At 45.8% G+C, this 144,179-nt stretch overlaps 5 protein-coding genes across 5 annotated transcripts in view; 1 reads left to right on the forward strand and 4 right to left on the reverse strand.

The window, feature by feature from the left end:
* Positions 1-5,351, reverse strand: part of LOC309405712 (acyl-CoA (8-3)-desaturase-like) — a gene marked incomplete at its 3' end in the record, with an annotated part of 14,794 nt that extends 9,443 nt beyond the window's left edge. Inside the window, exons 1-2 of the mRNA XM_082000565.1 lie at positions 4,240-5,351; positions 281-391 (exon numbers count right to left, since the gene is read on the reverse strand). Of these exons, the coding sequence (XP_081856691.1) occupies positions 281-391; positions 4,240-4,563 (435 nt within the window). The 5' untranslated portion in view covers positions 4,564-5,351. The remainder of the gene's footprint in view (positions 1-280; positions 392-4,239) is intronic.
* Positions 5,352-39,035: 33,684 nt separating this feature from the next.
* On the reverse strand, positions 39,036-50,741 carry LOC309405713 (acyl-CoA (8-3)-desaturase-like; the record flags this gene model as incomplete). The annotated part of the gene is made up of 12 exons (XM_082000566.1): positions 39,036-39,087; positions 39,433-39,558; positions 39,758-39,837; positions 40,975-41,071; positions 41,431-41,528; positions 42,015-42,091; positions 42,484-42,541; positions 44,427-44,555; positions 44,747-44,848; positions 45,894-46,091; positions 46,546-46,656; positions 50,523-50,741. 12 exons carry the CDS (start codon positions 50,739-50,741, stop codon positions 39,036-39,038), a joined length of 1,347 nt encoding a protein of 448 aa, XP_081856692.1.
* Positions 50,742-67,726: 16,985 nt separating this feature from the next.
* LOC309405715 (acyl-CoA (8-3)-desaturase-like) lies at positions 67,727-77,821 on the reverse strand (the record flags this gene model as incomplete). Its single annotated transcript, XM_082000568.1, has 12 exons — positions 67,727-67,778; positions 68,561-68,686; positions 69,118-69,197; positions 69,785-69,881; positions 70,212-70,309; positions 71,458-71,534; positions 71,659-71,719; positions 73,162-73,290; positions 73,460-73,561; positions 74,374-74,571; positions 74,862-74,972; positions 77,627-77,821. The coding sequence occupies 12 exons, from the start codon at positions 77,819-77,821 to the stop codon at positions 67,727-67,729; spliced, it is 1,326 nt and encodes a 441-aa protein (XP_081856694.1).
* Positions 77,822-85,115: 7,294 nt separating this feature from the next.
* FADS2 (fatty acid desaturase 2) lies at positions 85,116-103,122 on the forward strand (the record flags this gene model as incomplete). The annotated part of the gene is made up of 12 exons (XM_082000567.1): positions 85,116-86,456; positions 90,944-91,054; positions 92,504-92,701; positions 93,156-93,257; positions 94,160-94,285; positions 96,527-96,587; positions 97,075-97,151; positions 97,345-97,442; positions 99,056-99,152; positions 100,665-100,744; positions 101,575-101,700; positions 103,071-103,122. Exons 1-12 carry the CDS (start codon positions 86,250-86,252, stop codon positions 103,120-103,122), a joined length of 1,335 nt encoding a protein of 444 aa, XP_081856693.1. The 5' UTR covers positions 85,116-86,249.
* A 20,659-nt stretch (positions 103,123-123,781) lies between these two features.
* On the reverse strand, positions 123,782-141,800 carry LOC309405425 (guanine nucleotide exchange factor for Rab-3A-like; the record flags this gene model as incomplete). Its single annotated transcript, XM_082000195.1, is given in 13 exon segments — positions 123,782-124,070; positions 124,519-124,585; positions 125,420-125,519; positions 127,404-127,427; positions 128,306-128,418; positions 128,532-128,660; positions 129,924-130,043; positions 132,086-132,301; positions 132,934-133,011; positions 134,563-134,658; positions 135,166-135,400; positions 141,546-141,700; positions 141,702-141,800. Coding segments are annotated over 13 exon segments (1,515 nt in total). The 3' UTR covers positions 123,782-123,987.
* Positions 141,801-144,179: the final 2,379 nt, after the last annotated feature.

A 144,179-nucleotide genomic window follows, 5' to 3' on the forward strand; every position in this document is an offset into this window, starting at 1 on the left:
AAGGTGATGGATGTGCTATTCATGAGAGCAAAACAAGGCTTTGCTATTTATGTAGCGTTGCTTTGACAAGAAAAAAAATCATCTTGGGAATCTCATTCTCAAACACATAATGAGGATTTAGACTAATATTCAGGTAGTATTTCTAAGTAGTAGTACAAAAAAAATTAAGGGACCTGGATCCCATTGTTCCAGGAGCTATGCTGATACAGAACAACAAGGTCTAATCTGAGAATATTTCCCTTCATTCTATCTTTGATCTGATTTATGAGGATAGACTTACATTTTTAGTGGGCTCAATACTGGGTTGATCTGGTGCCAGCTCCCCAATCTGCAGTGACTTCAAGTACTTGCTCACCAGCACCTTGTCAACATGGAATGCTACAAAGGCATCCTGCAAATGCACAAAAGTAAAGGAAGGGTAAGAAAACCAAATACTATGGTACTAACCTCCATCTCCTGCGCACAGCAAGACATTCACTGTAGAGGAACCACAATGGCAAAGATGGCTGGTTTGCCTTCTATCCCCTTAAGCTCTTGTTGACCTTTTCCTCCTCACGTTTGTCTTGTGCTCTTCTTAAATAAGATCTTATTTCAGCTGGCAAACGGAAGAGTTCCGACTTCCACCACTGCAATTACTACAGGTATGCAAGCTCCATAATACAAAATTGAATGAGTCTCCATTGTACGTCTAAAGCAGAGTCTAGTTTCCTAGCCTTTCTTCTTCCCCCCTCTTCTCCACATCAATATTAGTGACTTTTCCATCTCTCTGGCTATCCAGGTGCCCAAAAGACCTTTCTTATCAGCAGACTGGAATCTTTGTTGTGCAATTTGTCAAAAAGAGAAAATTGCCCTTTAAATCCACCAGCTTAAAAGAAAAATGTGCTTCCTCTTATGAAGAGACAGGAGGGATTGTAACCTTTCAGAAATACATCCTTTTCAGAGGCTGCATTCTTACTCTTCCTAAAGTAGCCATGCAAGAGACTCAAGACTCCTATTATATTAAGGATACCTAATTATGGGAAACCAAACTGCAAGAAGTAAGTTCTGAAGGAGGAGGAGGAGGATAGGTGACAGCAATGAGAAACCTATTTCAGGAGAGGAATCAGAACAATATTCCAACCAGCTCTGGGTAGAGAACTCCACTCCCAAATTAGCTAAGACAGGAAGCGTTTCATCAAGGGCCAAGTGATACAGAGAACTTCCTGTTTTCTCTAGTACTGGGAGGTATTCGGAAGGAAACGAATGCAAGGACACAATTCATATGTACAGGTCAGGTGTTACTGATCTCTTAAAGATACGAGCATGAAAAAGCAAGGCTGTGATAGTCTCTAGGCAGGGCTGGGGACAAAAAGGACAGGATCATAGAATCTTTGGGTTGGAAGGGACTTTTTAAGGCCATCTAGTCCAACCCCCCTGCCATGAGCAGGAACATCTTCCACTAGAGCAGATTGCTCAGAGCCCCGTCCAACCTCACCTGGGATGTCTCCAGGAATGGAGCATCTACCACCTCTCTGGGCAACCTGGGCCAGGTTTCACCACCCTCAGTGTGAACAATTTCTTCCTTCTATCTAGTCAAAATCTGCCCTCTTTTAGTTTAAAACCATTACCCTTGTCCTATCAAGGATGCAGAAAAGCAGAGGAGACAACTGCCTTGACAGAGCACGAAGGGAGCAGCTGAAGCCCTGAAGGGAACAGGAGCGCACACTTGGATATGCCATAGCTGCCCAGTTACTGCCCAGTTACTCTGGGCAAACGTTTATTAAAAACAGTTGTGTGACAAAATGAGGGTGTTTAGCTAATCTCTTTGAGAAAACTGCTGCAGGATTTCTGTCCTCTATTCCAAAGTGACCTGGGCTTGGGCAACTGCGTGATAATTAACACTGAGTCATGTGTGTAACATACGGTGGGTTTAAATACCATGCACATAATTACTATCACTGATGAATCCAAAAAAATCAGCAAGCAGTTTCTCTGCAAAATAATCTACTGCAAGTACCTGGTTATTTCATGATGTTGCAACACTAGATGTTTTTACAGTCTCCAAAATTCAACCAAATTTTGCCAAATTCAGCCAAAAATTCCAGTCTCAAGATTGTTGTTCCTGTTTTGTAAGTCACCTCATTCCTTACTCTGCTCTTCTATCCTTTATGAGAAAACACCACAACAAAAAAAGCAGCAATAAAAGGATTCCTCTCCACAGTTTTGTGCAGTGTCACCCTTACTAATATTGTGGCAATAATCATACTCATTTCTCCACTCCTCAGGTTTCTTTTCTTACTGAGAGCCTTCCGTGTTCTTCATCCTCTCCTAACTTACCATCTTTAAGGGCTATATGCTCTTGGTACAATCTTCCAGGCAAACTAAGATAATTTTTTTAATTTTTCATAATATACATCCAAAAAATTAAATTGACCTATTCCAAGGTGCACAGACCTCACTAAAGTCTTATGGATTTTCATAATAAATGCTTCTTTCACTTCTTTTTGTCTCTGCCTCCCAGACTAACTAAACAGCCTATTGAATTCACACCATCTCATGAAAGTGCTCTTAGTAACAAAGAGGAGTTTCTTACTTCACCCACAACGTCCTGGATATATTCCCTCTGCAATCCAGTGTGGATATAACTAAGTTTGCTCTAAACAAGACGGTTCACACATCATCAGGCTACACAGGAGAATGCAGAAGTCCGCACACACTAATTACCCTGCTTCTGTTAGGGGCCGACTGGTGCCAGCATGGCTTTCTCTGTACCGAATTACATGAACCTGGACTACAGACATACCTATAGCAAATATTCCACCTTTTTTACTCTCTTCCACAGGTTTTGCTGAGGCCGAGATACACAGCTTGCAAGTGTGCAGAGTTCAAGCAGGGCAAGATACTCCACTATCACGTGTATCAATTTGCCTTGGAATAAATACATATTCTGAATATTGTGCCTTCTCAGAAGTGATGAGGCTGTTGTTATCCAAAAGTGGATGAAGATTTAGGTGTTCTTCAGCATCTCTGGAGCAAAGTAAAAACCTTTCCTATTAATTCCACTTACAGCCCTTGAGCTGGGGTTTTATCCTATATGCTTAAAAAGAGAGCGGGGAAAATAACTGGGCATTTTTCCCATTACGGTGCACAGCTTATTTCATGAGCTTCACACTTGTGTGAGAAGACAGTTGAGCTGGTGTCACACAAAAGCAGCTGGAGTCTTGTAGGGTTTAATGATTTGGATGTGGAACCAACCAACAAGAACCAGCTCAGATCCCAGAAACAAAATAACTGCATTTTCCAAGTTCATCCCTTGTCTGGCGTATTCCAGCATACTAAAACAAAAGAAATCTGGCACTACTAGGTGGAGAAATGAGCATTGGAAGATACAGAATGCAACTAATACAGAATTTGGAATTTAAACTTGGTGGACTGAAAATTATTTTTATTCCCACGAGCCTCAAATACATGGAGGCTTATATGCATCCTTATATATGGAAGGTCACGGAACTATTTGTCTTGGGTTTTTTTTCTTTCAAAATACACAGCAAGGAAGCAACTGCATTTGTCACATCTTTGTACAGGTGTTCATTTACCACTATTTTCTACCCTTCCTGCATATACCAGGAGGCTTGAACTCCAGGGAACTTGCTGAACGTTTTGGCGTGCATTTACCACAAGTTTCTGTGGCATTAAAATTGCGGTCACACGAGGAAAAGTGAGGAGCAGAAGGCTTTTTGCCCACAGACTGACTCGCCAGCCGTCGGACACTTGTTAACCGGCCAGGTCTTTCACTTTTGTTCATCTCAAGGACCATACGCGGTAAGAACAGAAACTTTCCTGGAGGACAGCTTGGGAAAGCCTGCTGCCTTTGCTTGCCCCCCGAGCTAAGCCGGGTGGCATTCGGCAGGGATACCTTTCACAAAGGTATGTTTTTGGAAGCAGCTGCTGTAGTTGCCACAGGGCTTGTGGCAGCTTCGCCAGCTTGCCCCGGCTGTAAGCCACCGCTGCAGCTCGCGGCAGCTGCGAAAGCGAGATCAGGAGATACGAGTAATCCTAAAGGTTTCCGCTGGGTAACCGGTTGCAGCCGGGCGTGAGGCCGGAGCGGGGACACCCCGCAGCCCCGAACCCCCCTCCCAGCCCCCTCCCGAGCTCTCTCTGCGTGATGCTCGCCGGGTACCGGCCTCCTCCGCCCCGCATCTCAAAGCCAGACGGTAGCGAACGCCTCCCCGCCATCACCCCCCCACCCCCGGCGCTCACCGTGGCGTCCTGCCCGGCGTGGCTGCCGATGAGACGGGCCCCTCCCGGGTGCCTGCGGTAGAAGCGGCTGATGTCGTACACCTTCCTCTCGATCACCAGCCAGCGCTCCTGCGGCGGCGGGCCCCGGCCGCTGCGCTGCCCGACCTCCTCCCAGGTGAAGCGCCGCAGCGCCCGCCCGGCCCCGGGGTCCCCGTCCCGCTCTTCGCCCACCTCCCCGGCACCCCGCGACCCCGCCATCCTCCCTCCCGCCTCGCCAGCCCCGGCACCCCGCTCCCGCCACGGTATATAACGGCGGGGCACGCCCCGCGCCGCCGCCCTCCTCATCCTCCCCCCGGCCCCGGGCGGCCGGCGGGGGAAGCTGCGGGGAAGGCGAGCGGGGCTGGGCTGCGGGCAGAGCCCCTGCGCCAGCTCCGGCTGCCTCCAAACTGCCTCTGCCCCGGCTCCGGCAGCCGCAGGCGACCCAAGTCACCCAAAGCGTAGCGGGGACTCCAGGTGAGGATCTGGCCGCCTGCGGCTTTGTTGTGTTTTTCCCTCAGGCAGGCTTGCTGGCTTCTGGCAGGGAAAGCTTCACTTAAAACACACCTCTGATGAACCTGCTGTTAACCAAAATAATATCACTCCGCAGCCCCGTTTAGTCGTTACAGTCCATGAACCCCTTTGTAAGAAGCACGAGTTGTGCACGTTCTTATGCCCAATTTAAAAAAAAAAAACAACAACAAACAACAAAACCAACACACCAATCTCTTAAAAACTCAGTATTATATCCAGATGCTGATGAAACCCCACATCTCTGTATTTCCAGTGCTCCAGCTCTCACGGCAGGAATGGAGCAGGGCAGGCTGCCACCGTGCCCTTTGCAGCATTCATCCCCTCCTCGGAGCTCTGCACTTGATGCTTCTGTTACCTCGGATAAGCCTGGGATGGCACATGCAAAATGCTACTCCAGGTTCTGATGGCGGCTTGTGAAACTGCTTTTTCTTCCCCTCCCCCTGCCCCTTCCTTGTTTGTAAAATTATTGAGTAAACTATTGACTTGGGGGCTCCAGGAAATTAGTATTAATTGCAAAACAACACTTGGTTCAGCTTTTCCTCTCTCTCTAAATAGTCATAGCATTCACATGATTTTCTCTTTTCAAAATGGACCATGAAGTCATGAAAACATTATAAAACTGTGAGCGAGTCAATGATTTCTTTATTCCATAGAAAAACACATGCTAAAGTCCACATTAGCATCAACCCAGATGGAGGAGCATGCAGTTAGAATAGCGTTTTCAAAGCTGAAATTAATTTGCCTGAATTACTATCTTTTGATGGTTTGCAGTATTTAATTTGAATTAATTCCTATATATTTGTAACATTTCTCACGCATCTACTTGCATTTTCCGCCCCCCCCCCCCCCCCCCCGCGGTGCTTATTTGCTTTTGAGGCTGCTTGGGCTAGTAAAGTTCTCGCTTGATAATAATTCTGCAGTCTATATTTCAAGTTAGAAATGCTGATCCAAAGAACCAGGAGAAATCTCGTGTAGTTATCACAGTTAAGAAGTTGTTTAGATAGTGTTTATGGCTCTTCCCCTTTATAAGAAGGTGTGAAAAGACTAAAGTCGATGTCTCAGCCCAGCTCCCAATGACAGCCAACGAAATAAGGTGCTTTAAACAGAAGTTTAAGAGACATCATCATCGATCCGTTCCTCTTCTATCCCCTGTCACAGTAGGCAGTCAGAAAGTATGTTTGCCTTCTCATTCCTGGGCTTTGCCATCCCTTAGGCTCACATCTGGTACTTTTTACAGAATGTATTTTTATAACATTTGAGATAAGCCATCTCCAGTGCACCAGTACACACCTTCGGGAGTACAGCACAACTTGTTCCTTTTAGGTGCCCTCCTACACCGGATACTCAACCTCGAATATTTATCGGAAAAGGAGGAAGAATTCAGCCCCTCTTGTCCTACGTTCATACCTCCCTAGCTGCTTTCTCTGACCCTGAAGTCCTGTGCAAAGTTAAATAGCTTCAACAACATCACTGAGAGATTTCCTATTTCATCTTTTTTCTCCACCTTCTTGAGGATACCCAGATGGCCAGGGCAATCCAGCAATACACAAGAGAAATAAGTTCAAATCCCCTTGATATTTTACCTTTTCAGTGAATCACAGGTTGCTGAGTAGAATAGAAAAATACCTTCTTTTCCTGTCATCTTTGACGTAAAGCTGCAGCCACCACCGGATCAGGTGGGCAAAAGCTTTTTCACCCTGTGGTTTTTAGCATACTAAGTGCCCAGCTGCCCCTAGTACGCTTCTTGACTGGGTGAAAGATGTGGGTGCCCTTAGACTGCCACAGGTGTGGGGTTTAAAAAAAACCCAACCAAAACCAACCAAAAAAACAACTTCTGTGCATGAATCGGAAACTGGTGTTTGGGAACTTTGGTGAGAGATATTAAGCAGCACTGAGAATCTGGCTGTTCCGGGAGGTAGGCAACAGCTTAGCTGGAGCTTTAGATGTTAAGAACTGCCCTCAAGCACCTAAAAAGGCAGCCAGGCTGCTAAGTCGTTTCATGGATGTACGCCAAGCCCTTGGATAACTGAAGCTTTAATTCAAGAATGAGCCACATGACCCATTCAGAGAAGGAATTGTCTGTACCTGGGTTGTACTATGGCAGTACTATTGTATCAGCCTATAGACATTACACTGATAGAAATGCTGATAATAATAATAATAATTGCTGTTGTATCAGCCAGTGTTTACAATGGAGCAATAGACTTGGTAGCAAACAGTTCATTAAACTGAACGACAGCTATTACATCAAGCTGCCAGCTACTCAGTTTTTAACTGGGACCCCCCATTAAGCTAAACTTAGGCATTTCTAGTGTTGCAGCTCTCTGCTTTGATGTTTTGCAATCTGCCTTTTCACAATAAAAGATCTCAGCTGCTAAAAAGATAAACATCAAATTATGACTTGATACCTACCTTATATACACTTGTTCTCTCACATATCCCACGTTTTTATGTTCTGTAATCCATTCTTCCTTTCCCTGCATCAGGGTAAAGTGGACCAAACCTACATTATGGTAGTTTCTGGAACTCTTGTGTTAATACATACCTCATCAAGCCTAAATGAAGAAAAAAAAAAAAAAAAAAGAAGATTTGGGGCAGGGCTAAATGGATCTTGTATGCAGGTTAAAACCTAAGCATTGATTTTTCCAAAAGGAGCTGTTGCACCCCATAGGTGGTTAATATATTTGCTGACTCACAGAGGAACTCTGTTAGTTCCCTTCTGCATGCCGTGGACATGGCAGATTCTTGAACACCAGAGAAACATTAGCTAGATGAATGACACCAAAGACATGGGGAGGTCAAGCGCCTTCATATTTGCACAAGCACGAACTTCCTCTTCCCTGGTGGCAGGATAGGATAGAAGAGTTGAGTTGAGTTGAGTTGAGTTGAGTTGAGTTGAGTTGAGTTGAGTTGAGTTGAGTTGAGTTGGAAGGGACCTGCAACTATCATCTAGTCCAACTGCCTGACTACTTCAGGGCTGACCAAAAGTTAAAGCCTGTTATTAAGGGCATTGTCCAAGTGCCTCTTAAACACTGATGGGCATGGGGCATCAACCACATCTCTAGGAAGCCTGGTCCAGTGTTTGACTACCCTCTCAGTCCTTCCTGTTCCTCTGATGCAGCTTTGAACCATTCCCACATGTCCTGTCACTGGATCCCAGGGAGAAGAGCTCAGCACCTCCCTCTCCACTTCTCCTCCTCAGGAAGCTGTCGAAAGCAATGAGGTTGCTCCTCAGCCTCCTTTTCTCCAAACTAGACAACCCCAGAGTCCTCAGCCGCTCCTCAAAGGACATTCTTTCCAGCCCTTTCACAAGCTTTGTTGCTCCCCTCTGGACATATTCAAGTTACATTTCATGCCACTGATGATTGCCCAGTGGTCCAATCTATCTAAATCTCGCTGCTCTCTCTTGTCCCTCGAGAGAGCCAGCAGCACCTCCCAGTTTGGAATCATCAGCAAACTTTTTAATGGTGAATTCAACTCCTGCATCCAGGTCATTGATAAAAACATTGAACCGAACTGGCCCTAGAATTGAGGCCTGAGGAACACCACTGGTGACCAGTCGCCTGCCAGATATAGTCCCAGTTGATGGGCCCTATTGATGTAGGATCATCAATCAATTTAAGGATCACTACCTATCACCTTCTTCCATGATTTAGGAGACTTGGCGAGATGGGGCCACGTACAACTATGGGTGCCATGTGCATTTGGAAAACAGAATGCAAGATCAGGTTTGCCTCAGAAAGTCTTAGATGTGCCAACATATGAGGCAGTATTACTGTAGCCTCCCTTAGCCTGCACAAATGCTGAAAAGTTAGAGTTTAATATTTCCACATGGAGTACAACCCGAATACTGATGGACTTCATAACCAGTTCCCACATTTGGAAAATGTCCCAGTAAGTAATCCAAGGAGATCAGGGCTGTGTAGCGCTCGCTTTCCTGCCATGCTTTAGACTCAGTCCCTATCTGCTAATACACTATTTTGTGGCAGAGGCTCGTTCTTTTATCCTGGCAGAAGGGGAAACTGCCAATATATTTGCAACAATTTGCCCCTGAAAAAATATTTTGAATTGTGGTGAGTAGCAGAAAGAAGACAGGGCATTTGCCTGGTAAGCAGCATATCTGCGCCTTCCTCTCTTTGCTATTTTGGACTGGTAAAAAATAACCCAGTGGATTGTGTAGGCTGCTGCTTTTGTTACTGCAACGCAGTAAAATCTTTTTAATGGGTTCCTCTTTCATTACAGCTGCGTGGGCAGCAGTAAAAATTTCAGTAATAGACGATGCTATGAATTTTATCAAAGCAAGTAACTGAAGGATATAATCAGAGCAGCCAGCCACAAAACATACCCCAAAATCTCCATAAACAGGGGCCTCTGAAAACAGCATACACACACAAAGTGCTAATTAAGTTGAATAAACTAGAACAAAATATAAAGAAACAAAATAAAGCATGGTTTATACAAATACAATAAAATCCAATATATAGGAGGAGAATGCAAGTTGTATCTGTAAGTTGTTGTTTGTGACCTGTAACTCCTGGTCCTTCTTTTTCTCTTTCCTTTCTCTTTTTCTCTTTTTCTCTCTTTCTCTTTTTCTTTTTCTCTTTCCTTCTTTTTCTTTTTTTTTCTTTTTCTCTTTCCTTCTTTCTTTTTCTTTTTCTTTTTCTTTTTCTTTTTTTTCTTTTTCTCTTTCCTTTTTTCTTTTTCTTTTTCTTTTTCTTTTTCTTTTTTTCTTTTTCTCTTTCCTTTTTTCTTTTTCTTTTTCTTTTTTTCTTTTTCTCTTTCCTTTTTTCTTTTTCTTTTTCTTTTTCTTTTTCTTTTTCTTTTTTCTTTTTCTCTTTCCTTTTTTCTTTTTCTTTTTCTTTTTCTTTTTCTTTTTCTCTATCCTTTCCCTCTTTCCTTTTCCTCTTTTTCTTTTTCTTTTTCTTTTTCTTTCCCCATGTGGTGCAACATGTTAGAGGAATGAGAAGTAGGATCAGTGCTACTTCTCGGAGTTTACAGCAGCAAGCAGGAAAGACTGCTATGGTAGGGTCTCGAAAACGTCTTAACATTTTACTGAGGACGTCTGGTGTGGGACTGTCCGGGCAAACCGGTGCTATGGGTAAGACACTGTACTTTCCTTGGGTTGGAAAGAATTTTGGATCTCCTGATGCACGTAACCTGTAAAGCTTCGTGCTAGTTGCCTGTGCCTAAAATATGCTTTAGTCTTTCTGCTCCTCTGCTGCCTTCATTTCCCAGTGTTACGAGCCCAAAGTTGGCATCTACCAGCAAGTACAGCAGGATGTTGTCCGTGGCCTTTCAATATGTAAAAGGGGCTTGTAAGAAAGATGTAGAGAGACGTTTGACCAAGGCCTGTAGCGACAAAACAAGGAGCAACGGTTTTAAACTGAAAAAGAGTAGACTTAGATTGAACATAAGGAAGAATTTTTTCACGGTAAGGGTGGTGAGACAGTGGAACAGGTTGCCGGGAGAAATCGTGGATGGCCCATCATTTTCACTGGGCACTGATCAAGCTGACAAATGCAAATAGCAATAGACTCATGTAAAAGTATAACAGAACACCTCTTTTAGTAGTTTTCATGAAAGCTGATTACAAGAACACTGCCAAAGTCCTTAGAGGTGGCACACCATATGCATAAGAAATGAATCCTAAGCACGCTGATCCATACTCCCCTCCAGTTCAAAACACTGCAAGTGGTGTTGCTTCCTGGGACTACTCGGTGGTCACGAACTCTCCCTTTTCGGCTATGAATTGAAGATCGTGCTTCAGGGAAGAGATCACGAGTGGCACGTAGCTTAATCCAAACACTTCCTCTAGAGCCACGCAGCAATAACAACCCTGGCAAGGACCTTCAGTGAATCTTTAGAAATTCTTCATAGAAATTCAGTCCTGAGCACAGGTCCAGCAAAGACTCAGGAGAGCAAGGCTCTGATAAATAGTGTTTCAGTGGAGCAGCTGATGTGGCACAGAGCTGATGCTAACCATATCCTTTCCAGATGTTCCCCATTATTCAGGTGTGCTCCGCTAATTAACTAGCACTGTTAAGAGGTCCTCTTGATAGTGACACAGCAAAGGTGGTTTCCGTTTGTGCTACTTTGCAGAAATTTCTGAAAGATTAAAGAATGTCACCTTGTGGAGGTCAGTAAAGAGACAAAGAATGGGTGGAAAAAGCTGGAAGTTCAGAGGAAAAAAAACACTGTATTCTGACTGAAAGATTTCTTATGCTCATGCCCAGTAACTTGCTGCCACACACCACTCAAGATGCTCACATCGACAGTTGTGCTATGGCTGCCCTGTTTGCATGAGGTATCTATGCTGAAACACAGGTAGAAGGTTTTGCAGTGTGAATGGAAGGGTGACATTGACAGAATTGTATCCTTGCATCTTCATATGACGTAACGTGTTCTTTCACAATAACAGATCTTATCTACTGCCCCCCAAAAAGCATCAGCATATGACTCAAGATTTGCAGTACAGTCTTGCTGAATAGAAAGACTGATATCATCTCTTTTCTGTCATACCGTGTTACACCCTTTTTGGCTAGTACAGCTGATTATGCTCTGATTTGGTGATAACTGCATCCACAATCATGAGGTGGATGCCTTAACTCCTTGAAGAAATTATGGAAACGTATGGAAGCATTTTCCCCACTGACTTTTCCTCACTTTTAACAACTTAAACTCTTAATCAAACCTTGCATTATTTACATTTACTTCATCCCAACTCGCTTTTCAAAGCACTGGATGACCATACTTCTATCTAAATCAGACCAGAAGTTCCCTGTCACAAGTTCAGTGCCGAAGAGGCACTAAATATGTGGCTCTACATGTCTGAACAAGGCAGATAAGAATGTCACGATGAAGGAGATGCTTCCCAGAGCCATGGAAACTCAAAACGTATTTGAAAGTCATTTGAGCCAAGCTATAAATACTATGTCACTAGAATAGGGAGAAGAAGAACTTGAACAAAATATACAAAGAATGTCTATTCTCTGTGGAATGGTAGTTTCTACTACTAGGTATACTATTTCTAGGTAGCAACTATTACCACATGTAGCAAGTGGGGAAGGATAGCTCATTCAGCACCCAAATAGTCTGACTTAATTTTTCAAGTTTCTCTCCAACTCGGGCAACAGAGCAAAGGAAACTGGCATTCACCTAACACTCTGCTTCCTGCGGTATGTTAGCACGGAGTAACTTCTAGTACTGTTAATGGGATAAATGGAAGATAAGCTGAAAAAGATGCTGGGTACAAAAGTTATGGAGACGTCTGTACTCACATGCTTAAAGTTGCTGCATAATAGAAGAGATTTTGTGACATTAACTGGGAAGTGATTTCTCTCATCAGCCTTGTTTCGCCCACCTCAAACTTGACAGTGCATGACAGCAATTACCTTGCTACTACGACAAAGGACAGAAAGGGAAGACAATAAAGAATCACATACCACCTCTACATAAAACCTACACATAAAATAAAGTGCATGATCAGTTCCTCCTGCAGGAAGCATTACTTTCTTATTAGAAACTTTCTTATGAGAACAGCAAGTGGGAAATTCAGCAACTGAAAACTTTTATCAGTCTACATAACTTGGTGTTCTCCTGTTCCATTTAGAGAGTAGCTCTTCTGCAAACTCAAACACCTGAAAATCAGGAAACAGTTAAAGTATTTCAGACTCAGTCATGTGAAGAATTGAGAACAGAGTTAAGGTTATGTCCAGATCTTTACATTATTGGAATGATGTCCTAATCTACCAGCCCCTCTCTTCCTCCCTCCCTCCCCCTGCATCCACAGACACTCTTACTTTATTTTAGAACTGCAGTGAACAGAACTTGTCTTCATTTTCCCTACAAGGCCAAATATTTAGGTCTAGACTCATCATACCTCACTTTAAGTGTCCAACTTCAGTTAACTGCCTACGTTAAGAGGCCAGTTAGACTCTCCCTGGCCCGTGCAATGAGATACACACTTTGGGTGGATGATTCAATTTTATCTGGCCATAGCTTACCCCATACCGATTACTACACTGTCTCAAAATTTGGATCCTTTGAATCTCTTGGCCAGGATCCTGGCATTACACTTTCACCTCCCTACCATCAAATGCACAGATCAAATAACAACTGCTTTACTCCAGGTAACCTCCACAGCAAGAGAATCTCTATTTCCTGCTACTTGATATAATCTATGCAAACCAGCACAGATATGAGTTACGGCTGAGTATTTGAACGTTTCAGAGAGAGGCTGGAATCCCTTAGAAATTCTTGGCTCTTCCAGATAATCCTTTGTCACAGTGTTGCTAAACTGACCTCTTGCCACCCAGTTCATTGGCTGCTTACATGTTAGGTGTACCTGGAATATTCTTGGCTGATTTCCACTTTACGTTGCCAATCTGCGAGGGAGAGAGGGATTAATATTGCATTCTTCTTAATTTCTTAGTCCTTGGTTTTCAGAAATAACCAATAACTACTTCCTTTCCTAATCTTCAGAGAGTGATGTTCTGATGAAGAGGGTATTTGGAAAAGGCCAAAGAAACAGCCTAGCAACTCTAAATATGTTTTAGGAAAAGGAACAAAAAACATCAGAATTATGAAAGGAAAGGAACAAAACCAATCTCAAATGATACCGTATAGAAGGTGAAAGATGGTTCTCACCAGTGATGGAGAGTCAGCAGGGAGACTTTGTGAGGGTAGTGGCTATGTTGCCATCACACCAGTGGTAGGGACGGGGAAGTATAGAAAAACCTGGGATCACTCATGTCCTTAAAGCAAATCCTGAGAGAAACTTGTGACAGTCTCCAGAGTAACTGCACGTGTTCTCCTGGAAAGGAAGACAACAAGAGAGGCACTCTTTACATATGTGCCACTGGGCAGGAGCTGCGAATTTCAAGAGACGAAGCAGCCAGTAATGATTTCCTGTACATGGAGCTTATAGACGGTGTCCACACTCTACGTAGACTCACAGATACCATTGGTAGAAAGCTTTGTCTATGTTCGTATTTGGACAAAACTGGTTATTACAACTTGCCTCGTTAAGATAAAGATCCACCCAGACTTTCCATGTGAGATATGTCAACAGGTACAGACAAGTCACATCAAATAGTAGGTGAAAACACATTGCACAACACTGTAAATTATCTTCCCGAGAAGTCGCAATATTGGCATTACGTGGTTCTTTCACTAGATCTCATGAAAGGTACGTCCTCTCTTTAAGCATGACATCAGTGAGAGCAAACATAGTATTTCTTTGCAGCTACTAGGCTCCTACAAAGAAGAGCCAAAAATCACATCGTTCTTCTACAAAACATAGTAGTAGGTGGACGTAAGTATTTTCAACTCATCTGTATTTCACTATATTGCAAGTAGATCATTTCCTTTAACAAACTAACCTAATTTAAGAATTATGCTTTCAGATGTGAGACTGTGTTTACACTAACTATGGCATTTGACACCAGGATCCTTGCATGTAGTGCAACAACTTGTGGTTGAGGCAGAATACACCTTTTAGCTTTGATTTAAGGATTTTTCTAAAGGCAAAGTGAGCACATATCATGATAAAGTGCATGTTGCAGACTGAATCACAGAATCATAGAATCGTTTGGGTTGGAAAGGACCATAAAGATCATCAAGTTCCAACCCTGCTGCCATGGGTTGCCAAGGAACACTTTCCACCAGACTAGGTTGCTCAAAGCCCCATCCAACCTGGCCTTGAACAGTGTCCCAGGGATGGGACATCCACAACTTCTCTGGGCAACCTGTGCCAGTGCCTCACCACCCTCATAGTGAAGAATTTCTTCCTTATATCTAATCTATATATCTAATCTAAATCTACCCTTTTTCAGTTTAAAACCATTACCCCTTGCCCTGTCACTACGTGCCCTTGTAGAAAGTCCCTCTCCAGCTTTCTTGTAGACCCCCTTTAGGTACTGGAAGGCTGCCATAAGGTCTCCCCAGAGCCTTCTCTTCTCCAGGCTGAACAACATAACTCTCTCAGCCTGTCCTCATCAGAGAGGTGCTCCAGCCCTCTGATCATCTTTACTAATAACCATAGTTTCAGTTTTAATTTTAAGTGAATTTGACCCTGTTGTCCAGTGACCAGATTTGGGGTTTTTGTTCATATAGTGAATAAAGCTCTCCAGTATCAGAAAGCTTCTCTGTATGGTGGTACAGATATAGAAAGTTCTCCATGGCATCTCTGTCTCAAAAAAGGATGATGTGAGCATCAGAATAGCTCAGATGCAATGAATGAAATCATCAACTTAGCTTTAGCTCTCTAAAAGTGCATAGTCTAAATGATTTATTCATTCTTTCTCTATAATAATTTGAAAAAATGGACAGAATAAATTACACCTAGAGATGGTTACCTTGCTTCATTGACAAGCGAACCTAGACATTAGCTTAGACTAGATGCTTAACTTCAAAAAGCTAAGCAAAATGAATCCTATTTAATGAGTCCTTCAATGTTAGGCTTGATAACATTCTTTTTCTAAACAGTCGTTGCTGGAGGCAGCACAAGTTTAAGATTTTAAGAAAACCAAAGCACTTGAGATCTACTCAGATTTTCTTTGTTTTCCTTCCATTTGTTATGGACGGTGACCAACTTACCTCTCCATCTTCTCTTTCGTAAGTGAAATAACAGAGGTCTTTCAGGAATCATACTTTCAGCTCTTATCACCACCTTTTCTTTATTTTTTGAGTGATTGAGACAAGTTTCAGGAAAAGCCTGAAGAAGCAATTGAAATAGAAGATCAAACAATTAAAATAGCCTTTTGCAAAATTACTCTCTTACAATTATCTCACATTACCAATGTGCATTCACCATCCCTCACCTTTAGTAGCGAGTCTACATGACTCTTCTTTACTCTCCCCAATGGAGAGAGAATATTAAAATCACAGTCAAGTTATTCAACCAATCTCAACAGCAAATTGGTGTGTTGCACACTTAGAATTGTCTTACAAAATCCTTGGCACCCACTCACTCTGTGAGAACAATTTAGTCGCTTTTATTTGAGGGAAATGAGGGGGAGCAAAGCAGGGCCATATAATTCATTCTGTCACTTAGGAACCATTATCAAGATTAAAAGGGAGGATCTGTATTTTGTAGCCAGACTGGTTCCTTGCACAACATGTACCTAGCATCTACTAGGTTACCTAATCGCCTTGTTTCACCCGGATCCACATTTCGTCACAACTCATCCTTTCTTTTAGGATCTTCTTCTTTCTGCTTCCCCGCCAAGGAGAAAGAAGCAGAAACGGGAAGTTAATATTAGCTCTTGTTAGCCAAACCACACAAATCATTCTTGCTTGCCAAACAGAATTTATCAGGGACTTTGGCTTGCAATCGCGTTTGGAAATGTAAATTTGTGTAGATGGCATAGGTACAGGATACATGCCAACTTACTTCACGTCCTCAGGCCCATAACTGCAGCTGGCTCTGGAAATTACATGGGTTTATTAACTGCAACTTCAGTGTTGTAAAACAGGGCTACAATTCAAACAATCAAAGCCATGTAAATCACAGGCAAGTCACCCTCTTCTGTGCCTTTGAATATGTATAACGATATTAAATATCTGCTGAGAGTTTCTTACACGTTGCTAAGGAACCGTAAAAATAATTACATAATTATAATTCCTTTATAGAAGAAGTGTAGTGATCCAACATAAAAAGAACAGATAATATAATTCAAAAAACCAATATAAGTGGTGTTAAGCAGTTCAGCATAGATGAGTGAATGTTGCATCGCAGTACCTCCTTCAAGAGGGTTATTATATTAGAAACTTCTTCATATAAGGGCAGGAAATGGTCATGTATTGTTGCTCATGCTCAGGGACAAAACAAACAGTTGAACACTGTTCAGTTAAGCTCAAAGTTTTCTGTGTCTTACTTGCCTGTAATCAAAGTTTCTTATTTTTCAAATGTAATTTTTAATTGTCTTCTCCAAAAACAATGTTTAAAGGATCTATAAATTTAAAGTTAACAATTTTATCTACAAATGTAATTGAAGGTAGAGAACCCCATTTCAGCCTCTTTCTTTTTGTTCCCTTATTTCACACTAAGATAGGATATTTTGTGTTTACTTCTCTGGTACTGCCTTCAGCCAGTGCCAGCCAGTTCCTCCCTCCCTCCCTTTCTGCTCCGTCCCCTTTCCCTTCGCCTAATTATCTTCACTGCTTTTTGTGAGGCCTGATGAGTCCAAGGATGAGGCAGACCAAGGGCACCAACCAGACAGAGTTAAATAAATAGTCTTGGGTTTATTCTCTAAGGAGGACTACATGGTCCCTAAGGTTAAGGGCAATTTTTCATCCACAGTGCATAGTCCAGGAGGGCCAGATAATCCCTGCAGTTCAGAGAATCCAGGGAAGGCAGGTTAGGACCCGGAGACAAGAGGACTTGGACCTGATACACAAATGGGGTATTATGTTCTGAGATGTCCAGGATGGGTACCACGTGTCGGGAAGGTCCGTAGCTCTATCCATATGAACACACCAAAGAGCAGTTCCACTGCCTGAGTTTGGAGACGTGCCACAGGAAATATCCAGGCAGGTACCCATTTCCTTCTGTAGCCTTGTCTTCATGAAGGGCACCCCAGGTGTACAGACTCAAATGAGAGTGCTGGCAAAACCCAGAAAACCCTTGACCAGAATGGCTGTCCACCCCTAGACCTTGGATGCCCACAGGCCATGGGACCTCAGGACACAGGTTGAAACGTAAAGGCAGATAGAGTCTCTAAGAACCTGAAACCTGACGATGACCCGGTCATCAGCATACTCTTCGAAAGTTAAAAAAGTCTTTGCTTCCAAATTCAAGCTCTCTGGCTGTGAAGAAAAATCTGGAGATGAAGGGAGTGTGTAACTCCTGCAGTCCTCAGAGGTGTGAAACATTGAGGTGTTTTCCCTCAACGCTAAATGCTCAGGAACTTCTCTGAACCATCACAGTTACAAAAATGTATACTGCAAAAGCAACTGAGCACGTAGGAGAGCATATACAGTAAATAGAATTTATTATTAGAATCAGCAATGCACGAGTTACAGCTCCTGTTAGGCTGTTAGAAACAGTTTCATACCTACTACGGTACAAATTTTAATTTGGATGTGCTGCCAGGGCCCTTATGATAAAGTTTAAAAGTAAACTGTTGTATGCACAGTTTATGCTTAGCTCTCTACCTACAGCATCAGGAACATGGGATGGAAAGTTTGACGGGTCTCAAACAGTCATTAGAAAAAACATTCATAAATTATGACAATTACTTTTGTATTTGCTTGCACAGTCCCTGTGTAGCTTCCATGCTTCCAACTGCACAGTATTTTATTTTTCTTTTCTGACGTCACCAGAGCAGTTAGCTCAAGAATCTAATTATTTGATGTAGATACTCAGTTGCTCAAAGTCTAAGAACCTGTCCTCACATGATCATTTATGCTTACCGGATTATTTCATGCTTGCTTACTTTTGTTAGATTATTTTATGCTCTTCATTTAAAGCTGACCTGTGTTACTGAAAGAGAAAGGGGCAAAAGTTTAATTATTCCCGGTTGATTTTTACTTCGAGTTTTACAGATTACGGGTCAGCAAAGCGTAACAAAGAGAAGCTGTTCACATCTAAGCAAAACAGAAGGTAAAAAGCCAAAAAAAGCATCCTTAAAGGATAACGAAATGTTGCGACTGAGGCAGGCAAAGCAGCTACTGAGGTACGCGAAACTATTGCCAGGCTCAGAAAAGGAACTGGGAAAATTAAAATGCCCGGTAAGACTAAAGAACAAGTAAGCAATGTAGACTTACGGTGACTTTTCAGAAGTATCCCGTCTCCCAGTTCCTGAGATTCCCTGGAGAGCTGCCGCCCGGGGAGAAGGGGTACCGTGAACTTCCGTGTAAATATTTGGGGAGGAACAACATACGCATAAAAGAATCCGGGGTCCGTCCTCGCAAATACCCTTGTCGCGCGTCCCTTTCCTGTTGCCAGCCACGACTCGCCGACTAACTGATGTTACGTCCTGCGGGACGTGAATCGGAGTGGGTACGGCGAGTCCTTCGCTGAATTTCGGGCGCAGGACCGCGGTCCGTTCCTCTTCAGTTGTGCCTGCGTGAATCGATGGAGCAAGGGCTCCTGGCAGGAGCGGGCTCGTTGAGGCACGGACCCGAGACCTTTATCTGGATTTGTGGGTCACTGTTACACAGGTTAACTGGGTGGAATGCTTTTTTCTTCTGTGTCTGTGGACACCAGGCTCTAGTACGGTGTTTTCTTTAGATGTACCGTGATCCGCCTGGAGGATTAACCTTGGGAGGAAATGGATTGCATTTTAAAAACGCATTTCCTAGCTGTTTTGTGCCAGCCCGGCGTGATGGATATTAGTGTGTATCGTTGTATTTCACTTCTCTTAATTTCTTCTAATCCTTGATTAGACAAGCAGAGGCCTTGGACTCTGCCTGGGGGATACTTCTGAGGATCCAGGTGGAATACTAATCGTTAATCTTAGCCCTGGGCAGCTATTAGTTGCTTATATACTGATTGCTCACAGATCATGGTCAAAGCACGCCGCGGTACGCTGGCCGGCCCCGCGCGGCACGTGCTGTCTTTTGGGCACAAAAGATAAAGCTTGACAGCAGCTGGGATTATACCCGGGATGTCTGGATCTCGAAATACCACCTTCTGCAGGATCTGCCAGTGTCCTGGGACGAAAGACTAAGGGCAACATAATTAAGTTAATCTGAAGCTAAGGGGATTATATCAGGGACATAATGCAGTTGCCTCACCCGTTGTAAGAGGCTTGCAAGGGCTTGGTGAGCTGTGGACCGAGGCAAAGGAATGAGCTTCGCTAGCCTAGGCTGTTGGAGTCGGTCCCGACGGCTACCAGCGTGTCACAGGACGCTATACGGAGCCAGCAGAGGAGACGCGAGCCTAATCCCAGGCCATGACACCACATCCCGCCTCTCCACAAACTGCCCTGGGCACAACCTCATTGGGAGAGACCTGGAAAACCTCTGCTATTCCTAATGCCCTGGTGTTTATCCCAAGACGATGACCTATGTGGTTTTCTTTTGGGGTGCGTTTTAAGTGGTGGTGTCAGCACTTTTCTCGCAACAGTTCTGTTCCCAGCAGTCACAAAAGTAAAAAAAAACCCAACAACCCTGTATTCGTGAGTGGTGTGGAGAGAAGAAGGGGGAAAAGGTGCCTTCTGCTTACTCAGAAAGTCTTGAAACTTTGACCTCTGTGCATAAGAGAAACTCAGAAATAGGTGATGCTGGGAGAAGGTTTTCTTGGAGCTGGGGCAGGACAGGGAGAAAGAATGCATTTCCTTTTACGTTCTTGAAACGTTCTTTTAATTTTTAAAATATTGTTCGTATTTGTAGGCTTAAAAAAGCCCTATACTCTTAGTTTAACTCTGTAACTTGAATTTTGGGGTTTGACAATGTGATGCATTCTAGAAAAGTTTCACTTCTCCTGGATAAGGAAGAGGCACCCGCTGGGTTTCCAAATAATTCGTAAACCAGCTTGAAACAGGTTAAGGAATTACAGTTTACCACATCAGCCCTGAAAGCAAACACCTACTGCATTCACTGTGGTGCTGCCAATAGTTTTCTACAGTGGAGCAGGTTTTAATGCCCTGCCAGCATCACACCTTAGGGAACCTACGGACCCACACATGACCCAGCCCCATCTCACCTCACCCTTTACTTCCTAGGCTCCTCTCCTCAGCCAGGACCTCGATCTAAGTACCCACGTGCGGAATTTCTACACAGAGCTTTTCAATATTCACCTCTTTTTTTTTTCCACTGCAGGCGCGGGGCTTACCCACAGCAATTAGCTGTGGAAAGCAGAGAGAAAATGCTCTTGGACCCCGAAGAGTTCACACTGGTTACTCATGCCCTGAGCTACTTCTGTATTTGCTGCGCTAACTCGTTACCCAGAGGGAGCCTGCAGGTAGGCTGCGTTGCAGATATTAAGGTAACGCAGTTTTGAAAGGGACGTTAAAACTGAGCAAGTGGGGAGTGTCCTGAGGAAGCAACGGGCCAAAAGGAGCAGTCCTCGCCGCCTTGGCTGGACATGAGAGAAAAGGACTAGTTTCTTTGCCCTTTTCTTTCCTGTTTCATTTGAAAAATAAATCACAGCTTGTAAGTCACAAATATCTCCTTGAGCTTTTTAGCTTGGTTTTCCAAGAAAATGAGATTTAACAGGTGCCTACCTCTTTCTCAGCTCACTTTTCCTCCCAGCCAACAACTTCTTAACTCACTGGGACCTGTACACCGTTTCAAATTAGATTAAAATAAGCCAAGAATAAGTTCTGACAAGTTTGTGTAGACTGACGGCTGGTTCTGAAAGCTCGTTCAAGTGTCTCCATTGAGGGCTCAGCTATTATGAGACAGAGCGAAACTAACAACCACTTAAAAAAATAAAAAGGAAAAAACCTTTCAACTGGAACTTGTAGTTAAGGAACGTAAAGTTATGAGGAACTAGGCTCTGTTATTTAGCACTCAAGCTCCATACTCCAAGCACTGTGCTCTCTCTCGAGACTTCTGTTAACTTACTTCGCGTGTTGAAGTGGGGCAGTATCCTTGATTGTAGATTTATTCGAATTTGAAAATGGGAAGAATAACTAAATATTCACCGTGGCTAGGCTGATTCTTTGTCTGTGTCTTGCTGTCTACTGCAGTTTTAGATCAAGATTTTACCGTCAGACTAAATCCCCTTACACTTTTTGCAAGATGGGTTGAAAAAAGAGGCCATGTAGCTACTTCCGTACTCCAATTCTCGGAGAAGAGTTTTTGGAGGAGTCTTGTGCAGATGGGAACTCAAGGACTCTGACCTGTCATCCAGACCCTGAGTCTCTCCCCCTCAGAAAATGAGGCACCATAAGCTGATAGCAAAGAACACCTTCTGTCGTTACCAAGATAGTTTCCTCAAAGATGACATGTGTCCTCGTGGACACTGGCGAACTCCTCGCAGTATCCAAAGCTATGTTAAAAAAGAAGGTGCTAGAGAAACATGCCTGTTGCTTGCTCCTTTCTCCACATCATGTTGAAAAGCAACCCTAATTGCATGCGAGGTGAGAATGCTGAACCACCTTGTTTAGGCTTGCAGGTAAGTAAGGTGTGTGGGCAAGTGTCTGCCAAGTTCTCTAATTGATGAACAAGCCCTCATGATTTGTTGGAAAAACATGTGAGTCAAACTCATTCAAAGAACAAGATGCAGAGCAGTTGGGACACAGAGGACGGAAAAACCTGCAGCAAGGCACTGTTATGAACTTCACACTGTGAATTTCCATGTGGACAACTGCCCTTCTTCTACAGGTGCTGGCATGGCTGTTGTAAATATACAATTTTTGGATTAAAGTTGTGAATTTTAAGTCCCATGTAGTCCTGGCTTCCAAATATGCTGCTATTACCAATCAACCCACAACCAATGTTAGTGTTTCCATCTCATCTTTTCTCTCTTGTATGAGCTACTTACAAACTTGGTATTTTCAAATGGCCACAGCTCGCACCATACCAAGCATGTGGTCTACCCCCTCACCATCATGGGGTTTGTAACCTGTCCATTGTCCTGGGGAAAGAGATCTGTCAGTGATTTTAATTGAAGGCTTTTAGCGAAATTCTGAAAGAATGATTTCTTTATGGCTTTCAGACAATTGTGCTTTCTAAACAAAAAATAGAGAATTTGGCTTTCTGTAGCCTGCATTTTCTTAGGCTGGGAATCAGAGGCTGTCCAAGATTTTTCTGTTGTTCATTTATACGAGTTTATTGCAGCTATTGACTGCAAAGTTCCTTACTTCCTAAGAAGAGTGATAAAAATGTGTCATTCAGAAATAGTTTTTAAAAGTCTGTAGCCTGGTGTGGCTTTTAATTTCAGTTGCGCATGGTTTTGTGTATTGCTGAAAGGATACCAAAGATCGGGGGTACCTGGTAAACAACCTGAAGCTTTGCTGGTGAATACATCCACCAGTCTCAACGAATGTTGTTCCAGTCCTCCCTGGGCATAAGGTTTTTCAGAAAACTGCCGCAGGATGAGGTTCCCTTTCATCCATGGGAGGGGGATGCTGAAGGAGAAAAGCCCCCAACCTTTTCCTGAGCCTTTCCCTGTAATTCCTTATATTTCACTGCAAGTCCTTGTATTTAGGCTATATTTTTAATGTTTGTTGGCTTCCTGCTTTCTCTCAAACAGTACCAGACTCTCTTGCTGAAGACATTTTGGGTTCTTTTACCCACAGAACAGTGCTTTGATTGAAGCAAAACTGTGCGCTATAAATTAGTTGTTACAATCGCACCGCCTTTGCATTTTCAAAGGCACCTAATGCAGATGATAATAGTAGTAATCCAGGAGAAAGATATTAAGGGTTTTTTTATATTGTCATTACACTTCTTCGGATGACGCTTCTGTGCTACGCAGGAGCACTGCATTGTAGTATTGGATGCTATCAGGCAAAACTGCATTATGTCTTTGTCCCGGCTGAACAGTGCTGGCCGGCACTAAGGGTCTCCAAAATCACAGCTGAAGTCCTGAAAGGCCAGGGATGCTCTAAGCAACCTGTTACGAACAGCTATTCCAGTCTCGGCAGCAAACAGGGAGGAATTCATGCAAAGAAGGAAAAGCGGTCCATTTCTAGGCGTAACATCGGGCAGAACCACAAGGAGGCAAACTTGGATTATTTTTCCTAATCCTTTCCTATTTTTCTCCTTGAGAGAGGCTATACCTCTAAACTGTTCGGATTGCAAATAAATTTCCCCCTGTGGAAATCATGCCAGGATCTTCCACCTCTTGTAGCACTTCAACAAGTAAAGAGGTCATGGCATCAAGTTTGTCAGAGTTCAAGGAGCATCTCGACAATGCTCTTAGTCATATGGTTTAGTTTTAGGTAGTCCTGTGAGGAGCAGGGATTTGGACTCGATGATCCTTATAGGTCCCTTCCAACTTGAGATATCCTGTGGTTCCAGGTGAAATGAGCAGGACACAAGCCAGTTCAGAAGTCTGCAAACGCTCTGGGAAGCTGCTTTGGCTAGTCACAGAAAGACCCAGAAGGCATTGCAAGTGCAAGCTATAGCTGCAGACCAAGAGTAGTCTGTCAGGATGAAGACAAGGTGGGCAGCTTGTCCCATCTCCACAAGATGGAGAGCGGGACAGCCCTAGGCAGCAGGGACATGTCAGCTGGGGCCTGTCTCACAGGGAGGGATGGCAGCCAGGTTCAACCAAGTCCCAAAAGCCAGGAAAAAGCTTGTGGTGATGAATCAGGCCCACAGGTCAGGGTCAATGGGGTCCATGGCCAGGCCTAGCTGAGCTCAGGGAGGGACTGAAGACCCAGAGCTGAGCTTACATGCGGACCCTGATCAGAGAGTGGGTCCCAGGTGAGGTTGGTCAGGGCCATTAAGGCCTGTTAGTGTACTCAAGGCCCTGACATAGTCCACCTTTTCTTAGAAAAAGAATAGAGAAAGAGGTGCCATTTATGATTATGAGGTTATGAGTTTGTAGATGCCCCATCCCTGGAAACAGTCAAAGTCAGGTTGGACAGGGCAACCTGATCTAGTTGAAGATGTCCCTGCTCATTGCAGGGGGGTTGGACTAGATGGCCTTTAAAGGTCCCTTCCAACCCAAACCATGATTCTATGGTACTCACATTCTATGATGGATAGCTAAATAACTCACTGAAAGCTGTCTCTCTCAGCTTTTCAGCCCAACTCCCTTCCAAATTGAAAGGAAGAAGTCCTTTACTCCCTACTCGCAAGACTGACATTGTGAAGCAAAAGGTGCAAGACGCATCGAGCCAGAGAAAGACCGGACAAGTACAGAATACTGTAGGCCACCAATTAAATATTTGATCCAATGACCAAGATTTGATCTAATGCAAAGAGCGTAATCAGTCCTGATGAGTGCATCACTATAAACTCTACCACTCAGGAGGAAAGGATGCTTGAGAGCACCAGACTGCATCCCTCTTTATATGTTATTTGTGGTGAGCCTATGCTGCTAAAATACATTCAAGTTAGACGATGTACATACTACTATGACCTTCTCAACCTCTACAGCTTTCCGATCAAATTCGTGAGGGTCTCTAGCCTTCCTCTCATTATTTGTCCCCATATCAATCAATTATTAAACTCAGACATTTCTCCCCAGTGAGTGAAGAAAGACACAGTAGTTTTCTCCAGATCTGTATGTAGTCAAACACTCCTTTGAAAGCGCTTGGTAAATAAAAACAGCTTTGATTTTATTTCAAGTCATAAGGGGAACAGCTGACTCCTGAATTGAGGTAAAATGCACCCAGTACCAGAGGAATGTACTCCAAAATAAGGTAATTTCACACTGAAAACTATGTCTCCATATTGTCTAGAAATAGTCTCCTCAAAGAAAGGCCTGAGAATTTACACTGGAAAATCGAAGAGAGGAGCAATCTTTCTCCCAGGCACGCATTCAATGCTTGTCTCTACAGAGAAAACGAGATCACATGGGCAGCTGTGTTGAAATTATTAAACACTCTGACTTCTTTTTTCTATAACTAAGGATTGGGTTTTTTGGTTTCAGAAAACGTGAAGTAGAATCCTGGTATGCATTTCATTTTCATTTTGATGTATTTGCCACTGGGGGGTGCACATTGCCACGACTACTATTTGGCTTTCATAAGCACGTGAGCACCTGGAACACGCAGGTTTGGTTCCCAGTTCCAGATGGGCATGACGCTAAAACTATTGGGCAGTGACCCAAAGGACAAGTTCATCTTGGAGACTAATTCAGTGGAGAGTGAGTCCAAGCTACAGGGCAACGTAAATGGGAAGATCCATTTGCCAGTAAATAGAAGGGGGTCTTACTGTCTTCTCCTGGCAGTCCCACCATGCAAACTGTCATTAACAAAAATGTAGAACTTTGTGGGGCTCAACGCTGACCTTACCAGGTGCCAGCTCCCCAGCTAGCACCAAGTTCATATACTTTTTCATTAACATTAATATCACAATAAAATGCTGCAAAAGGATGCTGGAACGCAAACAGAGGAGGTAGATGATAGAAGTATCTCATGGTAGGCTGAGACACAAGACAAAGACAGAGCCAGGCAAGAAGAGACTGAGCCCACTTCTCTTACTAGTCCAATGATTAATCTCCAAAGGTCTCCAACTTGTTTCTAACTTGCCATTTTGCATTTCTTTCTCATCTTTTTTACACCTGAATCTCTTCCCTTCATATTAATAGACACATCTATATGGTCATTTGCTTTCACAAAAGGTCCAGTGACGCAAGAAATTTGGACTTAGTTACATTCTCCACCACAGTCTTCCTATAAAAACAGATAGGCAGATGTGGAGACTTCTCTCCCTATAATAGATATAGCATTTTCCCAGCTCCCAAAAGGTTTATGAAGATCAATTCATGAAAAAGACATGTGGGATGATCAGATACTGCTGTTGTGGAGTTACAGAAGCTTTTAATAACTGCTTAATTTTTCTCTTAATCTGTAGAGCTCTTACCTTAAAAACTCTCATATTAACAAACCAAAGTCTGTAGTCTGGGCACAAAAACGAGTAACAGTCTTCTGGATGCCCCATCATTGGGATTGTTCAAGGTCAGATTGGATGGGGCTTTGAGCAACCAGATCGACTGAAAAATGTCCCTGCTCATGGCATGGGGGTTGTACTAGATCATCTTTAAAGGTCCCTTCCAACCCAAACAATTCTATGATCAGAGACAACCCCTGATGGCCTTGCCATAGATTTTATTTAAAATCCATGCAACCTTGCCCTGTCCCCAGGGCAGGTCTATCAGTGGGAAACATGTTAGGAGGGTTTTTATGTAGAGACAAGAGGAGTTATATTGCTGTCAGCAGATTCAGACACCACAGCAAGAAGAACGCAAGACACACCCAGGTTCTTGCAACTAAACAGTGACGACACACTCATGGAAGACAATAAAATAGTCTGCATAAACAAGGCAGCAATGCCTCAACCTTGCTTTTAATATCTGAGGTCATATTCAAAAACTTGCTTACCAAGAGAGTATTCCTTTTCCAGGAATCTTCTGCTCCACAAGAATCGCGGTTCTGAGGCAGCAGCAGCAAAGGAAATTATATTCCACAGATTTTTCCAGTGTCACACTCTTATTAAGAAAAAATGGAAGGGAAGCTTTTATTCCCATGACCAGCGCCAGCCGCACTGACACTGGGCAATCGGTCCGTTCCAGGGCGAAGAGCGCTCCAGTCTGTGCGGGCATGCCCTGTTAGCGGGGCTAGAAAGAGGACTGGAGCTGGAGGGAGTCGGGTCGGAATGGTGTTGGGGAGGAACAGAGAGAAAAGGAGGTGACAGGATCCCTGAGGTGAAAGGTTATGACAATGCAGACTTCGGGAGCGTGACGGAGGGTAACAACCACTCAAGGAGACCGGTAGTGAGAAAGGAGAAATCACCCTGGCATGTAGAACCAAACCTGGCGTTCTCGCTCCTGCTGCAACAAGCAGGTGAGTGGAGAAGAGACACTTGAATTGAATGAAGAAGGCAACACAAAAGGACTGCAGTCAATGCTGATCAAGGCCTGAGAGGCATCGTCGCACAAGAATAGGGAACGGGGCTCTTGTTGCCATTATCTCTGTTACTCTTGGCATACTTTCAATACATTTGCAAGAAATTAGTTGGATCTCCTCTGCTGCACATAAGACACTGGGTGTGCTTGTGGTTAAGAAATATCCGTAGACTTCTAAAGAGAAGGACAGCTCACACAGAAACAGCCCAACGGCCTAAATCCAGGTGTTATAGCTGATATCCCACCAGTATTCACACCAAATCAACTTAGAGTGGGAAGAAAGACTGGCAAAATACCAGGAGTAACAAAACTGGAGATGGTAGCCCAGAGGTAAATCCCTTCACAAGTTGTTATTAGCAGGAGATGAAGGTGGCAAGATAACTTAGGCAGCTCATATTTACAACTACAATGAAACTATCTAGGGATATTCAGATTTTGAACTGGTAAACGTGGCAAGGGTGCAAATTAACAGTCCATACCGGAAAAAAAGGGGACATCAGTTAAAAATAAACCACAGTGCCTTTAGTCACTAAATATTTTTAAGTAGTTAAAATGAGTAATTTATGCCCATGATACAGAGAATTAAAAGGATCAAAGCAACAAAAAAGAGTTGAGATTTTTCATGAAACACAGGTCCCTCGGTTCGTTGGAGAGGACACATTTTAGGGGGGTGGTCAAACTGCAAATCACAGTCCCAAGAACATATTATTTGAGTCAGAGAAAAGTTTCCTCAGTACTTTTTCTACCACGTTATTACGCACTGCTAAATTCCATCTATGTCGGAGAGCACGGAAGCCAGGATGTGCTACCAGCCCGCTGCCTTATCATCCTCTGGACAAAAAAGCACACGCTGCTGGTATTTGAAGTGGCCGACCTTCAAACCCCACGCGCGCTCCGTGCACTATGTGCCTTAGGCAGTAAATAATCGCTGTGGGCTACTAACTCGCGTACAACCCTGCTTACAAGTCTTCCCGCCGAGTAATTAAAATTCACATACATGGTTTAGGTTTACAACCGATAGATATTGCTATAAAATGCAAACTTTGACAACCTCATGCAGCACCTCTGAGTGGACTTGCATGCTTTCCGTCCACGTACCTATTACTCCTCTTTCATCCCTCATGCAACGCGTGTTAGAGACCACTAAAGGGAAGTGGAGGCTTGCCATGTACTTCAAAGAATTAAAAAGCAGGGGCATAAATCCGATTTCAAGTGGAAGCTTTTAATAATTAATTTTATTTCATAAATATAAAATAAATTTTAGGACACGATTAATTCGTCAGAATGAACGTGACTTCTGCAAGTTTAAGCCTGCCAGCAGGCAAATAAGTGTGGACAACCCATGCTGTTGCAAAACCACCAAACCAACCCTGTGTTAAGAAAGCTGTAAAAGAAGCTACACATATGAATTTTTTTTTTCACTATAATGCACGCTGCCATTTTGAAGTTTTTTGTCCTGCTTGTGTCTACAGTAGCTTTTTGCATAAATGGTAAACAAAATATATTGAACGATTTGTAATGTATAAGGCTGGCAAGTGAGGAATTAATAAAACTTGATGGAGTGACTCCGTTAGTGGACAAGGGAAGAGCTACTGATAGCATCTATCTGTGCTTCTGTAAGGTCTTTGATACCGTCCTCCAAAACATCCTTCTCTCTAAATTGGAGAGTTATGGATTTGATGGCTGGACTATTTGGTGGATGAGGAATTGGTTGGATGGTCACATCCAGAGAGAAGTGGTCAACGGCTCAATGTCCGGATGGAGATGAGTGACAGGTGGTGTCCCTCAGGGGTCTATGGGTCTATGTAGGGACCAAGCTGTTTAATATCTTCATCAACAACGTGGACAGTGGGATCAAGTGCAGTCTCAGCAAATCCGGAGATGACACCAAACTGCGCGGTGCAGTTGGCACAGAGGTTTTGCACTCTTTACACAATTCTATACAGTGATTGAAGGCTGAGTTTTATCTCCCTGGCTCTCAGCGTGTCACAGCTTCTTACGGAAGGTATTTTTTTATTTAAAAGTTGGTAAGGGCAGTCAAAGAAAGAAGTGAGTTAATAAAAAAGGATTAAAAGGTACCCTGAGAACCTCTCTAATTTTCACACACCCACAGCTTGCAACTTTATTCATAGAGTTAAGAAGCTTACATCATCATCCTATACATTGAGCAAATTTTGTGTGCTGCAATATCAAACTTTTAGCTCATGTCCCACAGCTGACATTTAAAGCTATTATGGGCATTTTTATGAGCAGTACATGCCTGCTTGGCTTTGCTCATTGATGTGCATGGCTGATGAATACAAGCGTTTCTGATTCAGCAAATTGGAGCTTCATAGTGGTGTGTTGAAACAGTGCATCAGAAATCCCGGCAAGCTCTGATAGAAAGCAAGATACAACATTCCAAAATTGCTTGACTCCAATCACCTGACATGACAGGAATAATACAGGAATCTTAGCTTGAAATCACTATTTTAATGGCATAGCTCTCTATTTTTAGATAAGCTCCTGCTGTGATGTTATAACTAAGAGTGTGCAGTCTCTGAATATGCAGGAAGGAAACGTCACACAGAAAAAAAGCCGTGATGCTCTGTTCATATATATTATTACTGTGATTTTTTTTTTTTCTCATGATGTGTGTAGCTCTAGTGCCTACTTCAAGAAATGTTAAAAAATGAAGACAAATCCTTTTTCATCTTCATGAGGAACTGCAGCCTGGTAAATACACTCTATTGCAACAAGCCAAAGTGGCTTAGGCTATTTTGTAATCCAAGAGGAATAGAAGGTGGTTAGAATAATACTTGGGGCATCTAGCATGAGGGTGGGATTTCAAAGGTCCTAGTAGGTCAGTGGGAGTGGAATGAGTAATTCCTGAGAAGAACTACCCTTTAAATCACTGCCAGCAACAGTCTCAGTGGCCAGAGCTGCTGCTATTTTCCCTCCCACATTGGATAAATCACCACGTATTTTGTCCATATATGATAATAAAATAGACATTTTAATTAATCCCTCTTGAACCTGGTTTTATAGCCTTCTTCAGGCATCCAGTTTTTGGACACTGGGCTGGCTGGAATATCGCTCTGATCTCCACATGGTCTTTCTTACGCCACCTCATGCCCTTTTTTCTAGGTAGCCCCATCGACACCGGTAATTGAAGCTTTAACCAGTCTGTGTGACGTTGATATAAGGTTGTAAATGGCTAGACATGCCCATGTAGGCAAGCCCCAGTTACACACCGAATGGTACGCAACTGCCATGGACAGTTCTGTTCACAAAAATGGAATTATTTTTGGATAATAACCATATAAATGGAGCCAGAGGGAAAATTAAAGTCACATAGATTTCTGTGTGCGGCAATCTCACAGAGTGTATAGGCTTTATTTGCATAATTAGGCTGCCCTTACTCAGTGTTCTCCAGATTGTGCTGGTATAAAACTGTGTGTATCAGCACACCATTTTTTTTTGGCACAGGAATTGTGCAGTGATAAATAGGTAATTCTAAAATACATAAGTTTTTTTACACTAGATACTTCAACCAAAGCAGAGTGAAGCTGCTGTCACAAATGGTCACTTAGGGAATCAACCTGAGACCCTCTGATACCACAAGACGTAAGAAAGACAGTTCCTGTTGCCGCATTTCCTTGCACAAGGATTTACAGGTCTCTTTTGTGCTCAACTGACAATTCTCACACATTTTTTAAGACGGCAATTGTTGATGCTGCTATTCTCCTGTCAAGTTTGATACAGACCAGCAAACATGATCTTAACGTGAGAGAACCCAACAATCAGCAGTCATCATATAGGGGTGGCTTCCATAGGAAACTAGGCTTATAAAACAAATCTAAAATTAATTCACCCTGGAGTTTGGTGGTGAAGATTTTAGACGTTCATGTTAGATTTCTTAGGTATTATATACAATTAAATAAAAACAAAAGGAAAGGAATAGTGCTTCAGAAAATTGCCCTTATTTTTATTTTGCTAGTACGTGTAGACCGAGTCTCTTATAACCATCGTAGATCAGAATAACAGCTCTACTGGACACCCTTGTGTCAGCATCCTTGAATCAATAAACTCAATTAATTGGCATAAAAAGATAGTATGCATCACCATGCATATTTCCACTAGAATGTTTCCAACATTCTAATTTTTCTGTTTATCACAAAAACAAAACCTCAAATATAAGCGTATTTACTTATGCTCACCATAACCACCCTGCTGATAAAATACACAGATAATGTAAGTATTACTCGTGTGGTAAATATATTTAAGGATAGGGCAGTCCATAGGGAGATATCTAGATCCCCATGGAACATAAACCGTCACAAAAAGATGTATTTTCACATATATGTATATGCGTTTTTAAATGTGTTTTCAAATGTTAATTGTTACTTCCAAGAAGGAATGTAGGCCCTTCAGGAAAAACGATTTTTTTCAGAGCATAAGTACCAGCTTCAGTGACAGTCAAATCAGTAACAATTATTTCACCTGATTCTCATTTTTCCTTATGTATCCTCAGCCATGTCAGGCATGCCATCTTTCTGATAAAATATAAATACCCTTAAGGGACCAAGGCTCCAAAGGAGGAACATCTTCACAACTCATCAGAAATGAATACTTGAAGCATGGTGATATAATTCATATTCTGATACAAAGCAAAGCTACCACAATAGAAGCCTCCAACCCATGGAGGAGATGGGAAACATTCTTCTGCGCCTTACTGGAAGCAGCAGAAGTTCATTAGGCTGGCTACCAGCTGGAAATGTTCTGCTGATTAAGATTCAACCCGAGTCTGAAAATATGGAAGAAACTCTTCCTTGTTAGGAATTGTTTCATGATTTCTTATCAGGTTGCCAACCTTCACCTGTGTGGTAGCTAGTACTGTATTTATTATACTGTAATTATTACAGTATTACTGACAGAATTCTGGAAGATTGTGTCTTTCCACCTCCTAATAATCCTACTTGGTTTCTCCAAGAAATAAACTTTGGAGCAGGGGCAGCTGAGGTTGGACTTTATAAAGGCCCAAATAGTGCTGTAGGTTAGTATCCTGTTTGGTTCAGTCATGAAGAAAGATCATCTCTGATTATTTCTCCCTCCCAAGCAGCGTTTTGCAAGCTGAGTATTTCTTGGTATGAAAACCAGAGAATTCAAGCGTTACACGCACCTTCTGAAAAGCAAGCACTGGCTTTTTTTTTCACCTTTGTTTTAGCAATATTTGTTGGTTTCTTTGCCATGCAAAATCCCATTGGTGAAAGTAGGTTTTAATTTGCAAGAGCTGAACGAATTCATTTACTTTTTATTTAGATAATTTTCTAAGTTCACATTGAAGTGTTGAGGAAATAAAAGCTACCTACGCTTCCAGATCTTAAAGAGAGTATATCTGACTTTATCTTTAGTTCTTATTGTAGTTACATACACAGATTAAGGCACAGATTAATGTATGCAGATTACAATATTCTCATGGAAGTGCATTTGGCAACACCCCTATACACGTTAGCAGTACAACAGTGTTGCCAGTCCTGAAGGAATGCCTACGTGCATGACGTACCATGTTAACACAGAATCACCACACTGGCCTTGTCCCCGCTTGATTCCCCCGTGTCCAGGTGGCTACTTGAATTCAACAGTCCGTTAATGAGTCCATCACTGGCTCTTGAAAGCGCCGCAAGGCGAAGTTGGCATGTTCGGCACCAAATACCTTGGTGAGAATCAGGGAATTAGCAAGTCAGCTTCATTCAAACGCTAACTTGTACACGCAGAGACTAAGTTGTAGCTGACTACCAGCACTGTGTGACAGAAGATGTCATACACCATAACAGTTGTTCCCAACTAGCCCTTGCAACACCGTCATAAAAGTTACCACTTCGTATAGCACAAGCTTCTGCAGGCTCTCCAGTAATCCTGGTTCTCACTCTGAGTTCATCCTGGACTTCTGCATACAACTGTTCATCCTCTAGTATTCAAGGCACGTTGTCGTTTTATTCTAAGTGGCAGTAATGAGTGCAGAAGCGGGGACAGGAGAAGCGCTTTACTGATTATAAATGGCTTCTTCCTGGTACCAAAGACCCATCACGGTGCTTCTCACTGCAGTGTGTGCACAGGGCGTGTGTCTTGATAGCAATTTCCTCAAAAAGGATACCAAAAACCAGCATTTGAACAACAGACTCAGTCCTGGCACACCGTTTTCTAGTCCGTGGTGAAGTCTGAGCAAGGACAGGCTCAGAAGTACGACGTTAAGGGCCCAGCTTAGATACATATCACTCTTATGAATGCAATTGGAGAGAATGGAAATTGCTCTTGCAATTATCCGTAGCCATTGAATCTAAGGTGTAGAAAGCATCTAAAATGGGGATGGAATTCCTGCCCAAGAAGTATTCTGATAACCAGACAAGAAATTCCGTAAACAAGAGGCCAGTTCTGCCAGTCTTGAACTCTTTGTTGCACTGTGGTACACCTTCCAAGGAGAAGTGAACATGTCACCATCCATTGCACACGTGGGTGAGAGGTGGGCATCATGGCTCTGAATCACTTTTGCTAGGGAGAGAACTGAACCTTGGCAAGTACACTGCCGTAACAACTGCATAACCACCGTATTAGGAAAAAGTGGAGGATCACCTCTTCCAGCTCCCTTTTAGAAAGAAAACAAACATAAACCTTCTCCGCAAAGTACAGTCCTGCCAGTATGTCAAGCGTGTTCCGAGCATGCCTGTGGGATCAGGCCCTTCAGGGGATACGGCAGACAGGAAAACCGACTATGCCCCACCCTTAGGTGGGTGATAAGATGAAAATTGCTCAGACCGAGGCAGTTCTGTACATGCACAGGAGCATAGCTCAGCACTTAAAGAGCTTTAGAGTAATAGCAGAACACACCTACCGAGCCAGCTGTAGGCAACACCTGAAGCAAAGGCATTTTAGGTGGTAAGCTGGATTATAGTCACCTATGTCATCAGACTTCACTGCAGATATCGTCTCTATTTCTGGTTGACTGTCTCTTAATGGATATACGTTATATATATACATTGTAATTTCCTTCATGTCAAGCAACAAACAAGTTGGCCAACAATCAATTATTCAAGAGTTTATGCAATAACGCTGCAGAACTCTAGCAGATTTTTGCAGGGGTGGGTGGTAAAAGGAACCGGTGAACACATCTTATAGGGGAATCATTTTACCCTTTGGTGGGAGGAGGGAGGGCAAGTGCTAAGCTGAGGTCCTGCCACACAGAGCAAGACATCAATAGAAAAGGGAGTTCTTTCCATTTTGAGATTCTTTCAGTCAGATTCCACCCGAGCCATCTTATCCAATTGCATCCCTAAATCTAGAGCCTGAGTGAAGAACAAAAGCAAAGATGCAAATTTAGGGGAGGGAATGTAACCATATATGCCTCCCGTCACATGAAATAAGCTTTGTTAAGCCAAGCTTATCCTTAGCCCCAAAGCTTCATAATCCTTTTTGGTCTGTGTACGTATATTTGCTGCAGCTTCATTGACATTACTTATCCATACAAACAGCCACCAAGCCAGTATTCTTCAAACCTTCAAACCTACCTACCTACCGGGTAGAAAGCCTGGAGTCTATCTAATCATGAGGAGACAGGAAATATTCATCAGTTGAAGGTGGGAAAGATGTTGATGGAAACCCCTTTGGAAAAGAGTTAAAGGAGGAAATTATTAAAATAGTCCCAGAGGAGAGTGACAGAAAAGCCAAGAAGTGAAAGGGAAATACTAGAATTGTGTAATATGAGAACAAGAAAGTAAGTGGAAGAAGAAAGAACAGTTTTATGACGTTCTTCCTCCTTTTACTATGGAAGATTGTCTCTATTTCTTATTTAAAAAGCCTAAACATCATCAAATTCGTGAAGTGTTTGATGATGGAGGGAGGTAGACTCGGAGTGTCCATTACCAACTTGAGAGAGAAGCTTGTTGTGAGAAGTGACCCTGCTTAGTCAATTGGGTGAAGAGGTGAAGGGAGCAGTGGCTTGAAGAAATGACTTGGCATTTGGAATAGAAAGAGAAGGAATAGAAGGGGTTTAGTTCTCTCTGCACATCAGTTTTAAGAATCCTCTGGAATATTGCATCTCACTCTGATAACTTAAAACAAGAAAGACTTCCAGACATATGACCTAGATCTTCAACTTTATTCACACATTCTTATGGTTACTCCTACCTGTAAGATTACTGAAATGGTGGATCCAGGAGACTGGCTTTGGTTTGATTTGCGTTTTAGTAGAGGCTGGGATTTTGATTTTTTTTTTTTTTCTTGAAAGTCTCTGGTTTCTTTGAAATTTTGACCATTCAGAAAGGTAATGCCTTGAAAGAAATATTTTTGCTTAACAGGCTGACCAATGATTAATTTAAAGGTACATTAAATCCCTGAATTAAGGCAAAGGAACTCTGAGGATGCAAATATAGTTGGGTATGCAAGCTGGACAATATCAAGGACTTTAGTTCCTGTTATTTCCATTAGAACTAAACATTGAATTACTCTGAGAAGCTGGGCGTAGGGTTGCTGCAGAATAAAAAGCATGCTGCGTTACTCTGCGTGACACGCTATATTTACATGAGCAGAATCTGATTCCTTAACAACTGTCAGTGACTGTGCTGCATTTCTTTTGCTCTTTTGATCCACCTGTATTAGAAAAAACGCTACTAGCAGAGTCTCGGCATAAACTCCTGAACCAAGCAGGATTCTGCAAACTATTTCCCTAATTTCCTTGTTTCTTTCAGGTATTACAGATTGCATATGTTGTCTTTCAGGCAACATTACAGTTATGAAAAATGTGATGAATAAGATTACAGTCTCCAGAAGACTGTTTAAGCACAAACCCCTTATTTCAATCTTCTTAGTCTCTGTCATGTACCTTTTCTGCTGAAGAAGCTTTCCCTGAGCACATTTTATTCTCCCTCTATACCAGCGTGTGTTGGTTTTAGCTGGGGTAGAGTTAGTTTTCTTCATAGTAGGTAGTATGGGGCTGTGGCTTGGATTTGTGCTGGAAACAGTGCTGATAACACAGGGATGTTTTGGTTATTGCTGAGCAGTGCTGACACAGAGTCCAAGGCCTTTCTGCTCCTCACCCCACCCCACCAGCGAGCAGGCTGGGGGTGCACAGGAAGCTGGGAGGGGACACAGCCAGGACAGCTGACCCCGACTGACCAAAGGGATATTCCATACCATACAATGTCATGCCTAGCATATAAAGCTGGGGGAAGAAGGAGGAAGAGGGGGACGTTCTATTTCATAAAGGTTATTAACAATGAAGCTGGTTTTCCTTTGTCAAATTCTAAATCAGGATCCTTTTCAGTGATGTCTGTCAGCTATCGTTAGGAAACAACCAGAACAGTTGTCAACCAGAACAGTGTTATTAATACCCGCACATACAAACAAAAAATAAATAAAAAGAATAAATGGAGATGTTCTTAAAAAACAAAGGCAAAAATTAGAAGTCCAAACTCCTTCTGCTTTGTGTGTTGGGCTTGATATGATTTGTTACCCAGAAGGCGGCTGTTGTTGTCTGTAGCTTGTAATACATGTAAAATGCTCATCAATGGGTTGCAGAGGGATCGTGTTGTTCATGGTGGTATCTCACTTTAAGATTGTTCACGTTTTCCTCCTTTGGGCGGTTTGTCCACTGAAAGCTGGCGCACATGATGTGAATGGCAGAGGAGAAGAACCACTTTTCTTCCACATGGTCTTTGCTTTTATGGGCAAATTGTCCAGTTATTTGACGTTACAGACTACCTTCATGGGTTTAGGTCAGCTAGGTGAATACAGCACGATACGGGTTTTGCCAGTATGGCTCAACTGTCTCATAATGGACAGCTACAAATGATATTAGAAAATGTCATCATTGAATCATCATTCCTTTGCAAAATCAGCAAGAGTAATCAGAGGTCTCACACTCTTTCTAAAACAGGTATTGACTTTCAATCTAAAAATCATGAAGAGGAGCTTTATTGATATTCTTATACGTCCTTTTTTCCTGTATTCTAGCTTTTCCAAATAATCATGTTATGACCACTCAGCTTTTTTTCCCCTTCTTTTTCACCTGATAATAACTGATACCCACACATCTCCTTGTTCTTTCATGCATTCTCTATTTCTTTTGTCTGTTATTCACTGCTCATCTCTCCTCATTTACAGTTTACCTTTCCCATAAAGTTTAAAGCACTTTCAGTGAAAATATTCTACTATAGGCCCACTCCTAGTTTCTTCATTTTGGTGGCTCTCTCAAAACCCAGTAGTGTTCTCGGAGAGCTACTGTGCCTCTACACAGGTGGTCATTACACTTCCCACGAGCAGAAGCTGTCCTTGACCTTAAGCATGGAGGGGCTAGGTCCTTCTTGGGGCCAAACAGCTAAGTGCCAGGTACAAAACTGGTAAGACAGAGTTCCAGAAAAGAAGTTGGTTCTTGGGGATGCTGAAAGAGAAGAAAAGTTTGCAAGGTCCAAAGAGGCCCGCATGGGATGACAGAATTGGGTATGATTTAATTCCTTTTCTGGATATAGAAAGAGAGCCATAAATGTACTTAATTGCCTAACAACCAATGTAGATGCCCACAGATCCTTGGAATCACTGGGAAGTAAGTATTTAGATAATAATTAATATATATAAAACTCAATAAAAACAAGAGTACCCTAAATACCTTTGCAAACTGCACCTACTCTTCAGTGCCTAGGCTTCTGTGTCTTATTCAAAGCTGGTCTACATCAGAAAGCTAATCAGACAGCACAGTCACCAGTCAATTAAAATATATACATGCATTTATGCATATAAATAATACATGCCATACAGACTCTTTGGAATGTATTCAAACCAGCTATTACAGGTGTAAAGGTTGGCATCTAGTTATCTGCCTCCCTTTGCAATCCATGAACAGAACTAGTTACAACACCTAAGCAGTTAGAGCACATAGTGTACACATGATCAATAGCGATGGGGACACACCCCAGGCCATCTTGTTCTTCGCATACTTATTTTATCTATTCTAGAATACCCCTTAAAGATCCCCCCTGACCTAATGTGTCCTGACTTGCTGCAGTTTGCTTTGTCCTATCCCATTTTCACTGACCCACTGAGCCAAAAACACTAAGAAGAAGAACTTATTGTGGCTTTCAATACTGAAAGAGGGCTTATAAGAAAGATGGAGAGAGACTTTTTACCAGGGCTTGTAGCGATAGGACAAGGGGCAGTGGTTTTGAACTGAAAGAAGGTGGATTTAAATTAGATATTAGGAAGAAATTCTTTACTATGAGGGTGATGAGACACTGGAACAGGTTGCCCAGAGAAGCTGTGGATGTCTCATCCCTGGCAGTATTCAAGGTCAGGTTGGACGGGGCTTTGAGCAACATGATCTAGCAAAAGATGGCCCTGCTCATGGCAGGAGAGCGGAACTACATGATCTTTAAAAGTCCCTTCCAATCAAACCATTCTAGGATTCTATGACTCTACGAAAAATTTCCTTTCAAACTTTTTCCATAAGCTGGCACCTCCAATGAAGTAAACTGATCAAGCTGATTCAAGAGCTACTTCTCCCCAGTTTGAAGACTCAGTTCATCATGGCTCTAAATGTTGAGTTTGAGAGCAGGGAAAATAGAGGTTTGTGGTTTGGAACAAGAAAAAATGTATCTTTAACTCACTTTCCCACCCATTCTTACTGAAATTAGCTTTGACCAGCTCCCAAGGTTCTGTACCAGAAGAAACACACACACTGCTGGTCTGTGCTGACTCTTTGCAGCAGTTCTTTGGTGAAGAGGTTCCCTTTGAGAGTTGCCGGTTTCTATCCATGCAGATATGCTTCAAGCCAGTGCTCCCCAGAATCCTTCAGTGAACTGCAAGAACAGAAAGTAAAAAATCGCTTATGGGGAGACAGTGTTCAACTTCATGGGAAGCAAACTGTAGTTTCGACGTAAAAAGCAGCAAATGGAAAACATGGATTAAAAACTGCACGGACATCTCATAGCAAAGTCTGACTATGGGGAATGAATTGAGAGGATTTAAGGGGGAGAAAATAATCTCTGAAACTTTGAAAATTTTTGAAAATTAATAGTGCCTTTAGAAAAACCTAAATAAGCTCTAGGTTTGATCTCTCCATAGATATTGATTTGAAATGGTTGCCCATGCCCCTCACTTGCATGCTATTACAGTGCAAAATTATCTTGCTAACTGAAACTTACTGCAAAATGTCTACAAAGGCTGTCAGTAAAGTCTTGCTTTTGTACTCAATGCCGTGCTTATCACAAAGGGCTTGCACCAGCGGAGCTGCTTTCCAGTAGTTGTGTCGAGGCATTGTGGGGAAAAGGCTGCAGAATTGAATGAGAGACAGCTATTGTAAGAATTTGCTTGTATCACCCTCAGTTCCATCTGCTCACAATATTTCCCTACCCTCCCCCTGAAGGAGAGCAAGTGGTCTCCCGAGTTGGTTTCATGTGAGACTTCATGGCCTTTCTCAATTTAAGTGACCCATATTATTCCCACTCTTCTCCCCATAATGATACTCACTGGTGCTCAATTTGGAAGTTCAAGTGCCCAGTGAACCAGTCATTGAACAAAGATTGGTTCACATTGCATGTTGCGTGGAGCTGGGAGGAAAAAAGACCACAGAAGTACAAGATTTAGCTTTTATTTTTCTGCAAGTCTGATAATTGAACCCCAGCAATCATTACCCACCCTGGTCTAGCATAAAAGGCAAGTTAGAGGCAGGGATTGTAGCCATCATTGCCCTGAAGAATTAAACAGTCTAGATTGAAATGGTTTGTTAGGATATAGGTTAATTTAGCTAGCTCTTCGCTCAGAAAGAAAAGCTTCTGTGCCCACAGCCCCGGCTGCGATGCTTTTAAGAGGTTCTCCTCACATCTTTCACTTGGTTGGAAAGACAAGATGCCCAATAAAGAAACAAAAAGCATTCTTCTGGCCTCCTCCAACCAGTACAAGTGGAGTCAGATGCAAAAGTATGAGGACAAACAGAGTGTGGGCTTCACCTCACCGAATTCAGACACCTTTAGTTTGAAACCTGCAGCTGAGCCCATCACTTTAGAGTCAATGCAAAAAACCAGATATTTTTATGGTGCCTTTCCTCTGGCCCGATTGAGATGTCTATTTTAGAGTAAGATGAATCATGCTCTAGAAATGGCTCTTTCTCTCCAATTGATGTAGCAGGTGTTCAGATGTAGGCATCCAGATTTGGTCAGATGAATACCAGTCTGGGTCTTTTTCCCTTGATATAAGGAAAAATGCTTAAAACCCACTACGTGGGACTATACTACTGGAGGCGGTATAGATGTAAGTAAAGTTGTATTTATGGGCTCATTTTTATCAGACCTAAGTTTTGTCAGATTTATCTTATCTGCAGTAAACTTGTAACCTGTAAGGTAAAAAATAAAGGTATCCAGTCCCACTTTTTGCTTCTCTTTAGTTGGCCTAAAAAGGAGATTGACTGTTATGCCATCAGTACTTTTTCATAATATGAAGGGAAAAGTGCTGTGAAAAATGTCAGAACTTTTCAGTGAAAAAACAGGATTTTTTTTTTAAATCTAGACATCTCATTTTCCAACTAAAGTTTTAAAAGTTTTGGCTGATACCAAAATGCATGTCTATTTAACGAATGGCAAGGATAAACCTCATTAACACAGCATTAAAGCTAAGAGAAGAACAACGATGTCTTTGCCCTATAATTCAGAACTGCAGACCCACTCTTCCAGAAGAAAGGAGATTCTCACCTGAGTGGATACCCAGTCTTTGTTCTTATCATAATCAATGTCCATTGGAATGTGATTCATCTGTGACACCCAAATAAACCAGGTACTCTCTAGGTACCTGGGCAGATAAACACAGAAACACTTATCATATTTCTAATCCCATCCAAATTTACCATTAAAACACTTTCCTGAGTCTCATCTTAAGTAAAAGAGCACTTTTACATAATTCAGGATGTTCTATCCTGTCCCTTTGCTCCAAACTTTTGGCGTTTCTGTTGAGAACCACTCCATTTGTAGTCGCAGATGTCCCTGGGCAACCACCACCACCGCCGCCTGAAGTTATACTGCTCCTTCTTGGCTGACCACTTATTTCTGAGGAAACTGTAGTGAACATGTCTAGTTTTCATTTATTTCCATTGAAGCTCAATATTGTTTACAAATACTAGTCATGGGGACCCTGGGCATGCTGTGTGTTACCTGGACAGCCAGTAGTACACCATGAAATTGTTAAATCCCATTAAAGGAATATACATGAGACAGACGCGGATGTTGAAAGACACAATCAATAACAGGTCCTGTAAAAAAAAAACGACAAACAAAACAACAAAAAAAAGATGAAAATAAGCCGTTGTTGATGAACTGTCTCCACTCCCTCCTTTTCTCTTTACTTCAAATGCAGCATAAAAGATGTGCTTATTTATTGATCTCTTATTTATCAAGAGTAAGCTCCACACCGTCATTCTGCCTCAAGTTGAGTGTATCCCTGGAATATTCCCACAGCACTGACTTTACCATCAGTAACTAAAGACCCGCAAACAGCCCTGTAATCACGCTCGCTCTAGGTCAATTAGTTTTCTGTTAACTTATATTCAGCTACTAAGAGTCTAAAAAGCACCTTCTAAAAAATTCTCCCTGAGCCCATTGACTGCATTGCTACTGCAGCAAGCCTAGAACCAGCCTTTTCTATCTTAAACCCCACAATCACCTGAGGTGAAGGTTAATATAGCCACAGAGAGGCGACACTTTCTGAAAGGGTTCCAGACAGTGCAAGTAGTGCTTACCAACCACTTTTTCCTCTTGATGGCAAAGTAGAATATAGACAGCTGGAAGAAGGGTACAAGTGCAAGTGGAGCCAATACTGAAGGAAAGAATGAAAACAGAGAGACATTTATAATTTCACTGCATCATAAATCCTACAGAATATTCTGTAAGATGAAAGATTCTTCTTTCCAGTGGAAGAAGAATTGCTGTCTTCATTTACACTAACTTTCATGTGTGTCTTCCTCTTTTCGTCTCACCACCTCTTCATTTCTTTCCCATCCCTTTCTTCCTCACACTTGATTCACCCCTATCTAGTACCTAATATGACATAACCCTAACACAGACACAAGGGGCAATTCCTCCTCACGTGAACCTTGTTTAACGTGCCTTCAACGGGACTATCTTTAAAGCCTTTATTTTGGGGAGGAGACGCAGTCATGATTTTCAGGTGAAGTTCCTACTGCACTGCAAGCACGCAGGGATACTCACAGATGAAATACTTATGCTGATAATTGTAAGGCATGAACTTCTTCTTCTTTTTTCCAAGCTGAAAAACGAAGAGATATTGTAATGGGCCAGTTGGAGACCTGAGAGCCTTTGTAAGTTAGTTCTTATTCCTGTCTAAGAGAATTACCTCTTATCGCTCTAATTCAACCCCTGTTCTTGAAAAACAGGTACTGAAGTGCCAAAGCAATGGAGAGAAGCAGATTTCATTTGAGCCTCTGTATCCAGATATCAATGTTATACCGATGTCAGAACAGAGCCATTTTTTAGGAGAATTCCAAAACTCATGGCAGGATACAAAAATGTTCAAACATCACAAAAATGCTCACAAGTCATTTGAATTTTGTAGGATAAGTTTCTAATGATGGTAATGAAAGTCCAATCTAACCAATTCCACATATTCACTGTAGAGTGCTGAGACTATCGGTGCTCAGGGAGGAAGAAAACTAAGACAGGAAACTTGGTGGGTGACGAATGCAGGATGAGTTTGCTTGTGAAAGCTACGTCTGAATTTATGTATCAGATGAGGTAGGATGCAGACGTCCCAAATTTTTGACTAATAGAGGAGATAGATAGTGGTCAGAAATGACATAAGCATTTGGATGCTATTCTAAAGTGACTGTAAAATAATTTCTGCAAAATCAAAGTATTAAATACTCTATAAAGATATCTGCCTTTTTGTTTTGTCGAATACTTTGCCTTCAAGTACATGTAACAGCGAAGACATGAAATATTTACAAAAAGCAAAATAAATTCATTTTTTCACAGTGTATTTTTTCACTATTTGCACAAAAGGATTCTTAACATCATCTGCAGATTTCGTGCTTATGATTCTTCAAAGGACAAAATAATAAGGAAATAAAGCAAACTGTTTCCAGAGCTCCCCTATCACTGAGAAAAAAAAAAATTGAACACCTCAAAGACGTCTTCACTGGATCAAAACTGAAACAAAACAAATGAACCAGACTAAATGAAACCACTGAAATCCATTTTTCCCACCCACAGTGTGCCTGACTTTTTTCTGTTAAAAAGCAGGAAGATACAGGAATTAATTTCCTACATTTTCACTTCCATCAAACCCAATCCAGCACAGCCAGCCCACTCTAGATACTCATGCTAACATGCAGCCATGAGAGACCTTTCAGAAGACCACCAACAAAATCCTTCCCTGTTGCAGCTAACAGTTTTCTATGAATAAGTGTTTTGTATAAATTCTCGTTACAGGAGTCATTCCGAGAAAGAAGAGCTGGAATTTTCCACATGCCTTGGAGAGCTGTAAAGTCTTTGCTTATTACCAACTAAAGGAGAGTGAGATGTTCTTTCAAGAGGCTGGTTAACTAGCGAAGAGGCCATTTCATCACCCTGTGAGTAAAGAGAATTACCAGAGAAAGAAAAGGCAAAAGAGACCTTGCCTATCCTGATGATGTCAGAAATCATAAGGGCCTGTTCATGGTTTTTAGTTTCATGAAAGCCATAGAATTTGTGATTAAGAAATAATTTGCTACACTTGTGTTCTGTGCATAGCAGCTATGCTGGTCCTGAAGGATTTAGGTGCCAAACAGCTCCCATAGGCAAAAGGACCCAGAGGGAACATCTGACTCACTATCATCACTAAGAACATCTAACACTAATGCAAGTGGACTGATTCATTCTTTGGACTGCCTTCAAGGTGCCCAGCCTGCTCTTCTGGCGACACAGAGAACTATAGCACTGGTTTTAAGACTTTGCTTCTCAGGAGCTGGTGCCTAAGCATCGTAATATCCAGTCAGTACATGAGACTCTCAGACCCTGGAACACTTTGGAAATGACCATGAGTTTATGCAGAAAGGCATAATCTGGATTATGATCATACGTCCCTCTATGGCTTTCTGTCTTTAAAATCTTTTCTCCCAATGGCTCTTGGCTTCTCCAGCCGTCCCCATGCTCACCTCCATGGAAAGTGTCTTTCCCAAGCTGAACAGGAGAGGGTGCATGTTGAGGTCAGGGTCTTTGCGGAAGCAGTTGGGTTTGGCATGGTGCTGGTTGTGCAGGTGATTCCACCAGCTGGCTGGTAACCCCTGCAGGAAAAGTTAAGGGCCAGGGATTCAAACTCGAACACCACCAATAATTAAATCACTACTTATCCCCCTACTATTGACGGCTGCACTACACTTCCCTCACAGGCGATATTGCCGGAATGTAGGGACACTCCCATTCGTTGCTTAGTCCAGATTAGCCCCAGAGAATATTCCCACAATAAGACAATTACCTTCAGAAGGTTTATCACAACAATCTGCAGAAGTCGATTCCATTTAGGCTTCCTGAAGACAGAGCAGTGCCCCAGATCATGTTGGAACCAGCCCATCTGGATCTGGAAGACAAAAGGATCACTGAGGAAACAGAATCGCAGCGGCGTTGCATTAATTTGCCTTGGGAGTCTCTGTAACTTAATAGTGTGAGTGCATCTTCCTTCTGATTTGGGGAAGAAACACTACCTGCTGTCTTACGTGCTCAGTGCTGAGAACTTCCTTCCAGGCGACTGTCCACTAAAGCTGCTCAACACCTGATATCAATTTTATTGTAGCAGCTAAAGCGAAAGCAGAAAAGCATCATTACAAGTAATTTGACTGTTACAGCATGGAAGTCTTTTGCTCCTATCACAAATATATAATTTCCAAGTAACCACCAAGGAAGTGTAAGAATTTCCGAATCCATAGCTTCAATGCAGTTCATATTCCCATGGAAATACAAGGATGCTCTTTGGGAAATATATCCGTCTTAGCAGGTATTAGGCCGATAGAACAGATTATTTTTTAAAAATTAGTTACTTTGCACTTGTTCCATGGATGTCTGAGCAAACGTAAGGTTTCCGCACTACTGAGAAAATTTTGCCTTCTTCCTCCCCTCACTCTCCAATTTCTCCCACCTAAGGGCCACACAGCCCTGTTCCCTCCTTCCCTACACTGACCCTGACATGTATCCTGCCCTTCTATGATTCAGTTTACTAAACCAGCAGAAAAATATTCAGGGCTAATGAGCGTAATTGGCTCACAAAGGACCCAACAAACACCAGAGCCCTCAGTCAAGCAAAGAGAAGAAACATGGAGCCAAAAGTGGAGCTGAGAATGAAACACTCCCTCTTCGGCTGGGGCAAGTGATTTGATCAGCTCACCCCACTTTGGGAAACTGCCAGCTCCACAACACCCCACCAACCCAAGGGAGCAGCTTGTCAGCAAAACTAGATTTGCTGGCGGCAACAAAAATTGTGATGTAGAACGTGCTTGCTGTCTTCAGCCAGATTACAGGATCTAAGAAGAGGCGGTAAAGCAATGACTGGGACGCGAGCGTTCCATTGCTCCTCTCCGTCTGGAAGAACCAAACACGTCTGCAGTGTCCAACAGCTGTCAGCAGTTTACCTGAGCAATGGTGAAGAGTGCAATGCCGACCAGGAAAGGCACTAAGGATATCCCAAAGTACCAGATCACGAGCCAGGATGCAGCATCCAGTACCAGAAGGTGAAGGAAAATCAGGAAGAAAAAGACGTAATTCGGCCTCAGAAGTCCCATCTTCTCAATAGTGCAGCGCAGCTCACGAAAATCCTCTAAAAGTGATTTCTGTGGGTAAAGTGAGAATTAATGCACTGTCTACTTTGAAAAGCTAGCATAGCAGACCCAGGAATCCCAGAGCAGCCATGGAATTCAGTGGAGATATTCTATCAGAGGGGTCTCTGTGCAAAAACGAGCATGAGATCAACAGATCTTGGCTTTGCTTTGACACCGTAAAACAAGTTGCTGGCAGGCTCTGTTCACTGAGACATCACACTGGGAAGAACTGAGCAGAATTTGGGGCTTTGGGGCTCCTTCCCCACACCCAGGTGTGGAATTAGGGATTCTGGGACAGTGCATGTTTCCACGCACGACTGCTGCCAGCTGCCTCCCCACCACCCAGCCACACAGTACAGTGTCAGGCGTGCTGGTTCAGAATTTACTTCTGCTAGCTCTCTTATTTTCCTTCTCCTCCCATGCTCAATCCCAAGCCATTCCCACAGCTGGATTCTAGGACACTCACTTTTTTATTAGACTCAAAGCTGGGTTGATCTGGTGCCAACTCCCCAATCAGCAGAGCTTTCAAGTATTTTTTCACCAGAGACACATCTTTGTGAAATGCTACAAAGGCATCCTGAGAAATACACAAAGGAATGGGGTAAGAAAGAGTATGTGAATAAACACCAGATGTGGAGCCTCGACTTTTTCCAGGGCTTTGATATAATACAGAATCCAGTTTCCTTTGTCTGGAGACTTTTGGATTTTTGTCCCTTTGGCTGCTCCTGTAGCTCTTTGCCATCAGCTGGAGCTTGGCCCAAGGAAGCTGGAGAAGTTTCAAGAAACTAGATTTCACAAAAGTACCTGGGCGAGGCTGGTAATAAACATGAAAGTGTTTGATGAAAAACTCTTTGCAGAGGGAAACATGCTCTTTCATCTGCCTGTTTCAGCACAGTCCTTCCCTAGAAGGCTCCAGCCAGCAGCCCTGCCCTATGGATGGGACCCAGGAGCAGGAAGACACGTCAATGAATGATGTGTGTCTTTGCCATGATGTTTTTTTAGGATGATGTTTTTAAAATCCCGTCTTTATTACACTAGGGCCATAGGAAATATATGCTGAAGCTCCACACACAGCAGCACTAACTGGCTATTTCTTACAGTTCCCTGTAAGTTTTCAGACTGATTGACGTTTGGGGGAACTGGGTGACACTAGTGACACAAACAGAGCTGTCCAAGAACCATTTTAAATACCGGTTTCAAAATCAAATATAAACTATGGAATAAAGGGTGAAATTCCAGATAAATCAAAGCTCTTCTTTAGCTCATGTCCTCAGTCGATTTTCCAGAAGAAAGGTAAAGAGGCTGACCATACTCTTTTGCCTTCCAGAAAGAGCAGCTATAACAAAATCCTCAGTGTCTGGGCAGCCAGGTACTTGCTGATTTTGGCTCTGAAAAATCAATGTGGGTGATCACGACACACACACACAAAATTCTGCCACACGTCTGGTCAGGATTAAGTCCCTGGAAGAGGCCAGAGGTGCAGTCTGGCATTCCTCTGGAGTCTCTTGTTTAGAGATGGTCTATCGCTGAGTACTTTAGTCTAGAAGTCAGAGCAAGGTGACCTTTTGGACAAATTAGCTTTCTATAGACGTCTAGTGGCCCTTTGTCACAGTGAAAAATGAGTAACTCTGTCCAGACCCAGAGGGCTGGGGAAACCTTTCCATTATGATTCTGTGCCCCTCATCCTTCATTTTTTTATACATTTTCATGTATCTCTCTTTTGCCAGGAATTCTACAGCTGAGTCAAGCTGTAGGTATCTATACTGCAGCTTAGAAAGAGGAGCCAAAATCCTTTTAAGCAGAACTTCCTAGCCACAATATCAGTGTGACAGATTCTTATCACAGAAACGCAAGCCTTTCAGTCCTGCAACCTGCCCTTTCTCCTCCCTGCTCTTAGGCCCCGATTATCGTCTTGTGAGAGATTAACTTTAAGGACTACCATCTGCGACGCACTTAACCTCCAACATTTGACGTCAATGTAATGTTCTGCAATGTATATTGTCTACATTTACAAAGTAATCTACACAGAGGAAGAAAATTCTCACTATATAAATATAATTATGAGCTCTAGAGGAAGATAATTCTCACCATCTATATACAATTATGAGCTCTATAGTGGTCAAGAGTACTTAGAAAAAAATCCTGGGTCCTGGTTTGAGGCAAAGTCATGTACCAGATGGTCTTCTGAGGCACCTTCCAGCCCTGCTTTTCTGTAAAAGTGCGTATTTCTCAGAATATATGAGCCTAGCAGCATTTTAAAAGCAAAAAGAATGAGAAAGATTAGCAGAATAAAAATTGAAAGCAAGACAGAAGAGTGTAGTTATGATGCAACATAAACCCACAGTCTACCCACAATCTTGATTACTGCATGTAGCTCTGGTCCTTCTGCCTTCTATGGGGTGTAGTACAACTATACATAGCAAAAAAAAAAAAAGATGAATACAGCTCTGGAACAGCTTTCATACGAGAAGACTGCCTTGGAAAAGAGGTAACAAGTTAAAGAGTTTTAAAAACCCGTAAGTACCGTTGAGAAAATAATGGAAAATTTATTCACTGTTTTCATAACAATAATGAGATTATCAGGAGGTCGGTTTAGAATGTACAAAAGTAATAACGAGGAAAAAGAAACTGTAATAATAAATACAAGTAGGATCGAAGGTCATGCTTTAAACTCATTCAAATTCACTGCGGTTAAAACCCCTGGGTGACTATAAAGCATAATAATCTAAATGCAAGTCCTTCCACTGGTGGCCACAGAAGCTGGGAGGACACAGCGTGGGGACAAATCCTTCCATGCACTCTGTGTTCCTTGACTCCTTTAGTGCAAGCCTGGCAACAGAAACTGCAGGAGACGGCACCAGGCTACGGGGATCTCTGGACCGGCTTGGTATGGCTGGTCTTACGTTCTTAAGAGTGGCAGCCTCAACGTGTGTCTCTATTGCTGCAGCACGCTCGTCGCAGCGCGGCACAAAGCACCATCCGGAAGGGCTGCTTTGCCTTAAAATTGGGACATTCATCTTTAAGTAAAAACATAGCTTTCATTTAAAAAAAAAAAAAAAAAAAGACTTTCAGCACGCTCAAATCCTCTTTAGAGGAGACTACAGTGAATTAGCGCACACAGAAGTTTACTGGGACGGAATTACGGGGAAGGCGACAGGTTGGCGAGAGAGCTGGCGGTGGCTGGTGGGCAGGATTAGTGTCCCTTCGTCAGTCAGCTCTTGGCGCAGCAACCTCACACCGCGTTACGCAGGTTCTGCATAACGGACACCTCTCTTTAATACAGGGCTGCGTCTGCCAGTGAGCTGGAGAAGAAAACCAAGGAGACTCAGAAGCCTTCTTTTTCTTCCCTTGAGAACACTAGGTATTTTTCTGCCTCAGATTCAAGTAGGGAGAAAGGGATGAAATGTGAAAAACAAGCAATCCATTTTGGGCCATGAGTTAGGAGGTGCTATTCCGTTTTACAAACTGAGGAATGAGACAAGCTGAGCAACTTCCTTGAACTCAGAAAGTCTTGTCGTGACAAGAACTAAATCCGGGTCTCCCACCATCACGAGTTTATGCCCTAATCCTGGTCATGTGTCTAATGCACATACCCCTGACTATTCAGAAATTCAGTATCTACTTTCAGCAAACAGCCTGCAAGATCTGCCTGGAGTTTATTATTTCTGTCAACAAGCAACAAGCCAGAGAAATCCTCTAAATCAAAGAATTTTGCAGGAATCTCTGGAAAATCTATTTTCAAATAGTGATGCTTTGTAGAATTTTTCCTCATCTTCTGCAGCCAAATGTCACTCTGCTGCTTTCTCTGTCATCTTTTCTGTATTTTATTGCTTTTTCCCCCTCCTTTGAAATAACCTTTTTGCTCAAGACTCTTCTTCTCCACTTGCCTGTACAAAATCGTGTCACTTCCTTGAGCACCCCGTTCTCCTGCTTCACCGCCCCGAAATTACTTCATGTTTGGATATTACCTCCTCCTTACCCATCTTACCTATCCGTCTACCCGTGCTCTATCGCCGATTGTCATTTGCTTATCACTGATCACACCCATACGACTCTGAAAGAGCAGCCTTTGAAGTAAAAACGCGCGCCGAGCAGGCTGCTTCCTGCCCTCTTCCCTTTCTCGCAGCTGCAACGGAGACACTTTTCGGGCATCTGGAGGACGGCTTGCCTGATCCTGCCCAGTGGCAAGATGACCTGCATGGATATAGCTTTGTTTACGGCAGGGTATAATGGACCTAAACGAAGCTTTAAACTTTGCATGGCAGGTAACTCTGGCCTCGAAGGCAACCAGAAGGGCATTTTTACAGATGGCACAGACACGTCCTCTACATTATCCGCCCGAGCGCAGTGCCAGCTCCCACAAGCACTCCCCACTGGAGTCCCACCACGTCATCCTGCCCCGGCAACGGAGCCACCTTCCTCCACTGTCCTCCTAGACCTTACCGTAGCATCTTGCCCAGCGTAGTGGCTAATAACTCGGCTGCCTCCAGGGTGCTGTTTGGAAAACTTGCTGACATCATAAACCTTCCTGTCGATCACCAGCCACTGCTCCTGACCTTGACCACGGCCGTTGTGGATTCTGATCTCTTCCCAAGTGAAAAGCTGTAGAAAGGCTGAAACAGGTCGCGCCTCCTTTTCCGTGGAGCCGGTCTGCGGAGCCATCTGTGCCGGTAGATGTGCAGCCAGCTCTCAGATTCACTAGTCTAAGCTTTGCAGCACTGTGTCCAGGCAGAGGGTGAACCATCTCAGCCTGCCCGTTATACAGTCCCACTCCAAGCCACTCCCTGTGCTTCTAGGGCTGGTTGGCTCCCCTTGCCCAAACACACCCTTCCACAGCTCCCTCCTCTTCCATGTTCACACCAGCCACTTCGACACACCCTTGAATAAAAGCACTGTTCCTTCTTGTCCTTTCCGAGCTGCCTTTGGAAGGTCTGATTACTTCTGAGAGCTGTGAATACAAACATGCGTAAATAGAAAAACTTAGGGAGATTATCTGTTAAATCGGATGGCTAAACGACAGCAATAACTACGGAGTGAGCACCTTCACAGAGCATTAGGAGCTGGATAAGGTAAGCTGTGAAGTTGCTTCCATACTGCTGAGTCACTACGGGGGTTAGCCAGAAATCTGAGGAAGGCTGTGGGCAGCTCTTCTGCAGCAAACATTCAGTGGCCGCCTTAGAAACTGAAGCACTGTCAGCGTCCTGTGATCCTCTAGTCAGCCACTAACATCAGGAAATCCTGCATTTACCATACAGTGGAGCTCATAATGCCATATAGTGCCAAAATGTAAAGCTGTAAAGCAGCCTGTGCGGAGAGCCAAAAGCTGCTGTTAAATATGTCTGCTAACATCTCCCGTTCAACTGTAATTCCCGCCTTCAAGGCATAGAGCCAACTTCTACAGTGAAAACAGCAGAATGTTCCAAGGTCTGCAATCTCTCCACAAGGCATCTCTTAACGGTCTCGTCACTACCCAAAAACTTCAGGTTGTCCTTGGTCTTTGAAACTTTCCATGTTGACCCTGGCACGCTAAATTCACGTGCCTTTCTTAACGGAAAGCATTGCTGCTCAAAATACCACCAGGTCAGAGTAAAGAAAGAGCACATTAAGAAAACGTTATTTATCTCCAGTTAATTTAGCTTGCACATTGACAATACTTTGCATACAGTTGTCTTCAGAGTTTCCTGTGTATGCTCCGGTCCTTCAACCATCTCATTGTTCAAGTAATTCATTCATAAATCAACAACAGATATCAAAAGATTTTGGGGTTAATAACAACAACAATCTACAGTTTGGCTGTAGATTACGAGTTTCTAAAACTATGTTTAACGGCACTGTTTACATAATTAATCTTACTTAAATATTAGTCTTGTAGAGCCAAAGTCTAAATATCTCTGATGTTCAGAGAGGATCTGAACTTCCCTGCTATGCAGTAAAGAGGTAGGAGTTGTAATAAATAGCAAAGAGAAGGCAATGCCATGCTTCCTATGAAGTCACATCAATTTTGCAGGTGACCCAGAAAAAACTAAACCCACATGTATTAAATATTGGCCTACTTGAGATTTAGGATTCTCTTAATCTTGTATTTTTTTCAATCCAAAATTACTACCCTTGGGTGCTTTTGAGGAAGGTACAAGCAGTAGGCAGATATGATATAGTCTGTCCTCAAGAGGTTTCCATCCTCTCCCGTTATAATGAAATACTGAGTTAAATCCTGAATCATGAGTTTTCCACCTTACCCCAAACTTTTTATTTATGTTTATAAATCTATTATGTTTATAACCAGAAATACTGTCTACAACGATGCCCAGTCCCTGCCTGAAACCTAACAAGTTCTAGGGCTCAACTATCTCTTGTGACGGTGACTTTCACAGACAATTCACATATTGTGATTCAACAAAAAGCGGTTGTTGTGATGAGCTCCCAATTCTGAGAAGGACTGAAAAACCCCGCTGAAGTTGCAGATTTCACAAAGGACAGAGAGAGAAGAAAGCCAAACTATGTTTTCGACCAAGGTACCTCAGCAGGGTGAGGTGAAATTACGGCTGCGTTCCCTGTCTCCCAAGCAGACGGCATGCAGGAAGCCTAGGCGAGAGCTGATCAAGGCAGAGATGATCTGTTCGGCCTCTGTATCAGGAAAAAAGGCACCACTTAAATGATATAGAACAACTTTATTTGAAGAGTTTGCCCTTAAAGGACTCTGGAATGGACTTCACAAGGTATTTGTGATACAAGTGACCATGAAACTTCTCAGCTTACAATTATCTTTCTTAGCAAACTCTGTTCCAGACTGCAAACGCGGTGGCAAGTGTGAAGTCTTGGGTTTTGTCTTCCTTGTGTTTCCTAGTGAATTAACAGTAGCCCAAAAACAGTTGGACAGAGACAGCTGAAATCTCACATAGCAGAGACACCTGCCTTGCCCTCGCCCCGCGTCGAGTGGGCAGCCTTTCTGGCTGACGCAGAACTGGAAATTACGCAATTCTCGTTCTTTAAATCGTGCATTATCTTGCAAATTAATCAGTCGAGCCCAAAACAACTGTTTAAAGTTCCTGACATGTGGCAATTGTCGAACCACCCTAATTAAAAGAGAAATGTGACTATTGGTATTCATTAGAAGGCCGGTGATAAAAGAAAGGGAGGAATAATTTCTACTGTGCCGTCATGTTGCATCTTGTAACCCTTTGTCTTGCTCTAAACAAAAGTTAAAGAGTGTCCACACTAATGATGTGTTCATGTTCTAGCGTGGAATATGTGTAGAATCTCACATAAATCGTGTTAGGTACTTGGGGTGGTAGCAATAAAATATGTAATATTTGTTGCAAATTTTTGCAGATGTGGTTTTTTTATACACATGCTAAAAATTTCAAGTGACTCCATGGCTGGCTGAAAGTACAAAAAAACCTTCCCATTGTCTCATATTCAGACTTGTAAATGTAGCAGCGACCTGAAACGGAGTAGATAAAAATATGGGTTTAGACTCTGGTCTACAAGGAGGTGGAGAATACGGAGCCAGGAACGTATCGGAGTGAACATATGCAGGATGTCTCTACCTATACACACAGAGTAATCACTATTTTCACTGTTAACACACGCTGTGGGTGCCAGTATCCCAATATTACGTTGCATTACATTAGGTTACATTACCTTCCAAAGCCTCAAACAAGTCCCTTCCCCATTTGAAAGCAGAAGCTGCCTCTACTATCCAGGTCACCCAACCGATTTCGGAGTTGCATGGAGAAGCCCCGATAGCTAGTGAAAGCCACAGTCACACGCACCCGGAGCAACTCTTGAGAAATCAGTTGAAGTGAATTTACACCACAGTTGGCGTTCCGCAACAGCTACCCACACGCCTGCCAAAACCCATGTCGTACGCAACCGGGAGCTAGTACACGTGCACTGAGCTATCCTGCATCGCTGCTTTCGTGACTAAGAGTCTCGTTGCACAGGCACTTGACGTTGCTTTCCAGATTTCCAGAAAGCCGGTACGTGACTGCTGAACTGGTAGTTATTGCATCAACCTTTTCATCCCATATCACATCAACGTTTGCAGTTTGCACTTAATCCACTGGAGGTAAACTGGCATAGCACAGGGTGGTCCAGAAAAAAAAAAAAGTCTAGTACTAAAATACACCGAAGCAGCTTGTTTCTAAGAAAATCTCTTGTTCCAGAGAAGCCTGCTAAGTTCTGAGTAGTTTTGTCCTACAGCATGCCCCCTGAGGTTCTTCTGACCACTTTTTCTATGAAAACTAAATTTTGCATGGAGCCTGTCACACGTGCTGCGAGAACACGTACCAAGTGAGGCTCCTGGGCAAGACTGGATGGAGAACATCTACTTTACAAGCTGTGCAGTCTCACCCAGAAGGAGAACTTATATGTAACAAAGACAGCTATGGGTTATACGTGTCTCCAGGGTTAGATGTCAACAGTACAGAGTTTGAAAAGCGTGACCTTGGAGGTAAGCATCTACAATTAGAGCTGCACTTACCTATGTAGGCAGACCTGAGCCTCTCTGCCCTGCCCTGGCTGGTCTGAAGCCATGCTAGAACAGCACCTTGCCTTTGTGGAGGCTCGTGGGTGCTCTGCCCTAAAACGGCTCAGACGCTTGGCAGGGAGCCGACCTGCATCCGTCCGCTCCCACTGCTGCAGACAGAGCCTACCTGTGTTCCTTCATGGGTTTCATGGACCCTCATTCAAGACTCTCTTCTGCGACTCTGGCATGACTCTTTCCAAACACAGCACGGAAACGGAAATTGTTAAAATTACTTTCTCTCCGGCACAAAACTTAATTCAGGACAAGGCTACACTCTGAAACATCTCCTCAATCTTTTCAAGAGACAATAACTTTTGCAGACTGCAAAATTTTGTTTTGAGGAAATGTGTTGGAGGAAAAAAAAGGCCAGTAGTTGCTTGATAAGAACATTAAAAGAAGCCACGTCAGTCAGGAGGAGAAAAGGACCAGGTTTTCTTTTTTTTAGTATATTCTGAACTAATGAGACACCACCCTGTATCTCAGCTGGGGCTGCTTTTCAGGAACATCCTGTACTTTCAGAAATGGAACTAAAGACCAAAACAAAACGACGCTTTTTTTGGTAGGGCACAGAGTCAAGTTTGCAATGGAGACCCTCTTCACTGCCTTGAGGGATTTAGTTTGCTCAGATATTCGAAGTCTCGATTGACTTTGTTTTATTCCTTAATCGAGATATCAGTGGCAAGCTAACACATGGGGGTTTTTTACTCTCCACCCAAAAGAGAGAAAAACACCTGCGAAATGCTACCATTTGGGTGCTGGCAAACTTTGCTTTCCCTCCTAGCTTTGGCTTCCTTTTAATGGGGAAACAATAAAAACCCAAGACAGATACGAAGAACTCTGCCATGCTAATTATAATGAGCTGTAAAATTAAGTCCTGTAATAAGCACTGTGAACCTTCTCATCTAAAAATCCCCACAGAACAGTAAGTTGCATCGAGACACTGAACTACATTATATCATTTTTTTGTATTTCTGAGGAAGTTACCAAAACCCGTACACAGAAGATGCTGCAATGCTGCACGATGAAGCTGTAAAACTTGACACGATGTGCTATTGCAATTCTGATGCGGCCTTCTCATACACACACCATCGGAAAATACACACCCAAATTCTTTTTAACGAGGGACGATATTAACCTCTTCAGCAATCACCGTGTACTTAATGTTTCTAGTTAGTGTATCTCACTTCACCTGCAATTCCTATGAACTACACCCTTCGCATCCTCCAACTCCACGGGAGTCAGAACCCCAAGGGCTCTGCCGTGGCTTTAAGATCTAAATCCGTCGGGTCTAAAATTATAAATTCTAAATTTAACAGCTGTTAAAAAGCCCCTCTCTCAAACACACGAGTAGCACTATAAACTGCTACAACGAGGAGAAAGGACACAGCACGAGTCAAGCCGAAACCGTTAAACGCCTGTAACAAACCCATGGTGCTTTCCCAACGCCATGTATCCGGGGTTGCTTTTTTCAGACCAGTCAGCATTTTTATAGCATTTTCCGTGTTCAGCGCAGAGCACCCGCTGATCGCGGACACGCTTCTGGATGCTCTGGCTATCCGAAATTGTGCATCCACAAAAGAAAAGCCCTACCAAAGGCGACCATGCTTGAGAGGGTTTTTTTAATACGTGGCTTGTGCAACACCAATTAGGAACAACGTGGCATAAGCAAGGATTAAAACACCCACAGCGGTTGCACAGCTTACACAGAGCACCTTCCCCCTCCTGTCCTTCCTGCGGGTCTTGGGCCACCTTCCAACTTCTGCCACGCATGAGGTAGGGATGCTGCCACAGCTTGCCCCTGCACTATTGGACCATAATTGGGTTCTCTGGCCTTCACCGTCTGCCTCCTACACCGTCCTTCCTCACACACGTATTACGGCGTATATTCTTAGCAGGGCAACGTGCATTTTGATTCAGAGACGTACAGCAACGTTAAACATCTACATCCTATCCCCTTCACAAGGAGGTGGGTCTTATTTTTCATTTATATGGCTGAAGAAGCTTTTGCTGCTTGCTTTTATTTCTTTTGCAAAGTTGAATTTTCTTTGACACCTTAGCAATTTCCACTTGCACTTCCGTGACCTTTTCCCTATTCTTTGCATTCCTAATCTGCCTCAGAGATAGTTCCTTATCAATCCACAATGCTCTCCTGAGTTTATTTCTCCCCTCCTTGCTAGGAACATAAGTTCCATAAAGGCTCTATACTCTAAGACTCCTCCATACTTGTGTCAGAGCTCCTTACTCTAGCTGACCGTCATGACTAGTTTAATTTTTCAAACTTTGCACTTAAATAAAAGCAGCAAAGGCTCAAGTCCAGTGTAGCTAAGCTGGGGCACGTAGCTCTGATGTGGGTGCACGTATACTCTTACCTGCCAGTTCTTTTACCTCTGGTGGCATATCACAACTTTTAGCCACAAGCCACTCCACCACTTCAGACAAAAATGGAATGAGTTCTGGACCCATTTCTAGATACTCCATGGTACATGGCAAATGTGCAAGAGCAGAGGTCTAGCATGTTCAGGACCCAGGGACCCTAGATCGTAGCAATAGGTATTTTTCTGTTGCATTTGGGTTTTTTTTATTTTCTTTTGGTTAAGAACTATCATTGTCTAATGAGGAAAATCAGCTGCATCTCTCTGAAAAGAAGGGAAGCATGAGGAATTGCTTTCAGACGCAGGCGAGCAGCGTGTTTATACGCCTAAGAGGGCTGACATATAGCTCAGCACAGGTCAAGGGCTGCCTGCAAGAAGACTCCAGCTGGAGTTTGGTTCCAAGAACAAGAACATATGCCCTTTGTTACAAGTACACGAATATTTAAGAGGAGGAATTGCCAATGCAGAGTGCTTTCATCTGTTCCCTGCATGGCTACACAGGTCTTCAGCACCAAGCTAGTCTTGAGTGGCTCATTTCAAGGGACACAGGATACTCCAGATCTGTACGTGAATGTCTGGATGATGAAGGAAAATGGTCAAGCAGCAGAAAAATGTTCAAGCATCAGGCTTACAATCCTTGTAAGCAACCTTGTAACTCTCCAGTTTGGAGTTAATACATGGAAGTTACACCCCATTCTTGCCCTATTTCTAGAGTTCTTTCTGTTTGTTCCGAAGGTTTTGTTGACTACAGCTTTTCTCTGTTGAGACAGTTTTTAGGCAATGTCAAATTGATTATAGCTCTGGACAGGTCTCCAACAACTATGGTGAAATTCTCTTTAAATTTTGAAAACCATATGGCATCCTACCTCTGTGTGACGCTTCCTCCTAGAATGACTATCAGGAGCTTTGGCAATCAAATGTACTATTGGGCAGGCATTGCCGAGGCAATCTAGTGATCATGCTTCAGACCCTCAGGTGCTCCCTTTTGCAGGAGCAGGGTCCGTCCAATGTCAATCTATTTCCACTTTCTCCATCCGGGTTGCCTATAAAGTTTGTAATCTCCTGGGGTAGCATGCCGCATTCAGTAAACATAACTGCAGACCTCTTCATCCCTGGAGAAACTAAGGCTTCATCGCTACCCGAAAATTTGAGGCAGCATGGAGTAGGTGTATGGCTTTTTAGATTCATATATGGGACATGTAGGTCTGTCTCATAACAAGAAGTTCAGCCACTATCCTTTTTAATCAAGAAGGCATCATGCTAGATCCCGTTTTAACTCTGAGACTAGAACATCCATTCGTCAGGTAGTCCACTTCCCACGTATGGTTAATTCTACAGCAAGTGGTCTGAGCCAGCATGAGCCTTATTCACGCTTCAAAAGCAAGAGCAAGAATTTTACCCGCCTAAGACAGCCTTTGAGGACTGAGCATTGCCAACGCAATCCTGCTTTCCTCCCATGTTACAGGAAGTCTCAGCTCCATCTACTTCTGGGGCAGACATCACCCTGGTTCTCTCTGTCAAGTTCTTCATTGGCAGGTACAACAGGCTGGAGTACACCATGGCTTCAGTTCCTCCAGTGCCAAAATCTTGAACCAACTAAGACAGAAGAGAATCCTGATGAGTCCTATTGCTCTGATATAACTTTGTCAATTTTGCAAACGCTCTCTTTTTTATTTTCAGAAAAAAACTTCCACATGTTCTGCCTCTAGTCTTGCATCTGATGACACAAAATTCAGGAATCTATCCTAGTCTATCCCTGCCTTGACACGTTCTGCCTCACAGCAGTTTTGGGTGGTGACTGTCTTTGTTAAAGTGCTGTTGTTGTTCTCTCAGAGGAAAAGTTTTCTTCAAGAATTAGAAGTTGTCTATAAGACATAGACCATAACATGAACCAGCTACTCAGAACATCTGTTCTGGAATCTGAATTAGACTCCAGCAGGCCTTTTCCCCTTATTTATTCCTCTGTTTCGGTTACTTTGGAACATTTGCTCAAGACGGAAATATTTGTAGCTTTCTAGTTTCAAATGTGGTCACAGGTTTCTGATCTTCCTCTTGGATAAGGGGAGAAGAGGCAATAAAATAAAAAGAACCTCAAAATGACCAAGGCATAACCTGAGATCATTGGCAGCGTCTTCATTTACCTTTTCTTTTACTTGGGCAACATCCAGCATTTATTACTTCACCTTGTTCCTTTTTCATAACTGATTGTGAGATGATCCTGGAAAGGTATTCAGACTCACTTGTTAGGACATTTGCATCTTTTCTTGCCAGAAGAAGTTACGATTCTATCTGGCTATGTACCTAAATAATTGGTTTAGAAACACTCATGTTCATCCCAAGGGTCTATTATGCAGGAGGGGACCTAATTATGATAATACTGCCCACGGGCCTTCCCTGCTCTCTGAGTCAAAGCAAACAACAGCTACAGTTTACAAGGAATCATCTTCTAGAAAATTAAGTTATTCTTGAATTTTGATATTTCCCTTGGTGGACAATCTATCACTGCTCCTGCTGTGTTGAACATTGGGCTAATTAACCGCGGTACTGAGAATTTGCACCTTCTGTATAGTTTGAACTGGTATTGACTCACATTCCAGCTACCGAATATTTATCATTGACAGATTGAAGTACTCTCTGCTATAAATTTCTCACTTTATGATCAAGTCACTGCCTCTTCTTTCATTGGGCTCAGGGAGCTCTGACAATTTTATTCTTCTACAATAAGGAACTTTCCTGAGGTTTTAGTTTTTCCTGCATCCTTGCCCTATATCCTCTTTAGCTCTTCAACAGGGTTTTTGTACTGCAGACAACCACACCTGAATAAAATATCCTGACAGCAGACATATCAATGTAGAACGTAGGAACTCTTCTCTATTCCTGAACCTTTTTAGCCTTTGTACGTACAGGTAGTTTTTTAGGCATTTCAGAAGTGCAACAGACAAGATACAGTAACTTCCAGGTTTTTTTTCTGTTCTGTTCTCCCAATTATCTCAGAGATAATTGCAAACAAGCACGGAAACTTAATTTGTTCTAGAAAACTGAATTGCCTGTGCACTCTTTGTAAGCATGCAGGACTGCCTCTCCAAACAAATAACAAAAAAATGTGTGTATATATTTATTTAAAATATCACCAATATCACCTCCTAGTTATCTCAGAGATAATTAGGAAGGGCCAGAAAAGCAAAAGGGATTAAATTTCTCAGCAATTGGTTCTCCTTGAATTGAGCTTAAGACACCCATTGGAATCGGTTTGGTTTTATTATTCTATCTTTCAGGAGAAATGGAATTTTGTGTGTCAATAATGAGCCATGCAGACAAGATTCTGCATGGGAACACTCCAAGCAGGCAAGGTTGCTTCATTTACCTCCAAGTGCTTTTCAACAAAGCCTGTGTCTGTCACTGAAAGCGAAATCTTGCTCCCTTTTCTAAAGCTTGAGCCAGCGTGAGGAAAGCAGCAGGTAACAAAATGAAACAAGGGCGGTCCTGACAAAAGTTTTCTCTACAAAGATAATTAAGCTTTGGAAGACGTTGCCCAGGAAGCCTGCAGGATCTCTGCCCCTGCAGGTTTTCAAGACTCAACTGAACAAAGCCCTAAGCTGTGCCCTAATTCAGTGTTTACACTCTTTGGAGCATGAGGTCAGCATATATGACCCTGATATGATATGTGATATATAAATACATGATGTCCCTTTTAACCTGAATGATCCTGTGATTCAGAGGTCCTGAGGACCTCTTTCTGCCCAGAAAGACACTGCCTTTGGCATCCATACAGGACGTATTTGGGCTGTCCAGAGATCACCTTCAGTAGCTGCAGGAGTTAGCAACACCTCTTATACACCAAGAAACAAATATCAGAGAAAGCAATCTTCTTCCCAGAGAACTGAGTTCTGACAGTAATGGTCATCTAAACTTAGCAGATTAACACAAAGTGAGGCATCCCACCTGAACTAGTTGTGTATGTTCTTCCTATAGAGCCTGAAGAGCAGCAAGCATCTCCAGAGGCAATTCACTGTAATTTCTCTTAGCTTTTTAATTAAAGGAGCATCTGGAACGGCCCCCTTTACCTCCAATGGCTGTAGAGGGGGCCAAAATGCTTCATTTTTTAGATAGTTATAACTTTGAGGAGATTAATCCTAACCTAAGCATAGAACAACTTTTATATCGTTCCCACGAGGTTGCTAGATCAACCTTACATGATTCCACCCCCACTCTCCAAAGCCTCAGTAGATGTGGCAAGAAGGAGATAGACAGAAAAAAGGGACAGGCTCGGTAGCAGAGGTGAAACAGTAAGAAACTCACCCTCTAGCAGACCCAGAAAGGAGTTCCAAAATGGAAGGAGCATCACAAAATATATTCTGCTGAGAGCCTCCTGTTTGTATGGGGGACGCATCAGGGCTATGTGCTTCTGCTCTCATGTTGGGCTATCAAGTAGGTTTTTGAGCACTGGACAAGTTACAAATCTACTTAAAACCAACTAGACCTGAGTGAAGCACTTTTCTTTCTATTTTTAATGGCACAAACATTCAACCTCCTTTTTATGCACTAAGGTTAGTGCATAAGAGTTAGGAATAAGCTATCACTCAAGACATGGCGACCATGGTTCAGAGGATGCAGAGAGACACAAATTCTTGGAGTGGATGGCTCAGTGGAGAAATCTACTTGCAAACAAGCAAGGAAACTTAATTTGTTCCAGAAAACGGAATTGCCTGTGCACTCTTTATAAGCATGCAGGACTGTCTCTCCAAAAAAAACCACAAACAAATCACAGAATCACAGAATCATTAAGGTTGGAAAAGACCTTTAAGATCATCAAGTCCAACCATCAACCCAACACCACCAAGCCCACTAAACCATGTCCCAAAGTGCCACGTTCACATGTTTTTTGAACACTTCCAGTGATGGCGACTCCACCACCTCCCTGGGCAGCCTGTGCCAATGCTTGACCACTCTCAGTAAAGAAATTTTTCTTAATATTCAATCTAAACCTCCCCTGGCGCAACTTGAGGTCATTTCCTCTCCTCCTATCGCTGGTTACTTGGGAGCAGAGACCAACCCCCACCTCACCACAACCCCCTTTCAGGTAGCTGTAGAGAGCGATGAGGTCTCCCCTCAGCCTCCTCTTCTCCAGACTGAACACCCCCAGTTCCCTCAGCCGCTCCTCATAAGACTTGTGCTCCAGACCCCTCATCAGCTTCACTGCTCTTCTCTGGACACGCTCCAGCACCTCAGTGTTCTTCCTGTAGTGAGGGGCCCAAAACTGAACGTTGAGATGTGTATATATATGTAAAATATCACCAAATTGGCAAGCGTCCAAATGATTAGCTGCAAAAATCAAAAAGCCAAGCTAGTTCATGTGACCAAAGACAAGGTAGACAACTGTGGAACAGTCAGACCTTTGGAAATGGCCTAACGGCTTATTAGTGATTCGACTTCACCTTTCTTTGCCTCTGGGGATCAAATGTTGTTTTGCATTCAACATGCAAGACATTTTCCAGTTTTCCCATCTCAACAAGACCTGAAAGATTCTGTCGCTGACTGGCAAGCATCATGCATTTGCTACACGCATTGTATTGCGGAAGCCGTGAAACAAAGCCTCCAGCAACCAAAATGGAAGGGCAATTTTCACCATGTCTATGTCTCCACAGTATTCCTAGAACATCTACTGGAGGTGTCAGACACATGTAAATCTGATGTTCTAAAGACTCTTTTGCCCAGTGACTAAAACTGTACTGTCAGATGATATTTTATTTATTGTGGTATATTCATAAGCTAATTTTCCTGAAAAAAAAAAGCATTGTGTTATTTGATCTTCCAACTCTGCAAAACTGCTACTTCTCACAGAAGCAAACTATTTTGCCTAAAGGACACCATCATAATCGTCCCTTCATATAAGCACTCATCATATAAGCACAAAGCATTATTTTTTATTGCTGTTTCAAAACTTCTATTGTAGAAATTCCTCATCATTTTCTGAACGCTTAATATTAGTCTCTGTAGCAGATGTAAATCGCACAGAAACCACTCTTATGCCAATGAACTCTCTTCCAGTGTAATGTAATCCTCCTTCTTTCCCCACCCATGAGTAGTGTTGCATTAATATATTAGTCGTCTACACCCGACCTGTTAAGAAATCTCTTTATATTCCTTATAAAAGTACCTATGTTGGGAAGCAACAAGTCATCTTGTTTCTGAGCAGCTCAGCTGCATCCATCGTCTACCCTTTATGGACCTACAATCATCTTTATTTCTCCTTCTTTCCTAAAGATGGGGAGAAAATTCTATAAACACCATAGTCAACCTCTTCAGGAATTCAGGATAATGGAAGCAAACACACACACGGGTTGGGCAAGGATTGCAAATCCAGATCATTAACAACTCAAAAGGAGTGGGTGTTGGGAAGGGGAAAACTACAGCATTTTCCTCTTCTAGTTGCCCCATCACCCTTAACTGTTTTAACCTCACCCTAACGTTTCTGTAATTCCAGCTACTCCATTGCTGAAAATGTTGAAAAAAGTAATTTATTCCGGGCTGGAGCCACCTCTTTGTCCAATGATAGTCCACTTAACTGGATAATCTTCAAAGCCTTATGAACCTTAGACTGCAGTTTTTAAGACCCCATGCAAACGTCTGATGAATTTTTTCTCCTTTGAACATCTCTGGGGACTATATCCTCTCCCAGAATCCAAATCCCATGGAGAGCCTTGAAGACTAACAGGCTTCACCTTGGTGTAAATCCTCTGTCTTCGCCCCTAAATAAGCTTTGCTACAGTGCTGGGTTTTTTTAAACAATTATCGTATTCATTAGATCTCCCCTTACACCATGTAATTCGAATACTTCCTTGCCTAACCTGCCACAGCTGTGGCAGAAAAAGAGCATGTAAGTACAGGACATGTGAATGCAACACACGAAACTTCAGAACTGCCATCTTAGTGGTCACTTGGCTTTGAGCAGTTACCAACAGCAGAAGATTAATGACTCTCTCTTACCTCATAGTCTGATCCGCCGCAGAGATCTTCAGAGAAAATGAATTTTTATGTTTATTAAATCCGCACTAGATATTTAGCATACCTTTCATTTCCTAGTGTTTAGGCTGAACTAAAATAAAGACCCAAAAGCAAAAGACCCGACAAGCTACTCCTGCTTACAGGCAAAGGTTATTTTAACACGGTCTTGCCTATTCCAGAGGCCGAGGTGGGGACATAAGGCTTTGGTTAGTGACTTTTAGCAGCTCCGTTCTCATATCAGCCAAAAATTGCTTTGAGCTGTGCATTAATTTCATATTTACTTCCTTCAAGAGAAGAGAAAAGGAGGCGTATAGCAAGATCAGAACCTTTAAACGCTCATGCTTCAGGTCCCAGGGAGGTTGGGATGTCCTCCTTCTCTTCTGATGCCTGACTGCCACCCTGTGGCTATTTCATAATGTTCAGGTTCCAGGTTTTAAGGCTGAACTGCGAAGCCAAAAGGCTTCCACTAAATGGCAAATTTGGGGCCGGTGTTGTTACAAAAAGGTGTATCTCAATGCACGTTCAGAGAACCTGAAAGGGGTTTTGGACTTGCATGTGAATAACGTTGTAAAACTTCAGTATTAGAAGTCTCAGGGTGATTTGCCACTGTGGACTATGAACAGCCCAGAGTAATCACAGAAACTGAAGAAGCTGTCATACTTATTCCTATTTCTCCTTAGAAGAAAGAGAGGAGAAGCTCATTTCTCCTCTCGAGCTGTCACACCCCTGGGGAACTTCTAGCAAACTCAGCATACGCAGTTCTGCTTATGTTGATTCAGGTCCCCTTTCGGTCTTACCCTTTAGGACTGTGAATCAGTTCATATGTGAATTGAATGTTGTTAACTCCTACATCACCCTAGCCCAGGGGGTAGCTCAAATTTATTTGAATTTTCGAAATTAAACATCCAGATAATGAACGTTTGGACTCTGGGCATTCAAAAAAAAAAAGTCACTTGCTGAGCAACACCAAGCACTTCAACACTGCTGGACGCTTATGGCCCACTTGACCTCCAAAAGGCATTTCTTCTACTTACCTCATATGCCACAATCTGTCTGGTGAGTCCTTTCAAAGCTTCATGAACTGAGCTGAAGTCTAGCTGTCTTCAAAACATGTGGGAAGTATTTGCACTTTCATAGTATCCTCATGACTAGAGCACTAGTATCCAGCAACCAGAGAAGCTGTTCCCTCTTACCAGAGATGATTGAAAACCTGTCCTACGAAAGAGGAAGAGTGCCTTTCTTGCCTGTTGGAACCATTCGACTTGCGTGTCCTGATTAAATGTTCACCGGGCCACAGAAGGAGAGGAGGAGTGAGCTTTACTCTCAAACCTGGTAGTTATGGCCAAAACATGAGATGGAAGTATTCTTGCTACCAGGACAGTCTGTGTGGTTTTGTCTGATGGACAAAATTCAGAGTTGTGAAGCTTGGGTTAGGGAGATGGAATGCCTCTAGAGGATTTTAGTCTGCCTCTAGACTTCTCTGTCTTCAGTGTTTTCTCTTGCCTAGCTTAGGCAGCTCTCCACTTGTCCAGCTTTCTCCGCACGTATGAAGAGCCTAGCCTGGGGGATTCCATTACGGAGCCGAGACGTTAAATAGCTCTCCTGACTAGCATAACGAGACTTCTGTCCCTTTGTGGCTTAGGGTCAACACTCCAAGCTCAGAGGGAACTTTTGGCGGTGCCCCTGAAGCTTCATCCAAGAGCTGTTCTGTTGCTGTTGAATGTTAAGTACTTACAGAGCCGCTCTTGATTTCATAAAACACGCACACCTCGCTACACACAAAGTAATGCAACTTCCAGAAGTCAGGGGTAGTTCATTTTTAACTTTCCTCCTCATTCTGGAGGAAGAACTGGTGTATGATTTTGTTCTGGTAGGACTCATTTTGGTTTAATTCTTCACGACTGCTTACTTCACACAAGTAAAAAAAGACTGAGCTGATTCCCTTCTGCCAAAATACAAACGCTGAGGTTTATGACAGTTTTCTCTGCAGCTGTGGACAGGCAGTTGTTCCACATTTTAGAGAGTGCAGACTCTTATGCAGACATATTTTACTCTGCTGACAGCAATAATTGTTAAGATAAAGAATTTTATTATTAGACTTGCCTCCATCAACAGTTCTCATAATAAGAGGGAAAGAAACAGAGCAGGAAAAAACGAGGTAAAAGAATAACCAAGGCCCATTTCCTTTATGGTCGCTATCAATAGGTATCAATGACTTAATGGTTATTTTATTATTTCCATTACAATTTTATTCTGTGCTTAACAACACTCTTGGTCTGCCAAGATGCATTTTTTTCCATTCCTGCACCAGCCATCCTCCTTTTGGATGTTAATCTGAAAAAGCACCGTATCTTTCTCAAAATCAACCCATCCGTTCTAGCGACTAAGCTACCTGTCACAGGGTGATGGAGCCCTCGCCATCAGTGCTGTGCCACGTGCTGTACCCTGGTTTGGCATCTGTAGCATTGGTGGAGTAAGTGAAAAGGCACCAGGAAATGCAGTAAGGCTAACTCACGTTCCAATACATCACACAGTCCATGCCCTCTTGGGCTGTGCTTTGAAGGCACGTCATCCAAAAATGACCGGCAACGTATTGGCTGACGTGTGCCTACGGGTATGCAGCCCGCTGACTTCTGCCGACTGAAAAGTTAAACAGGTTCCAAAAGTACCCCAACCCCTAACCCTTTTACAGCTTCATTAAATTTGTCTGCAGCCCAGACGGGAACACCTGGTGCTCCACGGGCCAGAAGTCACGAGTTCGCACCGCTTAACCAACCCTCGCCAGTTCAGAGGTTCAAAAACAAGTGAAGCTTGGGGCGGCCACAGGCTGATTACCCTGTCGCTTCCTTAGTCACCCTTGAAGGATCCCGAGCACGGACGTGCCGTATTTCCGTCCTTCCGACTCTCGGGAGCGTGTTCGGTAACACCCAGAAGTACGGCACTGTGCGAACCACGCGCAGAGACCCCGTGGGCAAACGACCCAGAGGCCGTCGCCACGCAGAGACGTGGAGGGCAGCATTCCCACAGAACACGGCACGCCGAGCTCCGGCATCCACAGGCCTGGGGAACAACCTCCACTTTCCTGTTTCTCTGCCTCAATTAGGACTCTAATTAGATCTTTTTCCTCGTGCTTATCCTACAGAACTGCCGCCTTCTCCACCTCACCCGCACACATACAAATCGATTTGGGCTCTCACGTGCTCCCCCCTGCCCCTTGGTTTGGACACTTCCGTTGCCATTGCTCATTACATACAGGTATTTGAAATTACTGTACCTCCACAATTTCTTATTGCTTCCACATTTCACTAGCTCCCATGTTCTTTCTGGTTTTGATTTCATACTGTCTCAACTTTCTTACTGCATTCATGATGAGAGCCACCTCACGAAAGCCTATGTTAGATACGAGATGTCCCTCCTAAATACTCAGCAAATGAAGTATCAGCAGACAGAAAGGACTCTGTTCCCAGTCCCAAAGCTACCTCCAGCTTGGTGGAACATAACCTCCTCCATTCAAGTCTTGCCCGTAACTCAGCACCAGAGAAGAGGAATGAAAGAAGCACAAGAAGAATTAAGAACACATACTTTAAAAAAAACATATTAATCACATTCATCAATGGAATTAAGCTGCACCATGTCCCCACCTCTGGCTTAACCAGCTCTCTCTCCTCTGCGCAGTATCTTCATGGTGACCACCACAAGAGGCAACAAGGGTGGGGAATTCCTCTGTACGGCTCCACGGCTGCTTATTTATGTAGATAGGCATCAAGCCAGAGCTCCCCTGAATCTTTCAAAGAGCTGCCAAGAGAGAACCACATTGCCTTAGAACTAAGGTAATGAAATACAGCGTCCAGGGAACAGAGCCTTGTGGGAAGAATTCCCATCTGTAGATTAAGCAAAGGAGATCATAGAATCATAGGATGGTTTGGGTTGGAGAGGACCTTTAAGGGTCATCTAGTCCAAACCCCCTGCAATGAGCAGGGACACCTTCAACTAGATCAGGTTGCTCAGAAGTCTTCAGAGGCAAGGCAATGTAGACTACAGCTCCTTGGAAAGATGAAAAAGAACCAAACCGCTGGGGCTACACCAGACAAAGACTGAAAGGCTAAAGCAAACAACTTAATTAGAATGAAAACAAAAGGAGCAAGCGTGGCAGAAGAGAGCTACAGGACTTTTCAATGGAATAAGAAATATCTGGGTGGCAGGGAGGGGAAGAAAGGAAGAAAAAAAGAAAAAATGAATGACAGTTCAAACTCGTCTTTATGAAAACACCTCTTTCCCCCGAGCATACTTGGAGACAGAGGTGCCAGACCTAGCACTGACCTCTGACTCTTCAGAGCTGAAGAAAAGGAGTTCTCCATTAGGTTGTTCCTACTGACACCTTCTGTCTGCTGCTACCGAAACCAGCGCCACAGCTGAAAGTTTTCCAATCCCTTTCATAGTCATCTATACCATCTACAGCTACTCATACAACGTCTGTGATCCAAGCTGGCTGCCCCTCACCTTCCCACGTCCCTCCCTTGTTCACTCTGTAATACTGGAAAACCTTTCTCTTAGGAATGCGGTGGGTTGATACATACTGCACTATGTCCGCGAAGGCGGTGAGCAACGGCTTGCACTGGTACTCGATACCATGTTTGGCACACAGGGACTTCACCAAAGGGGCCACCTTCCAGTAGTTGTGTCGAGGCATTGTAGGAAAAAGGCTGCGGGAAAAGAACATGGTGATTCAACGGCATCCATCATCACCCCACCGAATTCCTGCCCCTCTTCTCTGCCTAAGCCTGGGGGTGCCTCAACCTCCCCCTGTGCCCGTAGCCGTTAGTGCTCTGCAGCGGCCCCGCTCACACCACTTCAGTCAGTATCTCTACTAACCAAAAGGCTGGTAATTCCCACTCCTGTGCCATGCTACTCATGTCTGAAGCGGTGTTGGGGCTCACTGGTCCTCCAAAAATTTTCTGACCCATTACTTGGAGTTCCCGTTCCACCCCCATATAAAGAGTACAAAATTTACCCACGTTATCTTTTGTTCTTTTATTAGCTGATAGAGAGAGAGGGACCTTGTAGGCTCTTCAGACCTAGTGTAACTAGCACTCCTTGAAATTCCCTCATACTCCCGAACCATGCTTCAACTCACTGGTGCTCGATTTGGAAGTTCAGATGTCCACTAAACCAGTCATTGAATAAGGACTGATGAACATTACAGGTTGCCTGGAGCTGCGAGAAAAAGCAGTAACATTTTAAGTGTTGTTTTAGGAATGCCCCTTCTCTTACATGTGTCAAAAACAACAGTAAGCAGGTACAAGTTCCTTATCATCACATGCCTGCTGGCTGAATACAGCAACCCCAAGAGCTATCTCCAGTCAGCATGAGATGGCCACGCTGCGATATACGATTGTTAGGGACATAATTCAGGAGAACAGACTTGACTTCCCCAGTGAGATAAGCCATAACAACCATGGCTTTCACCTCCCTCACTTAAAAAACCGTGTAATGGTGTGAGGACTAAAATAAGACAGAGCACACGAGAGATCTGCATCCTCCATACACGGAAAGCTCTCTACCTGAGGAGCATTGTAGCATCTCTAATTATTTTCCTTGAGGCATCTGTGCTCAGCATTTGAAGCCTCCACCCCACTTCTGCACCTTCTGTTTTTGCACCGATCGCTCACTTCACACAGTGAGGATGAGCTGCGTACGACTTCCTCTCTCAGTTCCCATCACTTCTGCATTTAGCTCTCTTGGGCGTTATGTACCCAGAACTATAACCTCAAAGACACGGGTCTCTAGAAAAAAGGTCTTACCTGGGTAGAGAACCAGTCCACATTCTTATCATAATCGATGTGCATCGGGATGTGATTCATTTGTGTAATCCAGACAAACCAGTTACTCTCTATAAACCTGTGCATACAAACACACACAAAACCATCACTGATCTCACACCTATGCCGTAACAAGTCAGTACACAACGCTTCTACGCACACAAGCTAGTTGTTGCTTGACAAAATGAACACCAGGAACCCCAAACATCTGATCAACAGATGAGACCTACACACATCTTCTAAAGACACATGCCTGACAGACAACCACCTCTGCCTTGCTGAAAGGCATGAGGAGACAGAAGAATAGGGAGCTGATGAGGAAGGTAACCAGGAGGCTGAAGAAAAGTTGACAGGAAGCATCAATATGAACTGGGTAAAGAAAATGGAGGAATTATAACTTGAATGATACCTGACCAAGAGATGAAGCCCCAGGATACCCTTCACCCCCAGCAAGGGCAAGTAGGTGAGAAAGAATCGGATGTAGAAGGTCAGCATCCAGGCCAGGTCCTGTAGGATAGGGAACAGATAAAACTTCATTAAGAGGAAGAATTACTGGCTTCTGAAGTTACCATCCACTCTACGTGGCACTCCCTTTAAAACCTCCCATGATATCTCATACTGATAGATTTTTCCTCCCCGGCCCCATCACAAAGCAATCTGACACACAGCCACTCCCCAGCCATTCCTGTGCTCGGGAATTATCCTGATCTTACGAGCCCAGCACAGGGCAAACACTAGAGAGGACATGCTCTAAAGCATCATGTTTTCCTCCGGATCTAAAGAGAAAGCAAGCAGTGAGAAAACCAAAAACCTAGGCAAGGAAAAGAATGAAGACCTCTGGTTTACCTCCATCTCACCCTTTTTTGTTCCTCTTCACATTCCTTGCAATCTCTTATTTCCCTCATGATCGTTTCCTCCTGACTGTCCCACCTCCCAGGCGAGAACCAAAGAGCAAGATGCCTTGTCTCTAACCCCCACATGTCAGAGAAGAGCCATCTTTTTTCTGCATTTTCTTCTGAAGTCTCTAAAAACTATGTTATTTTTCAAGGTCCTACATTTTCCCCTTACAATCTTCCTAGCAACTCTGAAAGTCTACTACACATCCCCTACTCCACTTCACACCGAGCTGTGAGGATTCAGTTTTAGGCTACCTGAAAGCTACTTGATTTTTAATGTATCGTTTTGCAAAATGGAAGTGCACTGAATCCTCCTCCAAAACCCCTTGATTTCTGCTACTCCTCCCCCTTTTCTGTGCCCATAAGTTTTTATTGTATTGCTTTGGGGAAAAACAAAAAAGAGCGGCCAGAATGACCACTTCTACCTTAAACCAGACTCTCATGCTACCTGAAGGACAAGTTCTGTATGAACATCAGCTCTGCAGAAGAAGGAATGCTTCTAGACACTCACACACCTCGGACCGCGCCAGAACATCAGAGAACATCTCTGGTTACCCAACTGTGAAAGGACCTTTTTAGAGGAGGAGGGCTGTGTGGAAGATACCCCCTCTCTCCCAGCCAACATTATCTCCCAGATCACACACCCACACCCCTTGCCGCAGAGACAGACAGCTCAGAGTGCCTCCCAGGGACTTCTTGCACTGAAATGTATCCGTAAAAGAAGGAGAAGTCACCGTTGGCCAAGTGGGGCTGACTTACCACCCACTGTTTCCGCTGTACCACAAAGTAGAATATGTACCACTGGAAGTAAAGAGGCACCAGAGCTGGGGGACCGACTAGAGTGGAGAAACAGATTGCAGAGACGTTAACTGTGCCCTTCTATCCCAGTGAGATGAACTGGAAAAGGAAGGGGTTGAGCGAATGCTGTCCATAGAGCTGTGAAAGGGTAGGGTTACTCACTGATGAAGAAGTACTTGTGCTGGTGGTTATAAGGCATGAATTTCTTCTTTTGTACACCAAGCTGTTAAAACAAGCAAATTACTCAAGCCATGAAGACAGCTGAAGGCATCTGTGCACATACTCCTACCTCCGCTTCCAAAGAAATGCGTGCTTAGCTACCTCCTAACCTTTGAAAGGGATGTCCTGTCAAAACATGCCAGCACCCACCATGCCGTTGGTTTCACCATCCCCTGGAACTTCCGTCTGTGACTGCTGTGGTAAGCTCTCCTCCCTGCCTTGGATGCACGAGAGGTTGGGTAGTCCCTTGCGCCAGACGGTGACGTGGCCTGGAAGCCCTTTCCCCACAGAGGGCACGGCCGCCTAACACCACCTAAACCAACCCCACGCGGCACTGGGAACAGGCTGCTGCCAGTGCGGAGCTTCAGAAAAGGAGAAAAACTTGTGATGCTACTAACAAAGATGACCTTGTGCAGAAATCCTACCTACTTGCACAACTCCACAGCAGAGAAATGAGCATCTAGACATTAAACTGTGTCCCCCGGAACTGGGGTGAACGGATTATCCTCCGAGTGATAATTTTTCAGTGTTCACTGTATAAACGTAACAGACCGTGACACTGACTTCCTTGAGGCGCTCCATCATACCCCTGTACATGTCCAAACCAATTCCAAATGGCTGCCCTCCCTTAATTTCAATGCCAATCAGAGCATTTAAGCGAGATGACACTATGAATTTATGTAACTATTTTTTTAAAGGACTGGTAAATGCTAAAGCCATTCTATTTATTTCAGAGTTGTACCAGAAATAAATGGGACCTGGTCTGACACCCACTGCCAGACTGAGACCACTGAATTAGATTCTTTGATCGGTAATTATAAAAGTTACAGATAGTCTTTGTTTGTCATCCGCTGCTTCATTTCCCAAAACACTACAATTACTCAAAGGTGGTCTTGGTAAAGAGAACTTGCAATCTTATTTTCATAAAACTGCAAGTCTCTCATCAGACAAATATGAACTTCAACTGTGACAAATACTTCATTCTTACTTTAAAACGTAGCAAAAATAACTTTTATTGAAGTTTTAAGAAAAATCTCAGTAGTATTGAGGTATTACTAAGGAATATTAGGGACTAGTGGAAGGCAAAGTAGCACTATATAAACCAGCAGGTCAACCCAAACCATTTTCTGGATGTATTTCTCATTTTAGAGGAGCAGGTTTGGTGTTTTCTTTAAATGAGATAAGGCCTGCCTCTCACACTTGTATTAGGGCAAAACCCCTAAAAAACGGTTGCAACATGAAGTACATGGAAGCCAGTGACGCATCAGGATCTCTTTTCTTCTTGTTTTTCAAAGACCATTAATGCCAAGCTGCATCTTCTCCAAATTCCTGAATTACTGAGACAGCCCATTGACCACACCAACTGGTCACTTCTCTCCAAGCTCTCTGCAGCTTTCCAAATTGGAATCCTAATGCTGTAGCCTCCCAGCCTTCACTAGGTCTCACCTCTACGGAGAGTGTTTTTCCCAAAGCAAAAAATAAGGGGTGCATGTTAACGTCAGGGTCCTTTCGGAAGCAGTTGGGTTTAGCGTGGTGTTGGAAGTGAAGGTGATTCCACCAGCTGGCTGGTGCTCCCTGCAGGAGGGATGAGAAGAGACTGCTGTAAAGAAGTTGCATCTTCTGCCCTTAGTCCTCCCTCCCCAACAGCTCCTTGCATTTGCTTTCTTCTTTTACTGAGACTGGTTTTGACCGCAGAGCATCCCGGGCAAGGCTCTAGCAGTCCCTCTCAGCACTGAATGCCCACCTTCAGATGGCCGATCACGAACTTGTGCACCCAGTGGTTCCATCTGGACTTGCTAAAGACTGAAAGGTGTCCAAAATCATGCTGGAGCCAGCCAGCCTGGGCCTGGAATTAAAAAAAAAAACCAACACAAAACCAAAACCAAAACAGTGCTGCTGGGAAAAACAAAGAGTCAGGAGGATCTACATCTGAAAAGGGCTTTCTCTTCTCCCACTCCCACGCTCCTCACAACACACCCCTGGGTAGCGAGAGCATTTGCCCTGCTAAGACCCAACCCGAACACTTCTCTTTTACTATACACCAGTGCAGCCCAGACTCTGCCTAATGACTTGTAGCCCCAGAGAGCTCTTTTCACGAGGAAGGAAAAAACTCATGGGGAAAAAAATAAGTCACGGAGCTCAGAAACAGCATTTATTCTCTTACAAAACTGCACTGAAACCAGCAACAAAGTCTCTTTTAAGGAACAGCTTGCTGCTGCCTCCTCCGAGCACTTGTCATTCCAAGGGAATCAGCTGGCCACGGCAGAAATAGCTGGGGCTTTGAGAGCTGCTCTGCCCTCTCCTCTAACTCCCTCCAAGTTCCCATGGGAACACGGTGGCTTGGCCCCGGCACAGTGCCTTGGAGTTCTGGCACAAGGGACCTCAGAAGCGTAGCACAGCTTTCATCGTGTGAAAAAGGCTGGGAATAAGGAGGGCTTTGATGGACTACGGAAAGGAAAAAGCAGGGCAAAGCCTGCTCTACCAAAGCAGCATGTCGCAGCACTGTAATTTTGCCCCTTCAGTGGAACCCAGGAAGAAGTAGGATGTTGGGAAGTCCACGAAGATTAAGATTTCTCTTGCGCTTATGGCGATGAGCACCTAAGTCTCAAAGGGTTGGCTTTTGGTGTTTCTGGGGCTTCTTTTTGCCTAGCCGCTCACCTGGACAGTGCCCAGAAGCACTGCAGAGAAGAGGAAAGGCACTGTGGATGCTCCAAAGTACCAAATGGTGAGCCAAGCTGCAACGTCCAAGACCAAGATGTGACAGAGATACAGGATGAAAAAGGTGCGGTTGGGGTTGAGAAGTCCCATCTTCTCCACGGTTGCACGGAGTTCACGGAAATCTTCTACGAGCTTTTTCTGTGGGGAGACCCAAGAGGACCTGCTGGTGTGAAAATGCCTCAGAAACCCAAAGAGGAGCTCAGTTTCCCCTCTCAAGGAGCCACTGTGGCAACGGGCAAGCTGAGGGTCACCTGGAGACAAATCTTCACTAAGACCATGAATAATGACATGAAGTTAAGGGGAAGCTTCAGACCCACACAGTGATTCCAGGAGCTGCTATCATTTTATGTACAGGGAATTCTGTCTGCCAGTAAGAGCAGTTAAATAGCACAATTTCAGCCCGAATACCAAGTTTTTAGGATACTTACATTCTTGCTGGGCTCAAAGCTGGGTTGATCTGGTGCCAGTTCCCCAATTAAGAGTGGGCTCATGTACTTTCTCACTAGTGTCTTGTCAAGATGAAATGCTATGAAAGGATCCTGAAATACAGACATAGGAACAGGATGAAGAAGAATGACCATTCAGGTGGCAGCAAAAGAATTCAGCAGAAAGCAACCCAACTAATGGAGCTGGCCGAACCAGATTTTACTGCCAAAAATCCTACTGCTCTCTTCACACCACGGATGATCATTTGAAGATGATTCTCGGCCATTTCCTATCTGGATGCTGCTAAGTGCAGGTCACCAAGAAATATAGGCTCGCTCCCCTCTTACTTCTGAATCTGAAAATTTCATATCCTGTGGAACACCGAGATACAACATCTCAACCACATACTCCTGTGTCTCTATTTTGTCTTTAGCTTCCATCTTGATTTTCTTGAGGCCCCATAACCTGACATGGAAGTCTGACTAGGGAGAAGGGCAAGATTTTAGCACAAAAACTGAATCAGCTAGCTGAACTGGGAAAAATAACGGGACAAGCAGGGCGCAGACAGGTGATGGCAGCATCTGGTTACCCACATCAATCTCTCAAAAGCCCCAGGTTGTTCCAAACATGCTTCCTTGGCAATCTCCAATGCCTACCCTGCCACATCTTCCTGGCATAGTTTTGTTTCCTTGCTACCTGCCTCCTGTTCCTCATCTGGTTCCCCCCATGTTTCTGAAGAGTCCCATGAAAAGACCTTTTTTTGCCTCCTTACCATTCAAAAGATTCGCGTTAGGGAAATCAGTGACTTTTATAATTTTAATTTAATGTCAGTCTCCATGGCAACCAGGCAGTCAGTTGCAAAAATCACTAGTGCTTGCTATCACTATAGATTCTATCACTATATTTAGATTACAAAGCCCTGGAGCACACATGGCAGTTTGACATCTCCTTCCTACTGAAGATCTCCCATTTACCTCCTTTTGCGTGTTTCTCTCCCAGTGTCCACATGAGCCTGTATTTTACAATATCCCTCAGCCTAAGGATGCTTTTTCTTTCCTGAGACAGTATTTGCCCACTGAGCTTCACTTTGGAAGTTTCCTGCACCATGGAAGCACTACGATTACTATCTCACCATTGCATGCTTTTAAAATAAATTGTCCTCTTAAAAAATCTCTAGTCAAGAAAGGGGTTAAAAAAAAACAGTTGATGTTGCCAGCTCTGGGTCAGCCCTGTTGTACTTCAGATGTAGCATCCTCCCTGCTCAGGCTCAGGTGAATAAAGGAGGGAAAGAGGAGAAGGCAGCATACGTTTCCATTTTCTCATTGGAAGAGGAAAAAAAATGGGGAGGAGAATGTGGGCAGATCAGAGGAGGATGGTACCACACATTTAGACCAACCCTCTCCATGGAGGCTGTAAAACCTGGCAGTGCAGCCCTAACGGGAGGTTAAGGGACCGCGGATTGCTCCTTCTAGACAATCAGAATGCTCTAGTGGCATTCAGCAAACTGACGGTGTTCTTTCTTTACTTTCCTTTTTTTTTTCTGTTTTGGAGGAGCCCAATTCTTTACATTTCTAGGACAAAACTGTTAGAAAAATAGGAATTTACTTGGCTCGGGTTCCTGAGCGGTCAGCAGTTCAGCTGCACCCAGCAGTGACAGAGATGATAATGCCTAAAGAATGCAGTTGGCTGCAATCTGACCATCTAACTGTGTCCAGCCCTATGTGCTGGCCACTGTCACCGACCCATTTCTGATCACACTATGGCAACGGGGCTTCGAAAATTCACGCGCGCGTCCTGACCTCGTGAAGTATGTGCAAATTCGCGCGTCAGCTTCGCCTTTATGTTACCTGCATATGATGAAAAGAAGGAAAGCGCTAGATCTCAAGTTCCATCCTTTCCCATCAGGGAAAAAACTGGACTGAAACACAGTCCATCAAAAACAATCCAGAGGCAGCTTCAACTCCCCATACCTGCCCTCGGGTCTAAACACTTACATTTGGAGAAATGCATTTTCTTGTCGTTAAAGCAGATGAAAGAAGGAAAAGACACCGATAAAACTACCCCACACCCTGCTGCCAATTCGAACATTTACTCCGCTTTGCACTAGTCACTGGCACTCAGACGTGAATGATTTTTTTTTTTTTTAAAGACTGAAATACGACTTTCAGTAATATTTTGCAGTAGTGCCACCTCTTGGAAACACGGTGCTGGGTTTTTACAGTTAGCGGCGGTTGAAGGCGTTCAGATACGTGCAAAAAAAAGAAGCCTGTGCGTGCACGCACCAGCGTCGCTATCAGCTCCGCGTTTCTGTTCAGTTCTGGCCTGTGGACAGACGTGTATGAAAACAGAAATATTCTTATTTACTGCACGTGTGCAAAAATGATTGGGTTTTTCCCCCCGACTTACGGCCGGCTGCGGACACGCTGTTTGGGCACGTTTTAGTTATTCCTCCAAAAACGTTGCCGGGTGAAAGCCGCCGTCCAGGGCGCAGAAAGAGCTTGCATTCGGTATGTATCTTCGCATATACGAGCTAACACGGTCTACCTGTATAACGCGGCCGGGTCCCCTGCTGCTCCCCGTCACCCGCCGCTGCTCCGACGCCGTGTTTCCGCCCCGAGTGACCCTCCGCCACGCACGGCAGCCCTCGCCAGCCCGCCTCGCGCTGCCTGCAGCACGGGAGGAAGGCACTTCTGCCCCGAGCATCCCTCCTCCATCCCTCCCCGGGATGCCCTGCAAGAACCGGGGACGGGCACGCCCCGGCGCTCACCGTGGCGTCCTGCCCGGCGTAGTGGCTGATGACCCGGGAGCCTCCCGGGTGCCTGCGGTGGAAGCGGCTGATGTCGTACACCTTCCTCTCGATCACCAGCCAGCGCTCCTGCGGCGGCGGGCCCCGGCCGCTGCGCTGCCCGACCTCCTTCCAGGTGAAGCGCCGCAGCGCCCGCCCGGCCTCGGGCTCCTCCATGCCTCGGCTCGGCTCGGCTCGGCTCGGCTCGGCTCGGCTCGGCTCGGCTCGGCTCGGCTCGGCAACGCCCGGACCCGCCCCAACCTCCTCATGAAAACCGGCCCGCTGGCCCGCCTCCCATTGGCTCCCCATTCCCTTCGAGCCCCGCCTCCCCTCGATTCCCCCACGCCCATTGGGCCCCGCTCGCCGTGCGCCCACCCCTTTGGGCTGCGGCCTTGGGGCTCGGTGAGGGAGGTCACGCAAAGGGAGGAAATTTTGGGCCCCCGCAGCAGGCGGCTGCCGGGCATCTTCAGCGGTGCGGGCTATAACAAATTATAGGCCGGAACGTACTCTTGGTGCAGCCGTAGGCACAGGACGAAATTGTTTTGAACATATTTGAGGGCACCCTACAGACCTCATCGTCCTGGTTTGCTCAAAAAGTAGCTGCATACGAGACGCATTCCTAAAGTTGTGGATGCCGGTGCCAGGGCTGTTTAAAGGCCTCCACTTCCAACCAGGGAAATGGGACAAACGCACCTTTATACAGATTTTCTGGTTGCATCAGACTCGGGGGAGCAGTCGATAGCTGGAGGCCAGGAGGGACGGGCAGGCCAGCTAGAACATCAAGTAGTTCAACGTGAGCAAATGCCAAATTTACTTACTAAGGGCGTAGGAAACGAGAAAAAAGGGGTCAACACATCAAGTGGCTGGTCCTAGGTGAGGAGAAGGCCCTTTCCTTGCTGGTTGGAAGGGACAGGGGCTCGGTGGTCGAGGTGACATGCCAGGTGAAGACACAGCCTGGAAAATGATACCGTGAACCAGATAAAGGCTTTGGAGGAAGCCAAAAAGCCAAGGACCAACAGAGGACGAGGCGTAGGCTCTGCAGTGCAACTCGTGCCCAAGTTGCTTCTTTTTAGATCGCTTTTACAGTCTGTTTCTCCTCACTTCTGGGCTCAGGATGCCTCATCTTCCCTGCCCTTGGTTTTGTTCCCCCTTTCCAGCAAATCCTTCCTGCTCTTCCGTCTCTCTTGCCTCTCCCTTTCAACTGCCACGGCCTCTTCCGTTCCAAGGGCGCCATTTGGCTGCTGGTGCCCGGACGTGCAGCCAGAGGGAGGAAGGGTGTCACGGCAGGTATATCACGTAGTACGCCTGTCTAATGGTGGTCAGCAGGTGATTGTTTGTACAACGGACGACTGCATAATGATAGAAGAGTGAATGACGCTAAAACAGACAGATATGGCTGTGTGGGACTTCATACACACGCATCACAAATGTACGTACATCGCAAATGCGCATTCAGATGCCTCTCTCCGCATTCAGCTCCCAACAGCCTTCTCTCTGAATTCTCATTACCGGTTCCAAATTTCTTTTTTTTCATTCACACCTTCCAATCTGACCTAGTTACAGCGATGTCAGTCGACTGTAACCATAGAAACAAAGACCCACCGGGCTGCATCCCTTCTTGTTCTGAGCATCACCTGATTGCCACATCGTGTCTTTCTAGCTTGGAATTCTATGCCTGCAAAATACTGAACATCTTTTATTTATGAGATATATGTGTGTGTATATATATATGACATATATTTCTGATTCTATTTCCCTCCCTTTAGCGATGCCACAGCAAGTGTACCGAGTGAGGCATCCCTGCTTCTACACATTTGCACTGTTGTCCATGAAACAAAAGTTTCTCTCCCAATCTCAGCAAAAATTAAGTTGCTTTGCATGTTGACTGCTGACCGTCTCACAAACATAGCCATAAAAGACATTAATAAATAATGTTGCACATCTTTTTAAATTTAGCCATTACATTCAGAACGGTGCAGTAATTATTTAAATTTCTATTTGTTCTGATTATCTATTGCACAAAAGAATAATTGTCCTAAATTTGGTTGATATTTTCAGTTTGACTTTCCATCATGAATACAGGGGGGCACTGGTCAGTTTTCTTTTACCTAGACACCACATTTAAAAAAAAAAATCGCTCTTCCTACACACGTTAAACCTTTGGAAACTTGTTTTAAGGGATCTTAACAATAGCCAAAAAGCACCACTGAGCTTGACCACTGCAGTCTTGTTCCTCTCATATGCCTCCTCTGATTTCAGCAAGACCAGAGCTATAAGGGGTACTAACGCCTTATTAACAGTTTTTCCCAGGCAAATTATACAACAGTCCTTGGAATTACCTTCAAAGCTTCTTCTGACATAAAATCTACGTCTCTGTTTCTTTTCCCCTCAGTAGATGCTTCAGCCCAAGACATCATGGAGGCTACCTGAATCATCCAGCTCTAAGCAGGGAAGGTTTTAATGTCCTGCTACAAGCTACCAGTTGTCAACAGTGGTCGGTTCTCCTGCGCTTCCCATACTCAAGACCTCAGCGGGTCTGAGAGAGGCAAGAATGGTGTCTTTGGCTATCAAGGATCACCAAAAATCTGAGGGGAGATAAGAAATGCTCTTTGATTCAGTCTTGTGATCTGGCTGAAATTCATTCTTCGCATCCTAGATGACTTGAGAGCACCAAAATTGCTCTCTAATTTTCCTCTGAGGAAATAGATTAAAACTCCTTCTGTCACTACCACGGTTTGGCTGTAACATACTTTCAAATACCTAAGAGATCTGGGTGATGGGGGATCACTAAGTACCTGGGCATCTGGTGACCAAACCAGTAATACAGAGAAACAGAGGAGATGGACCGAAATGATGGCAGCCTTTATTTTACCATCTTGAAGCAGGGGAAAATGAGTTAGAATAATGGATGGTGGAGTCTGAACCCACAGAAAATAGGAGATTTTAAAGGAAAACTAGCAAATGCTGAAAAACAAAATAGCAAAGTCTGAAAGAAAAATCAGTTCTTGGCTTTTGTTCAGCTTAAGAAAAGCTAAAGAGGCAGGGTGCATGGGAACTGTGGTGACTGACAAGATGCAGGCTGTCGCCAGTACAATTAAAACAGCTACACTGGTGAAGCAAATGCAGGAGGAAACCACCAATTTTAGCATCATACTCCTTTGCAGGAAAGAGCTGGAAACTCTTGACACCTCGCTGTAACACCACTCCCGCACCAGACTTAGGAAGGTGCCTTGAAAGGATTAGCACAACACCAGCAAAAGGGGTAGATACTGGCAATATTTCCTTTATTCTTGTCAACCGTTGCGTTATGGGGAACGAACTGCAATAGTTGAATAATTTGGACTGAATGAGTTGGTATTGCACCTGGAACTAGTTGTTTGGATCGCTAACACTTTCCTTATACTGACTCACTAGCTTACGTTTTTCTACATTACCCTGAAGAGCAGATATATCGCTTCTACGTTTGCCCCTTACAAAAACTCTTCCACGTTGCACTTTGTATATCCCCTTTTCCATGCTTTCTTTCCTGTCCGATTTCTCACCTTTTCTCCCCCCTCTCGTGACTACCCAGTTAAAGTCAGGGCTTTTATGTCCCTCACACAAGCTCTTTGTGCCATGAAAGCTACACCGTGCAACAAATGCAGCCTTTCACCTACTTGGCCACAGGAGAGAGTCTGTTCTCCTCGAATTGCCATGGCTGGTTTGTGCCCTAGGAGCCAAAAAAACCTAGAAAAAGTGCTGCCTAAAGCCTGGACAGCGTTACAGGCTATGCTGCGTGAAGATGATGGCACTGGGGTTTTTTTGATAGGCACCTTTCAATGACTTGTCGTTATTACACAATTATCCACGTGAAATCTCCAGATGAGGAGCTCTGTGTGCAGACTTTACGTCTATGTCCTTCTAACAGGTACAAGAGCCAGTTCCAAAATGTACCCACCTCCTTACCAGTGCATTTCTCAGGAGGGAGGACCTGCTCAGGCAAATACTCCATTCAAGCCCAGCGTTTGCATATGCAGCCAGCCCTGCGTAGATTATCCGCTGCTTAAAGTCATCACCTCCGAAGTGTGAACTTCCATGGACCTGATGGACTATGACCAACAGATAATACTGTGAGTTACCAATAATACCTATCTTTATCTCTACAAGTCAAAAGAAGTCATGGCTTTGAATCTAGTTGTGGGAATAGAGGACACAACCTTCAATTAGGACACAGAACAAGCAAAAAGACGTCCTGAATTTGCAAATTAACTTCCTTTCAAAAAATCTGGCTTTGCAGTGGATCCCCCCTACTTTCTAACAGCAAAATATCATTAGTGAAGCTTGAAGAAATGCATCCTAAAATAATCAGTTGTAGTACGTTTTCTTATTCCTTTCTCTGTGTTGCCCAGTGGCCCTCTCCATCTTCTTAGATATCTCTATGCTCTTCAGCTTTGCAATCTTATTTATATAGAGTTATGAAGTACTATAATTTGCAAAGGACCTCTGGAGGGTTACGGTACAACCTCCTGGCTCAAAGCAGAGCTACTGTCCCTCTCAGCACAGTCACAGAAACTAGAGAACCAGATCTTCAGCTGCTGTTAACAGGAATCTCATTGGGATTCACCAATTTGCAGTTGTACGAGATTTTACTCTGCAGAAGCGACAGAGCAAGAGATGCTGCTGGGTCTTTGTTCTTAAAAAATGTTCTTAACATTTCTACTGGACGTGGAAATGTTAAAGTAATTCACGTAATCCAATAGATATGCTATAAACTACAGCTGAAAAACAATAATAGATCTTTATATGCAATGATTTTCAAACTGAGGTCTGCAGACTGCTTGGTGTCCATGAATGACTGCATAGGGGTTCCACAAAGATGACTGGGAAAGAGGTATAGTGCAGAAGTTTAAATTCAATGAACAGGGATCTCTCACTGGAATAACCAATCAATCAATACAGCAATTTATTGCTATGCAGAACTAGTCAATACAGATTTGACAGCCAGCCTGATTTCCCTTGGGATTTTCTTCTACGCATGGAATCTCAGGGCTGGAAGCAGCTTTCTCCTCCTTCTCCTCCACCAGACCAGCACAACTGACGTGAGCCAAGGTTTGGTGTGGGGACAGTAATACAGTATTTCTTAACCAATAAAGCTTAGAAGAGCCCGACTTTCATAGTCAGAGCCCTTGCTTCAGAGCTGTAGCCTGAAAATTCAAATAATGCATAGCAAAGTGACCCTATACTTACAAGCAGAAAAGCAGAGTATCAATAGATACATCACGCAACATGATCAAAGAAGAAATAAATTAGAGGTGTCTCAGAATTGCAGCTAAATTAAACATATTCTGCCATGTTGTCTACCCTCTCTCCTTCTCTTCACCTTCCTTGATTGTGCTTTCTTATAAAAAGACCCACAGAATGAAAAAGGTGGAGAAGTGATGATCTGAAAACAAAAAAGCAGGGATGTATGTTCACAACAAGGGTCCGTGACTTTCACTGCTGCTAAGATTTTATGTTTCCTTAGATATCATGTCTCACTTCATTGCATTTGGAGTTCTTTAAGTACAACTTCAACACTAAATTCCTGTATCCTCTTTCTATCAGGTGGTCTTACATACGCTGCCCTTTCAGGATGCAGTAATTGGTATAGAAGTCATTACTGCACAGCTCAGTCGATGAGGCTGCTCAACATCTCCCATCACCAAACCCCAAACCCTCCAGACTGAACAGATAAATGATTTGCTGGCAAGGTTTCTTCCTGTAAGCCAGCATGGATTCATTTTGCTTAAGGGATGATTTCGCAAAGGATGGTGCACAAAGAAAGCTGAGGCAGGCTTATACGCACAATTTATTTTTTTTAGCTGAATCCACAGTTTATAGCACACATGGACCTCAGAGCTAATTTGGGGGGGGACAACAAAAAAAACCCAACACAAAACAAAACAAAACAAAAAAAACCCCCAAGCAAATAAATACAAAACAAAAAACCCACAAACAAAACAAGGAAAGAGAAGGGGAAAAAAAAAAAAGAGAAGGAAAACGATCTTCCCTGTGACCAGCCCAGGAACAGAAGCAATGGGGTCTTCCAGACAACTGTCCTGTTCTGGACAACCTCTCCAGTGGAGCACGGAGTCCACAGAGCAGTTGTCCAACAGTAACAATACAGTTTTCATCAAAACCCACTTAAACTCCTGCCTGAGGTGATGTTAGCAGTGACTGGAGCAGACTTGATGAGGTGCAGGAGTCACACACGGAAGGGACAAGCTCTTTGCATGGTCATTACTGAGTAATATATATTGGATATGTAAATTATTTATCTACTGTATTGCCAAGTAGGCCCTAAAGTTATGAACTAAAAGCTACAAGGCAAAGGGTAAAAAAAATAGGGTAGGAAAGGATGATTCACTTACCCACGGTAATCCATTTTTAGGAGAAACCAGACATAACAGATGGAAAAAGAAATCAGAATGCATCTGTGCAAGGCCCTGAGGGTACGGGCACCATGAGAGCAGCCTCCAGGTGTGTGGTTACAAGGGAAGGCAGGCTCCAGAGGGAGCACCCTTAGCATTGCAAAGGTTATCCAACACGCTATGCCAACGCACCGACAGGATTAAAATCCTGAAATCCAAAGAACTCGCCGCATGAAGTGCCCTGGTAAACTTTGCCCACATCACCAGCAACGAGCTTCAGGTCCGCCTTAATGCAGTGTCTTGCTGACATTTGTTATTAACCTTGTCAGAGGTCTATTTTGAACCAAACTAAATAAAACTAGCAAGTCTTAGGAAAACATTCCTTTCATTTCTGACTTTCGTCACCCACACCACAGGAGAAGACTGTTTAACAGGCTGAAGTCCTTGTGCAAGCCATAAGACCAGGCAGAAACAGAGGAAACCTATAGCGTGCCTTGGCACAAAGGCAGCACGAAGCGATTCTCGCAGGTATAGAAGTGCTGCGCGTTCTCTCACTTCGGTCTCCGTTCCGGTTGCCTGGAGCATGGCTAGAGAAAAGGAGAGGAGCAAGAATTTTTTAGATATTCCCTGTTGTCAGCTCCTTCAGGCTAATGGCAGCAGGAAAAAACAGAGCACCCTTGTCCATGGCTGCTCTAAACTATGGCTGGGGCTGGGCAGAAGCACAACAGCACTGGGACTGGCAGCGTTTCTTGCTGTCACTGAAGGAGGTGGTCTCGTATCCCACGCTATCCTTCAGGGACAAGATACGATAGCTGGCCAGAGAGCAAATTAAGCATTGTGAATTAAAATGCTTGATGGTTAACCACATAGGTTCCTTCCCTTGCTTTTCCAGGACGGGTCAGAACACAGTGCTCTTGAAAGTCGAGACAAATAAAGGACTGAGCTCCTGGAAGCCAGTGTTGCTCCAGTCCTAAGATTTGACCATACAACAGAATGCTGTAACTTAGGGAGCGCAGTCTGTACCTGAAAACATTAGAACAGCTTGTCTATTAAATTTGCTTAGGCTCAGCCGGTGCCACTACAGAAAGGATTAATAAGCCTTTCACTTATTAATGCAAAACGGTCACAAGAAAAGATATCTATCACCGGGAAAGCTGTGGGTCACAACTGCCTTGCCCTGGAGAGCGGCCAGAGACCCTCAGCCGCGAGACAGACGGCAGTGAAAACACTCTTCCATCATTTTTGCCCTTGCACAAGCCAATGACAGGGATGTTTTTATAACGGAGGTGTCCCGCCGCAAAGAAAAGGTGTCACCGTCCCACCTGTTAGTGACCGCGTTGCCCTGCGCCGGGGATCTCTAGCTGAGCCTGCCGCCGCACAGCTCTGCTTGGGCCAAGGGAAAACTGTCAAGGCTGGCGGCCATCGAGTCGCCGACGGCATGACAAAATAGAGCAAAACCGGCAGAATACCAAAACCTCCTTTCTAAGCCCAAGACTAAGAAGTAAGGTGAAAATTCGGGGGAGGGAAAAAAAAAAGAGAGAAAAAGAAAAAAAAAAAAAAGGCGGGGGGAGAAGCTTTTTAAAGCAGGAGCCGAAATCCCGAGTTAAAGCAGATAAGAAGGAGGGGAAGGAGGGGGAAAAGAGGGGGTGGCCGCACCTCCCGCCCCACGGCCCCCGCTGCGAGGGGGAGCGGGCCGCGGCACCCCCGCGTGTCCGTGGTCCGTGGGCCTGGCCGGCTGCCGGCTTTTGGCTTCGAAAGATCGGGCAGGGCCAATGGCAGGGACCAGCGGGGGGGCCGGGAGCGCCGGGATTGGTGCAGGAGCTCTGCTGATCCCTGTGGAAACCCCGCCGGCGCGGAATGGAGGAGGATGCTGGCGGAGGGGGGAGGATGCTGGGGAGGGGGGAGGATGCTGGGGGGGCCGAGCTTCCCACAAAACGGGGCTATGTGCGAGGAGAAAGTGGCTCAGCGCGGGCAAAGGCAGCCGGGGGGGGGCAGTTCCGAGCAAGCGGCGGAGCGGAGCGGTTGCGAGGGCCGGGGGCAGCGCGAGACAAAGAGAAGGGAGGACACGAGCGAAGGGAGAAGGGGGGGAGCAGGGGATCGGCTGAGTTAAATCGCGCAAGAAAAGCTTTTCCCCTCCGGCACATCCCTAAGAAGTGCAGGGACGGGTTCCCCCTCTCCCCGGCGGTAGGCGAGGAGACAAAGCAGCAAGCGGCCCCATGGGGAAAGGGGGGGAGAAGGGAGGGGAGTCGGGGGAGCCCGGGGCGCGGACCCGCTTCTACACCTGGGAGGAGATCCAGAAGCACAACCTGAGGACGGACAAGTGGCTGGTGATAGAGCGAAAGGTTTATAATGTCACCACGTGGGCAAACAGACACCCGGGGGGTCAACGAGTGATCAGCCACTGCGCCGGGGAAGATGCCACGGTAAGGACCCACGCACAGACCCACCCGCGGCTGTCTCCCAGCTCCCACCTCCGACAGGCCGTTGCCGGCTTTCGGGCAGCCGGCTGCCTGCCCTCCTCTCCCCCTCCATCTCTCCAACACCTGCGCTACACCCAGCTCACCTTTTTTCGCCGCTTTTAGGAGCGAAAAGGCTGGTGCAAACGGCTGCAACCCCCTTCGCAATCAACTCCCTTGCGCCTTGGCAATTCGCGAGCATCTGGAAGATCGGTTTGGGTAGAGGTGGCTCGGCTCGGCTTAAGTCCGGCTGTTTTGTCTTTGTCTCTTGTTTGCGCTCTGCCTGGAGCTCTGAATTCGTGAGCGAAGTGACCCAAACCTTCCCCTCTTCAGCCGTGTCGCTCCCGACATGCGGAGTCACAGCAGCCCAGCACAAGAAAGGGTTAACGAGAGGCCGGTCTGTGTGTGAAAGTTGCTTCTGTAAGGAGGGTGAGCTTGAGGCTTTAAAACAAGGAGCTTTTTAGCTTTTTTCCCCCAGAAGAAAATTCTCTAGAGAATTTAGCTACAGGTTTCCACAGGAAAAAAAAAAAAAATTGCTGCCGCTACAGCTGCTCCTGCACTTTTTAGGTCGTTTCAGCAACTTAAAACAAACCAACCAAACAAACAAAACTTTAAAAAGGAACGAATTGCCTCAGCGATCGTTGTCTGCAGTTTCCCTCGAAGCCACCCTGTGGTGAGAGAGAGCCTGTTCTCTCCCCAGGGCATTAGCCCACAATTAATAAAATTTAAACTGCCTCAGAGCTTTCCTGAATATGTGCACGGTAAGCGGCAGGAGAGACCGAGCTGTGACATTAACTGTTCGTCTCCCACGGCTCTCAAACACCTCAGCGAGGAGGGGGGTCCGTGCGGCAGAATTAATTGGCAAGAATTACTAACACTCCCCTTGCCACCAGTCTCTGTTTGCCTGTGGCCCGTGGTTATTTTCCGTTCTATTCCTTGAAGCACTGAGGTGTGTTTTTGTGTTCCTGTCCCCTTCCAATAAATCCTCTGAATGAATAGCTTTGTCCCTCAAAAAGATGGGCCAGGTTTTACCTTCAGCTGCTTAAACGCAAGCCTGCTTAAACCGGAGGAGTTTGATTCCTATCCCCAAGAATTTAACTCCAATATCTCCACTAGAAACCAAAGAGCATCTGCTATTGCATTTGTCTCAAATCCTTACACAGGTTTGTGGTTCTATTACTGCTGGTCCTCCTCCCACCTCCCCAGGTACCGTGCATCCCGCTATACTCAGAGCAGGCTCCGTCGGGGCACAGGCTTAAGGAATGCTCTGAAATTGTTCGTCACCACTCTGAGCACTAAACCAGAATTGGCATCTGGTTTCCAGGCTTGCTTGTGGTGAATAACAGTTTACTGCCAAAAAATTCTCTCATTCAGGGTTAGAAAGCCTTGGCCTTGACCCCGCCAAGGCTTAACTAACAAGTTTCATTCTGTGGTGCGAGACAGCACAACTGGAAGAGTTCAGGAGGAGGAGAAGGCAATGATAACAATTCAGTTTAATGTGTTTGCATTTGTAGCTCTTCAGTGGCTCTCACCTTTCTCAGACTCTCCTTAGCACCACATAGAGTTAGGACCCCCAGTCCAGCAAATATGCACCGAAGGAACCTTTCAGTACCTTGTCCATTTACCTCGGGTCAATCTTCTAGAGGATTGTGCTATCCATCTACCACAAGCTGCCCACTGACAGACTCGCTGAACTCCACATCTATGGGTCCAAGAGCTGAAAATGCTACAATAACTGGAGCACTAGTAAAAAAAAAGCTTAAGGTCTGCTACCAGTTGTAACCTTGGGCAAGTCAGTCCTTTCGTGCATAATTCCCTGCCTGTAGAAGGGAGAGGACCGTATTTTTTAACCACAGATGCCCATCTACGGTCCTCTCCCTTCTACAGCCCTGTGGGGATAACACCAGAGAGGGTAAAGTATGCATAAATTATGGTAAAGCAAATTAAATTCCTCAAAGCAGAGAAGGAGGCTGCTGATTCAGGGCAAGTATTTCTTTGCATGGGAAACGCCAAAACTGACTGCAGCACAGGGCTGTCGAAGCAGCCTTGCTGGCCCTAGAATTTTACCTTCATTTTGGCACCAAAAAAGTAACAGCAGCGGCGAACGCAATGCCGTCGAAAAGCCCTGATCTCACTTGTGCCGGGGTAAGTTTTACCAGTGATGCAGTCCTCACGAGTGGACCTGGACAAATTGATCTAAACTCCTCCCTGTGGTAGCACGGATCGCCTTGTCCATGAATTGGTTACCAAAGGGGAAATTTTGGGCGCTTTCGTACTGGCACGAGAGCTGAGCTGAGAGTAACTCGGAAATTCTGGTGCTTTACAAAAGAAGGGCACCTCAGTTTCATTTCTGGCGTTTCGGTTTGCCTCCCCCATTGAACTGACTTTTTTTTCCCCCTCCTTACTTCTTCCCCTCCCAGCCTTAGCATTTATGGCTTTCCTAATCTTTAAATCATTCCACAGAGTTTCATTTCTTTCCTGCACCTGCAGCTACCTCGTCTCCCCCCACCCCGCCTCCCCGCCAGTGCTGCACCTCTAACTTCTCATATATCCTTTCTTTAACTTCAAGTTCAGCGGTTTAGATCAGCTTTCACTCTCCCTCTTTATATATATTTTTCCCACAGCAAAACTGCGGTCAGAGTACTGTTATGAAACTCAATCCAAAGTCTTGGAATCATGTGAAAGTGTCTATTGATTTTGGTGGATGTTGGGACCAAGGTGGTTGGCTGGTATTTTTGAACACCAGAGCTAGACTTTTGATGGAGGTCAACTCCCAGAAAGGTCAGCTGGACACGGGACTTTCCAGCCTGCCCTTTCTCTTTAGAGCCAGAAGTGAGATTTTAGTTGGTCCCTACTATTGTTTGGGCAATGGGACAAAGGAGGAAAGATGAAGCATGGTACTCCTGACTTCTATTTTTGACTGTTTGTTCCTGTACCGGTCTTAGCACCTCACGGAACTACATCTTTACAGCTCTCCTAGGAGAGTTAACTCCAGCTCTCTGCAGTAAGAACAGGGCAAGGACAGAGTAAGAGTTTCTGACCTTGGTCAACTTTCTGTCCCTACCACTGTCTTCAGGGTTAAAATTCAAGCCATGCCACGTGAAAGGAGGGGTGAGCAAGATCTCACACTAGCAGCAGATGCATCAAATACATGGTCCCATCAGGCATCTGTAGGACACAGGTTAACAAAAACATGTGGAAAAGGGAAGGAGTCCAGAAAAAGAAGAGACAGGCAAACTCATGAATGCCAGGATCAAAAAGACTCTACAAACAAGGCATTGTCCTTCCGTGTTAGAAGTAGTCTTGAAAATATGTAAGAAAAATATTATTCCAGCTGGGTTTCCCGCTTTTCCAGGCTCAGGATTGGATGGGATGGGATTTATTTCACAAGTTTCATGAACATTGAGTTTCACCCCTCAGTTAGATTCTGCTGCTGAAACTTAACAAGCTATTTATGTCTATTATCACATGTTGGAGAGTATTCAGTAAAATGTACCCAGCATTCAAGGCATGCACTGAAGACAAAATATGCAAGCAGTCTCACAAAAGATTGTCCTCTCACAGGGACAAGCAGCCGTATACCACAGCACAGTAGAAATGAAAAGAAGTCTTATCACATGTATTGATAACTATCAGGTCTTCAAGACTCTTAAACTCCTTATCACATTTCAGAGTAATAAAGTTGCTTTTTGGTAGAAGTGCTTTTCTGAATGGGGTCCTAGCCACTGCAAAATTTGATAGCAAGCACTTTAAAAGAATTGCTTGAAATTCTAGTACACAAATGAGTTTTTGGTTTAGACATTTTACTTGGACTTGCATGGAGATAGAGTTGCCTATTTATCTAGAATATAATTCTAGAACAAAGAAGAGTTAAGGCAGCATTCAGTTACACATCTTACAGAACAAAAAGAGAAATACAACCTCCAGAGTGAAGAGTCACCACTTTTTGCTGAGTTACTGCTGGGATCTACAGGTCTGGCCAAAACACCCAGGAATATTTTTTTGTATCTGCAGTCATGTCCAGGTTCAGTCACCACAGTCCCCCCCTCTCTTGAATTGCCTCCAGGTAGCAGACTTTCAAAGAGTATTTATGTCCTAGTAGCGATTTGTACAAATTCCTCTCTGCCTACTTTCCAGGGGAATTAACAGCATTTAGGCATTTAGTTTCTTAGAGAAATTTTCTTGAGGTGCCTTTCGCCGTATGTCTAGATAGCACCCCAGATCTCACCGTTCGCTTCCCGCTAGATAAGCAAATTCATCAGCCTCTGGTGGAAGTGCCGCACTGAACAGGGATCACAGGGCTGGAGGTCAGCCTGGCACCCCTCTGGCACCCAGCAGTGTGGGGGGACGACTGCAGAGAAGGACGGTGCTGAAGATGGACAGCAATGACACCATGAGTAGGAAGCAACAGCTTACTCCCGAATCTCACACAGTTACTCCTATTTTTGCTCCAGGATGCATTCCAGGCCTTCCACATCAATCCCACCTTGGTGCAAAAGTTTCTCAAGCCATTGCTTATTGGAGAGCTTGCTCCAGGGGAACCCAGCCAGGACCGAGATAAAAACGTGAGTATTTATTTCTGAGCTGGGGTTTATGATGGGTATGTTCCACTATTTTTTCCTCTCAGGATGTCCTCCCGGTCAGAGGCAGGCAGATTATGAAGGTCTCTTCACTACAGGCAGCTCCAGAGAGGGAGAAGAACGCTCAGTGACCGAACACCTCTGTCTAGCGATGTGCGCATCCCAGTATAGAAGAAAATGCGTGTGGGAGGGAGGCGACACATTCAGACCGGCTGTACAAGCCTTTCCCTTCCCACAGAGCCACCAGCAGCTCTGTCTATCGTAATCATGTCCCATTCCTAGCAGCCCGTTCCAGGTGCCCAGGGTGGACTGATCCCGTACTGAAGGGAAACGGGAACTGAGACACCTGGACTGGGAAATGCGCAGCATTTTGTGACCGGTGTCCCTTCCGCTAGTCATTCTCTGATGACCAAGCTCTAAAACACATGTCATCGCTTGCCTGTTACGGGGGAAGGAGAAGAGTAGGCAAAGAAACCTGAAAAGGACTCCAAACAAGCTGCTCACCACCTCAACAAGACTTGAATCTTTTTCGCTCTTTGCTCTGCAGCTCCCTTTGACCGATTAACTCCCAGGGAAATACCTCTTTGAGACTCAGACTGGCTTATCCTGCTGAGCTCAGTACCAGCAAAGCTCTGGAGAGCAGCCACATTTGTGCCGTGCGTGGCGCAAGCTGTAGGCACCTATGGGTGCGGTGAATCAGACGCCTCATTTCGGTGGCTGTGCTTGAGGAGCAGCGACCCGGCGAGTACCTTTTCCACCCAAAAAAGTGGAGCAGCTCCGCGTCCCTCCCAGCCAGTCCGTTCATTCATTATTCAGGCACAGCGCGTGGCGTGGCTGGCTCTCGCTACGAAACTCAATCCTGTCCTGTTGTTTGTGGCTGGCCATGATTATGATGTATCTGTATCCCTCACAATAGAAGAGATGATACTAACCCGCATCAACCCGGCAACGCTCTTCATGAATGATTGCACAGTAGCTGACCCACATATTACAGAGATGACGGGTCCGCTGATACTGGGTGCTCATCATCAGAGCTCTGGAGTTGCGCGTAAGCGGTAGGACTGGATGCTTGCTTTCTCCAGCTGCCTCTTTCATACTTGTAAAGCTCATTCAGACGGGAGCCATCAGCTGATGTGACTCTCAGCAGAGCCAGGTAGTGCTGCTGATTCACAGCAGCAGGCTTGGATTACTCCTAGCTCCAGGTACAAAAGGTCAGGACGTGGACTCAGACCAGCCAGGATGTTTATTCATAGGAAAGTGCTATGAAAAGCTCAGGCACACTGTGAATGTGGAGGCAGGTCCTTCCTGACTTCTGGAGTAGCCAACCAATGCAAGAAGCAGGCAGGGTCCTTGGTATGGAACTTAGCTTTCCTTCCTTAGGCTCATTCAGACTTACTTATAAGCTGCATGCTGTCTCGCGTGCCTATTTTGCAGCCCCAGCTGGTGGAGGATTTCCGGACCCTGAGGAAGACAGCAGAGGACATGAACTTGTTCAGAGCAAATCCTGTGTTCTTCTCTCTTTACTTGGGCCATATTATTGCAATGGAAGTTTTGGCGTGGTTAATGGTTTCATACTTCGGTACTGGTTGGATCACAACTCTCATCCTCACCTGCATCCTTACAACCTCCCAGGTGAGCAGTAGCAGGCACAGAGCATATTGGCTAAGCTAATCACTCAGGAGAAGGCCGGTGTGTGCTGAACTTTTCATATTCAATTAATTACCAGTGTAAAACATTCACACCAGTGAAAAATATTCACGACATACCTGCCACTGTTGTGCCTTCTGGCCGCCCCTACCCGCTGCTGATTGTGGCTCACACATTTTTCTCACCTTTTTGGCCTTTCCTTCCACATGTTAGTGGACTTGGTAGTGTTAGGTTTATGGTTGGACTCGATGCTCTTAAGGGGCTTTTCCAACCTGAGTGATTCTATGATTCTATGTTCCCCTCCAGAACAAAAACAGAGATCTTCACCTTCTCACCTCAGTTAATTCCCTCTCTTCCTCACACTCACGATTTGCCTGCTATCTCCATTTAACTCTGATTTCAAACAGCTTCCTAACTACTTGGTTTCCCTTCACCCCAGGCCCAGGCAGGGTGGCTGCAACATGATTTTGGACACCTCTCTGTCTTTAAGAAGTCTTCCTGGAACCACATCGTCCACAAGTTTGTCATCGGACACCTGAAGGTAAAGGACATTATGGACCCGGGGCACTGTGTCAAAGTAGGAAACTACAGCTCTACGCCTTTCCACTGTGAGCAGATGCACAGAGAAGTTGTTAGTGACCGTTGCACATGGAGCTGTTGTGCAGAGGAGATAGAGTGTAACCATAGCTGGTAGAGAACACAGTAGTCCCACAAGCTTCAGTGGAACTGCACCAATTTATGGCAGCTGAGGACAAAGTTTATTAAATTCCATAGAACCCTGTCATGTTTTCACCATGCACTCCACTAAGGTATAACGTTTTTCAAATGTCCCGTTCTGCTACATCCCATCCATTCAAGATGCCTTCAGAACTTCTGTCCTGGGCAAGGTCCGGGGCAGTCCAGGCATTTCAGCACCCACCTGCAGCAGGGACTTGTAGAGGGTGGGACATAGCATTGCTCATTCTCCCAAACCCGCTTCGTCTTGCCTGGCTCTTCACGGGCACAGGCAGTAGAGGCAAACCGGTATAATGATCAGTAAGGCAGCGAGAGGGTTTAGTGGTGGACTTGGTAACGTTAGGTTAATGGTTGGACTCGATGATCTTAAGGGTCTTTTCCAACCTAAATGATTCTGTGATTCAGCTACTAATAACAGTTTCACATGTGGGAAGACCTGGTGGCGTGCAACTCACTCGAAGTACATTTATTCCCTGTTCTTTCGATATGGATGATCCTTAGCGAGGGCAAACCAGCCCTCTGAAGCCAGCAGTCTCATAGCAACCGACACCTTAGACACTTACTGCTTATTGCTATTTCAAAAGCAAATGACAGTTTAGCCATAATCGGAGTTGCACTGTTGTAGTTCATATAAATAAATGGGTAATTCTACCATCAGAGGAACTGGACTTTTCCGTGGATTAACTCCTTGTTCTTGTACCTGCCCAGGGTGCCTCTGCAAACTGGTGGAACCATCGTCACTTCCAACACCATGCCAAACCCAACATATTCAAGAAGGACCCAGATGTGAACATGCTGCATATTTTTGTCCTTGGAGATACACAGCCTGTCGAGGTAAGTCAAAGCGGGTAAAACATGGAAAACCGTTGTCCCAAAGGGCTTCAGAGAACGTTTGTGTAATACTAGGCGCTAGCTAGTATTGGTAGATATGACTTACACAGTCAAGACTTCCAAGAATGCTGAAAAGGGAAATGTGTCATCCAGGGATTTCATCTGTCTATGTTCTCTAAGAGGAGTTTGGCTCTCACATCCTCCCAAGCTTCGGGCTGAAGAGCAAGGTGGACTGTATAATTCCCCATCCATTTTAATTCCCTAAAAAGTGTTTTGGGGTGGCTTGGGGAAAGCAATCAAGATAGGACTGGAAAGAAAGTAGAAAGTCATTAAAGAAAACTTTATCCTGCTGGCTTGAAATATCAACATGAGGGGAAAATATGGTGTTCCTCCGTACTTCATCAAGAACATTTCAAAACTGATCTTCCATTTTCTACAGAAAAGGAAGCATATTTTCCATTTTCCACAGAAAATATCTTCCAATATTAGTCCAGCTGTGCTCCAGACAACCTGTACAAGGTCCTCTCCACTGGAGCCTTTCCCATGCAATTGAAGGGATATTGCTTGCATAAGCAATACTTGCTTGCTTTCTTGCATTCACAATGTCCTGCCACGCTGCACATGAAATAACAGGCTATGTTAAGGGATTTTAATTCAATCTGTCCTTCTAGAGCCAAAATATTTACTGTCTGTTGTATAAAAACCTACACAAAGGACATAAACCATGCACTATCCTTGGTCTGTTTTACAATGGCATGAGGATTTCTAGTTTTAAAAACAAAAAACAAGCCGAAGAAAACAATCAAAAAAACAGCCAGTACAACACAGGGCAATACAACAGCAAAAAGTGAATGTTTTTTCAGCCAGCTTTTATATTATTGAGAAAGTAACTCCAGACACAGGTAGGGGACATACATGCTGGTATACGGACACGTATAGAGAAAGTCTTGCACACACAGAATTTTCAGGAGGCAGAAGGGGTCTTATATATGACTAAAATGAAAGCCTTCTCCTGGGGTATAAAAAAGCCATTATCTAGAAGACGTAAATCAGTATCCCCCTCTTAAATGTGTGGGCACAACCCATTGGAAAAATCTTGTTTCTGTTAACTGGGTTTAAAAGCAGACCATGGTTCTACCACTTAAAGGAAAAACTAAGAATGTAAACATTTCTGACAGCAAGGAAAACTAGATGTCCCTCCTACAAATAGCTGAAATTTTAGGCCAGCATCAGTCTATCCCAATACTCTTTCAGTATTGGTGCTCAGCGTTTCAGAGCTCTGACCAGAGTGAATGATGTGGCTGATTTATTGATGCTACAAGACTTACCTTCATTGGAAAGTTGCTCTGCTGGAAGCAAAAATGCAAGTTCACAGCAATTGAGATTCTCCATGCATCGGCTCCTTTTGTGAACATGCCTGGAGCTCAGAAAAGACACTTCTGTATAGCTCTAGATATTTCACTAATGAGACAAGGTTACGAGACCAGGTGCTCTTTTTACTGAAAAGAAACGGGCACCTGCAAAAATGCAACCACCCAAGGTCCAAACCTGTGTTTGGAGAAGCTTCTCTGCGTCTGCTGTCTGTAGGTGGACCACAGGAACAGAGGAATCGGTGCAGAACAGCTCTCAGTGACAGCACTCTATTTGCCATCACTTACACGTCAAACTAGTGACGTGACATTATAGATTTAAGCACGTGTGTGTGACTTGCCGTAGTAACAGCTAAGCACCGTGCTAGTTTTCCCACTGTTGGTAAAGTAAGCTTTTACAAGACCTGGCTAATGGCAGGAGTTCATGGCAGCTGATGGCTGCAGAAGTCAAAAAGGATCAATGATTGGGACGCGTTGCATGGAAGGATCATCGTCTTGCACTGGCATCCCATGTAGTGACTTACCAAAGGTCAGACTTTATGCCTATCGCATTCGTACTGGTAATGATGGAGAAGATGGCAGCTCTTAGCACAGCCACAGGCATGGCAGAAGGTGGAGAAATACATTAAAATGCCATCAGGCTCTCAAGTAAATAGAAATTATCTGAACATCAAGCCAGAAGACTTTAAAAGGGAATTTACACCTAGCACAATTACAATGTCAAGATACTTAACCATACCAAAACACTTTTTACCTGGTGCTGGGAATTTAGTTGAAACTCTCCAGTCAATGAATAAAGAAGTATTGCAGAGAATCTTCTCTTACATGTGAGTGTCATAATCCAAGCCTGAGCTTTCTCCTTTGTGTCCTGCAGTATGGCAAGAAGAAGCTGAAGTACCTGCCTTACAACCATCAGCACGAGTACTTCTTCCTCAGTGAGTACCTGCCCTGCACTCATCCTTTTTCCCTGCATGCCAGTTGACCTTTCCAGCCCGTACTGTGTTAGCAGAGCAACTCTTTAAGTCTCAACTCATCCTACCCTTCCTCAGGACCACCATCCCCTGTGCAGGTCCCAAAATCAGCTCAGTATATTCTTCGGTGATATCCAAGCATGTTGAACATTGCCGGCATGGCCATGTAGAGCAAGGCAAACAGCAGAAACTGGGAAATAACCTCGGTGTGAGGGGTTCCACGGAAAACTGCGTGTTGCCAGTCAATGCTCTTTGATAAGTCAAGATGAACGGGTGTGAAGAAGAGCCTCCTTTCTTCACAGAAAGGCAACCGCCCCCCATCACCAGCACCTCGCCTCTCTCGCCAGCGCTAGGCAGACTTTCCCTAGAACCAGTCCTAAACCACTGGCTCACTCACGTCACACTCCTTCCCACCCCTCTGATGGCCAAAATATTTCCCTTTGCTTTGCAGTCTTCCCACCTCTGCTCATCCCTGTGTATTTCCAAATCCAAATCATCTCGACCATGATCAGGCGCAGGTTCTGGGCGGTGAGTGAAACGTTCCCTTGATCTTTATGGGGTCCAGCTGGCTCATAAGAAATCACACTTGAGCAGGGAGGGAGGCCAGTGGGCAGGGATCACACTTTGCTGTATTAATTACCCAGCCTCCCTAACATCACCAGCAACAACACGTTATATGAGATAGGCAAAGCGATGCCTAATGTCTTCTCTCTTCCCCTAGGACCTAGCCTGGGCCATCAGCTACTACATGCGCTACTTCATCACATACATCCCATTCTATGGCGTTCTGGGATCCCTGTCTCTCCTCACTTTCGTCAGGTAGGAGATAAAAGGGCCTCCCTGCTGCTCCCCCCTCCCTCCGGTGCCAGGCAAACCAAGTCTCAGCTCTGCTGTGCCCCACAGGCCTTCCCTGTTTAGGTTCTCTGCAGTCATTGACCTCACTGTGTGTCATTTCGGGTGTTCTCACCGCTTCGCTTTCCTCTTGCTGTCTCCCAGTTCTGCCTCCCCGCAGCGGAGCTGGTTCTGGTCCTCAGCATCTTCCCTTGTCCTTGTGGTGGTTCAGCCAGGATTCTCCTTTCTTTCCTCATTCCCTGTTCTCACACGCTGCCTGATCCCAACACATTTACTCATTTTTTCCACTTTGGTCAAGGCTGGACCCTTCCAGAGTGCCTCAAGCCACCCTCTTCCCAGCTTACTGGGAAGCTAATTCATGAGCCCTCCTGAGCACTGTGCGTGCCGCCCAGTAAGTGAAATGCTCACCACTTCTCCCAGTGTGGAAGACTACAATGGCCCTACTCCGGCTAGTACCAAAGGATGGCATGTAGTCCCACAGTCAGCATTAGTTTTAGGAAATTTCATCACAGTGAAAAAATTCTTCTAAAAAAAAAAAAAAAAATCATTTTTTGAGTACAAAGAAAAGGCAACAGATGTACAAAAACCTTCGCAAAATTAGGCCTTTTATCTTCACTAAAATTAATGTCACTGTTGATGCCTCCAGTTTTCAGAGTTTCAAAACACTTTGGACCTAAGGAAAAGAGGAGATTCAAAAGACATACGTTTGTGTAAGTGCAGAGGCAGCCTTTTCGGTCTGAAATCAAGCTGAAAAACTTATTATAACCAACCTATTATTTCCAAAACTTCTTTTGATGGAGCTAAACCTGCAAGAAGAAAAAAAAAATTGCAAATTCAGATCATTTGCTCTTTCAGAAAAAAAGCCTAAAGACTAGAACAAGGATGCTTCTGCACAGCTACCCTGTCAACACACATCTAAGTCCCCGCATAGAGAAACTACTCTGGGTGAAGAGAAGAAAGCGCGTTTTTGTAGACTACGGTACACACGCTAAAAATGCAGTTATATACTGTAAGCAATAAACAAGCTGCTCTAAAGCGATACCCAGCCCAGGGCAGAGTTGAGACTTACGGTAAAGGTCCCGAGAGAGCAAAGGGAAGCCCGGAGCCCCAGCGCCCGAAGCCTGGCACCCAGAAAGCTAACACCAACGGGCAGGTGGAGCCTGAAGTTAGTGTGTAGCCAACAGGCGATGGGAAAGGTGAAAACAGTTCTGAGAATTTCTGAATGGGGGCTTGTTTTTTTCCGGGAGTTGGATCATCTTTATTTACCAAAAGGCAAAAGTAGCACGAGAGATCAATCCACTTCTGAGCAAGAGGGAGAGGGATAGCCCGGTAGGACGTCCTCCTTGTATTTAATCATAATGGCCTTAGTCCCGGAGGTATAAAGAGTGGAAGGGAAATTCATCACAGAAGCGATTCTCTCTGGTTTCCTTGGAAAGAGAGGTGTTTACTTCCACACCTCGGAGAAATACTGTCCTCGCACGTTGTGTCTCCTGCTGCTCCTCGTGACCCCCACTCTATTTACCTCATATCCCGGTCTCCAACATCAGTTGTCATGCTTTTTGCCTCTCTGTTTTTTGAAGGTTTCTGGAGAGTCACTGGTTCGTGTGGGTCACCCAGATGAATCACATTCCAATGGAAATTGATTGTGAGAAGCACAGAGACTGGCTTAGCTCTCAGGTACCTGGGAGGGGAGGGAATACCCCTGACTTACCCCAAAATGGATTAGAAATTTACTCACAGGGTGGATGGGTTACCACTATCCCCGGGTACTAGTATATGGTCTCTGTCCGTGACACCTCCCATAAAGATGTTCTCCCCAGAGCCACTCCCCAGTAATGCTGTCTCAAGACACGGAAGTCCAAACTTCTGTAATGAATTTGACAATCAAAAGGCTCGTTCAGATTTGAGGCAATATCAGCTTCAAGAAGCATGACCTGGCTTTTCTTTTGGCATATACTTATCAGCAAATAGAAGAGCCCCAATGAAAATCAAAGCTGAAGAGAGCGCTCAATATGTATTTCTAAGGTTTGTATTTCAGCAATGATGAGGACTGAAATGAAAACCAGCTGCTTTCTACATCTTTTTAACGCCTGGTCAGACAAACCCACCCTGCTGAAAGGATACCTCTTAGTTACAGTAGTCCAAGTCCTATTCAGACCTAGAGAATAATGAGAGCAACTTTGACGCTGGCCATATGACTTTGGTATAACTGAGCTGAAAGAAGGAATCCTCTTATGTATTAATTAGTATAATTAGTATTTGTAGTTGTTAATGGGGTCTTGAAGGTGAGCTTTCAAAGTCTGGCAGTCAGACTTTTCTCTCCCTCGTGCTAAAAGTGTTATTCAGGAGAACACCTAAGCATTTGTTTTAAATTAAGCATGTGGACAGCTTCACTGAACGCACGGGCGTGTTCAGATGTTCACCTTAAGCTCTTGCTTAAGCACTTTATGCAACTGGAATTTGTAGACAGAGAGAAAGAGAGGTCGTGAGAGCAAGAGATTTGGGGAGGGGGGTTGTAAGAGAGATATATTGGGTGTGAGGGAGAGACGAGAAAATGCATGAACGACAGAGAGAAGTAAGCCTCTCTGACACTGATGTGGTCTTATGATGCATCTGAGGGTGAGGGGAGTGTGTCTCCTATGGTTACTACGTAGAAATCACAGCTTAGCCAGTTCAGCGTGTAAGAGGATTTTAAGAAAGACTACCTCACTTTACAATCATCAACAGCAAGAGTAGCCAAGCAATATTTCCAGAATATTCAGATCTTGCACTTAAGGCAGACTGGGCAATAACTAGATGGGATGGGGAAAGCAGGCGTTCGGTGTCCATGCATGCTTCCTCCCCCGTTTTCCACCTTGGTGCTGTGGTTGACCACCTGGTCTTCAAGGGGAAAGGCTGAGATTTAGGAGTCTATACTTGGACTGCTATGTGACTCGCCACCAAAATCCACAAACTGCCTCCTTACATCATCCCCTTTACCACCGGTCAAACCTGTGGAGACACGAAGCCCTGAAGGAGGACTCACGCTCCCCTTGCTGCAACCAGCTATCTCGGAACGGCAGTCTTCTGCGCTCCGACAGCTCAGCAGTGCAGTAGGGCACACACCAGCCCCTGCCACAGGCAAGAGGAGCTTCGTTCTGTTTTCAGGGTAAGACTTCACTAATCTTCACAACTTTCTTGCCGTCACAGGTGGCAGCCACTTGCAATATCGAGCAGTCCTTTTTCAATGACTGGTTCACCGGGCACCTGAATTTTCAAATCGAGCACCAGTGAGTATAGACCCAGAATCATTTGGCCATTACCAGGTTGTGACAGCACCAGACTTGAGGAGAGGGAAAATCTGCTAAAGGTGTATGTGTGGGATGGGGCAGGATCTCTGGAGCACTACCATATGCCAAAGAAAGAGAGTCCCGGGCTACTGGGGTCATAGTCTGCTTCTACTACAGTCATGGCATCTGTCTCTCTTGCATCTGTCTCTCTTGCTACCGAATACTTCAGCTTTAACTCTTACAATTTTGCTTTGGGGGTTTAGGTAGGAGTCAGAGGTACGTACCTACCAGTTACAATGGCTATGGACTCATAGTCCAAGCTAACTACTTGAGTATCCGTTTCAGGAATCTCCTCTCCCTGACTAAAAGCACTTCAGTCTTTTATAGCACGTGACAGCTGTGTGGGACTGCGGTACGCTGCCAGGTACCGAGTTGCAGGAAAGACATTAAAACCAGGGCCATATGGACAGTTTGTTGCCAGTGACAACACAAAATGTAGAAGAGGCGGCATTTAGGGCAAAGCTGACCGGTTTGGAAGTCAGGTTAGGAAATCTCCATTGAACGGCACAGGGCAAGGTAATCCCACGTTCTTCTTTACCTGCTTCTCTGTTCCGTGAACTTCCAGAGGAGGGAAATCAATGCATTCAGTTTTCACAAGCCTCCTTGAAACAGAGGAGTGTAAAGCCCGGATCTCTCTCTTTTGTCCGCTCGTGCAACTCAAGGAGAAGGCATCAGTAATTAGCCCCTAGGAGGAGGCAGGGAGAGATGCCCATCCCTTGGGGTTAGTCTCTTGAGTTTTCTCAGGTTTGTTTTCTCTTTCTTCATGCAAGCCTGTTCCCGACGATGCCACGGCACAATTTCTGGAAGGTGAAACCTTTGGTGAAGTCATTATGTGCCAAGTATGGAGTCCAATACGAAGAGAAGCCCCTTGGAAAAGCATTCGTAGACATTGTCGGGTAAGGCTCTTTTAATACCACCTGCAGCCTGCAATTCGTTGTTCCACGAACATCCTATCCTTTCTACAACAGAGAATTCGGGACACTGTAGACCCGTCAGAAATACCACGTCGTTGTTTTGTAATCTGGTGTCCCTTGGTTAATAGTCTTCATGTCGCAGTCCAAGGAACACCTGCAGAAATGTTGATCCACAGCAGAAATGACGCAGCTCCACTGGTTCAGTGGACCAACGCCAGGTGACAACAGATGGGAAGCTGCTTCGCTACGTCATGGGGGAAGAAATAACTGTCCCCCAGGAGCAGCTTCGGCAACCAGAGCACTGCTATCAACGTACCAAAATACTCAGCATTTAGATGGCGACTAGCCCGACCTAATAGGGACCTTTATAGTACCTTTTTAAATGCTATTTTGACAGCTGATGACTGGGGAGCTGGCAGCACACCTTTAGGCTGCGAAGTGAGATGAATCAAAGGGGGATGAGGCAGGTTACAGCCCGTGCTGTCTCCCAGTTGAGCCCTGCCAGCAGCAAAGGCGTATCACCTGTAGACATAGTCACAGACTAGTCTAATAGTCCTTGTCAGGCAGACTCTGTGTTAATGTTTCTGTCTCAGTTACTCCAAGGGGAATAATTCATGGCCAGGAACATGAGAAAGTATTCTGCAGCCCAGGCATCTCCACTCCCAAACCGTTCTAAGCAGAGGGAAATTAAAGCAGATCGGCCCCCAACATGCAGAAGGGCTGAAAACTGGTTCCAAAACTTCCTTTGGGCCTCTCATCCAGTTAACAGAGAAAAACGCATGCCGCGCTGCGACCCAGCGGGGCGATGCCCAGCACCCCACCACACAGTGCCCGCGTCCCTACGCAAGTTCTCCGAAACCACCTCGGCAATTGCTCGCCCTCCCAACAGAAGGATCGTCTCCCATAAACCATATAGAGCCACGTTTCCAGCCTCCAGACCGCATTCCGTTTGTCAGAGGACTTCTGGGCCAGCTCCGATCTGTCGTATAATATTTGTGGAGCTGATGCAGATGGGAAATTCTGCAGGAGAATTTCTTGGGGGAAGTGGGGAAACTCCTTCAGAGGTGCAACGTGGTGAGCCCAGGCAATTCTCTGCTGTTTATTCAGGGCCAGAGGGACTACAGATAACACGGTGGGCATCAGGTGAAGGCCTTGCCCACTGAGTCACAAACCGGTCATTTTAGGGGTTTAAAGAGCAAAACGCGTGGCTCTTCTTGCTCTATCTGTTATACCGGGGAAAGATATTCGGTGTCCTGAGGATTCAAATTCAGTAACAGGCGTTTTTGTAGGAACAAAACGATGGAGAGAAGATTCACAGGCCAAACAAACTCCTCTCCATCTTCCTTCCACAGGTCCCTGAAGAAATCTGGAGACCTATGGCTGGATGCTTACCTCCATAAGTGAAGAGGAACCTTAATGGGGAGGTGCGAGTGACAGGGAGGGGTGGGGGGTGCGCGGGGGGGAAATCACACGTGTCTTTTACTCTCCGATTTCAGCCTACGTCTTCGTGCACAGCGGGAGGGGAGGTTCCCATCTTGTGAACTGCTATGGTGCAGGCTCAGGCAACCTGTTTAATCCAGACAGATGGTTTAAAAGGCGCTTCAGAGGACGAAAAGCGATGCTAATATTGCACAAAACGGAAGGTTGGGAGAGGAGGGAGGGAGAGGAGGAGTGTTTAGCAAATGGGCATTAATATCCGACCTTGACCTTCTCTTCACAAGATTCATTCTAGTTCCACCTAAACCACGCAAGCCCCTGATTCACAGGCACACAAGACTCGTTAAGCTTCAGCGAGTATTTACAATCCAAGGACACCCCAGTCAGCTTATGCCGCTCCCCTCCTTCCCACGTTTGTGTAAAAGGGGAGCTCAGCACAGAGTTTCATTTTGTTAGCGAGGAAAAAAACAACGCAGTGGGTGATGCCCATCACACCAGGGAGCTCAGGTGCCTGCAGGAATCGCACCCCATGGAGACCGGCGGCTGCCCGGAGCCCGGCTCCCTCCTTTCTCTCCCTCCTTCCTTTTGCTAATCGTAGCATCGCTTCAGTAAAAGCTGTGATACTGACCCTGCACAACTAACGTCTAACCACCTCTCGGCAGGGTTAATATAGCCATTTCCAGGAGTCCAAGGAAGATCTTTGAGCTTGAACAGCAAAATGTCTCCTTTAGAAGAGGGTCTATTTTCTCTTTAATGAGCAACAGGTCTGGCATAGCCCCACGGTCGTCAGTAAATTACACAAAAGACCAAAATAAGTCACATAAGCAAAACTTACTAATTGCTCGTGAGTGCTCCAGTGGAGCCACAAACGGGCTTTTCAGCAGAGCAGTTAGGCAAAAACGCGCGGTTCTGCCTGCCTGCACATGCCCGGCAGAAACCAAGCCAAGAGGCTTGTCAGAGGCCAGGAGCAACGGCACTGTCTCCCCTTCTCCTGGGGACAATCAGCGAAGAAAATAAGTTCTCCCTGCAAAAGGAGCAGCTGCCCAACCATTGGACTTGGCCCTTCGGGGAGGCAGCTGGAAACAGACTTGACCGAGCTGTGCTGGGGCGAGAGACCTTCTGGAAAACCCTCTTACAAGTTGTCCAAAGCTCTATTTTCTGCCCAACGCTTAATTACCAAAATCCCTTAATGGCTTATCAGGAGGTATGGTTGAACAGCTTCCAGGTGTTTCTGTGGCAGGCAACCCGATCCCGAGTAAATCAAGGGCTTTCGATTCAGTTGCAATACAACCGAAGAGACGTACCGTTTAGTTTATGATAAAGGGCCACGGTTTCAAAAGCAGTCTCCAGTTCCTACAGCTGTCTCCTTGCTCGCTCAAAACACTCCATCGGGATACTCTAGTTATTAGGCAACGATTTTGCGCGCCTCATTATTTTGCTCGGCTCTGAAACTGGATCCTCTCTATGAAATCCTTGAATTCTAACAGAGTCCCACTAAATCAGCAAAGCTCTTCGTGCCCAGAGACAACTCCAGGACTGTGGCCAGCCACTTCAAAAAAATACATGTATTCCACCACCCCTGCCCTCTGCGGAATAAGAAGAGAGCAGCTCTTTGCTGACAGATGGGAAATTCATAGGCAGGACTGCAACATAAGCTAGCTAGTAATACTTAAGGTTTGTAAAGGGCTTATTGTGGTCTTCTTGCCCACCCCTAGGACAGCAATGCCTGAATATCACTATGAATAGTTAAGATTAAAAGCTACTGTCTTTGGGGTGTCTGAAGCTCGAACAGACTTCAAGCAAATTTTGTAGTTGATTTCTAATAGCATAAACACTAACATCCTTCCGGATGCTGCGATTGCCCAGACGGTTAGGAATGAGCTAGCCTGGAATTGTGGCTAATATTGTTAAGACTGCCCTAATATGTGCATCTCTTTCTGACTCCTTGAATGTACCTCACTGTCTCTGCGCCAGCCAGGACGACCACAAGCACAGAGTAGCACCAGCAGTGCAATCTTTCAAATATTCAGCTTATTTTTCTGACAGTTCGTGTTTTTTCACCCCTCCAGTTCTTAATTCCAGGGCAAATATTGTCTCAATACAGATGCCTCTTCTCTCTCACACCTTTCTTCTTGGGAAACTTTGCTTTTTAACACCTTGAGAGACTGCAGAAAACTGGTAGCTCAGCCTAGGTAAATAGTCCTGGTTTAGCAGCTTGGCATTCCTGCTTGCCACTGGCCAGTCTACTGGAAGGACTGTTTTTCTGCTAAAAACTCAAAGTACTGCCAACACAACAGCCTGGCCTAACAGGAGACAGCAGCTACGACCGGCGATGGCTGAAAGAACTTGAAACATTCAAGGAGAGCGACCATGCTGCAACAATCTGCAGAAGAAAAGACCAGCTCTTACGCAAATAGACTTTTTTTTTTCCCCCACAAGATCTTAGCAGAAGATATCTAAAGGAAGAAAGGGGGCAACAGGAGACATCTTGATATTAACTCTTCCCCAGCTACTTGCATCTTTCAGACTCTCCAAAAAATCTCTTTTCATGAAAAATGTTCAGTTGCTCAAAGCCAGAAATAAAAACTGTGCAATGTTATAGTCAGAACTGATTTCCAAGCGTCATGCATTGTCCTTGCTATCGCAAGAGAAGAAAAGGCGTTTTGCAAAGAACAGGTCACCGACCCTTTGTAACAAGCCGGGTACTTCCCTTATTCATTGAATTTTTATGTGCACAAAGGTTGTCCGGTGAAAATGCAAGATGCTGGTTAGTTTTTCAGGCAAAGCCTCTCCAGCTCATATAGTTTCTTTCCCTCCCTCCAAAAAACCCCAGCCCTCTCCCTTGGGATTCAAGCGGTTTCGTACATGCCTTGATGTATAAGTTCTCCATCCTTTAACTGGAGCAGGTCAAACAGATCCCTGACAAAGAGCCCTGGAAGTCTGGAGCAATCTATCATCTGCTTTGTTATGGTTTTAAGTAGCACCAAAGTGAAATTAGGTTTACGGGAGATGTTCCAGAAGCTTCAGTAAAACTGCAAACTTAGGTGGATATAAAGTTCACGTGACCTTGCTTGGCTTTGTCCCCAACCTGGGCAAAATGCAGCAATCAATCACGCGTGAGCGTCCCGCGCGGGTTACAGTTAAGCCATCAAAATGGTTCAAACACAGAAATTTAAGTACAGTTTTGCCCAGCTTTCTGAGGACTATAACTAACTAGTTTCTCAGAAAATAATGAGGTGAAATCTTGTACACTTTCCCTCCCGATGAAGGTCATTCATTCGCACTGTAATGAGACACAAACACAGAAGAAAAAAAAAAAAAAGCCCGCCAGGGTTTATTTAGCCCAGCTAAACCACATCATCGACTACATGAGCACTTGGCAGCAGAGAGAGGCCACGAGTTGGAAACGCAGAGTTTGTTTCAGGGCAAATAATAAAACAATAGGCAGGAAAGGACTGGCTTTGCTGCTCTCCGTCACTTGTTAGCAGGGACTGGAGTAGAAGCGGGAGGACCGGGGTGGTCAAAGACAGTTGTCAGGGAAAGGCATTAGCTGAAGCAAGTGCAGTGAAGGCAAGAGAAGCCTCCGGGCAGGAGAGAGATGGGCACGTGTTTTGGGAGAAGTGCAGAGATGGGAGAAAGGTGGGGAGGGAACAGGCTGGGGAGGGATGCACGACGGCGCGGGAGAAAAAAATGCCAAGGGAGTGGAGAGAGAAGAAAAAGCAGCTTGAAACCATTTCGTCCCATTCATCAAACCATTTTGTCCCATTCATCACTGGCGTCTGCCTGGACAACAGCTTATGCCGGAGACACAAGGCAAGAAAGGGCAGAGCACAGGCTCAAGAGCACTGGGACATCTCAAAGGTGGATCTTGCATCGCGCTCGCCCTCCCCCAGCTCTGAGAGCAGGGAGAGTACAGGGGTAACACACACAGTGCCCTTCAACAGTCCCTTTCAGCCCCCCAGGAAGTATGTCCTTCTCCTGCGCTCTGGCCAAAGTAGGTTAAAGCTGTAGCCTAGACCTTCAGCAACAATACGCAGCTCCGCTGAAGGCCATGGGTCTGTGCCAGCTTTGTGAACTAACCTGAAATCTCGCCCCATGTTTCCAGGCAGAGGCACAATGGGAATTCGGGGATTTAGACACTGAGATTTAAGCATGGATTTGAGGAGTCTATGATCCCACCTGCTTACTGAAATAGGGCTTGGAGGGCTCAGAGCATGAGCAGAGCCTCATCAGGAGGTATCTCCAGGCACCATCGCTGCTTGACAGGGCTGATCACACTGGCTGGATTTTAGGTCTTCATTAGGGCAAAGACACCCTTTTCTTTCTGTAACGAGCTGCCATGTCCTAGCCATGGCCTCTTCTAAGTAGATGCTTTCTGCAGAAAGCCTTCCTAACAGAGCCCTAACATCTCAAATCTTTTCTAGTTGTTGTTAAAACATCAGAACCACATTCCTTATAGGACAGCTCCTGAATATTTCATTCTTAAAAATATTTCAGTAACTCAAAAGAACAATTTTTTTTCTTGTGTATTCTACCGCTCAATAAAATCATAAGTATTTGTTGACCGTAACAACGCTTTACGTGTTTTTTCCAGTCCTATCCAGAGTCCCTGCAGTGCTCAAAGGATCTGCTTCCTCTTGGAGCACCTTCTGCAATACAAACCCACTAGCAGATAGCATGGAGAAGCCAACTAAACCAGCCAGGACATTTCTAGGGCGTGAATGACACCATCCAGGTCTGGCACTGAGATCGAGAACATATGTTCAAATTCAGAATTCTTAAAGGGTCAGGATAGGATTTGGCATAAAGGGTGATTCTAGCCTGAATTTCAGCTTTAGTCTTGTAATTGCTGTTCTTTTAAGTTCAAGGTCAGATCCCAGACCAAGGACTAGAAGAACACTGTGGAAGCAAACTCTAGGAAAGGATTTGGGATCAGACTTGCTGATTATGGCTTCCCTTGTTTTTCCCAGCTACGTTTTTTTTATAGAGGAGCTGTAAGCTAGTGATTGATTGTGGCAGGTCCTTTTTCCACTCCATAGGGTGAAATTAGTGAAATTACTTTTACAGCATTGATCGACAGATTTCTGTGTCAGCTTTCACAAAGCCCAGGAACAACAGCACTGCTTACGCTTGTCTTGGGAACAAGCGCCAAAGAAAAGGAGATCTTCCTGTAAAAAAATTTGCCCGGACATTCAGGGAGGCAGCTGACAACAAAACTGATGTGTCAACTTCCATAAAAGCTTCTTACAATTTGTCTAGACCTCAATTTTCTGCCCACTCATGGCTTATCCAGAGGTGCGGTAAGCAGCTTGCAGCAGTTTTTCTAACCAACAACCGGATCCGATGCTTCAGTGGGCTTTAGGTCAGCCCAGAGGCTTTAGCAGAACTGGGAGACTCTTCGCTCTTGCAGATAAACCCACTTGAACCACCAGCTCAAGGAGCACACAACAGCGGGCGGGGGCTGTGAGTAGGAAGCACAGAGGCTGTCCTAGGTCAGGCGACAAAACGATAGTCGGGGAAGGCCAGTCCAGGGTTATCTCTTACCTTAAATCAACACCGCAGCTTTCCAGAGTACCCATTAATTGCTTCATCGGTAAACTCATCCTGCACAGAAAGCACTCCAGGAGAAGCCACAGAATTCCAAACAGAAAGTGACCCTACCTTGCCCCATTATTAGGGCTTTATTAGATCCTAGAGTAAACACATCCCCCTAATACACACACAGGGAGCCCTTACACAAAAACGAACTTACAAACTGGTGTATCACCCGGCTCTCTTCCCTGGGAGCACAACCGGTCCCAGAACCTCTGAGCAGCCCAAGGCAAAATAGCGTGAACCTCCGCGCATCCCAAGGCAACATGGCTCGAAGGGGAGCGAGGGCCTGGCAGCTCCGAGTTCACACGCTGGATTAAGATGCCTACGCTCCAGCCACATCTCACAGCCCTACTAAAACACTCTCTGCTTTTACACGGGGCTTGTACCTCTGCTGGGAAGCCGCAGCCATTAGTTGAAATGCGCTAAGCTAACCAGTTCCCCAGGACTTATTTTCCGCATCCTTAGGTCCAGCTTATCCAAAGTCCAGCTCATCCCTCAGCTGGGAAGTTGGGAAACCATACAGCCCCTGTGAACCCAGCAGTACAAGTGGCTGTCTTGCCTTTTTTTTTTTTTTTTTTAATGTATCTGACTGTAGGTGTCAGTAAGCTGTGACAGACTAAACTTCCCACGGGCTCGTTGAAATTAAGCCTTTTCAATTCCCTCCCTCGAAATTAGCACATGGGTGGTAAGGAATCTAAGGCATGAAATCAACATAAAAGGCACCTAATATTCTTATGTTAAATACTCATATGCCAGGCATCGAGCTGATCAGTTCCAACTCTATTTTAAGCTAGTTAATGGCCTAAACGATAGAGGCCAAGACCTATAAGGAAGCCTTCATCCATAAGCAATATTGCTTAAAACAAAAAAATAGCCGTTTTACTTACTCTGCAATGGCCCAGTTCCAGATGTCTCAGGAAACTCTACGTTTAACAACATACCTAGTACGCGGCACCAATACGATAAGAAACGTGTCCATGGTGCTCGTACGTACCATTTTTACCCAGATTGTACAAGAAGGTACGTTGTCACATAGCTCCCTCCTTCCAACAGGTTTCTAAAATTCTGTTCAGAAAAGTCAATGACAAGTTCAGCCTCTGAAGAAACTCAATTTTTAGTTCAGCATTTGTGTTGGGGTTATATCATTTTAGCATATATTTTATGGGCAGCTTGAAAAATCCGTCTGAATTTCTCAAATACAACACAGAAACAATTCCGTAGCGCGTCTTGCTTGTACTGTCCCTCTCTCTGGGTTGTTTTGCAGTTTCTACAGAGTTGGGTATAGGTGCAGTTGCTAACCTCTTGTAAGACAAATATTTCGTTCGCATTTCCAGACAGAGCATTATCATTTGTTTGAAAAAACCTGTTATAAATAGTATTAAGGAAATAATAGAGAATTCCAGAATTCAAAAGCAGGCTGGGAGGCGAATCCCTCCCCCATGGCAACCCGAACACCGTCCTGGGACGGATCTATTTAAAACAACACGGTTTTGCTTTCCATAGCACGGTGCACAACACTTCCAGCATCCCCGAAATTTCACCATGCAAGCATACTAAGGTCTGAATCAAAATGTCATTCCTCTTCTTCAGCAAGACGTTAAGATCCTCTACGATCCCCAGAAACGTCGGTTGGTTAACGATCTGAAGTCACTTCCTACTGAAAGTGTGTTTTCAAAGCACCATGATCCCCAGCCACTGCAGGAATCCAGCGATTCAGCTGGAGCAAGTCACCATCTAAGCCAAGAGTTTAGCCAGGAAGGTCAAGCGAGAGACACAAGGAACATTTTGCGGAATTTTGACTAGACAGAGAAGAAGAGAGAAGATCTGGCAAGACGGAGAAGAAAAGAGAAGACAAGACATTACGGTGTCCTTTCAGAGAGGTGGTAAGAAGCCTTTCAAAGAGGATGAAGTTTATGGTGATGCTCGGTCTCTTGTTGATGAATGAAACAGTGGGGAGGAGATAATTATGAAAAGGTCTCACTTGTGTAGACAAGTTGTTATTTTCCCGTTTTGCTTGCTGACAGAATTACGATAGGTTTGGACTTTGTTTCCTAAACACTGACCAGAAACAACATAAAAACATTTACTCCAATACGAGCTACAGGAGAATAGAATAGCTCATTTATTTCCCATTTCAGACCGAGAAATCTACTCGGTCTGAACATACATACGCTACCGAGGTTGCGGCGTAGGCGATTTATCTCTTCTGCAAAGGAATCTTTGCTCCATGGATTATGGACTGGTCTATGAATTGTCTAAATTCACCTTGTTTCTTCGAGCAACAGCAGTGTACTCAAGCTGAGAATCCGAGTCATATAAAAGGTTTAATTTAAGAACAGTCTTCTGTAATCCCGAATAAAGATATGTAGCAGACATCCATTTCTGCCAGGGCTTGTAGGAAAACACAGTGATAGTAGTCCAAATGTTCACCGATCCAGAACAGCAGCTTCAATATATTTACCACATACTTCACTTTTCCCTGTAAACATCACGCAAAATGACCAAAGTGTCATTGCAATTATTACTATAGCATATCAGTCACACTAACACACACATACATCTATCCTGAGCATCAAACAGGGCATTTTTTTAAAATTTTCTTTTGATAAAGCCACTCCCGTTCCTCACAGAAGAACATTCATCCCTGTGCTAAGAACCAGCGTTAGATATATTAGTGCTGAACGGTAAAATTAACTACTGGAAATGGGAAGAGAGGTGGAAAGCCCGTTGGCAAGCAGAAGTCAGGGGGAACAACTACTAAAATGCATTCCAGCAAAAACAAACCACAAACAGCCAGCTGTGACCAGCAAAATGAAACGCAGAAAAATCCTCACATCTGGGATCCCGTTCTACGATATACAGGCCAACTCATGACGAATATGGAAAGCTAAGGCTGTTTTCTGAAGTATTGTGATGCAAGCCTGATGATTATGGATTGTGGATTATAGGATATTGATGATAAATTGGCTTTCATGGTAACGAGTGCTGTGCGTTGACCGCTACATAAAATTGAACCATAAAACTAGTATGTGCCAAGTTTTTACCTCCAGTCAATGTTTTTTCTAGAGTCAGTGTGAGAAGGGACTCCCTGTCAATCAGGCATTAGATTCAAAGCCTTCTCTAGCCACTGAACAAGTCCTGGGTTACAGTTTTGCTCTGAACCAAAATGCCTTTCCTAGCACCCCAGGGAGACAATCATCAGCCTGCTGCAGAGTTAGGCAGCACGTGTATCCAGTTCCAGATGTCCAGTTTTGTTGGAGAATACTTGCAGGAGCTCACAATAACTTCCGTTGCATTTCTTGATCAGAACTAGCCGGTCAGTTTGGAGGAAAGTTGGGGGTTTTTTAGCCTGGGGTTAATTGTGAGCGACGTGAAAATGCTGATGGGAATGACAATATCCTGCTACAACTACACATAGCGCTGATTCCCAGACATTATTCTTAGGCTGTACCTGTGCTTTGGGACCCCACCCAAGTCAGCAAGCTGTGTCATAAATAAATCACAGAATCACAGAGTTATTAAGGTTGGAAAAGATCTTTAAGATCATCAAGTCCAACCATCAACCCAACACCACCAAGCCCACAAAACCATATCCCAAAGTGCCACGTCTACACATTTTTTGAACACTTCCAGCGATGGTGACTCCACCACCTCCCTGGGCAGCCTGTGCCAATGCTTGACCACTCTGTCCGTAAAGAAATCTTTCCTAATATCCAGTCTAAGCCTCCCCTGGTGCAACTTGAGGCCACTTCGTCTCGTCCTATCACCAATAAAGGTGCTAGCTAAGTCCTGTGGAGGTTGCTCGGTTGCAAATAGGAACCCCGCTGGTGTGAATGATGACAGTTTTCTTAAATACCCTGGGTTTTTGTGACAGGGCTCTTCCACCCATTGCTAACAACTCAAGCACAGGCCACAGGTCAAGCCAAAGAAGCCAAGGGAAGCTCCGCAGAAATTCAAGACCCTCAGGAAATGAGTGGGAAAGAGGTCAATGAGAAGGATCCTCACATAGGAACACCACCCTTCGCCTGAAGCATCATTCTTAGCCCAATTAGACAACTATGCAACTTATTGGCCAGGTGCTGAATTTGTATATGACAATGAGAAGATTAATCACAGTAATTGCTCGTGATGGCACACATCCTAGTTGAAATGGGTGTGGCTGGTTTACTTGTCCGATTCATTTAATTCCGTTGTCTTGCCCTCAGATCTGCACTCCTGTTGCAATGAAGCAGCGACCCATTTTATATAAAACATAGGAACCATACTGCACTTTCTCTTCCGTGATTTTTCCCTTATTTTCATAGCGAACAGCACAAAGCCAGAGCTCGTGTGCACGGGCCTACTTACAACGACAGTCTTTGGGTCCGGCCCACATCAACCCACTTCAGTGGGAGTCTTCATGGGTTTCATGTCAGCTCTCGTCTGTGCCGTTTCAACTGCCCTTCTGCCAGAAGTCTATATATTGCTTCAGGTCCCTTCTGTGCCAAACGTCCCCCCGGATCAGGAAAGCATACCACCTCCGGTGAAGAGATCTGCGAGTGAGTGTGGGAGTCACTGCCCATGGAGATGCCAAAGTGTCAGCTGAGACCAGGCGAACATGCTTAGCAGAGTAATTAGACTGATGATATTCCCATTAGAATTAGTCCAGAAAAACTACAATTAAAAAAAAGAATCCTAGCTTACAGATGCCTGATAAAACATGATAAATTTGGTTTCGGAATCTGCAGAAGATGCTGTTGGTTTCTCAGCAGGAGTCAGTTCCTCCTTCTGCCTGGTCCTACATGCAACTCCAGAACAATCACTCTGCGTTGAAGTCATCATCCTTTGCAAGTCAACAGACCTTTAGGCCACACTCATGATCCCCAATGGACCTAAGCAGCAAAGTCTGTTCTTGGTCACCGTCGCCCGGGGCAGCGGGGTGGGAAATAAAGTGCGAACATGAATTGAATGAACATTGCTGCTGCCAATACCAGTTCCAAGCCCTTGCTCATTCTGGTCTCCCAATCATGCTGAAGCTCACAAAATGCTAAAATTAAACATCCGATTGGGTAAGGATACGTAACTGAAATGCAACCCAACGTCACGAGAGGGAAAGGCATCATCAGGTTGACTTTAAAGCTGCAGCGTTCGTGGCAGCATTCCACTATCGTGACTCCTTTCATATCCCTGCAAAAAAAAAAAGCAACAATTTGCTTAATAACAAAATGTCTGGGCTTGAACGCTGCAGCATGAGATTCTGTCCCTCACCTTGGGCAAGTCACGAACTAGATGGTCTTTAAGGTCCCTTCCAAACCAAACCATTCTATGGCTCTATGAACATTTCTGTCTGAAAAATCCATAAATAAAAAGCAAAAATGTTGCATCAGTCTGCTCGGTGATGCACAAATGAATTGCACACAAAACAGGGGATAGAGATTAAGCAGCAATTTCCTTTCCGCAACGTCTCTGTAACCACCTCTAAACAGAAAGGGACAATTTTCAAGGTCTGTTGAAATATTTTGGAAATGTACCTGTTTTAGAAAGGGTCTCTCAGATGCGTTGTTGCCAAGACAGTGAGGACAAGTCAGAGTGCGATAGCACACGTGCTGCAGTGAGAGGGTTTAAGATATTTGTGCGTTTTGAATGTGTGAAGCCAGGCTTTTAAAAATCAGCATAACGAAGAGCAGCTAGTGACACTACTGCCGACAACAGCAAAATTACTTCTGGGTTTTCAAAACTCGGTTGGATAAGGCACTGACCGGCCTGACCCAACTCACACGTAGCCCAGCCACGAGCAGGGAGTAGGACTAAATTACCTCCAGAATTTTCTTCCCTCTGTGCAAATATCCTGCGATACTTGCAGTGCATGAACCACCTGCTGCAAAGGAGGTAAGTTTTATCCCGTCACTCAGTCATGGACCCAGAAGCACCAGCCCAAGCCAAAACATTTGGAGGACTATGAGCCACAGGGAACCTCCCAAACCTTCACAGAGTCACTGAGGATTTTAAAAGAGCTTGTGTAGTGTCTGATGCGTCTAAATTAGTTGTCACACCAGGAGTGTGTGAAGACCACCTGGTCTTCTCTCAGGCACATGTATATCGTTTTAGTGCTAGATGAAGGAGGTTTGGTCCTCATGTCCCCTCCATTAGCATTCCTACCCTAGAAGCACAAGAGTCTTTAGGCTTAATGCAAGCCAGAGCTGTCAGGCTTTTTGGGTGGTTCCAACACTTCACCTGTCCAAAAGAACTCTTCTCATCCACTCGTGGGACCATTAGACACTGCTGCAATTCCCACTGAAACATTATTTGTCAAACCCGTTGCACTGTCAGTTTGGCAAAGTTGGATTAGTGTTTCATTCCTCATAATTTTTGTCGGCTGGCATTCAGCAGGTGGCCTGACAAAGGGGAAGGTCAAAGGCAACGGAGAAGTCACCTCTTCCAGCCCCAGCTGCAATTCTGATGCAGAAAGAGCAAAGGTGTCTTTCAGTCGCGACTGACATACCTGTCCATTGGCATGAAGCATCTTAAATTGACTCTCAGGTGATTAACAGAGCAGAATTTGCACGACGAGCCAAGGGAACGAAGGGCAAAGAGTTATCCTTGAGCCAACACCACGCCTACATCTGCCGGAGGAAAACCTGCAGTCCCAGAACCCAACTGGAAGCATAAATAGGAAAGATTAACGAAGTCTCTGGTATTGTACATTGAGTTGAAGTGTGTGCGGTTCTGTGTGCCCACACAAATACGACTGAAACTTCTCTAAATAGCACAGAAACGAGTGCTAGACTTTCCACTGCAAAGCTTTCTAGGGACCACCTACCATTTCTCTTTCAGCTTCCTTATCACGGCTCCCCTGTCTGAGACAGCCCCATAGGGAGCTGTTTTGGGGCTTACTACCAGTCCTGCAGAAATTGCTGTGAACCACTTTTCCATCACTGAAGGTACTTGTAAGTACCCAGACACATACCAATGACTCAACTTTTCTTGTTCAGCTTAACCCAGCCTGATATCTTCTCCTACAAGGGGAATCATTTCAAGTTCCACCTGGCCAAAAGAAAGCTAAAAATTACCTTTTCCTTCCCAAACTTCCCCTGCTGTGTCTCTGCTACATCATACTAGCTTGTGCTATCACGTCTCCTGAGCCAAGGCAATACTGTCAACTCAGATTTGCCCTTCTTCCCCTCACAACCAGCCCACAACTAGATCTAGTCTCTTTTTCTCTACGTTCTCTTCCCCTTCTAATCCACCTCCAAATGAGCTCTTTCACTTACCTCTTACTTCAGGCTGCGCACGGCATACCTGCCATCTCACCAGCGAAGTCATGCTGAGCTGTGAACTCTCCCACCACCTCCCATCACACCAGCAATCCAGCACAAGTTCCTCTCCAAGGGTACACGCCACTCAGTCTCGTTTCTTCTCTCTGATCTCATCTCCTTTCACGTTCCCTCTCTTGCCTCCTGACGTTGCCCATTAAATACCCTATTTAAAACTTCCCGTTCTTCACCTCGATACCTTCTGCCACACTGTGTGCCCAGATCCCCTGTAATGGAGGGACCCACAGAATGTACTGTCACTTGATAAGCAGGGAGGGGTTGGTCTCTTTGGACACCTGCTGTGAAGAGGATGCTGAAGATCCTTTGCTGCTTAGCCAAGCTCCACAGGACAGAGGCTTTGCAGCTGCTTTACCACAGTTCCCTGTGGCACACATCAGCCCTTCTGGAAGGGACCTCACTGTCCACTTGACCTCACCACAAAGTACATAATGGCACATTTTAGCCTTCTGCTTGTCCTAGCTCCTTCAGCAACAGGTATGCAACTGAAGCATTTCACTGCTGAACAAAATTTGAATAGTTACAGCCACGGAGCAAGCAAGACTAGAAGGCATCTTGCCATCTATCCAACTCATCTCATGCAAATGGGAATTACCCCACTGGGGGCCTGTTCTGGCTTCTGACAATCCTGTGAACGTTATGTAAACGAGCACAAAGTCCATCTGCCTTAACAGGCTGGCTAAAGCCAATGTTTCAGCTCCTTCCGGCTCAGCCCAATAACCCTCATACAAACATGGAAATATTGACACGATAAATAGCAAAACTGACCTCTTGGCTTCCAGTGCCAGTGGCACCACAAGGACCACTCCTATAAGGAACGTGTTGCCTTGGCAGAGCTGACCAGCCCCAGCCCTCAGTGCCACGTGCACATTTAGAGTTGTGCCAAGACATTGACTTCTTCAATGTCCTGGCAGGGCCACGCTGCCCAAATTTCTGAAATGACTAGAATTTCCCCATGGCTGATATAGTGCTGCCTATTCTGCAGTAATCCTTGCTGGGTTGATAGATTCGTCATCAAGGAAGGTAACTAGTCATCATGAAAGCTTTGAAATAGCTGACTTTGAGGCCATCTCCTTACCTTCCCCCTTCTCCTTGACTGCACCTGAAGCAATCAAAAAATATTTCATTTGTTGGTTCCTGGAAACATGAATCTCTCTGTGCATCTGGGGACAGCCTGATCAACTGTACAAGGACAGCCTGATTCACAGCCCTGTGCAAACCTTGAGGAACTCCGAAGGCAGGCTAAAGGGCAGGACCAGCAGGGCCAGGGAATTGCCATGAGCAACCAATTCTCTAGGTCCCTTATCCTGGTTTCTTTCTCCTTGCCATTCAAAGTCTGCTAGATCTTGCACTTAAACAGGTATGAACATCTAAGTACCTAAAAGCACCTCATTGTGCACAATACTGATCTCCATCGGAGATGGAAAATATCCCTTTTCTGTTCCAAACCCAAGCTCCTTCGTAGTCCAGGTTAACATGCCTCATGCTGGACCTGCAGACCCTTATCCCTCCCAGCACATAGCAGTAGAACAAATATCAAGCACACATACACCCCTTATTGCTCCTGAACAGTGGGCCCCAAATATCCACCTCATACTGGAAATTAATCATCTCCCAGTTTGACAGATGGGGAAAGTGAAGCTCCAACACCAGATCATCTCTGGTCCCTTTTGCTGGAACTTCCAGATTATTCATGTTTTGGTGCCACACCAAAATGCCTCACATCCTGCAAATTTGGTTATTGACAATACTAACAAACATCAGAGGCTGCTGCTGAAGAAGCCGGTGGCACAATGGACATGCTATCAACCAATGTGTACGTTCATCCTGGTGCACCTACAGACATTTGTAGTACTACTACAAAACGTGATTACTCAGGTTGGCCAAGTCTCTCTGTATGAATCGTCACAGGGACGACCGAGGACCACTGTCCTTCACAGCACACCCTTCTCTGGTCCTACAGTTACTAGGGCATCTCCAGGGCAAACAGGCAGTCCGCTCCCACTTGCCCACTCCCTCATCAGCTCCAAGAAGAGATCGAGGTCACCCACACACGCTTTTCTGCTTACAGAGCATGAGAACGGAAGGGGGATCACAGCACAAAGGCTGATTTATGGCGACAGAACGCCAGACGTGCTATAAAGCCACCTTTATGCTTTATGGCAGGAAAAAAGGATTTAGGAGGGAGAGAGGAAGGACAACAAAATTCTCTCCAATGGTTTTGGTCATTATCCTTCAAGCAAGTCAAACACATCTACGAAGGCAGATGTTTGAACTACCATCCCTTTGAAGCTCTCTTTTGGCCCAGGGCAGGCTAGCAGGTCCTGCGGGGGCAAGGAGAAACGCTATTCACACAGCGGCATGTACAAGAGGATCCAGAGACTCTGTACAAAGGACATGGAGAAGGTCTGGCAACCAGATCATGGTTTATTTCTGAGAGAGAGAACAGCAGGAAAGCTCTGGTGGAAGAGGCAGGCAGATGTGGATAAGGAAGAGGGCTGATGTCTTCTCCAACCATAGAAGCGTAGGAGCCAACCTCATGGTTCAGCTCCCAACGGCAGGGAAGTTTGTGAACAGCAATCCCAACTGACTCTGGCGAGGACATTACACCTAAAGACCCGGACATAGCAAAACATTCAGTCTCTCACCTGACCATCCTCGTGGCTTTGCAACGTTCCTCAGGCTTCACCAAGAATCCCTTAAAGGAACCCAAATCCTTCCTTTCCTTTCCACATCACAGGCTTATTCTCCGGTTGCCCAAGGAGAACGGCACCCATCTAACTCCAATTCTCATGGCCAGCAGCAGACGAAGGCTGCAGAAATACACCTGGTCAGCAGGCGTGCTGCCTTCACAGAGGCAGGAGCAGAAGCGAGGTAGGACCCTGGAGATGCTCCATTCTCGCAGGGTGGACAGCAAGGGAGGACAGTCCCTGCCTGGTCTGCCTGTGCCCTCTTGTGGCTGCCTGACCATGCTGCAGGGAGAAGGACCGAAACCTGCGGAGAAAAAGAGGCGGCAATTCCCCCTTGCAACAAACGAAGATTCTTCTATTACTTTTTAATACAGATTGTAGGACCCCTCCCCGCAAAAAAAAAAGATATCCCACTCTGGAGACAGCTCTCAAGGCAAAATTTAGCTGCTTAACACAGGACAGGTCAGGAGCAGAAAAGCACAGAGCAACTTTAGTTATCTGAGCAGACAGCAGCCCACTCCGGACCCATCAGGGAAAGGGCACCCAGGCAGTTTTGAGTTTGGCAGGAAGAGGACAGCCCTCCTAATTACTCCATCACCTCTGCTGTTGGCCCTGGCAGCTGCCTGCCATCTCCTCCTTGAAGACCCCATCCATCCAGGGGAATTTGTTCCGTCCCTGCTGGCAGCTCCGCTTGCATCCCTGCTCTACTCCAGCACTGGCAGCGAGGGCACAAGCAGGACGGGAAAACCCCACCAGCTCTGCTCCTGCTTTGAGATCACCAGTGGGTTTCCTTCTCCATGCCCAGACGACTTGTCCTATAAAATGGTTAACACCACGTGAAAAATGGTAACATCATTTTAGAAAAAGACACAGGACCTTTGGGTAAGCATCACTGCTCTCTGTTGGGGTTCTCCACATCCGAGGCGGCAGCTCCTTCCTCTGGGCACTTGTTGAAACTGAGCCACCTCCATCATCTCTCCTTCCCACAATGTCGGATGCCAACAAGAACGAATCCAACCACGGCAAATTTTAAGCACGCGCACCGACCCGAACAGGCCAGGGAAATCTGAGCAGCAGTGAGGTGCCACTCGTCCCGTGAGAGGAAGGCAGTAACGCCCACGTTTACAGAGGAGTGGGAAGGGAAAAGGATGACGGGGAGATTTGGGGGCCTGGCTAAGAGTATCTCGGGCACTCTGGGTAGGGAGGACACAGGACCCCAGTCCCTGGCTTTAAACACAGCACGGAGAAGGACGTGCTGATGTTTGTCACGCTGTCATAGCAAGCATCAGTGACTGGGTCTCAGGACTGCATGCAAACAGGAAAAATGGCGAAGGCCTGACCACCCTTGCATCAAGCACGAATCCAGAGGAAGACGATGGGGGTTCAGAGGTTCGTTGCCCCATGCTGGGGAGAACCTCAGCACTGAGCACTCACCCTGCCTCACCCAAGGACACCAGGTTCCTTGGGGCCAGTCTTTCTCTTACTCATCCTCACGCAAGTTTACCTTCAATGTAGGAGAAGCCCTAGGTCCCAGAACCACTACCACCATGAGGTCTAACGCTGTTTTCTACTCTGGTTGTACCTCTGCTTCAGTTACCCAAAGGCATATGATGTGTTGTTCTCTCCCTCCACTGCCATCACCGAGAGATGGTGGCAAGAGATCTTCCAACGTTAGTGTCCACAGCTAAACGCAGGAGAGAAAAGTTATTTTAGTGAAGCCAGGGTGACCCAACTTTCCAACCTGAAGAGTCCGAGAGCTGCTGCAGGGCAGGCACACGCTGCGCCCACAACCAGCCAGCATCTCACTTGCGCTCGCCTCTGTGGCACGGAGAGCTGCGCGTGGGCTGGGGCCAGGGGAACCCAGCCGCAGTGCCCCCTCCTAGAAAGGAGAAGAAAGGGCCTGCAGGAGCTGGAGCTACCTTTTGGTAAGAAAAGGCAGCCTTTTCCAAATCAAGTTGCAGCGAAAAGCAGGAGGAATTACCTGAACAGCAGGAACAAGTTCAGTCCCCAGTGCTGCTACAACTCATACGTGCCAGCTCCTGCCTTTGTGCCCAAAGCCCCGGGCCCCTGCGCAGCCAAGGGAAGACCTGCCAAAGAAGAGTCCACGATCCAAACACCTTCAGAGAAGAGAAGCATTCACTCTACACCACTTAAGGGCCCATCAATAATGACAACTTTTGAAAAGTTCCCACCACAGTTCTGCCTCCACCTACTGGTAAGAAAAGCAGGAGACTGCTCAGCCCTGCAAGGAAAGAGGAAGGAAGAAGATCCTTGAATTAACCAGCCTTTGGGACAGCCAGCATATCATTCCATGTACTTCACGCTAGTACATGGAAGCGGAGCACAACTGAGGAAGAAACCTCAGCCTCCCTCAGCAAGAACCACAGGGACCTGCCTTGTCAAAAGAAACAGAGTTTTGTGTGTGGGAAACACTCTGCTTGCTACCAAAAGACCGTCTCTTAGTCCCCCGGAGAAGTCAGGGAGCAGGAGGGGCAGACTGATAAAGCAAAGCATTAAAACCCCAGTCCCTAAAAGCGTTAAAAACAGAGTGGCAAGCGAAGCACAGAGCACAATGCCAGCCCAACTTGATTTCTTGGCTACCGAGCACACACGCTCCAACCAACCCAACCCTAGAACTGCAACCAGGCAGATCTTTAAAGAGGTTAATAGCAAATGTTTATTTTCCTTTAATAAAGGGCAGGGTGCAACGATCCTGCTGTTAACGGAGTGACTTCGTATTAATTTACAAATTGTTTTCTCTGCTTTGTTTTAAATGTAAGACAACCTTATACAATGCATTTCTCGAATTCCTTTCATCTCAAAGTGCTTTACAAAGTGACATTGGGGGGGGGGGGAATCCCACAAACCTTCCCCAGTGCTGCAATGCAGCCACGTCTGTTGTGCAATATAGCAGCTAATGGCACAGAGAGATCAAAAGGTCAGGGGGAACAGATATGAGCAGAAACTGCCACGGATAGAATTTACCTGAGCTGAAGTCTGCAACTAGGGAAAAGACATTTCTATTTTCTCCTCTGGAAAAGCTGGTGTCAAATTGCCACAAGTCTGCAGACACCCAAAAAATGCAGGTTTATCACCACCTCAGGACCCAGCCAGACTCTTACCCAAAGATGTATTTTTCAGGCTTGTACTCTACATTTGAAACACCCTCCTTTGGTGAAGGGTAGCAGATATGCACACTCACCTAGCTAGGGTGAGCGGCGTGACTTGGGGCACTCCGCTGCGGGAAGCAAAAGCTGAAGTGGGGTGTTAACAACTTGGACTTGCAGGTCAGCCCTTTTCTGAGCTGAAGGAGGTGGATTCCATGTTCGTATGTACTCTCCCAGCTCTGGGGACGACGATTCACATTTCACATAGCTACTAACCCCTGGCAAACAATATGCTGGTACAGCTATAAGAAAAGGAGTACCCTGAGGAGCAACTCAGCAGCATACTGTGAAGTTGCACTCAGTGACAGGAAAGCTTGTGCTCATGGTGGGGTCTTCCACAGAAGGTTCTCAGATCTGCTGTGAAGCTGTCCTTGTATTAGGTTCCAAGCCAAATACTTTTGTCTTTCCTGTCTATTCCTCCCTCCCCTGAACAAAACCACAGCAACTCAGTTAATTTTCTTCCACTGAAGATACAGAGTTCCTACTGTAGCATCTCCCAGGAGAAGATGAAGCTTAATGGAGCTGAGGATGATGATCTGGTTCTGGGCACCAACTTGCTAAGATGGGAGTCATGATGATGGCAGAGGGACAGGGCAGCACACCAGTCAAGGGTGCAGAAATGCCACGTGAGATGAAACCTTCAGGGTGGGTGGTGGCTAAGCCGATTTCACAGTCACTGAAGAAAAAAAAAAGGCTAAACTGTCTACAAAACACTGCCATGTCTTTAACACGGTTCTGTACAAACAAGCCTAGGCCTGAGCTCAAGCTATAGCCGGCCTCTGCTTTCCAACAGCTTTAGCTACAACCTTCCCAGCACGCTTTGAGGCACACAGGAACCACAGGCACATCCCTCACACGTGCACAGAAAAGATGTCTCAAATTTCCTCACTGGGGATGGCAGCCCAGGAGAAGCTGGGTTTCCCAGGAGATGCACATCTCTAGGTCTGATGTAACACTGGGGAGGACATCTCGGGGCCTCAGGACAGTGCCCAGCCTGGGCATGCTCCTTCTGGAGACAAAGAACCCAGCCTGGGACCATGGTCTCTGTCTCAACAGTGGGAACAGTACTGCCCAAAGCTCCCTCAGAGCAGCAACAGCTCAAAGGCGTCTGTGGATGAGGTTTGTATCTAAGAGCACCATGGGGGAGGGACTTCTGCACCAAGGATTGTCACACTTGACATTGCACGACCCATCAAGGTCCACATCTGCCTGCGACAACTGCAGCAGATTCTTTAGACCAGGAGAAAACATCCTGCAGACTGCAGCCAAGTTGCGGCCAGCTGTGAGTTATGCAATTTTTCCCTGCTCGCTTTTTTCTGCCGAAGGCCCCAGGTGCACAGCTCCCGCCTCTGCTCCGGCTGTTCCCCCAGCCTGGATTACCCAGTGCCAAATCGCAAGCTAAAAACAGAAACAAATCCCTCATTGTGACTCTGCTGGCAGAAAGCTTCTCCTGCTTCTCTTCTCCTTTAAAAAGAGCAAGGAAATACTTGGAAACAGGCTGTTCATGGCTCTCCATGAGATTATCGTGTGCTGTTGGCATTTACAGGGCTGTTAGGGAAGTAAGTGGTCAGCAGGACCTAGGTGTACGGCTGGGCGCAACCCCCTTCACCCCAAAGAACGAGTGGAACAGTTGGCTGGACAGACAGCCAGCATCTGTCCTGAAAGACTTGCTTACAAAGAAGGTCCAGGACTCCCGCCTCGCACAGGGCTGGCCTTATATTATGCCAAAGCAGACTGCATATAAAAACAAAAGTTCTTTTAAAAAAATGGATATACACTGCATATAGGAAACTCCATAGAGGACTGTCTATAGACAGCCACCCCAGCGCAGCCAGGGCCAGCCCAGCTCTGAGGGGGTAGCTCAGCAGCTGCATTCCAGTCACAGTTGGAGAAGTGGGACAGCTGAAGGTAGAACTTGTGCTTCTTGCTCCTTGATCAGCTTCAGGCAGAGGGAGGGTGGGGAGGGAGTAAGGCCCACCGCAGGAGAGGCACTGCATTCATCTGTTTGGCAGACTGCATTTGACAAGCCATTCGTACAGGAGCAGGTTCCTTCCATGCTCAGGCCTCTGCTTACATCTCACTGGGATAAAACCCAAGTTTGGCCAGAGACATCTCCCTCCGGAGCCGCATGACCTCCCAGTACATCAGCTCCACTGCAAAGCAAAATGGGTGTGGGGAAGAGAAGGGTAAAAACCACACACACACACACAAAAAAAAAAAAAAAAAAAAAAATCAGTAAGCAAGGCACAGCTGGACACCACCTCATGTTATGCTGCTCTCTCAGTGCGGCCCAGCCAGGCTCATCCCCAAAGCGAGGGAAGAAGACATGCCGGAGGGTCCAGCAGGACAGGCCCATCAGGTCACCCCTTACCAGCTCCACCCCAAGGCAAAGCTCCCAACAAGCTGAAGAGCAAGGAATAGGTGCATCTATTCCTCCCACTCATGCCTGTCATTTGTCATTTAACTGTTTCATAAAAGACACAGGGAGTTCAGGGTACCCCAAGCTGGCCCCATTCCTGTCACACTGACTGGGACCTCTTAATTCCTCCCAATACCCCACAGAAGGCACCCCCACCACAGCCAGCTACCAACCCCTCTTACCATCCTGCCTCACCAAGCCCTGCTGGATATAGCGAATGTATGTGAAAAAGTTGCACACCGCTGTGATCTGAGGAAGAGAGGAGAAAAAAAAAAAATTCTGGTCATCTGCAATCCCATCCCAAGATATTACACTATCCATGAGACACTGCGGAAAAACTCCAATCTATTGCACATTTAAGACATAAGTAACCACTACTTTTAATGTGGCAGCAAAGTCCATGATCTCCCTGTTCACCGACTGAATGAAAATCTTTGGAGTTAAAGGTATGTGCAGAAAGCGTGTGAGCAGGGAGGTAAGGGTGTGACACATTAGAGTACTTTGGTGCAAGTGACAAAAGCTGGTCAACTTAAGTCCACAAAACCAACTTTTTGCCTCAGAAATAGTCACATGTTGCAGGATCAGCTCTTCTGATACGCAGCTCGGGAAAGAATAAACTTCTAAAATGCTCCATTGAATCTGAGCCCCAACAGCAACATTAACAAATCATTCACCTTCTCCCTTCCTTCCAAAGAAAGGACAGCTTGTTCTCATAACCATTTGAGTCACTGATCTGCTCTGGAACAGTAACAAGAGCCAGCATTTAGAGAAGAAAATTACTGTGTTTTACAAAGGAGAATTAAAAAATAGTAATAAAAGCAAAACAATCAAGTCCCTGTACTGAATCAAACCATGGAAAGCAAACACACTGAAGACAGGTTGCCTGAAGGAACGTAAGGCAGAGCACGAGGCAAGGCTGGAGACCTGTACCCTAGTCATCAGCCAAGAGCCACCTCAACTCCAGTAACAAATTCAAGCCCCACAGGTCTCTGTCAGTTTGAGGGCTGACCCATGAGCTCCTCCGTCTCACGGCTTGGAACAATTCTGGAGGGTTGAGGCACCCTGGGAAGGTGGAAGACTCACCCTGGCCCTGCAGGATGGTGAAATGTAGTAGTAATTCCCAGAATCTCCCAGCATGATGCGGTGCTTGCAGGTCCTGGGGAGGCCACTCAGAGCACACTTCCTGCAGAAAAAGAAAAAACACTTCAGCCTTTAGCAATCTAGTGGCACAGCAGAACACAGCAATTCAACAACCTCAAGACTATCCCCAAGAGATGGATGTGGGAGCTCAGAAGCCAGACGCTGTGTCAGTTCAGCAGGAAGGAGAAAAAAAACCTTGGCTGATATGAGCCTTTTGCTCCTTGAAAGATTCCATAAACGGCAAGTTTAGGAGTCCTTAGGCTAAATATCTGGAACCATGAATTATTCCATGCCCAAGCAAACCAAGGCTGTACTCCTTCCCTGGCAGACAGCCCAGGACAAAACCACAGAAAATATTACAGAGGTGAGGCTGGAGCAGAGTGTAACAGATGTCATCTGGTCTCTGCACATCTCCTCCATGTTCCAGACACGGCTTTTGCTGAAGGAGTTCTGCTCAGGTGTATCAGCTTTCCTGATGGGATAGAAAACATGCTGGCTGGAAACCAAACCTGGTCTCAAAACAGGTAAATCCAGCATTTGAGCAGTATTTGCTCATGATGAGAACTCAAAACAAGCCACACCGCAACCTTTATACTAGCCTCCTATTAATTAATTTGAGCCTGATTTGAAGCTACTATAGTTGAAGCTACATGGAATGACTTTGTACTGACTTCAGGGGGCTTTGGATAAAGCTTGCAGTTCCTAAAAAACAAGCCAATCCCTTCTTGTGCAGACAGGGAAGAAGCTTGGCTTCACAGCTGTAAGAAAATTTCAGACCAAGTGAAGAAAAAAAATAAAATAGTCTTTTCAAGACAGCTCATCTCCCAGGGAGACCACCAAAAGTTGTAACCAGCAAGGGTGCAGCATGTCACTGTCTTCATGCCATTTCCTTCTGTTATTTGCAAGACGAATGGTCCCCAGCACCAGCCAGTTGCCCTTCCTTCACCACCACCGAAAGCAGTCAAGCAGAATTTTCTGCTTTTTCATCACCACATTCCCCAGAGACTTAGTGCCTGCATGGTGGGAAGAGGGACATCATTCCCCAGCTGCAAAAAATTACTGTGCGGGCCATAGAAGACAATAACACATAGGAGCAGATGTTAAAGAGAGCTTCTGAGCATGTGTCTCCGCTTGCTTTCCACTGCTATTAAGGCAAATATTAGCCAAGAGTGGAAGCATGCACTGTTTAAGTGTTTGGACGCAACGAGAAGTAATCATTGCGCAAATATTAACACACCTGACAGGAATCAAATCCTCGGAAGGCACGGGATGACCGATACCTTTGTAAACAAGATACTTTTAAGAGGTCCTACATTTGAGTATCACAGTGCACTGGGGGTGGGGGGGAAGACCCCTGCTGGTCACTCTCAGCTTGGCTGATACCACATGGTGTAACCCCAGCTATCACAACTAGCTCAAAGTAACCTAAACCACAGCATTTGGACACCTGCCCTTCAGCACTCTACACATCCCAGGGCACTTTGCCAAACATGCCATCACGAAAGCCAGTTGTCCTCAGCACCTCCTGGCCAGCATTTTGCTCTGATGCCACTGGCTGTCACAGAGTGGCCAACTCAGTCCCTGCCTGTTTAGACTCTCTAACTGTTGCACTGACAGACAAGTAGGTCTGGTCAGTCCCAGCTTGGGCAGGGACCCCAGCTTTCTCCTTTCTAGTCCACAGCATGTCGAAAGTTGCCATAAAAATCAGTGGTTTGCATCTGGGAAGCAAAGAGGAACAAATTCCTTTTGGGTCCTTTATTGCCAATAGCAAGGTTCCTTATCATCCTGTCTGGGTGGAAATTAAAGAGTTAAAAAGTTAGCTTAGTTCAGCTCTAGCCTCAAATCTGCTAAATAGCACTAAGTTAGTAACTTGTTCATGGATTAGAGACCTTTGATCACTGACTAAAAAAATAAGTACTTCACTTACGTTACAATTTGTGACCAGAACCCACTGTGAAGACACACAAAAAACAAAACAAAAGGAAACTGATAAGAATAAACACAGGATGGGTTGTTCTTGGAACAGGCCTGACACATACTCATGGAACAATTTGCCTAGAGATGACAGAAAAAGCAGAAGAGAGTGGTAGGAAACCTGCAGGCAAGCAGCATTTGCTGTTACAGAAACACCTTCACTTAGAAAGTGCTCTGAAGGTAAAGGAGGGAAGAACAAAGAGAGAGTGCCCTGACTGAACTTAAATTCAATAGCTGGATAAAGTCTGCTATCTTCATCTGGAATATCATGCCACTCCTGCTGGTGCTCCCCTTCTTTGAGGCAATCTCAAGTTGTCACATCAGCCACAGTCACGCAAGGTCTGGAGCAGCCATAGCCCCAATTCTGATGGCAAGGTGACAGCATCAGGTGAGGAAGATGATATGCAGCAAGAGGACATCTCTTCTGACAGAGGCTCAAACCCACTTGGTGCACCAGCAAGGTCAGGAGTGCAAAGTGAGTTCAAACCTCACAAGATGCAAAAACATGAGATTGTGCAGCTCTAGGTTATGCACAAACACACCTTCAGAGAACATTAAACCTTAAAGGGGGGGAAAAAAACCCAAACCAAAACACCCTCTCCCACGCCAAGGGCACTAACACATCACTAGGTTATACTTCAAAACAGTCAACTCCCATCCATCCGCTGAGCTAATTCCTCTTCTCACATGAAGGGTTGAGCTGAGCTACCACTGGCCATAGGGTAGGAGAACACCCTGCTGAGCCCTTTGAACTGTTCAACTCAACTGACTGAGCAAGGCCTGGCCAAACTCCACCAGATCGTACAAAAAGACCAGTAGGAAGGAGGACAAGAGAGCATAAGCACGGTTCCTTACTTTGGCCCACTGCACTCTTCCGCTGACACCTTCACCACAGGCAGTGTCTGGGAAGCAACTGGCTCAATGGTGAGTGTATTCTGCTCCACAGCCACTCGCACCAGCTCCGACAGCTGCGGCAAAGAGAAATGAGTGCAGATATGAGCGTACAAACATCACCTCCATAAAGGTGCAGCTTTTGTGCTGCCAGACTGTGCAGTTTTCATCCTCCTTTTCCAGCACTCACCTCCTGCTTAGTGAAGTCCAGACAAGGTCCTACATCTTCTCGATAAATTCTGTCCAGGAAGGAACAGGATTTATCCAAAGTTGGAGATTCCTTCCAGGCCTGGAACTCAGCAAATAAAATGGAGTCGACCTGCAGCAAGTGTCCAAGAGGAGCAGGAAGAGGGAAGGTGGGTGAAGGGAGAGATACCATATCCAAAGGTATCTGTTACTATGCAGGTAACCTAACTATGAAACATCTGCTTTGGCATCTAGAAAGGCTCAGACGTCACAGAAGTGTCTGAGGGAAGCTGGCTTGCTCCAAGAATCCTTCATCTCCCACCCACCAGCAGTTCTGTGCCAGACTGACACAGCCATACTGGGCTTATTCTGCCAGAAATCTGCAGGCACCTCTGTGTCCCACCCTTCCTCCAGGACAGGGCAGCACCTCTGCTGCAGGAAAGCCACCACACAACCACCGAACAGTCCAAGTGCCCACTCAGCCGATGGCAGGAGTGACAAGAGCAACTGAATGGCAAAGCACAGTGGCAATGGCACCCAGGACACAGGAGGCAGCACCATTCTGTAAGGAAAGGACTGCTACAGAAGAGGATGCATTGGAAAAAGCTATTAATAAAAATCCATCAGCAGGGCTCCATTCCGCAAGCCCAAGTATGAGCTCACAGGGTATGCCAGCCCTTTAAACACCACTCCAAGCCCAGAACTCTGGTGTTTGAGGAGTTGCAGAAGTAATGGGAACACTGGGCAGCCACACATGCTTGCAGGAGCGAGCTGAGCATAGGAAAGGAGGTCTCTCAAAGGAAACTCAAAGAGTAGGAACAGCTTTCCCCATTCTAATGTCTGCTCGTTGCCTTTCACAGTGGGCCTGCAAGCATTATCACTGCTCAGCAGAAAAAGACCCAGGACAGAGCTTGCTCCCATCCCCTGAGCCAGCAGGAAGGTTGCTCCCTCCATCCCTGTCCAGCTAAAAATAATTCAGTCCTGGAGACTCTCTGGGACCTGACATTTAAAGCCCAGATGGACCATTAGCAGAACCACCAACCTGACTGACAGGGCATCTCCTTAAAAGGCCAGCAAATCCTGTTAAAGCTGCTGACAGAAAAAACAAACCTAAAGAAGCCCTGCTGAGCAACACAAAGAACATAAGTGAACAAAGCTGGGAAAGGTCTGGGTTCTAGCACACTCGCTCTATGCTATGCCAACTGCTCAGCCGATACCAGGAGACAGCTTCAGAGCCACAAGATGGAAAATCAAATTGAGAGGAAAAAAACACCAAACACAAAAAGTAAAACAAAACCAAAAAAAAGTTAGCTTAAAAGGAAGCTACAACTGAAAGGCTGGAAGTGTGAGAGGCAGATGGGTCCCACCCCTCCCCAGTGCTGTCCAGAAAGGTTACCTGCCGCAAGGATGAGGAAGCATCTGCCCCCAAGGCCTGCCAGCCTGGTTCATAGGTGATGTGGATAGCCTTCCCAGGGATGATACAAAGGAGCAGAGAGAGGAGAGCGGGTAACCCAGACTTTGAGGGCAGAGGAAGAGAGACAGACAGTGAAGGAAAAGGTTTAGAGACAAGCAAGAAAGGGAGGTAAAAAACATGAGACAAAATAGAAGATACAAAGAAAGGCTCAAGTCCTCCCTTCCAGGGAACTAAGCATGCTGCTCAAGGCGTCAAAAGGTGTGGCTTGTGGCCCCGTGACTTCAGCTTGAATTGCAAAAAGGGAACAGAAATTCTGTCATTTTTAGGCTCAATTCAAGATGGGACGTGGTTTTTTTTACATAGAACACCAACCACCAACTATCTGAATGCCAGGTTCCCTTTTATCACCTCTCACATAAGCTACTAAGGAATTTAGAGACGGAAATTAAGAAGTTAACAAAAACCACAACACCCCTGATATGTAAAATTATTAGTCACTTCAGAAGCTGTAACCCTGGGATTTTAAGCCCCAGGATATCTGCACCATATGGAAGTTACCTACACAAAGAAATGACAGGTCCAAATCTTTCACAAGCAAGTCACAAGACCTAGCATTTCTCTAAAGATCGTCCACGTGAGCTTTGCCGAGACTGAGCCAAGAACGGTAAAATGAACTACCCAGTAGGCAAAAGTTATCTCTGCTCAATGTAGGCAGAGGGCAACTTCTGCCGGGTCATCAGTGGTTAACCGAACTGGGCTCTCAGTCTGGAGCTCCTCTGTTCTGACTGGAGGAATGATTAGCATTGGGAAAGGTCAAAGGACCTTAAAAAGATTAAAACCTTCTTCTTCCTGGCCCTCAGAGCAGCTTCTAGCTGACTGCATTTGACTCCAGCTTCCAGCGTATCTGGACTGTTCCCTGCTTGACCAAGAGAAAACAGTGCATCAGGTCTTCACAATTACTGAACAGATTTTTTTCCCTTTGGCTTTCTTTCTGACACAGCCTTTGTTCCTCTCTGCCTGTGAGCAGAGTTAAAGATCTTCATCTCTGGTTGCTATTGGCGTCTCAGGACAATGGCTATAGCCAATGTTGCCTGAAGCATTTCATCCAAGCTCTAGCAACAAGAGCACTGCGCAGAAGCTGACAAGGCATATTAACCGAATCCACTGCCAAAAGCAGCCGTTACCAGTGCTGCCAGCACAGCCCTGTTTGGTGAGAGTATTAATTTCACAAGCAGCCCTTCCGCATACATTTTCACATAAGCCAAGTGACCAGGTCCCTTCAAGTTCCCTCAACAATTCTTCATGACAGAGGCCGCAGCTCTCAAAAAAATCACTAGGGAGATATATTCCCCCGCAACGTTCTCACTCATTCTCATTCTTCCTGACCAAGTACCATAAGCTGCCTCCTTTTTGCTCCCCAGGACAGCTGTGTACACATCTGGCTAGTGGAAAGTTCCCAGATGGAAAGGTCCTGCTAGCAGGAAGAAGCTTAACTTACACCCATGGCCACAGCAGGTGGGGGATCGCTGAAGGGAATTAAACAGGGTTTGTTTGAAAGATATTCACAAATGCTTTGTATGCTTCTCTGCACAGTTCCTTCCAGTGAGGAAGGAATTAGATTTAATTAATTAACTATATGCTCTGCAAAGAAGAACAGTGACATGCCCAAGAACACAGAACAAGTGACAGAGACTACAAGTTGATGGAGGTAGCCTGATCCCCAAGCCAAACTAGGCAGACAGAAGAAACAACAGCAAATCATGCCAGAAGCGGTAGTGCACTCAACCGCCAAGATGCGGCAAACAACTGACTTCTGCTCAGCAGCTCCTGACCTATCCACTCTCAGCAGGGATAACTCCTGGATCTGTCCATGCCCTCCAGGGATTCCTCAGCTGCTTCCTCTAGCAGTTGTCCTGATGCAGCCTTCAACATACTTCCCAGAAGAGGAAAACTCCACAACGGAAACCCTCTAGGGCCTGCCTCAGCACAAATTTAGGGAACTAGCCACATTACTGCACAAACAGCTTCTCCCAACACTGAAAGCACAGAGCTCTCCAGGAAGCTCAAGTCAGAAGCCACACAGCTCCCCAAGCACAGTGACAGCAGTGGCTCCAAGGCCAATGCAGTAAATGGCCCTCACCCACCTCTTTGCACTCATGACTGACTGGCTCTGGAGTCACATTCTGGCTGGTAGCTGAGACCATTGCACTGCTGGTGCTTTTGTTTCGCCCATGGCCCTTCCTGAAGACGGCTTTAGAAGGGCTCTGGAGCTGAGGGTGCAGGTCCCGGTTCGGAGAGGAAGGTGTGGATGTGATCACCAGTGTCTTCAGAGCTGTTACCTCTGCCTGTAGCATGTCGATCTGAGGAGACAAGGCAAGAGTCAACAGCAGCTTCAGCACCTGCTAAGCTTGAGCTTGCTGCACCCCACCAAACACTAAAGCCACAGGGAACCAGCTACAAGCCCAGTCATGAAGCCTTCTCCCCATTCTGCCAAATGCCCACCATCACCCAGAATTTTGAACAGGGCTAAAGAGCAGCTATTCGGGAACCCATCCCTCTGCTCCTCACTCTGAGCACATTTTGCCCCAGGCACATTTTAGACCCAATAACCCAGACGAAATTTCTCTCTTCTCAAGAAGGAACTAGTTGAGCAGCCCTGTGATGCAGCTTTGTCAGGGAATTCCAACTCCCCAGCTCCCTGCTCTTATCCATCCCCACATCTGTGGCAATTAAACAGCCTATCACTTCTTTGTGGTTCCCCGGTCATCCATTTCTCAAAGGGGAGCTGGATCAGCAGCGCACTTGCAAGGATGCCTTTCCCCCTCACACACTCAGTGTCTGCTGGAGAGGGCACAGAGCAAATGCAGCATCTCAGAGAGACCGAGCTGCGGGCACTTCACTCTCCTCCAGCCAACAAACGGCACCACGGCCAGGCTGGGCAGGGATGGCACCAACCCAGCACAGAGATCAAGTCAGAGAGTGCAATTCTCACCTTCCCTCGTGCCTCCCTCAGCTGTTTCTCTGACGCCGCCTGTTTAGTGTTTGCTTCTCTCACCATCTTGTGCGCTTCCTGGACCAGAGAGAATTTTAGTCTGCCTGCTGCAGCCCCAATTCATAAAGCCAGAAGGGCAGGCCAAAGCCCTGCCACATCACATACTCTGGGCAAACAAGCAGTGGGGACAGACATCACTGTCACTTCCGAGGGTTTTACTCTGTCAGCTGTGAAGAGCCTTCCCCCAGAATTTCCCAGAGAAGGCTCTCAGTGCCAGAGCCTGGAGGGCATCTCCCTTCTAGGGGTCTCGTTGGTTAAATTAAAGTGTTTAGCTGGCTGAGTCCAAGGTCATCTCTCTCACTGATACGAGCTGCTGTGAAGAAAGCTAGAAGCAAAGGCCTGCCCCTCCTTGCCCTGGAGAGTTGCTTTAAAGCCAAGGCTGTAACATTAGCACCCACCTGTACAGCAACTGTGTCTGCACCCAGTCCAGTACCTCTGTGGCTCTGACCTTGACTTAGACTCACTAGCTTGGCTTCTTGACTTGACCTCAGGCCTGCGTTGTCACTGCAGACTGGCCGATTGATCACTGGACTGTTTTCTGACCCCGATTGCTGCCTGTGGCACAGATCCTGATGCAGACTGGCTGCTCCGCATCTTGGCTCCTCACTGGTGAGGTCACAGCTCTTGCCTGACTTGTTATTGCACTTTGCTCCCACCTCCCCTGCAGAGCAGCCAGCCCTCGCGGTCTAGGCATGGCTGCAACACAGCAGGAGCTATAGCTCAGGTGGGGGCCGAATGGTAGAGGCTAGCTTAAAAGCATCTCCCACAGGAAGAGGGGAGGAATGTGAGTCCTAGCTGGGGCCTCCCCGCAGCACGGTCTGGAAGCAGTTTGTCCAAGGCCACCAAAGGAAGGGGACAGCCCTCAGCTACATTATCTCTAAGTTCACCCTGAGCACAGGCAGCCAAACCTCTGGGAGGAAGATGCTCTCTTGGCCCTTGCACTCAGCACCAGCCCGTGTTTCAAAGGCACAGATGGGGCCTGGCTTTCCTCACTGCCCAGTCAGATCCAGACATTAGAACTGCTGGTAAATGGGATTTTGCCAGGATAGAGCTTGGCAAGAATCACATTACAAAAAAAACACAACCAACAGGCCTTCTGAACGGAACACTCACTGGAGCAGAGCATATGAGGACATCCAGCTTGCTCCCACCCCAAGCAAAGGCAGACACAAGCCAGGGAATCATCTCTATTACACAGCAGCTGCTGTCCAGAATACAGAGCAGGCACAGGAGAGGGACAGGGAGCCATGCTTACATCCAGCTACAGGCAGTCCCACATCTGTTTTTCCTACCAGATGTACAGACCCATACTGTGCTCTTTATACCATCCCACAGTCGCTAGAAGGGAAAAGAAATGCATGCAAATATTCCCCAGGAGCAGCTACAAGGCCCTGCTCTGAGGGTGTGCCTGCAGCACTACCCAATTCTGCTTCTCCAAGTGGGAAAGAACAACAGGGGAAAGAAGGAAACTGTGGGAGGAGATGGCTGGAAGTTCAGGGAAAGCCTGTCTTAAAGGAGCTGGATGTAAGCTTAGCTTAAGAAATTATGGGAAAAGGAAGAGGGTGGTACCTCAAATAGGCTAGCTGTTAACTCCTCTAGTTCCTGCTCCAGTTGTTCTCTGACCTTTGACAATCTCTCACATTCTTTGTCCTTCAGCTTCAGCTCCTGTTGAGGAAATGGAGAGGGACGCATGAGCTCATAGCAGACACAAGTACTACCGATGCCTGCCTGCCCCTACCTGTCAATCACCACCTTTCCTCCCCACCATGGCACAGATCCCCGGCCCAAGACTCCTGTCGCTAAACTCTACCACGCTCCATGTCACCAAAGGCATCCCTCCACAAGCTGTAGCGGGCTTTTCAGGCTAGAATTGTTCATTTGCCATTAGCAAGGAGGCTCCACAGTAAGCACTGCCTGCCTCAAACTGCCTTCTGCAGCAGGTTTCCAGGACTAATTTGGATGTTGGCACAGGCTTTGGGTCAACCTAGCAACTGATGTCCTGCTCCAAAGCACTTTATGGCCACCTCAGCTCAATCTCTCTCTTCTGCCTGCTCCAGACTGCAGCACAGCCACATTCAGACCCTGCTCCCCTCAGCACCACCTCTAGGAAAACCCTCCCTGCTCAAATCTGTGCCGCCATCCTCAGATGTTCTCACAAACTCTGGGCCTTACCTTTTGTGCTTTGTGCAGCTCTTCCTTCAGGAATTCAGACCCTTTTTCACGGATCTCCACCGAAGAGCTGCGTAGACGTGACACATTGAGCTGCTCGGTGGACTGGGACTCATCCACACCTCCAGCATCCTGGCATCCAGTCTCCGGCTCCTCCTTGCTGCCTTTGGATGGCATTAGTGTCTTCCAGTGTCCCACAGCTGGTTGCTTCGGGCCGTCTTCCTCAAAACTGGCCTGGCTGTGGGGGAACCAGCACAGTGACATTTTCTATGAGGGCAGTTCACAGCCTTCCTCTAACACTCACAACCCCTCCACCTCCAGCCTCTCACAGGCACTGAAGTGAGGCAGGGAGGGCGATGGGGTATGAGGAGGCCAGGACTGGCTTAGAGGACCTGCTTTGTGTCCAGCAGCAGCACCAGTCCCTTTACCCTGCATGCAGGCACTGCCTCCCTATTGAAGTGCTTCACCCTTTGGGCATGGATTGCTTCCAGACCAGCAACAGAAGAGACGATGACAGTCTAACATAAAGACTTTGGGGGAAATCACCACTCTTATCCTGGGATCTTTGAGAATCACACCAAGTCTACTTTGAGATGCCCAGCCTGCACTCCATTTAAGAAGGGCCATTTTTTCAACGGTGAGTACTCCCTCACAGATAACTCTGGACACACAAAACTCAGCAGACAAAGCCATGCTGTTAGCAACTCCTGGTTTTACCCTTCTCAACCAGCATATCCCAGATACTATTAACTCAGGATAAAGCAGAACTAGACAGCTGCTCCAGGAATCCCATTCTCGCCTGCTTTCAGAGAAAAACAGCTCAAGGCAGCTGGCTTGTTTAGGACTCCAGTACACACCCAGTAGACCCAAGTTCAGAGACACTGCTTCCCCAACTGAAGGAGAGTAGCAAGAAAAAGCAAGTACAGCTCTCCCATTCCCTAGCAATATGCAGACCCTAATCCCCTCCACTGCAAACCCAGCCTTCCTCTCCCTCCTACCCCTGCTTCAGAGGGGAAGCATCTATTTTTAACCTACTGGTTTCCCACTGAAGTCCTCCATAGGGCTGTCTAAAACAGTGTATTTCCATTGAATGGGACAAAGCCCTATTTTTTCATTTCAGTGGCTGGCAAGTAGAGACGTACTAGAAAGAGGGAACCAGAAGAATCACCCAGGACACTGTTCCCCAGTGCTTTGTCAGCTGTCAACAGACTAACACAGGCCCTCAGGAAGAGGCTGATGAATTTAGTAGGTTTTGCAGCAGCTGGGGTCTTAGGAGTGGAAAACATAGGCTTGAGTGCCTGCATGATGGGGCATTGCAATCGAAGTGTTGCCTAGAGCGCATGCATCACTCCTTCTTCGTGCATTGAACTGTCCTCATGGGGTCACTTGCCATTTGAAGTCAGCGGGAGTGCAATCAACCCTTGCACACATGGAAGCTTTCTGTCATGTCCAGCCACTCAGCAGCACACACACACTGCACTACAGATGAGCCTGCTGCCAGTTATCCCTGGGTCACAAGCCTCAGTTGAGCTGTGGTGCTACCCTCTTCCATGCACAGCACCCATCCCTCCTCCCGCACACTCCTCCTGGCTACTGCTTCTTGCCCACTACCTTCTCCTGCAGAGAAGCTATCACCTTCTTCTGGTTAGGCTCACTTTCTTTTCTTCCCTTTTCCCAATCTCTGTATTCTTCTCTCCTGAATTTGCCCTACCAGCAAATTCAGTATCCCAGCCAGGCCACGCTCTTCCCCCTCGCTCGGGCTGCAGCCCCATACGGCACGACGGAGCACAGGCTGGGCTAATCTCCTCAGCCATGTGCAGCTCAAAAGAGCCCTGTTCTCCCTCATCTCACCCAAACACAAAAGGCAGTCAAACCATAAGGCCCAACTACTGACAGGCCTTTTTCTCCTAGGCTATGCCACCTGGCAACAACGTGGTGCTACCGCCTTTTCTATTGAAATTGCTCCCTTTCTGCCACCCACCCCCCCAAGCTGTCCAGAAGCAACAGTTGTCCAGAGTCATCTTCCAAAGAGGGAAAGAAGCAGCAGCAGCTACCAGTTAATTCAGCTCAGGTACCACAGGAAAGCATGTGGAAAAGCACACATGGAAAACTCTCTGAACCCTTGGAAGATGAAGAGCGCAGGATCATCCCTGCTGCCGTGCCATGCCAACTGGACAGCATTTTGACTACAGAACTGGGGGAGGGAGACATGCAGTTGGTATCACAGATTTTGCTGACCTCTCTGTTGAGCAAGAACAAGGGAAAGCACCAGAACGATGGCCACACAGCAGTGCTGAGAAGGTAGGAAAGGATAGAAACTAGTGTTCCATTGACTTCACCTGGCTTTACTGAACATTCACTGGGAAGATCTAGAAAAGAAGGCTCATCCTGGTGATACTACTAAATTTGGAAGTGTGAAAAATAAAAGGGTGTGTTGGGGAAAGGGCAAGAAAATAAAATGAGTTTTGGCCAGAGGAAAAAGGACAGACAGTTCCTCCAAGCAAAGATAATTCATATTCAGCATGCTGGGACTGCTTGATAAATAGCAATTTACACAAACGTGGAGGGATACGCCTGACTGAGTGAGCCAGGATCAACGGGAACTCCCAGACTGGGCTGGCATCTACAGTTTGAGGTGCAAGAGAGCACACAAGTGTGAACTACATGGTGTCCAGGGCATGCAGTGCCTGCTTCATTCGGTTAGGCTGCTCCATTGGCACATTTGGTTAATCAAAGGAAAGGCAGAACTGCACAGAAGAAATAAAATGGTTTAGAAGGATCATTTACCTAAACAGTGACATCACTAGCAGGATGAGGAGGTCTCCAAAGGCTAAGGAACTATCAAGCAAGAGAATGACCCAAGGAAGGTGGGGAAGTAATGAGACCAATTCATCCCAGAGATCAGGGGACGTTCTCTGCAATGGATTTGCCTTGGAGCAGGGAAAGAATGCCAGAGAGGTCTGTGCAACAGTTAAACCGTTTCCCAGGTGGCATAGTGGAAGCCCTCTCTGCTGTGAACTTTTGAGATTAGACAGGGTAAATTGCAGAGAACACATCTCTCCAGATTCTCCTGCATTAGAGAGGAGACACAGCAGAAGGACCCCAACCAACCAGTCCAAGCAGCTCAAGCTTCTGTGATCAGAATGAAAAAAAAAAAACAAAACACAAAAAACAACCAGAGCATAGAGGAAAAGCTAGATTCAAAACCGAGCAGCTAGTAAAAAAAAACAAAGCAGCAGCAAGGAAAAGGGACATTACAACAGTCCACTAAACTACCAAGACAGCCAACCTAACCCATATGTAAAAGGAAGAAAAAACCCAATGTTGTTTCTTCATGACTCGCAAGTTCTCAGATGAAAGTTGTTTGTCTTGGGAAGCAGGTATTCCAGCGTATTTCCACACGCTATGGAAGAAAACTGGAGAATGCGGAGGAATGAAACAGTCCCACCCACACTCCGTAATGCCAAAGGACCTAAAAACCCATCCTGAAAAATCATCCCCGCTTCTATGATGGAATAGCACATTCTCCATGCCGTGCAAATGGAATCCTCAAGAAAGCCTTGGCTATGCTGGCTTCTGCCCAGCCAAACACCCATCTCCAGTGTCCAGCTGGGGCTCTGAAGTACATCCCTGCAGAGACCAAAGGGCCAGCACAGGCACTGGCACTCTCTTGCTAACACTGGTCTGACTGGTGGCTGTCTGTCTCAGAAAAACAGATCATATCCTAAAGGTCCCACAGTGACACAAGAAATGCAAATTTACACCAAAAAAACCCAAACGAAAACCAACACCCCACAACCTTCTGAAGTTGGATTCTGTAGAAAAAGCAAAAAAATGTGCAGGATCCGCACTTTTTCCAGCGGGCCCCACGTTTCCTGCAGTGCTGATCTGACAGGATTATTTCCCCTACGAACAGCCTGCGGGTCTCTCCGGGTAAGGCTCTTGCCCTCAGGCTTGCAAAGGGGACCCGACTTTTCCATCCTGGTCCGGACAGACGCCTGACCGCTGCCGCGCCGACGGCCACGAAGCACCATCGGTCCCCAGCCCGCTCGCCGCCCCACCGGCTCTCAAAAGCTTTTGGCAAAGGATACGGTCCGTTCTGTTAGGGCGTAACGCACAATCCGGCTTTCTTATATCTGCCCCAGCAGACGGCAACCACCCGCTGCGTCCTCACGTCTGCGGGTCGCGGGTGGGCACGGCACCTCCGTGTTCTGTCTCCTTACCTGACTGCGGTACGGCTGCCCGCACGAACGCGCGCCTGAGGAGCCCTGCGCTCGGCTGCGAGGTAGCAACAACGAAACGAGCAACCCCGAGGGAAGCCCAAGGAGAAACCCAGGCCGGCTCGTCCCGCCGAGACGCCCTTGGCCCAGCACCCGCGGGCGGCGAGGCCCGGGGGCGGCCCGGCCCCCCGCCGGCTCCCGCCCCTGCCTGCTCGGGGGCTTGTGAGGGCAGGAGTAGGTCCCGGCGCCAGACCCCGGGGGCCCGCAGAGCCCGGCCGCCGCTTCTCCCCGCCACCGGCCAGGCCCCGCCGCTAACGGCTGCCCCGCCGCCCTCAGCCTCCCAGCCGGCGGGACCCAGCTCCCGGACCTACCCCCGCCGCATGCTGGGTCCCGCCGCCGCCGCCGTTGCTGCTGCTGCTGCTGCTCACGGCGGAGGCGGAGGAGCGCCCGCCGCAGCCATGCCCGGAGCCGGAGCCGGAGCCGTGCCCGGTGTGGCGGCTCCGCCTGAAGGACGCGCTCCCGCCGCCCGGGGCGGGGCGGGCCGGGGCCGGGTACCACGTGATCCCGGCGCGGCTCGCGCGGCAGGGGGCGCGCCTGCGCGCTGCCGCCCCGCCGCGTCCCGGGCGCTGCCACGCGTGTCGTGTGCCGCTGCCATGCCCCGCGGCGTGGAGCCAAACCCGGCCCCTTGGCGGCCTTGCGGCCGGCAGGCCTGTGCGGCAGCCCGGCGCTGGGAGGCCCGGGACCCCGGATCCGCTCCGGCGGGTGGTGCTGCGCTGCGGGCCGGGGCCCGCTGGCAGCTATAACGGTTTTATCAGCCCGCGGGGGTTTCGTGTTTCCCGTCGAGCCGCGGCTGCCTGACCTGGAAATCACGCCAGTCTCCCCTCAGCAATAAACCCAGGGCTGTTTCCAGACCCGTGATTCCACGGAGGGGTTCGCAAGCCCTGGTGGAAGGCCTGGGGGGAGAGACACGAGAAACCCCGGAATTGCTGTCAGCGCCCTGATTTGGGGCTCCCAACCCACCACGTCTGAGGTGTGCGCTGCTGGGCCGAGCGAAAAGCCTTCCCACCGAGCTGAGCTTGTGGAGAGACAACCCCTGGCACGGGGGAAGCGGTCGTACGCCGGCGGACGTTGCTAGGATTTGCAGCCTGCGTGGCCGGAGCGGCCCAGGGAGAAGGTGCGCGCCCCTGCTCCCCATAAACACATCGCCCCTCACCAGCCCTCAGGCTCCTGCCGAAACAGCTCTGTGGGCTCAGTGGGGAAGCCTGCGATGCAAAAAAGTGGTAATAGGAAGGTGAGAGGATGGGGAAGCGTGGCCGGGGGGAGGAATGACTGTGCTTGTTAGTGGTGGGCAACAGCGGGACCAGACCAGGATTTCTAAACTCGGCATTCAGGGACAGCACTGGGCTTTCCATGCCCTTACATGAGTGAGACAAGGCGGTCTCGTTACTGAGCTTTGAACTTTGGCTGCCGTGGCTCCGATTTTTAGCTAGCTCATCCTTGCACTCGCTGTCTCCGGGGGGCTGAGGCAGCAGGGCAGCTCTCCCAGCAGATGAGTGCAGTCATGTGGCAGCACAGATTTCCATCCTCTCTGCAAAGCAGTGGGAACACACCGTTCTCTGTCCACCCATTCTCCTCTGCCCTGCGTCACCACCTGCACCGAGGAGCCCCTTTTCCCAGGGCATCCTCATCCCCAAAGCTTTTCCCTCGCTTGCTCTGCTCTGCTAGCACAAGGGGGCAAAAAGGGTCAGCCCCAGGTAATTCCTGGGGCATTTGGAAATGACCGCTCCACAGCCCACCACTGGAATCAAGAGGAGCGACGGTTCTAGGAAGTTCACCCTCTCACTGGGGCATTACCTACAGGCAGAGAGAACTGCCACTCACAGCACTGCAGGGTTCCCACCTCCCCAGCAAGTGCTCCAGGGAGTGCACAGCACATCGTCGCTGTCCCTGGGGCATGTCTGCCCACTGGGAACGAAATAGGCAAAACGCTCCTGCTGTTGCCCTAGTCCCACAGTGGGTCCCACAACCACCTCTGGTTTGACAGCACTGCCATTTTGGTGACAGTGGGTCAACTGGACCAAAAACTGCCCCCGCCCTCACAGGCCACCCTCAGAGTATGTTTTCCAGATCAGTCCTTCCCCCACGTTTCCCATTGCGTCCTACCTTGCCATTGCCCTGGGCTTTCCTGCAGGCAGCAGAATCCCCTCCAAGCCTTCGCACACAGGGGCAGCCCCCGCCCTGGTCTCAGCTGCCCCATCCTCTGCCTCGCTGCGGGACACAATGCCGAAGGCAGGCAAGTTAGACGTGGTGATCCTTGTATCCATTGCAGAGTGTCGCTGTAGATACCACACGGGGAGCAATTCCCTGTCCCCGCTTCTCCTGGGTGTCTGTGTCATCTACAGCCCTGCCCTGCCTCATGGCCAGGATCCATGGTGACAACAGAGGCCAACCCCATGCTCTGAAGTCTCGGAGCGAAGTGTCCGAGACATTTGTGTTGATGGCTGTAACCTTTGTTATCTTCAGGGAACTTTTGGGAGGAGGGGAAAGATCTTCAGCTTTGCAAGGCAGCACCAGGAGTAATTAGTCTTTGTAATTATTAACTCCCAAGGCCTGGCTGGCAGGGACGGAGGGTCCTCGGACTAGAAAGGTAGAATTTCCAACAAAGGCAGGAAGAGTACTCGTAGTGGAGACAGGAATCATTAAGAGAGGATGGATGCTGGAGATGATGAATCCCAGCCCCTTACAAAAATAACTTGTCACAAGGTGAGAGTGGCACATGCTCCCCCTCACTCCCAGCCCAAAGGACAGGCAGAGCTATTAAGGAAGCCTGGACAGACCCTGACATTTCTCCATAACCAGGTGAGAACGTGCTGGCCCAGCAGAGCAAAACTCGGCACATACCACTCCCAAGCTGAGGGTTATCATGCAAGCTGCCTTGAGGCAGGAAAAGCTGCTGCCTTCTCCATGCCCACTGCACAAGGCTAGCTGTCCCCCAGGCCGTGTTGGGAAGTGTCCAAAAGTGTCCAACCCAGCAGCTGGTGAGACACAGACCCATCTCCCACCTCTGGTTTAAAGAGGCAGCAAACCACCAGACAACCTTAAAGTCCCAGTGCAGTTGGAAGCTCTAACCCAGCACCTTTGTCTCACACCGTGGAAGTATTTTGCTCTCTCCCACATTATTTCCCATTTACATTTCATTATTTCCAGTTTACATTTCATGGAAGCTGAAAAATCACTGACCTCTGGGTAATGAAGTATCATAAAATCCATTTTGCCTCCTGCAAGTCTCCCAGCACGGCACAAACCTATTACGAAGGCCCTAACACGGTACCTCCCCGCTGCCCCAGGCATTTTTAGTCACCCTTTTTTTCCCTCATATCTTCCCCACTTCCACTGCCTCTGGTCCCTCACTTGTACCCGGTCACCCCCACTCTTCTCGCACTCCTCCTGCAGATCCACCTTGCCAAGCTACCAACCTTCCTGACTCTTCACCTTTTGTTTCTCATCCTCCCATCTCCTCCAGGCAAAACAGCATGTTGCTAATGCTTTCTGTGTCTTCCGGACAGTCAGGTCCAGCCAGGTCCCCTGCTCCCCACAGCTCTTTCACTCAGGAAAGGAGCCCCCCGCAATCCTTCTTCTGGGTTTCTCGGACACGGGGATACACTTGTATTGGGTTCTCTGACCCAGCTCCGCATCTCCAGCCTGAACACCTCCTCCGGCACCCCGAGCAGACCTCTGTCACTTCTGGAGCCCCTCCACACCATTCCCCCGTGACATCCTCTGAGCCCAGGCTATGTGTACATGTACTGAGCAACTGGGGAACCACCAGAGCATAGCAGAGGCTCACATTTGGTGGGATCTGGTCCTAATTGCCTCCTGTAGACAGCAAGTTCTCTGCCTCCACATCATCCTGATCCTTCCTATTCCCTCCCAGAGTGCCCACATCTTCTTCTATGAGTCAGTCATAAATGAAGAGCAGGGCTCAAAATCCTGAGATTGGTTCAAACAACGTGCAAGACCACCCTGCAGAGAAAAAGCAGCTCTCAGCTAGGACACCCTGCTTAGCACAGATGCTTCCAAGTCATGGGAGAGAGCTCAAACCTCCTCTGGGCTGCCTCGTCTTCTCATGGATTCAGATACTACAATTTAAAAAAAAAAAAAAAAGAAAAAAGCATACCCAGGCTGGGAAGGGAAGGAGTAAAAGGGATTATCTCAGAGCTTGGAAAGCAGGACTACACCCCTGACCCAGCAAACCCAGCCTGGATGTTATTGCTGTGAAAATGAGAAAGAAAACAAATGGCCTAAAAATCCAGGCTTCATCCACCCACTTGCTCCCCTCCCTCTCGCCCGTCTCGGCCAGCTGTGCAGCATGTTTGTTCAACTGGATGGAAGGGCTTCAGCAAGGGTCCTCGGGGATCCCTGGGTCTAAAATCTCTGATTTCATGGGGGGGATCTGCCTTGACCACCCAAAAAAGCACAAGCTCTGTTCCAGGGCAACAGGGTGAAAGGAAAAGACTGAAACAGCATAAATGCTCCACTCCTGACTGAGAGCCAGAAGAGCAGGGGGGACGAGCCTGCTCCTAGCAGCAGTGCCCTGCTGCTCAGGCAGATGCTGCTAAGAGCAGTCACGCTGCGGCACTGAGCAGAGACCCACCAGAAACACCGCTGTTCCTGCCGGTTCTCGGCTGCAGACAGCTGACAGAGAGCAACCTCACGCTCAGCAGCATCCTTTGAAGGAAGGGTTCAGCCTGAACCCAGGGGAAGAGACACCAGATGGAAAAGGAAGAAGAGCAGCTG

This window comes from Phaethon aethereus (assembly GCF_964289735.1).
Source record: "Phaethon aethereus genome assembly, chromosome: 5".
In the NCBI taxonomy this organism is placed as follows: domain Eukaryota; kingdom Metazoa; phylum Chordata; class Aves; order Phaethontiformes; family Phaethontidae; genus Phaethon; species Phaethon aethereus.